At 40.3% G+C, this 136,978-nt stretch overlaps 3 protein-coding genes across 5 annotated transcripts; 2 read left to right on the top strand and 1 right to left on the bottom strand.

Moving 5' to 3' along the window:
• The first annotated feature begins 17,263 nt into the window (after window positions 1-17,263).
• Window positions 17,264-65,344, top strand: lmx1bb (LIM homeobox transcription factor 1, beta b). Its single transcript, XM_058071459.1, is given in 9 exon segments — window positions 17,264-17,296; window positions 17,298-17,403; window positions 17,547-17,733; window positions 56,892-57,124; window positions 59,598-59,776; window positions 60,885-60,962; window positions 61,332-61,398; window positions 63,065-63,226; window positions 64,233-65,344. Coding segments are annotated over 9 exon segments (1,203 nt in total). The 3' UTR covers window positions 64,391-65,344.
• Window positions 65,345-98,714: 33,370 nt separating this feature from the next.
• zbtb34 (zinc finger and BTB domain containing 34) lies at window positions 98,715-112,159 on the top strand. Of its 2 annotated transcripts, XM_058071269.1 has the most exons (3): window positions 98,974-99,122; window positions 104,169-104,228; window positions 105,592-112,159. In XM_058071269.1, exons 2-3 carry the CDS (start codon window positions 104,214-104,216, stop codon window positions 107,152-107,154), a joined length of 1,578 nt encoding a protein of 525 aa, XP_057927252.1. In that variant the 5' UTR covers window positions 98,974-99,122; window positions 104,169-104,213; the 3' UTR covers window positions 107,155-112,159. The 2 variants fall into 2 exon arrangements, with proteins under 2 accessions (XP_057927251.1, XP_057927252.1); XM_058071268.1 differs by lacking the exons at window positions 98,974-99,122; window positions 104,169-104,228 and adding an exon at window positions 98,715-98,871.
• Window positions 112,160-123,086: 10,927 nt separating this feature from the next.
• Window positions 123,087-132,109, bottom strand: angptl2b (angiopoietin-like 2b). 2 transcript variants are annotated; one of them, XM_058070627.1, is made up of 5 exons: window positions 131,963-132,109; window positions 128,044-128,932; window positions 125,429-125,622; window positions 124,385-124,655; window positions 123,087-124,064 (listed from the first exon to the last, which is right to left on the bottom strand). In XM_058070627.1, the coding sequence occupies exons 2-5, from the start codon at window positions 128,906-128,908 to the stop codon at window positions 123,865-123,867; spliced, it is 1,530 nt and encodes a 509-aa protein (XP_057926610.1). In that variant the 5' UTR covers window positions 128,909-128,932; window positions 131,963-132,109; the 3' UTR covers window positions 123,087-123,864. The 2 variants fall into 2 exon arrangements, with proteins under 2 accessions (XP_057926610.1, XP_057926608.1); XM_058070625.1 differs by having other exon boundaries at window positions 131,658-132,102.
• Window positions 132,110-136,978: the final 4,869 nt, after the last annotated feature.

Genomic DNA, 136,978 nt, shown 5'->3' with positions numbered 1-136,978 from the left:
ATGCGTAAATCGGATTTTATCCGTTATAAAAAGGCACTTCCTTGACTATGTTTCCAATGTACCTGGACGCGCAGGCAACGCTGCAAACACTGCAAATGACGTCGTATAGCGGCCTGTCACGATTCGGCGAATCGGAGCGCCACGATGCGGCCATCCGATATATGCGAGGGAAATTTAATTTCCGATATATCCGAGTCCGATATATCCGAGTCCGATATATCCGAGGTTTACTGTAATAACAAAAACTACAACTACTGCTAATTTTCTTTGTTCAAAGAATTTTTTTACCCTTTTCAAAAATCATCATAATTAAAGCATTGATGTTTTATTAATGTGCTAATAGTGAGGTACATGTACACCAATAGTGTACACTTTTGCGAGGAAGATAGAGTATGAGATGTGTTTTGAAGAGCTCTGCTGTTCCAGTACCACAGGTAAGAACTAGCTAATTTGTGCCGCCCATTAGCACCTTGATGTTGTCACTGAACTCGAAGGCACTAGTCCCAAACTCCATCTGACGAAGTTTGACATCCGTGCATTCCGGTTTATAAAGATATCCCTTTGGCTTTGTGCTAAAAGGAATGGTGTCATCACTTATCGTCAGACGTGTTTACTTTCACTATCCCGGGAGTGAAGACTGTGAAACAGGTGAAGCAAATGTGCGTAACAATGGACAGGCGGGAGCGCAAAGTGATACAACAGCAGAGAAAATAATGCAGAGCGATTAGAAATGAATAGAAATGTATGCATATTTCTACATGTAGGAGCGTTGTAATTCTACTTTGAGAAGTAGAATTACAGTAGAAAAAGGCCAGCATTGGTAGTCCAGTGAACGACATCATTCCACGTCCTTCACATGAACAACGTCTCCGGGTACTGGGTGTGGTGGAGGCTGGTTTAAGCGACAGTGATATAGCCAGGGGTATGGGCTGTTCCCTACGCCACAACATGACAGGCTCTGTTGATGAAAAACTGAATCCAGGACAAGTGAGACCAGGATTGCTATGTCCGGTTGCTCAACTGTGGGACCAATTTAGCCGTGCCAGTTGTACAGCACGGGAAACACCCGGCAGGAACGGCACCTGGATCAGCAGTCTCACTCTGCGTTGACCGTTGCGAATTTGTGTTCCGCAGGTGCCAAAAGTTTTTTGTTTTGAAATGTTAGATTTTTGTTTTTGTATGCCATTATCCAAAACAAATTATTCATATGATAAAAATACAGTTTTTGGCTTCAAAATAATAATGATGTCGAAAAATTTGTTCTCAAGTTTCTATTGACTGTCAGTGTAGTATAACACCGGGGTGCCAGTGGCTCAGGAGGTCGAGTAGGTCATCCAATACACTTGACCAATTTGTGGTTACACATAGATTACCGTCACCAGTGCGTGACTGAGGAGTGAATGAATACTGGGTTCGCTTCACTGTGAGGCCCTTGAAAAGCTGTATTTAAAATCTAGTTCATTATTATTACTATTATGCATGCAACAATGCTGAAATACTGTAACAGTGTAACCTTTACTTCAATGACAGGGTCCTGAAAGGTAGGATCATTCAGGTTGCATATTTTGGGAAGGTTTTCAATGTAATTTCTTAACAATACTTACCATAACAGACAGAAACAAACCAAAGTGCCTAGTGGAAAACAAGGCTTGAGAGTCTCCAGATGGGCATAGGGCAACATTTCTCTCTGAACATACCCGGAATCACCCCTTTGAAAAGCTTCCACACATGGCTTTCATTTTCCTTTTACGCCCTTTATGATAAGGTAAATAATGATGATTTTCTGACCGCACTTTCAAATTAAAATGGATTTCTGCATGTGTGCGTATTCTGGGGAGAAATTGAAAGGCTAAAGAAGTAATTTCAGGCTGTTGTGTGTTTCACATCTGGCAGATCTGTTTCGAGGCATCCTTTAAAGGCCCTCACTATCTCCAGCCTACAAGGCCTACTTTGGGCTCAGTGGCTGAAACTGTTTTGGAGAGTTTCAATGAAGCTGAGCTCAACCGGCGAACAACACATCAAAACTCCACCCTCTTTAAGTCCGCCAGATGTCCCGTGGTCATTTTTACGCTCACACCCCAGTGCATGACACGGAGCGGTGTGTAAGCATGTAGACAGGGGTGGATGGGCTGCTTGGAAATTGGAAAAGGAAGCCAGTATTTATGAGGTGGTTTGAGGTGCTGTGTTCAGACGGGCTTGGCCAGCCACTCTCCCTCTGACAAGCCTGCTTCCCCCTGAGCTTGGGTGACCAGAGACACATAGAGGTGAAGGAGTAAAGGCGCAGAGCGCTTGTCAAAGCAGGTCCTGATCAGACACGGACACACAGCTAACAAACTCACACACAGGTGATGTTGCAAATCAAGAGGATGCAACGGAAAATAATGTGCATGTGCTCTGCAGTTTGTCATCAAGCATGAAAAACAGAATCCAAGCTCAGTGCATGCTGCGGCATGCCTATCTTATAGAGGAAAACATTATTATAACTAAAAAGTGCAGTTACCATACAAATTGTGGGTAAATGCTGAGAGAAGCTATAGCTAATTAAATGAAGAATAATTATATAACCAATTAAGGGGCTGCATTCTTCAAATGACCCAAGCTACACCACCTACCCAAGCACCTCCAAAAGCAATGTTGACCCTTGTTGAATGGGACGGCCTAGCCAGGGAGACTTCCTGTTTGTACTACATGCATATTCATTTCACTATCACATATTTTCGGATATATTTAAAAGTTTGAGGTCCCACACATTTTGCTGTCTTCTATTCAACTAAGTAAAGCACAATACCGTGGAAAATCAGTTTTCATCAACAAAAAACACAATAAATTTTTCACATATTTTTCCTATATTTTTTTCATTTTTTTTTTACTTTATTGTGAACTTCAGCAGCAGGTGCAATCATCATTACAAGGACATGCGCACCTCCCTTTCTGTACACCATTCCCCCTGCAACCCGTGTTAACTTGGTACTAGGGTTGGCCTATATGGACCTTAGCATATATCACGATATTTTGGGGATGTATCACGATAGAACGATATAAAACGATAATAAATTTGTCCAAATCTTATATAAAAAGCTACAAACCTTAAGCCATATAATGAAACTGACTCAAATTGTTAAGCACATTAATGATTGGTAAGAAAGTTGCAAACTTTTCTAATGAAATGCACACTTTGCTACTACAACAAAGTGTAATGCCTGTTCTTGTGATGAAGGAAGATGTAGTCACACATGAAATTCCAACTACATATGGAAGATATTTTTTATGACCAACTTGTTTTGTTTACGCAGACATGGGGCAAACTGCGCTCTTATTTTGACAGTCACAGAAGTATGTTGGGTGGAGAATGTGTATTTATGGCTAAGATAAACAAAGTTGAAAAATAAACATACTTTTTGTATTTTGACTTAGAAATGGCACTTTATATGTATACATAAATTGGAAAAATGATAGACGGTCAAACGGACGCTTTTGTTAGCTGAACTATGTTTAAATTTTGAAACGTACAGGTAAGTGTTGTTCTCTCCAGTTTGTGCCACCACACCGAATCCTTGTTCAGGACTCAGCAGTGGCACGCAAACAGTGTTGTGGTACGGTATCGTGACTCCGTGTCCTCAGAAAACAAGGAAAGTAAGTAGCATCTGTGGGCTGCACTAAAGGAGAAAACCTTCACACAAGCCCATGACCTAATCAGACGCCAAAGCACAAGCAGCCCCTTAGTCTGTTATGTTGTGCCCCAAATGCAGCACAACATAACTGCCCCATTGTGGTTGTGAGAACTACATGGATGATGATGGAGAACTTTAATTGGACATTTCAGTTTTGTTCACACCAATTTTGTTAAAAAGAAGAATACATTATGTATTTATGCATATTTTTACTTTATAATACAGTACCAAAGTCACAACTTTATTGGAGCCTTACCCACCCACAACAGTGTGTAATTCAGTGAAACATTCAGTTGTCACGCCATTGCGTGACACCACCTTACTGCTCCTGGAGCAGCCTACTGGTTTTGTCACCATTTGCACTTGCCTGCCACTCATGCTCTCTCTCTCTCCCCTCAGGCCCCAGTTCGCCCTGATGGGAGGAGCTACCCGGCCAGCCACAGGTGTTCTCAATCACCACCTTCCATTTAGGCACACCTGTGGCAGCAGGAAGGCGTCGTAGTATTGTTCCACATGGACGCACGCCACTTGCTTGTTGGACCTGAACCTTTTGCCTCCTTTTCCACCACCACACTGTGGTGCCAAGTCTCCTGTCCGACGCCTTCCTGCCAGCCAGGTAGCTGCTCCCTACCTGCACTAAGAAGTTAGTTTAGAATTACCTTGCTAGTCTTTTTCGTGGTGCCTTTTGTGTTTTCTCTCTATTTTTGCACCATAGTTTTTTGTTATCACTATCCTGCTTTTTGAGAAGGCATTAAAGACCTTTTATTGCAAACTTACTCCTGCCTGCGTGCTTCTCTTGGGTCCTACCCTCTCCTCGGCGTGACAGAATACTACGACCAAATGAAGCATGGACCCCGCAGAGCAGGAGAAGATTTTTTTTGCCCTCAAGGCTCACAGTGATACCATCAGCCGTCACGAGCAGATGCTTGAAGGCATGGCTAGCCTTATTAAGGAGATCCATGCCCGTATTCCTGCCCCCTCCTCCGACGAGCCTCCGACAGTCATGCCTTCTCTCCCGCCACTTGGCGCCTCTTCCCGCGAACCCAGCATTCCCCACCCGGCCCGGTATGGAGGAGACTTTGGCCAGTGCGGGTTGTTTATTCACCAGTGTTCCCTCACCTTCGCCCAGCAGCCCGCCACGTACACCACGGACGCAGCCAGGGTGGCATATATGCTCAGCCTCCTCGCTGGCCGCGCGGCTCGCTGGTCCATGGCCATCTCCGAGAAGAGACCGGAGCTACTGGTCAATTTAACCTTGTTCGTGGCTGAGATGAGGAGGGTGTTTGATCACCCCATGCGAGAGCGGGAGGCTGGAATGCGCCTGCTGTCTATTCGCCAGGGCGGCGCCTCCGTCGCGGACCATTCCGTCACCTTCCGCATTCTGGCAACCGAGAGTGATTGGAATGAGAAGGCGCTCCGCTGCAGTTTCCTGGGGAGCCTCAGCCCTCACCTGCAAGATGAACTGGCCGCGCGGGACGAGACAAACACGTTGGAGGAGCTCATCGCCCTCTCCATCCGGATGGATGGTCGTCTGCGGGAGCGCGCTCTCCAACGTAGGCCTGGACGAATCGTCGTCCCACGCCTGGCGCTGCCAGCCCCTCCAGACTACCTCCCGGACCCCCTCATCCCCCCTTCAGACATCAGCGGACCCCCGTTGGAGGCTCTTGGCGGGACCGAACCCATGCAGCTGGGGGCCAGCCGCCTGTCATCGGCAGAGAGGGCCCGACGGCTGCGACTTAGTCTTTGCCTGTATTGCGGAGAGGCGGGGCATTCCGTCACCAGGTGCCCCGTGCGTCCCAGGAGCCGACGCCCCTCCCCCTCCAGCGAGGGATCACAGAGGACCTCACCAGTCATCGGACGCCTCCAGATTGAAGGTACGCTGTCGTGGAGGGGGGAGGCGGTACCTGTCCAGGCACTTATTGACTCTGGAGCTGATGATAATTTCATTGACTGTAACTTAGTTTCACGCTTCAAGTTACCCACTGTCAAGTTACATCCTCCCAAGTCCGTTCGCTCTCTCGACGGGGATCACCTCGCTAGTATCACTCACCAGACTTGTATGTGCGCTCTTAGTCTCGCTGGTAACCATCTAGAGACTATTAGCTTCTTTGTCATCCCTTCTCGTTCGGCGCCGGTGGTCCTTGGTCTTACTTGGCTCAGACAGCATAACCCTGTCATTGACTGGTCTGTACTTAAAATTACCAATTGGAGTGATTTCTGCCACTCCAATTGCCTGCGTTCCGCCTCGTCTCCCAGTTCTCACTCTGTCTTGTCGCCACCGGTTCCTCTCGACCTCTCTTTTGTGCCCGAGCAATATCACTCCCTTCACCAGGTTTTTTGTAAGGATCGTGCCATGTCACTGCCACCCCACCGTCCTTATGATTGCGCTATTGATTTGTTGCCGGGAGCGCCACTCCCCTCTTCGCGCCTTTATAATATCTCTCTGCCTGAGCAAAAGGCTTTGGAGGATTACATTTCTGCCTCGCTCGCGGCTGGCCACATACGTCCCTCCTCCTCACCCCTGGCGGCAGGGTTCTTCTTTGTTAAGAAGAAGGACGGCTCCTTGCGACCCTGCATCGATTTCCGCGCCCTTAACAAAATCACAATAAAAAACAAATATCCTCTGCCCCTGCTCGACGCTGCCTTCACCCCCCTCCATAGTGCTGTCATGTTCACTAAACTGGATTTACGCAACGCTTACCACCTTGTGCGCATCCGTGAGGGCGATGAATGGAAGACTGCTTTCAACACCCCGCTGGGACATTTCGAGTACCGCGTCATGCCGTTCGGCCTCACTAATGCACCCGCCGTTTTTCAAGCCCTCATTAATGACGTATTACGTGACATGATTGGACGTTTCGTGTTCGTCTACCTCGACGACATCCTCATTTTCTCCCCCTCTGCCTCCGCTCACTTCCAACACGTTCGCCTGGTGCTCCAGAGGCTCTTAGCCAACCGTTTGTTCGTTAAGGCTCAAAAGTGTTCTTTCCACTCCTCCTCCGTGCCATTTTTAGGGTTTATCGTGGAGAAGGGCCAACTCAGACCCGACCCCGCCAAGATCCAGGCGGTGGCCGAATGGCCTACTCCTACATCAAGGAAGCTTTTACAGAGGTTCCTGGGATTCGCTAATTTCTATAGGCGCTTTATCCAAGACTTTAGCAAGGTCGCGGAACCTCTGAACAAGCTCACATCCTCCAAGACACCCTTTTTATGGTCCCCTGCGGCCGACGCGGCCTTTAACCACCTCAAATCATGTTTCATTACCGCTCCTTTACTTGTTCACCCTAACCCTTCTCGTCCCTTTCTTGTTGAGGTGGACGCGTCAGATACGGGGGTCGGGGCCGTGCTCTCCCAGCGCACTAGCACGGACCAGAAATGGCACCCTTGTGCATTCTTTTCCAGACGCCTGTCCCCCGCCGAGCGTAATTATGACATTGGCAATCGTGAACTCCTGGCAGTCATCCTCGCCCTGCAGGAGTGGAGGCACTGGTTGGAGGGGGCGGCTCACCCTTTCGTCATTGTCACGGACCACAGGAACCTGTCCTACATCCGCTCCGCCCAACGGCTGAACCCCCGCCAGGCACGCTGGGCCCTCTTCCTCACTCGGTTTGATTTCACCCTCACTTACCGCCCAGGCTCCCAGAATGGAAAACCCGATGCCCTGTCCAGGATGTTCGCACCTCCGGTGGAGCCCCGCCCCCGGGAGACCATCCTACCCGAGTCCCGCATCCTGGGATCGCTCCAATGGAAGGTGGAGAGGCGTGTGAAAGAAGCAAACAGTCAAGCACCTCCGGTCCCTGGCTGTCCACCCAACCGTCTGTTTGTTCCCCAAGACCTTCGCTCGGAAGTCCTGGTTTGGGCTCACTGCTCCAAACTCGCCTGCCATCCGGGGGCTAGACGCACCGCCTTTCTGCTTGCCCAGAGGTTCTGGTGGCCATCCCTGCACTCCGACATCAGGCGGTTCGTAGCGGCCTGCACCACCTGCGCTCGGAACAAGTCTTCTAGTCTGGCATCGGCGGGGTTGTTGCGGCCCCTTCCCATTCCCTCCCGCCCGTGGTCCCACGTGGCCATGGACTTCGTCACTGGACTACCGGCTTCGAAGGGCTTCACCGTCATTCTCACATTCGTCGACAGATTCTCGAAATCTGCTCACTTCATTCCACTCCGCAAGCTGCCATCCTCCATGCAGACAGCCCAACTTTTGGTCCAACATGTGGTGCGTATCCATGGAATTCCACTGGACGTGGTATCGGACAGGGGTCCGCAATTTGCAGCAGCCACTTGGAGGTCATTCTGCAAGTCTCTGGGAGCCACAGCGAGCCTCTCCTCTGGATACCACCCACAGACCAACGGCCAGACGGAGCGAGCAAACCAGGACTTGGAGGCGGCCCTGCGGTGTGTATGCCACCAGCACCCCACTTCCTGGTCCCTCCACCTGCCGTGGGTGGAGTACGCCCACAACACCCTCGTTTGCTCCTCTACGGGCCGCTCTCCTTTTCACGTCGCCCAAGGATTCCAGCCACCCCTGTTTCCCACCCAAGAGGCGGAGTCCTCCGTGTCCTCGGTGGCCTCCCTGCTACGCCGTGTTCACCGGGTATGGCGAGACACTCGGGCAGCACTTGTGCGGTCATCCAGACGTAACCAGAGGTTGGCTGATCGTCACCGCAGACCAGCTCCTGACTACAGGCCCGGTCAGAGGGTTTGGTTGTCATCTCGGGACCTCACGTTGGCTGGTGGATCCAGGAAGCTGTCCCCTCGGTTCATTGGTCCCTTCGAGGTCGTGCGCATGATCAACCCTGTGTCCGCCAGGCTCAAACTCCCTCCGTCCATCAAGAGATACCCAGTGTTTCACGTGTCCCTCCTGAAGCCAGTTGCCTCCTGCGAGCTTAGCCCTCCACCCGTGCCTCCACCACCCCCCCGGCTTCTAGACGGCCATCCGGCATTCTCTGTTAAGTCCATCCTCGACGCCAGGAGGCGTGGCAGAGGGGTACAATTTCTCATAGACTGGGAGGGTTACGGCCCCGAGGAGCGTTCGTGGGTTTCGCGCGCCCTTATCCTTGACCCGTCCCTCATCTCCGACTTTTATCAGAGATTTCCCGATAAACCAGGTAACCCGGTAGGCCCGCCCGGTTAGTTGGGAGGGGGGAATACTGTCACGCCATTGCGTGACACCACCTTACTGCTCCTGGAGCAGCCTACTGGTTTTGTCACCATTTGCACTTGCCTGCCACTCATGCTCTCTCTCTCTCCCCTCAGGCCCCAGTTCGCCCTGATGGGAGGAGCTACCCGGCCAGCCACAGGTGTTCTCAATCACCACCTTCCATTTAGGCACACCTGTGGCAGCAGGAAGGCGTCGTAGTATTGTTCCACATGGACGCACGCCACTTGCTTGTTGGACCTGAACCTTTTGCCTCCTTTTCCACCACCACACTGTGGTGCCAAGTCTCCTGTCCGACGCCTTCCTGCCAGCCAGGTAGCTGCTCCCTACCTGCACTAAGAAGTTAGTTTAGAATTACCTTGCTAGTCTTTTTCGTGGTGCCTTTTGTGTTTTCTCTCTATTTTTGCACCATAGTTTTTTGTTATCACTATCCTGCTTTTTGAGAAGGCATTAAAGACCTTTTATTGCAAACTTACTCCTGCCTGCGTGCTTCTCTTGGGTCCTACCCTCTCCTCGGCGTGACATCAGTATGTCACTGAGTTCTTTCTTGCTCTCTTTTTGCATGCTGACATCATCAAGCATCAGAGTGTCCCACAGAGACTTAAAGTGAGAGGTTAGCCGTGTGGTCTTCGCCGCACCACCATCTCAACAAGGCCCTGGCTGTGCTCCATGGAGACATCAAATGTGAGGTAACATGAGTGATTGCTCAGTACAGGGATCCCCTTGCCTCCCCACACAGCCTCCACACTCTCCCTACCATGCGGCAACCAGCCCATGTGAGTCAAATTATTATAATTGAGCAGGGATGTAGTCGGGTGTGAGGTGATCTCTCTCTTCATCCCCTCCCTCCATGCAGATATTTGTCAAATGACCAGCAAGCATCTTCCCCCCCCTACCCTCTGTCGCCTGTAACACAGAAATCAATTAACTCCTTTCAAGTCTGATCAAAGCGCCTGATCGCCATGCAGGTCTTTCCACAACCTGCAGGACAATTAGCTCCAGTCTGGATCAGCCACTGTGCACATACAGTAGGACTGGCGTGGGCAGAAACAAACAGGAAGTACCCTAATAGGGGACGGCTCCAACTTGCATGCCTCTGACGACAGCGAGCTAGCTGGCAGAAACAAAACAAAAGATGCAAAAGACCCCTTTTTTGGGTATTTGCATTAGATGCCAACATATCACTGGAAGTGTTGTGACAAAGCACAGCAAGATTGTGACATCAAACTGTTTGGACATGAGGGGGGGTGCAAGTGTACTTTTCGTCCATAGACAGGTGCATTGACCCTGTCCACCCCCTAAAGGTGCCACTTGCATTTTATTTGACATTAATGGCAGGCCAGCAGTTTCTAACAGCCACCTGGATGCAATAAAGGGCCAGCTCCTGAGCTCTGGCTGCCTAGAGGATTTCCCAGCAGCTCCCGCGGGACCTCTGGCTAGTTAAGATGTTTATTAAGCTGAAAGTGGTCCGGTGGGAAAACACAGCACTTCTGAGAGATTCGGGCCAGCAGTTTTCTTGTTAGTCGGAGCGCTCCCCTGAGAGTTGGGTTTCTTTTCCTTTCAAACCTCGGAGGGAGGACAGGGTCAGTTCACGGGGCCACGAGGTTGACCGACTGGTAACTAGGCGCATGAACCCAGGAAGGGAAAAATCCAGAGACATTCCAAAACTTAGTATGTTAGCTAAACACATCTCTGAGGTGCAGCCGTGTCACTGCTGTGTCAACTGAAATTTGGCAGCAGCCGCGGCAAGATAGGAATTTGAGATTTGCTTCTTCCTGTATGGTGGTTTGTTCTCATCAGAGTCTGTCGATCTCTGTTTATGATAATAATTCCAATTCAATTTTATAGGGTTGGTCTTAAAAAGTTGAAATACTTGATATTAAAGATCGTGGTACAACCTCATCAGAACTTTTCCAGAAGAAGTGTGCATGTAGGCCTACTTCATATAAAGATAAAACTCAAAAACGCAAATGTTTTTCACTTTCACAGTGACTAATGCACAATAATAACAACATAATAATAATCACAATCACAACAATAACACAGACACAACACTATATATCTTAAATGGTTTATTTTGTCAACTATATTATGTAATACTATGTGAGTTATCTCATATCTAGAGGGCCCTAATCATGTTGATAACAGTATTTAGATAGGTTGTAAACAGATTTTCTATTCTGTAACTATTTCATTTATAAATAAGGAATCCTACTTTGCGGAAATTCACATAGTACAGTTGGGTCTGGGAACGATTCACCACGATAAACGAGAAATTACTTTGTTGATTAACTTTTGTACAGCTTTATACTACTTTGTCATAAGACCACATTTAATTATAGATACAGCAGTTATATATGTACCAAATGGAGTTACTCACAGTATTTTTTTTCAAAGCCCGTCAATCCAAATGTTGCCTGTCCATGATTATAGTGATGTTAAGTTTATACTTGGTGTTTGCCAGATCTTGACCTCAATAAGCTCTGCTGGACTTCTAGTTCAAAGCTCCAGTGTCTACCCTGAGGCACTCTGCCCTCATAACTCCAGTTTGCCTTTGTGTGTGTGTGTGCGTTTTTTTTTTTAAAGTCATCACCTTCACTCTGCTTGTAGGACTTTAGAAGAGGAATGGTGTGCCTAAAATAGTCCTACCTTGGCCCAACTTGATACATCTCTCCTCTTGCTCTCCTTTCATTTTGAACTTGAGGCCAGACTGGCAAGCACATTGAGCGGCACTCTCGGCCTGTGATGGGTTTTTTTAAGGGCTCTCTGCCTAATGTTCAGGACAGATTAGAAATGGACTGTGCCTGTGACAGATGCTGTCTAGATCTTCACCATCAGATCCAAGCAGCTGCGAAACATCTGGCGATTTCTACCTTTTTCTCTGAAGTGCAAGCTTATTAACGACACATTTGCATTTGGATGTTCATGTGTACGTTTAAGGAGGAAACGCATGCAACGGTTATTGTAAAATGTCACAGTTTTTGTTGCAAAACAAGCTGAGGCTTCTTGTTTTTGTTTTTGTTTTTCCAAGTCGTACATATAAAGGCTAGGCTGATGTGTCATATATTAAACGATTAAATGATGTACTGTCAGACAGGTTTTAAGGTATTAACTAGGCTTTTTCATGTGTAACAGTTACTGATGAGCTTTGGCTGTAATATTTTGGCTACCTTATGTAAAATATGTACGTATCACACCAGTCAGTGTGCTTATACTGTATATAGTACAAAATGCCACAATGTTAATGTATATCCTTCTGAGAACAAAACTGAGCACTGGCAGAATTGTGGATGGGATTTTTGCATCTATTCTCATAAAACGGATGATGTACCCACTAAAATAACCAGTGAGTACACAATATATGCACTCATTCGTTTTAGCTGACAGAATTTATGCATTCCAAACATCTATGCTTGCTGTGGCACACGCCCTAAAAATCCACCTTTACTTTTTACTCGCCTTTGTAATGTTATTTTTGTGCAAATAAATTTGATCATGTGCTGAAAGAAGCTGCAAATGCTATGTTGATGATAGCAACAGTCAAGCAGTCATCGACAACATTTCCCAGTAGCTTCTGCACTCGAGATCCAATGTTTTTCATAGTTTTTCTCCAAGTTCTCAATGAGTGCTATATAGCTTTGTTTCAGTGCAGCCCTCCTCCCCACCAACTTAACACCTCTGTGCTGGATATTGAAAAGTCCTTGATGGAGAAAGATTTAAGATTCTTAAGGCGCTCATCAACACTCACACAAAGTCAAATTGCATGTGGGTGTGTGTCTCGTGGAGACGTTTTGAGCCCATGGGCCCTTTTGGTCTGGAATTATCCAACAGTAAGTCTTTCCTCACATGTTCTAATAGAGGCTTGTTTGATTATTTGGCCAGATCATCATAAATTAAAGGCTTTTATTATTGCAGACCTGCATTCATTTTTTTCTAATTTGGATTAAACTGATCCAAATTTTGGCAACTTTTTGAAATATAATATATAATAAAGTATAATATATAATATTCTGAAAAGTTTGGCTATTCATTTGGGGTTACAATACAATTTGTATTATCCTATTAATATTTTCATTATCATTTTAGCCATTATTTGGTGTGACCCATATGTTTTTGTTGCAATTTTTTAGACTTTATTGCTATTCATTGACATGTTCTAATATATCACCATAAGATAGTGAATATAATTTGTGATTGAATTGGCAAATGTGCCCATTAGATTTATTTAAAACATCAGTTATTTTCAGTGTATTTTAATAGTAATAATCAGACAACACATATACAATATATACTTAACTCATTGTGAAAAAACTCATAATTTAACAATGATCACGTTTTAAAAAATCACGTTTAACATACCAGTAGCGTGAAAGAGATGATTAATAAAGCTAATAAATAGTGCTTAACATTATTATGAAACGTATTAATTTTCCACTCGATCTTTACAAACTAGCACTTGGTTTCCAATGCTGGTACTAATTTGCATAGTCCCTCATAGGGATAAATACATGAGGATGAAGTAGATGATAAAATTACGGTGAACGTGTCAGCTTGTAATATGTAATATCTTAATTAAATATCTTTATATTTTTACAAGATATTTATATTATATTTTTGAGATAGATAATATCCTAAGGGCAAGAGATGAATCCCCGAGGTTCAGTATACACTAAAACACGCATTGGCATGTTTTAGCCACCAGAGGGCAATGTGGTAATTTGGACATGAGGTTTTTGGCCTCAACCAATGTGGACCATGAAATGAATTAAGATGGAACCACTTCCAAATGTGACTTCAGATCGTTTCAACACACTCAGCCTGATATTTACACTTTTATACTTCGGATTTTTTAAAATAGACATACTTATAGAATTTCATTTGATTGCATAATAATTAAAATTTATTGTATACTGTATGTAGTTGTTTTCTGTTATCAGAGTTTTCCACACTTGCAATGCAAAATAGAGTCTACCGTCCATCCATGCCATAATGCAGTCCTACCCTTTATCTTACCAAAAAATATAATTGATTATTTTAAACTCACAATAACTGTTTTTAATAGTCATAACTCATGATATTTCAAATTAAATGCTAATTTATGTCGTGCATGGGCTAAATCATGTCAGCGTTTGCCAATGAAAATAGAGATTATGTTTTATATTATGCATATATTATGTGAGATATTGGTAAATCAACTGTGTTAGACGCCTGCGTGTTGGTCCATCTGTCAGGAACTTGAAATTTTTTTTTGATGTTTTTCATTTTGTAAAAAGTGCTTATATATGTTTTAAAATTACAAATTTGGGGGAATAGGTGCCAAGGTGTGTTTTTGTTCATTATTAGTATCAAAATGTCAGCTTTTTTCGTCATATTGTACACTGTTTTGCTCTTTTTCTTACATGTGTGGTGCTGTAAAAAAAACAGATTTCTACAATGTGCTGCGGGTCAACAAAACTCGCTTTTGTGCTATTTTTTGAGGTATTTTTTGGGGAGTGAGGGTGGGATTTGCAGGGATTCGGATTATCCTGTGGTGTCCTTTTTTATTTTGATATTGATGTCGGTAGTAAGATAAGAACTGGTATGCTTTATGTTGCTTTCCAACGTATGAAATTTGATGAACTGCAATGAATCACCTTCGTGAAATCAAACCGCCGCAAGGATGTTTTACGTGTGTGTGTGAGTGTGTGTGTGTGTGGCCTGCAGGGCCCTGTCCCACAGTATGGTTCACTTCTGTGCAAAGTCTATACAAGCAGCGAAAAGTGCACGTTGCATATGAATCTATCTTAAATCTACATTAATCTAAATGGCGCATCTGCGCAGAAACTGATCCACTTCCAGTTGACTCGTCACAAACATCCAGTAAGCCTCGGTGCTGATCCACGCCGAGATAAGAGCCGTGGAAGCCCCCACAATACCTTCAGGTTGTTTAAAATAAAAATAAATACAAGTTTCACCACCGGGAAGAGAAATTATTTTTGATTTTCAAGTGCAATCTAGTGTAATATTTTGTTACAAAACCTAATTGTTGCATTGTAGTCCTTTTTGGGGTCGCTGTTGTGCTCCTTAATTTGAAGGTAACTAAATATTTTCATTTCATTATCAGGTATTGCATAATTGTTTGGATTTGAACATGACATAGTAGTTTGGATTTGGCTTTACATGCATTATATATATATATATATATATATATATATATATATATATATATATATATATATATATATATATATTTGCATCATATGCAGTGGTTGCATGCAGTCAAGTAGAATAATTGTAAATTAATTTGCTGCTTTTAAACGTCAAAACAAAATATTAAAGCAAACCATGCATGTCTTGGCTCCAACATTTCTTAAATCATTTTCTCTGCCCTCTTAAGTCTAACTCCCTTTGGTGTTTACACTTCTTGTGCAAACAGATGGACATATTCTCTTACCTCCGAGCTGGATGCAACATCATCATGGCTACTTGCAGGACGTATATGGCTCAATTTTAGCAACCTTTGTGTTCCCCACACCTGCTGGTTTGTGTGTGTGTGTGTGTGTATTCTACCTTGTAGAAAGTCAGCGCGGGTTTGTCACGCAGGGGCTCATTAAAACACCTCCGGCTAAAGTTGCTGGATTGATTTATTGAATGAATGCTTGATGATCTCATCCACATAAGTGACCCGTATATATGTGAATCCGTGCGTGTGTGTGGTGTCACGATATCGTGTTTTATTTTTTATTAAAATACATTGATAATTCTAAGTTCATAATGCTACTCACAATGACACCATAATCGAATATACCGCGTAGAATCGACTCCTTACTGCAGTGCTCAGATGCGTCCTGCTATGTTTGGAGTAACCAGCAGAGGGCGCTAACAGCAGTTGGGCCAAGTGGGATGGAGGTCACCATCTGGATGCTCCGCAAAGGTCCAGAGAAACACAAACAAGCCTTCAGACTCCATGTACACCCCCTTAAAAGACTCTACAAGCATATAATTTCTCATTTCTCAATATTTCATTTCTATTTTTAGTGTTTTAGATTTTCAGTATTATCCAGGCAATGTATAGTAATTTTTCTTCATGTATTATTATCTTTCATTTTGGTATTGTTATTTTCCATGATTGTTATTAGTAGTATTATTTTTCTAATACAATATCCTGTATTAGTATTAGTAATTTTTTTTCCATACTAGGTCTAATTGTTGCCTTGATATATATAGATTTTGTTAACCAAATAGCAGATAAATGACGCAATAAATAGTATATGCAACAGTGCTTCTTTATACCACACTGGTTTATTATCGCATGTTTTCCCTTTTCTCTGTGCAGCTTTTAGTTCTATTTATGTAATACATAAATAGAATCATAAAATCAGTATAATACAGTAAGGTATTCGCAATCATCTCTTTAATTTTCATAATCGAGTTCCGTGCGGTTTACAATTACATCTTTGCACATGTGATTTTATTTTATTTCGAGTCCCCCAGTAGACTGTTATATGAACGGCGATTGAAGTATATATTTTTTAAATCATTGCTAATATTATCATCAGTGTTTTGACATTGTATGTTTTATAAATACATGATTGTTTACAGACTTTATTCGCTGCATGAATGAACATTTTCCAGCTATGTATATTGAACGAAAGGTGCCATAGGCTATACCTAAAAGCTTATTATATTTTTATCATCAAATGCGTTTATTATTATTATTATTATTATTATTATTATTATTATTATTATTATTATTATTATTATTATTATTATTATTATTATTATTATTGCTGTATTGTTTTTTTTCTTGTTCAAGCTGTTATCACCTCTGATCACCAGGTGCACCAGCTGAAAGGCGACATCAGCATCACACAAAGAGTCAAAAAAGCATGTGATGCTCTCTCGCACATCCTATCCGTGCCCCCTCCCATGTATTTTTCACAATGAGTTTGATATTTAACTTGTCATTTTTTCCTCATTATTTTCAGCAATATTATTATTTGTGTGCGTTACAACCGGGTATGAGTGTAGTGGTTCTCCAATAGCATCCCAATGCAGTGAGTTGGGAGTGAAAAAAGTGCAGCCATGCATGCAGGAGTGGGAGGTTCCACTCGCCTCAATCACGATGTGAGACTTGAGCAGAGACACGAGCACAAGCAAGCAAGCAAGTAGCCTCCCTGCATATGAGTTGGTGCCGGGACATCTCCACTCTCATCACTTTGGACATCCTTGTCTCTTGTCTCTTCTTTGGTCCACCTTTGATCACATCAACAAATCAGCTCTGACCCGCCGAACTCCCCAAGAGGAAGAAGACGAAGTAGTAAAACGCTTCCTCGGTTCGGATTCTAACAGGTGACAGAACTAATTCTTTCACTTCACTCACTGTTTAAACGCTATTTATTTCTTTTTTTGCCATGTATCCGCACTGACTATGTGTATGTGTGTGTTTTTGTCCATGGATATTGCAACAGGTCCGGTGTCACTTCATTGACTCTCCGTGGGAAGAACAATCCGAAACGTGCATCATGTTGGACGGCATAAAAATGGAAGATCATCCGCTGCGATCGGGACAAGCCACACTGGGTGTCATGCTCGGTGAGTTGGTTGAAAATAAAATATAAATGATAATGGACTATTTATTATTTTTAATGAAGTTAAATGACGAATGCATTTTTTTAGACGATGATTCTGCAGGCCTATATTTTTTTTTCTGAAAAGATGTGAATTGTAATTTGCAGGGACAGAATGCCACCACCAGGCCGTGTGTGAAGGCTGCCACCGTCCCATCTCTGACCGCTTTCTGATGAGAGTCAACGAGTCGTCGTGGCATGAGGAGTGTTTGCAGTGCACAGTGTGTCAACAGCCTCTCATCACCAGCTGCTACTTCAGAGAAAGGAAACTTTACTGCAAGCATGACTACCAACAGTAAGAAGTGACTTTCTTTCTCTTTTTTTTAAATTTATTTGTCTTGCTTGGCGGCGTTTTGGCCTGCTCGTTTGTTGACGACACATTCAGGGTACTGTGGTTTTTAATACACGCAATTGAAATTATATTGGAAATCAAATAAAACACAAAATAAGTCTACTGGTACTGCAGGAAAATATACTTTTTCTGGAAATGTACAAAACAAATGAACAATTTAATTTAATTCACAATGTTTATTTGATACGCTCTCATGCGCATTTATATAACATATTCATCATTATTATTATGATTGTTGTAAATGACCCTTTTCTCCTCAGAATTTTTTCCATTAAAAATTGGTCATATTTTTAAAATAATCTCGACATAATTTAGGACGGTTTCGCCCCTATCTAAAACTATATCTATATATATATATATATTCGCACTCAGAAATATTTATATTTTAACGTTTAAAATCGGAAATTTCTATTTTCTTTTTGCGACTTAATATTATTATTTTAGACGTTCATTTAAAATGCACTATTATATTTTATTTCTGCACTTGTTTCAGCGTACGGCAAACAAGGTTTAGTGGCGAGGCATTTAACGGTTTGCAACGTGCAGGTTCTACTGTATATATGTCAATTTGTCAACCTGCAGCTAAACACGTTTTTTTAAACATGAAAAACAATTATTAGAATTCCAATTATTTCAAATTTGCCTCTCCCTCGCACACGCAAACATACACACCATAGTTTAACTCACTGACATATGCATGACCCAGTTTCTACTACTACTATACCTAGAATGTGTGTGATTGTAATTATTCATGATGTTATCATTTGCTGTGATAAAAAAAACAACTTTAATTAAGATGCAAGGATCAGGAAAAAAAAATATTGTGCTAAATAATTTACTAAGGAGTCAATAATTGCTAACAATAAAATACATGCATTGTAAATGAACATTTTATATTGATTTTAAATTGCTGTTATTGTATTCCTGCTCCAGTAGATTATCACATAACGGTGAGGCAAATATGGAGGCTTAGCAACAGACTTAGTAACAATGCTGAGGGTTGCTGTTTGGGCCTTGAGGACCCCTGGGTGCTATGTAGTTCTCATTGCATGGGCGCTTTTCATGCTTGTCATCAAATGTTCAGCTTTTTGTCTGTGGCCTTTTTTTTTTTTTTTTTTAACAATTGGACTTCTATGAATGTAACATGGTGGCTCTCTGCTAGACACCTTGCATGGAACAAAGAGTTACATCCTTTGCCGTGTGTGCTATTCACACACACAGCTTTGTGACGGTGCAGTCTGAGGATAACAATGGAGGGGGGGGGGGGATCATAGCTGTAACTATGGGATACCGAAGTCATGGCGTCACGGCTCAGAGGTGGCAGAAGCCAACAAGGATCTCTTCCTTAGGCCTTCCTCTTAACCACGGCCTAGTTGTGCCTGTTTGTAAAGAAACGAGAGATAAATGTATTGGATCTTTCTTCTGCTACATGTTACCAGTTCCTGTCCTTTTGTCTTTGGTTTTGGAATGGCGTCCGCCTGTGTGGCCAAATCACAGCCGAGGCGAAAATAACAACAACAACAACAACCTGCTGGGCGCCATTCTGCTCTTATTCAACACTTCTTTTAATTCTTCTCACACTTTTCAACCCCCTACTCATTCAACGTTTATGGTCAGAGCTATGCGGAGAGTTCCTCTATCTCACACACACACACACACACACACCACACACACACAGACAGACAGACAGCATCACATTTTTTCTTGTTTATTCCACTTGCAGTGATGGGATATTTAAGGATGTAATTGGCACCTTTTTGACTTTTATGACACCCAGTTAAGATGCATTTGTCAGCCCACAAACTGCTTAGGGCTGTGAAGAGGGATCCTAGCATTCTAGGTCCACGTGCCTAATTACATTCCAGCAGCACCTGATTCATGCTCCGTAATCAGCTCTCACAAGCTGTAATAAATCAAGGAATTGGCAAGCAGTCTTTTTGCACACCTTTGGAACAGCTTTAAGTGCAGACAGGGGAAAACAATTGTGTACCGTGTTATTAAAACTCCCACCAACACGGTTCAACTTGCCGTGCTCCATATAGTGCAATTATATAGTAACAAGATTAGATTTTATTATCCTTCCTTCCCATATGTTTTCCTTCCTCTTTTTTTAACACCACACACCTGACCTGTGTTTATTGTTGCTGTCTTGACCTAAATTTAAGGAAATTTGAATTTATAGGCAGGTGAAATACATTTGACAGCTTTCATTTTTTATGCAAGATTGCCAAGTAGAAAATGTAGAGCTCTTTGCCGATGCATGGCCTGTTTTCAAGCAGAATAGTATGCAAGATGATTTTAGGTGTTTCAATGTTCAGAGCAGCTGGAGCTGTCGAGGTGCAACAATCTTGGATGAGACAGGCGCTATGTAAGAGGCCGAGTGGAATTACACCACCCTGGGAGAGATTGTGTTTGCACCCTGGTGTTCACAGGTCAATCATGCATCATTAGAGAAAAGGAGATCTTTTCCCTTGAGTGACCTGTCCTCTACGCAAGCAGCCATGTAGCGAGGCCATCAGTAGGCCGACGTGCTGGGCAACACCCTTATAATAGACTACCTTGTTAGAAAGTGCTACGGGCTACAGTCACATTATGACAGCAAAAAGCTTACCCCGGCAATTGTGACTACATCACAAAATATCTTATTTGCAATTATCTTATTTGCCGTTGCATCACTTTCCCTTCTGTCTATTGCAAATGTGGTAAGCAAAATTTCAAATCAGGTCATGGTAGTATGAGGAGTAGATCAGCAGTGATGAAGCCATAAAAGTGAGCTCCCAGAATGGGTCTAAGCTCCCATGTTTGCTGGACGATCCCCTGGTGTGCTGAGGGCTGCTTTTTTAGAACTGTTTGGAGTGCCCTCCTGTGAAATTGTTGTTTTTTAATTAGCCGACCTTGTGACGCTGCAGCCGTGTGCCGGATAGATGCTGACGGCTGGCTTTCTATTCGCTAGCTCAATATGTGTGTATGTGTGTGTAGGTGTGTGTTGTACTCCATCCAGGACACCACCGTTTGGCCTGTGTACACTCTTCCACCAAAACTAGTTATGTTGAGTTGTCAAACCAGATAAGCAATTATATAGTTAAGCAGTTTTTGTAGGACAATGTGCTTTTGCGCCTTTATCGAAGACCCCCCATCCACATTTAGAAAATAAGCACCCTTAAAATGATGAAATGTGTCTTTAACCACTGTTCTTGGGTAAATAAAATGGTGGGCAGTCTAATGTTAGAAACGCTAAGCTGCATAATATTGCTTCAGCTTGTTGGGATTTTTAGTGCTCGGCGTGGAGCAATAGCTCTAGCTGACCCTGTTCCTCTGTAAGGAAGTATTGGGTTCTGTGTCAACATGGCCCAGCCTGTCCCAGCAGCACACTCGGATGCATCATCTGTCATCTCACTAGAACTGCTCCGCTTCTACGATACATTTAAATGTACAGTATTGTAATACTCGCCAAGGGTTGTATTTATGTACAGCAATTTTTGCTTTAACTGTTCTTTGAGAGGTAAATATTAGATATGCTCACATTGGAATAACATAGGAAGGGTGACAGGAAATATAAAAGTGTGCATCTCATCAGATGAGAGACAAAGCACTTTGCAGGATGCTGTGGGAAGCCACACAGGCTCAGCCATGGTTAAGCCCATCACCGCTTCAGTGGTGGTGAGGGATGTGTGACTTTGCATGTGTGTTGGGTGGATGCATTGGTGCATTAGAGAAGGATCTGCCTATAGGGATGTGCCTGGTGTGCTCACATTACACTGGATGACAGTGGAAGGATGCAGAAGAACTCATGTGTGCAATTTGTTGGTAGCCACAATTTAACCTCATCTCCTAAACCTGGCTGTTAGGCAGCCAGTGGAACATGTCAGTCAGTCGGGGATGCTAATCAGTGACGGCCGAGAGAGAAAGTCCTTTGCTTGGCAACAGAGCGTTTTGGGTTTTTTTACGGGCTCCATGTCCTGAGGCCTTCAGGTTTATTTTCACAGCATGACAAGTCTTCATAACAAAAGGGAAAGCAACCACAAACCATTAAAAGTAATTTGCCAATTTGGGTAAATATGTGGAATACCGCTTCTTACATGAATTATAATCTGCTATATTACATGTTTCAATCCAATAGCATGTTATAGATGCTGATGATGTTTTATATATAATATCATCACAGGTGTGGTGGTGCAGAATTTTGCCACATTCGTTATAACGTTTCACATCCGTCTCATTTTGCTCATGTGTGAACCATATTTGTTTGGAAATAGCCCCCACTTGTTTCTTCAGGCAGCCTGGTGGAACGTGCATGAGAAATGGAGACACGGCCTCTGCTGCTGGCTAACTGTGTCGCTGTTGGCCCAGGCCAAGTATATGTGATCCCACTCTGGAATGTTTTTCCAACACGTGGGCTTTTCGCAGATACGCTCGAGAGGACTGGCATCAGAGTGGCAAGTGCTGCATTCAGACTGTTGTGTGCTCAAGGCTTACTTTCACACTCATGTCACACATTCTAGCTCTACATGGCAATTGGGCAGCACCGTGTGTTTGTTGACGTGCACCCCACATTCGGTAAGGGTGTGGGCGATTGTGCATGTGTTCGCTTGCTTCCTCTTGCTCTCTCTTTTCCTTTGTTTGTCTGTAATCTAAGCTCTCTCCACCGCCCTGCATTCACCCGATTGCAGTCTCTATCGCCACACGTCATTCCGAATTTCAGCAGATATTTGTACAGATACGACAAAACTAATTTCTTTGTCTTTCTTTCCTTACCCCTTTTAATCTTCATCCAATGAGATTAACTCCTTCAAAAAACGGTATTCCTGCCCTAAAGTGACTGACAGAGATTTGCACTTTTATCATTAAGTGTGACACTAAGCTAGTCGGAGCTTTGTCTTGAATGGAGGGTCTGACGGAAACGGGGGCTCCTAATCCTTTTATTTGTGTCAGACCCCTAAAAAAGGAAAGAATGGGGCCAGGCCGTAGAATGCCATAGCCCTTAGTCCCCCTGAGACCTGGCCTCCACAGCCAAGTGAGCATGAGACGCATCTTATGTGGTCTATGCATCTGAGTGGACACGTACACACCAACATAAACACATAAGTACACCCACAGTATGTTTGATATGTCTACATAAACATTGTGTCTTATGTATCTTTTTATATATTTTTTACCACAGGCATACATGCATTGAAATGAGTGTGTAAATGTTCTCAGCAGAGGTCGTGCTCGGCTTTGACTGGCAATACTGAGCGCTTCAATCCAGGATGAGATTAATAAAGTTTGCTGGTCCGCTGGTCAAGGTCCAATGCTGGCTTTTGTCTCCAGCTCACATCGAGTTGTGGGGCATCAGCTCCTTTGTGTGTGCACCCTTGTGGTAATCCATCTCCCGCGGGAGTCCCCCGGGGCACTTTATTTACTCATTCAACTGTTTGGAAGTCTGTTAGACTGCAGATCAGATGCAGTGAGACCAATGTGATTACTTTAACCAGCACTGCAGATTCCTGCCCAGCATCTACTTTTCACCCTGAGCTCTCCAGGTGGGAGGGAGGCTGGTTCATCTTTCTCCGGTCTGGGTTTAAAGTTGTTCTAAAATTGTAACGTGAAAATTTAAATGACGTGCCCACAAGAACACACTTTATTTGAGTTGCATTTTCTTGGTTTCTCTTTTAGCTAATCATCATTCGGATCATATTTGTCTGGTGTCGCAGTGTGAAAACTGACAACTATGTTGTCTTGCCAACAATGAGATGGATTTGGTTATCCATCCATCAACATAAACCCAGAGCATGTATTTGGGGCTAAACCCCATGTTAAACCACTGCAGGCTGTCAGGCTCACTGAATGTACTTTCTGTCTGCCCGTCTGTGTGGCTGGGGAATATTGCTGCAATCTGCTGCCAGGACCAGCATCTACAGTGAGAGCTCTCAAGATTCACTGGTTAGCACCAACCCGCTGACTGGTGATGGCTATTTTGGCAAGAAAAGTAACCCCATAAGAAAATAGCACAGATTGGGTTTCTTTGAGTCTCACTCCTACTCGTTGTTACCAGCCCCCCCACAGCCAGCCAGCATGATTTGTGCATGAGGTCCCGTGACCCTTGGAAGCTTCAAAAAGCAGTGAAGGGAAATATTTGGATGATCTTGATGGGGGAGTGGAGATGCGGGAGTGAGGCAGTGATGATTGGGGCTTGGTAGGAGTTGATGTAAGGCAAGGCAGATGCAAAGACTCAGCATTAAACCCTTGGTGATACAGTAGTTCACATACGTCAAATCCGGCCCGCGATGCAATATCGTCTGGCCTGCAGAACTGTTTGGAAAATAGAGTTGGCCTGCCTCATGGACCTTATCAAACAAAATCCTTAGATTTGAATTTGTGTAGGTAAGCGATTCCTCTGGTATAAAGCACTCTGGCGTTTGGATTTTAAATATTGTATATACCTGTAGCATGAAATTCATAGCCATTCTCAATAAAGGTGCCAGATTCAGAAAAGTCCAACTAATTTTACTGTACATGACTAAAAACAGCACACTTTGTTACAACCTGTCTGTACAAAATAACACATCAAAAAGGCACAAGACAATCAAAAGTGATCATTTTAACAACAGCAAAGCATGCTGGCAAATGCATAATGTGCCCATTCCACAGATACAAATTCTCTCAATGTTACACATCTCACGAATTGTGATGTTTTTGTGTTGATATAAATTACGGTAGCTTTTGCCCGTACATTGAGAGAATAATGAAGAGGTGGTCGATCAACAATCAGTTTATTGAAACAAATTACTAGGCCAAAACAAACATGGTCACAAACCATTTCCCCCATTCTGATGTAAAAAAAAAAAAAGGTAGGCTCTTAGTCGTGGTCCCCTGTGTGATTGAGTTTGACACCGCTGCAGTAGTAGGTAGCAGAGTGGGGAGAAGATGGTCCTGGAGTCTCACAGCTACCACCTAAAGACCCGCGTTCTACATAAAAGGCAACAGTAGCAATGGGGAAGGGAAGGAATTTCATCTAAATGTACCAATGATACTGATCTTCTGTTCCCCACTCCCCTGCTGTACCCAACCAGTCCCTCCTCCTACTCCTTTACCTTGGTGGATATTAATGTTTCTCTGAAAGCTGCTTCAAATACATCTTCTTGGGAAATTCCACGACTCCTGACTGCTGCAAACTGATCTGGTGCCTCTGAGACGCTGGTGGATAAAGGGATATAATGTGAAGAGTTTTCAAAGTGTTTTTTGAGCACATGGATCTTCCACAGCTCTTTTTGGAAACTTGTAGTCGATTGCTATGCGAAATAAATCTGTGACGGGGTGAAAGCTGGGTTATGTGTTCTATTCATCTACATTTTCACACATTTAAAACCGAGTGGTATTGGCTCTCCATTGTAGTTTATCTCAAAGGTGTTTGATGGGGTTCAGGTCAGGGGACATCAATTTCTTTCAAACTCATCCATGCATTCACGACCCAGGATTCTACACTGGGGGACAGAATAGATCCTTCCCAAAATACTCCACTAACACTGTTAGTACATGTAATAAGAATAGACACTAAAGGTAGACCCTGATTAATTAATTTGTTTTGTCTCAAACTTTTGTCCAGATTTGTATGTTAGTGTAAGACAGTCCGCCAGCTCATCTCCATAGGGTCAGTTCAATGGTTCAACTGAAATAGATGCAGTTATCCATATCAGCACAAAAAAAGCAAAAACTGCCATCTCAAGAACACCCCCCTCCAACAATCAGTCTTTGGCCTCAATACATGTCGCTGCCTCTTCCTGAGAGTACGTAGACTGAGTAAGCACACTGACCCCCTGAGTGCCTGTCTGCCTCACGTTAGCCCTGCAGGCTCAAACACACAGGGGTGCACCATCCCAGCCTAAGGCTGGAGCTGTGCCCTGAAACCAGAGCTCCAAAGTTGTGTTGTGATCCCAGCTGGAGAGACATCTCTGGCTATGAGTGGAGCCCTCTCGCAGCATGCGGTCAAGGTCACCAGTGGCCTCTCAACCTCCATCAACGCCACGGTGCTTCTGCACAGCACACGCTTAGACAACATTATTTATTGACTTGTAGTCACTTCTAAGGATCTGTCTTGCAACAAATACCAGAGGACTGAAGGTTTGATGAGGTTACGTTTATTGACTCATCTGGCCCAAGAGGTTCAACAACTCAAGATGTTCCAGTTGTGTTAGATGAATGTTTCACGTGAATTTTAATGTCAGTAATGACATACTGCCAGCAAAACTACAGTGAGGCCACCATTTGTTATGACTGTGTTCAACAGTTTCCCCCTCAAAGTTAAGTCTGTTAAGTAACCGTGAAATATGGTTTTAGGAAAAATGCCACTTTGCCCTGAATGTCTCATTGCAGTTTCTTAATATGGCGTGTTTATCTCCGCATTTGATCGTGTGTTTTGCATTCCTGTGTGAAATGGCTCGCGTGTGTGTAACCAAATGTCTGCATGAGGAGCAATGCCGCTTGCGTGTTTGTGAAGTGGGTCTGTCACTTGGCCAAGGATTGGACATACTATTGGCAGGCGACATTGTCTGTGAATTCTCCTGCCGGTCATGCTGCTCCGAAAGCAGTATAAGCGGTGCGTGCCACCAAACCGCCATCCTGTTCTCCCACAACACTCTTGTCTCTATCATCAGCCAACCAGGCTGCTCCCTGCTCTCCTTTCCTGGGCCCCATTGCCTGAGCTGTGGCCTGTAGATGAGTGCTACATCCTGGCTGTCAGCACCGGGGTTAGCTGGGGATTGGACCAGAGTGGAAGTGCAGTATCAGGCTATATCTGTCAGCTCCTCGTTCCACTTCCTCAGCACCTCTCATAGGCAGCTGTAGTCAGTGGCACAAACATACGTGACATACAGCTGCGACTGACTCCTACTGTGGGGGTCACCCTTCAGTAGCCGTATTTGAGTTGTTTAAAGCATGGCTGTTGTGTTTTTAAACACACAGTCTTTGGCAAGCCATATTCTATTTTGCCAAGAATTTAATTTCGGACTTCTGAAGAGTGGCCACATGTTTGTATATAATTATAGCTCTTATTTTAGCCATCTTTTATAGAGACACCCTTGAAATTCATCAGAAGGATACATATTTAATTCATAGGATGCTATAAATCTTAATCACGGTGTGAATGTACGTCTAAATCACAGTGTATATTTTCACCCAGCAAATAGAGCCATACCTTCACGGTGATAAACACACAGGTACAGTATGTGCTGTCTCACACACATCTGCATTGCACATGGCCGCAGGAACTACACATGGTGGAGGATTTGCAACTGTAATCACATTAATTGGTCTGTCTCTCCTTGGAAACATCACATGGAGATGCCCTGGTAGCTTACAGCTGGATGCAGCTTTCACAAACTAGAAACCAAAGCTTAAGGAGCAAGGTCATAAGAATCAGAGTGTGCATCTCTATGGTAAATGTGTTTGAAAAACGGCCATCACACCTACAACTCCCTTCCGTTTAGATAGAATTTCCTTCCATCTCAGAAATTCTAGACTTGTTTAAGACTTCAGTTTGTTTTACCTACATTAGGTGCCGACCCGTTTTTTTTAATTTTTTTATTGCCAACATAAATTCATAACAGAGTTAATGCTGCTTCTGTATGAAAGTTCTCCAAGCTGCGTGGACGACCTCAGATGCAGCTGGTGTTTTTCTAATTAGCCACAAATATATCTATGAGAACTATGTTACACACATGCTGCCATTCATCATTTTACTATTGCTTTTCATTTTAACCGCAATTTTACACACATACTGTAAATAAAACTGTAATGTTTGCTGTGTTTTTCTGAAGCTTTCAAATGGTTTTGCTTCTTTAATACTAAGAGTATAGCCAGACATAATAAATAATATGAATGTCCACAAATAAAAGAGACATTTCCTAGCCAAGACGATGATATATTAACGCTGGGCTGAGATGTCTTAAATGCGCGTTATTTAATCAGAATCACATATAAGTGGTATGTGGTTTACCAACTGAGAAAATTCAGATGGTCTTAGGTAAGCTGTAGATCCCAAACAGACCAAACAGGCCTACACACACTTTCATGGTTGTCCAAAATTTTCTTTTCGCCTTCACTACCTTATGTGGTAAAGCCTGCAGTGCTGGCACATAAGACGAGCGAAATGAGCCATAAAAACGTATTCAGAAATTCTTCACCCAGCTCTGCTTTTTTCACACATTCTGGCGCTAATAGGCTCTGACACACCCTAAACAACTGCCCGTGCAAAAATTGTACGCCGCATAGGCCAGCAGTTTGGTGTCCAGGAGGAGCCTGTGGCTATGGAGCCAGAGAAGGAGTCATGCCCTGCTGCCCCACAGAGATGACAGGAAGATAAGAAAGAGAAGTGGCCTCTCCACACAAAAACATCCCACCACGAACTAACCTATCCCGGAGCTGAGCTGGAGGAGGGCTTCAGGACTCATGTCAAAATCCTTCCTTTCTGCACAAAAAAAAAACATTCATTGCTTCATCGAAGTGGGGATACTTTGAGTGAAGTTGACTTAGTCGACCAGTAGCCACATGATACCGAATGATATCACAAATATCAGTATCAAGTTTTTGCTTAAACAGCATGCCTCTGTGTATCACAACTTTGGCTTTGTGTCGTGGCCTCCTACAACAACAGCCACAGGAATAAAAGAGCGAAAAAACTTAAGTGCAATTGACAGAATCTTGGCTGACACTACGGCTGCAGTTACAACTTGGGAAAGTGCTTACAGTTTGCAATATTTGAGAGGTCGAAGTAAAAAGGGTAGCCATTCCTTCTAGACAAAGTGTAATGATGGAACCGTAGGGAAGGAGGAACAGCGAGCACTTTCTGGAAATTAAGGGTTCAGCTGCATTAAACAAGATTTACACCACCGGCTTTAAAACAGTTTTCTTTTGCTCAATGGGTCCTCCTTTGCAGATATTCCGAGGAAGTAATAAACCTCGCTGACAAGTGTTGGAGTGGCTTTGAACATGGGCAACAGAGCTCCATCACTTCTGTCACTGTGCCGCCGCTATGCATCGTTAGTTTTATAGAATTTTGCCTGTTTCTCCTTGTTAACAGCCGGTGGCCTTGCCCTCATATTAGGAGCAGCTTGTTGTTGTTTATTTCAAAGAAATGTTGCATAACTATCTCTAATACTTAAAGCATGGTGCTGTGTATGAGGGTAAACCCACTTCATCTAGCTGTGAGTGGTATTTTTTACCGCATGGTTTGAGCCGACAGGCTGTTTTTTCCTGATGGTTAAGTTCTTTTGAAGCTGTCTGCATGGTCTAGAATGAGGCCCTGCACAGTGTAAGATGTCATACTCCCACTGTGCTGACCAACATGCTGTGTGTGCCCATAACATTTAATGGTATTTTGGCAAATGCACATGGAAACTCTTACGTTGCCCAGCAATCGCATTACATTGCCTTCTTTCTACATCATACACTCCATGTATTTTTATTTATTTTTTACATTTACTATAAACTTTTTCTTTGTCTTTGATGTACACATGTTATATCTTAAAGAACAGAGTAGAAAATGAACAAATTACAGTCAACCCTCCCTTTTTCTTTTCTTAAGGCCCAGTTTTCATATAAATAGGTTTTTGTTAGACATTTTTATACAATAATCTAGTCTGTTTGTCGTGTACTGTTTGAATGCAATTACTAAATAACCCACCATGGTGCTTAAGAAAGTCAGCAATTTGTTGAAGAATGTGAGAGACAATATTGAATTTGTTCCTGACAAAATGCAGGGGAAGACCGCATCAACAATATGCAAAATGTCCGAATGTCATTTATAATCATTTTGCATTGTTTTCTGGGTGTAAAACTATAATAAACACACACAAATATTTGTAACAAATTATTTATATTTAGATTAAGATTTCCTGTATGCTTCGGTTGTCGTCTGACATTTTGGAGCAAATTAATGATGATAACCAAGCTTATAAACTTATTTAGCTTATTATTATTACATTTGAATTTGAATTAAGATAAAACTTTATTGGGAAAAAAGATGTGTATCTTGCATTCTGACAGATTACATATTGAATATCATTAAAACTCCTCTGGATTTGAGAATAGAGAGCAAAGGTTGAGGATTAGGAAGGTTGGTTTGAAATATTAAATTAATTAAATTAAATTCACGACTTAGTTAGCTGTCTTATGCATTAAAAATGCTCTAGAAGAAAAGATACAAAGACTCTCTGAACAAAATCCCTTTCTACCTGCAACATCAGTTTTTGCTGCTAACCAAGAGGCTTGGCAACACGGCATTCAGTCTCCTCCTTTGAGAGCAACCATAGGGCTTCTCTCGAAGAGAAGCGCAGTAGGAGGAAGAGCCATGTTGCCACAGCGCAAACTCCGGATTCGTCATTCCCTTGTACTCATTGCGGCCGAGTGTGTCTGTCACAAATCGGCCTCATCAGCCACCAGTCTGCCCCTGACAGGGCCAACGCTCATAAATCTTCGTTCACAAAGTCTGCCAAGAGAGGGATGCTACAGATGTTTACATTTCCTCTGTCAATTTTATTGAGCTACTTAAATGGAATTCATTGAGATGCAAATTTATTTGTGAAAATACAATATTAAAAACAACAACAACAAAAAATAAATCTGCACTTTTATCCGGAAGCCTAACATGATGCAATGTTTTTTTTTTCCCCTTTCAGTTTAAAAGAAATTCAATTCATCCGCAACCTAAAAACACATTTCTCACTGGGAGCCCTTTGCTGGTAACTGGGAAGTTTATCTGTTGCTGCACTTCCGTGCACAGGTCCGGCATCAAGCTTTGTGGTGATTAAAATGTCCCGCAAAGGTATGTGTTTACGGTGAGGATCCATAAGGTTAGCAGGATCAAAAGTTCTGTGGAAAAGACCTAAAGCAAAAAGAAGCAGAAATCATAAACACAAGAGCCAGTTGGTCATACGCAGATGTACGGCGTGTAGACATGATGGTGGGGAAACTCAACATTTTTCCTGCTGTTCTTTACTGCAACAGAAAAAGGTCCAAACTCAGTAAGGTACAAATAATAGCAGGATGGGCTTTTGTGCTGTTTTGCTACCTACCATTGGATGGATGTTTGTGATGTAACATTCTCAGTGAACTGAAGGATAAAACGTAAGATACAGTGACAAATTGTTTGTGATCAATTAGTTCCCAAAAGTCTGCCAAAAAATTATAAAAATGTTCCCATGGGAATATAAATCCAATTAATCATTTCTAAAAAAAAACACAGATTTTAACAAAAATATCGTTTTTTTTATAGAGAATAATAAAAAAATGCAAAACATTTTGAGTTTCTTATCCTCTGCAACTTTCTTTGGCCCCATGGCGGGTTATGTGGCAGTCACACTCAATAACAAATTAATAGACAGTAAGTCACCAATGCGAAAGATGCTGAATATGTGGAATGATACATGCCCAATATTGTACAATAGCCGAGACAGTATACAAAAATTGTTTTTGTCAAAAACTAAGCCTGACTTTACTTGAATCCCTCAGTTCTGGGTTTGTATGTGAAAATACATTTAACTCAATTTTAGTGTCCTTAAAGGCCCACTCTCTTTCTGCGGTGATCACATGACATGTTTTAGCTGTGGGGTTTTCCTATTCTGGCATCTTCCAACTGTGCAACCTGCTGGAGTGGGAGTGGTGTACCACCCGGGTCTGCCATTCCCATCATGTTCAGTCATTTGCTAGCGGCTAGAGTTTGAAGTAGGAGTTATTGCTGGTGAGATAAGTATGGAGATAAGCTGGTCCTATCCTGCAAGACGTATGAGGTGTCTGGACGGTGTGACAGATGCACCTGACCTGGAAATAAATGATGTGAAGGTAGTGAAGCACATGGGTCTCCTTTGTCATCTGTCAGTTGTTTGTTGCAAGAAGAAATGTCCCAGATTGTGACAGAGATATTAGAAAAAGCAAACATTTCAGCCTTGAACTTAAAAAAACCCTTTAAATCTGTTGTAGTTAAGACTGCAAAGAGGTTAGTTTTTTTCTACGAAGGTGTGTGGGAGAAGCATTCCTTCAGCTCACAATCACCAAGCTCCAGGGCCTAACCCAGCCTTTGTTCTTTGACGTCTCTCCTCTGGTTGCCTTCTTCACACCAGGTGAACTTTCAGGCCCTCGCATTTTTTTTTATGAGGCATGTAAAGATGATGAAGCTTGACATGTTACAGGCTGTCACTGGCATAGCATGATGAAAAGAACGCTGTGTTTAACCCCTAAACAAGTTTGATGACACTTCACTTGCCAAAACAGTTTGTGTCATGAATGGGAGCCAAGGCACTTAAAAGAGCAACATCTTTTTGATGGCACACATAAGCACACCTGCACTATTTAACCAGCACTTGCCACTTTCTATTGCTCATTTAAATGCTATTCATAATGCATATTTCAATATATTCAATTTTCTAACATATGCACAATTATTATTACTTTTTGACATGGTTGCTTGGATAATTCATGTGGATTAACTCTTCCATTTTGAATGCTTCCTAAATTATTTAATAACAAGCTAAAACATGGGTGGGCAAACTTTTTGACTGGCATTGGCTGGGGGCCAGACTATATATCTGATACGGGCACACCCTTTTACCCTTATAATTCTAACATTTCACATCATTATTAGTCTTTGTTATCTGTAAAAGTGTCATACAATATGCTGTATGTGCTTGTGTCCATTTTTTCCAGAGCACTTTAAACATCAGACCACATCAAATAACACATTTTTATTTTACAGCTTTTTTCACCACCGTGAAAGTACACAAATAAAGAATGTGACATACAATAACTATGAATGATAAAATATTGACTATTAAAGAATTATTAAGGAGCAAAGAGTATGTGAACAGTGCAGTGGGTAGATTGTGTGTCACATATTAGTTTGCTTTTGTTTGTCTGGCACCATGGGTGAGGTAGTTGTCTGGATCCCTGCAAGTGAAAAGTTTTAACTGAAACAGCTTGGAGGCAACTGGTGGGCCGGATTCAAATGCTTAGCGAACCGGATGTGGCCCCCGGGTCGTAGTTTGTAATTTTTGTCATTGAAAACAATGCACAAAGAATCATAGTCAAAGTTTATAACGCTTAATTTACACCCTGGACCGGTCGCCAGCCAATCACAGGGCACATATAGACAAACAACCATTCACACTCACATTCATACCTATGGACAATTTGGAGTCACCAATTAACCTAGCATGTTTTTGGAATGTGGGAGGAAACGGGAGTACCCGCTGAGAAAACCCACGCATGCACGGGGAGAACATGCAAACTCCACACACAGATGGCCGAGGGTGGAATTGAACTCCAGTTTCCTAGCTGTGAGGCCTGCGCTCTAACCACTCGTCCACCATGCAGCCGGTTTATATCTATATAATTATTTTCTTCTTCCACTCTTATTAATATATGGCATGCATTTTGTTAAATTCAATCAGCTATTATCTATTTTTAACACCCACATTAGTTACAAATAACACTATTTTGTAACACTGAAACCAGTGTTAAATGCTAAATTTCCTCTCCTGGATTGATATTGTTCTCCCCCCCTCCACTAAGAGTTATAGTCACACACTCTGCGAATGTCCAAAAAGGTCACCACTGTTATGATTGAAAGGTGTACTGGTGGTTTGACCCATCCGCGCAAGAGTTATAGGTAGCCAGCCAGCTTTCAGTCAGCTTGGTTGTTTTTTAATCATTTCATCTTTGCTGTGAGGCTCTCTGGAGACCCCAGCAACGTTTAGCAGTCTGCAGCACAGAACCCCGGGGCTCGTCTAAGCCCTGCCTCTATCCGAGCTGCCATTATTAGCTCTGCTCTCAGGAGCCCGCCGCTCATCTCTCCCCTGAGAGGCAGGCTGAGAAATGAAGCGCGGTGGCTGGGCGCGGCAGCAGTGAGCCAACAGCACGACATGGAACAGTAATTACTCCATTGATATTCCTCGTGCAATAACACTGTCATCTCTCATTTGCATAAAGTCACTTGCCGCACCACACTGACGAATGCATAAACTGTTGTCCAAAGGCTGGAGGAATTCAGGTGGAATTTTTTCAGGGGAACATTTACATTGTGATGCCTTTTGTTTAAAAAAATTCTGAACAAATTGTTTTGATGATGATCATTTATGATGATCATGATCATTGGTTTGTAAAAACTAGCTCTGCTATGCGGCGAATCCCCATACATTCACGATTTAGCATTCACATCTTGTGTATTCACCGTGTTTTTGCAAAAATCTTTTTAACGTTTATTAACATATAAATCAGAAATAATTCATAAATGTTTGATAATACAGGTACAGCAGGTACAGGTACAACATGTACAGCATACATGTACATGTCTCCATGCTTCACTGATAGCATTGAGATTTTGCACTTTGTTCGAGGGTCATTGAACGCACTACAGTTGTGTGTTTGACTACAGAAAGGTTGACTCTGATTCCATCTTATGCAATCATTCATCGGTGGTGAGTGGTAACCTGGATTGTGTGGAAAGACGACAAAGGCAATTGAAGAGAGAGGCTCCAAGGAGGGTTCTAGAGCTGAATCTAATTCAATATTGAATTATAATATATATTATTATTAAATATAATATTGAATATATTCACTTTTATTCCAGAAATTGGATGAGAACATCAACATCAAGCTAGCTGGTGGTCCTGTCACCCCAGCAATAAACAGGGATTTATGGCATTTGCGGTATCAGAACCTTAAATAGCAGACTGATGCTGAATAATTGTAATATGATTCATCACCAAATTGTGAACTTTCATGCACACATTCTGCCTGAACCTGATATAAATGTATTATTCTTTGAGAAATTGATGGGGCGTGAGAAACATGGAATTCCTGGGTTTGCACCAAAAATTGAGGCATCCATGATCTTCCTGTTTGTGCATTTTTTCAACATACAACAAAAAAGGGGAAAGCAACTGTGGTCTATTAAGTATTAAAACAGTTTCTATGTCACCCTGTGTGTGTGTGTGTGTGTGTGTGTGTGTGTGTGTGTGTGTGTGTGTGTGTGTGCTTCTGCGTGAGAGAAGAGTGTGTGTTGAGGGGGTGGATATCAGTGGATGTCATAGGGCCCTGTCTCAGTCTTTGGTTAATGGCCATTGGTCATAGGCTGTCTCCCCTTTATTTCTTTTGCTCTCCTGCTCTATCCTCCCAGGTCTCCCACTGGTACAGCACCCTCAGGCACCGCATCATTTATTGCTGTCAGGAGCCACATAGGAGGGGAGAAAGGAGTGAGGGGGAAGAGGGAAGAGTGTGTGTGCGTGGAGAGAGGAGGAGGGGAAACAAGGAGAAGATGTGCTGCAGGGAGAAGCCAATGGAGGCGATGGGGAGAGGCAGGCAAGCTAGACTGTCAAATCTCAGCCATTGAATATTTAATGCAGCCTGGAGTGTTTATTTAGTTAGCCTGTCGATTTTTACCACTCTGTCAATAGCGGCCCCCATGTAGCCTGCTGATGATCTTTAGTGTCTCTTCCCTCAGGAGCGGCAAGGCTCTAAATGCAATTATGGATTTTCCTGCACTGCAATGTGTTTGATATTTTTACTGATCTAATTTGCAATCTGGTAGTTTATTGTTTGGCATTTTAGTGGCGCTCAAGTGGCGAGGCAAATTTGATTTCCTCTCATAATTCTTTATAACTTCATTAATGCTGTTAGCACATTGGCACAGATCTTAAATAAAGGAAGAGAATCATCTCATGGATGGATGCTTTCCCCATTTTACTGTCTCTGTTCCCCATTATTTCACTGATTCTTGTTCTAATTAAAAATCATCCGAGAGGTGTAATGTCGTTGTGAAATAGGGAATAATAATGGGGCATGAACAGTTCGCTTTCCAGAGACAAGTTTATTCAACCATACTGCAAATGTTGCCGGAGCAAAGCGGCATTCAGAGACAAAGGACATTAATAAAAGAGGGACATAAATAACAGAGGCAAAATAATGTAGCTGACTGTCTCACAAACTGTGTGTGATTCGGTAGTGCTGCAGAATTTTCAGTGCTTTGACAAATGTGTTTGTTAGAGGGGCAGCATTAGCTGTAATGATGTTAGCATGTAGCCGTGTGAGTGATGTGCTAGTTAGATGCCCGGCAGTAGAGCTAATGGTGTTAGCGTGTTGAGCCTTCCGAGAGATGCAATCGGTTAGGCTGTGATGGATGAGTGTCGTTCTACACGGGCCTGCAAGCCTCCTCCTTCGCCAAACTGTCACCTACTTAAGTGGACGTGCACAATTAGCACTGAAATCAGAGCCCGTTTCATCTGCTGCTGGGCTCAACATTCAATGGGAAAAACGTCTCATCTTGTCAGCGATGAGTGAATGATGGCCGCTCTACAAAGAGGTGCGGGATACACAACACATCATAATTTTGTCATTAAACTAATATACATAACATAAAACAATATTCCAACAAAAGCAGTAAAAATACACTATACAATAAACTAATATTTTAAGTAAGCTAATACATATTTATTTATAAGCTGGACATATTTGGCATCACTCGCTCCACAATAGCCACAAAACACTTCCTCGTTATCCACCAATCACTGTCAGAGCAAGTGAAGGCCATTCACGAATATTCACAAATAGAGGAATTTTGAACATCAGCACATTTTTTTTGCACATTCTGTGTGTTCTGTATTGCTGCTGGTTTTGCTGTGATAATGATAACAATTACCTGTGGATTTGCCTTCATATTGGTGAATTTATGACTAGGTGTCATTCTATTTACTATATCAGGGGTCTCAAACTCAATTTACTTGGGGGCCACTGGAGCTCGGGTCTGGGTGAGACTGGGCCGCATCAGGTTTTCCAAAAAAAAAAAAAAAAACGCATTTATTAAAAACAAAAAAATGTAAAAAAACTTCACTTTGGTTCCAATTTTATACAAGAAAAGCTCTGATAAAACATTCCACTGTTCTCAAATATTTGGTGTAGAAAAATAAAAAGTAAGATAAGATGAAAAATAAATAAACAAATCAAGAATAAAGAAAATCAATCAATCAGTAATAAATAAATAAATAAATATAATAATAATAATAATAATAATAAAACGGCAAATAATAAAAACTTAAGAAACCACATATAGTTGGTGGGTAGACGAATTATTTTTTTCAGATTAAAATTAACAAAGCATTATTAGAGCCTTGTAGACATGACAAAACACAACTATAGTCACATTTATACTCTTTTTATCTACAAAATATTGCGCAACTGCAGGGTCTTGAGAAACTCGCAAACTAGAGAGCTAGCGACCTAAACGGTAGCCTTCAAGTTATTTCCTTTAAACTTAAATAGCCAAAAACTTACCACTTCCACATGGATAGGGAGGATAACTATTAACAGTTATTTAACCTTTACCATGAACATTAATCAAACATAATTTTTTCTCAGTACATGATACCATACAGCATCCATATCAAACTTGCGCGGGTCGCACTAACATTAAACTTTCATATCAAGGCGAGGGCCTCAAAATAGTGTCCTGCGGGCCGCATGTTTGAGACCCCTGATTTATATTATTGGAGTAATGAAATTACTATTCTGTTCGACTTGCATGCCACAATATTCAGAACAAATAAAAATTCATTGTTTTTTACAATAATTTGCATCTACGCAAGCACCATCACAGTTTCAAAAGTATCGCTATTGTAAAGTACCGGTATTGGATAATATGTCTACGATACCCAACTCTACTTTTGACAATGTTAATCAAACCTAGTGATTATTACATAAATATTTGTAAAGGAGGCATTTTGTATACAGCTTTTGTGTTAGAGAACACTGTACTGTGCTGGTGTATGTCATGTAGCAAAATATCATTTCAGATGCTCTCTGGGGATGAGGGGCGGGGTGTTTTTCTAAACAGAAAGCATGCTGCTTTTATTTGCAGTAATCCCTGCAATTGCTGCTGTTGAGGCCCAATTTGAACGCAGACTTTCATCTACAGACATTTCCGACAGCAAATATCCCTCCTCTAATTGACAGCGTCACTGGTTCTGCTGCAGCTTTGGCCCCTCCCCTCTTCCATCACTCTGAGATTTCAGCAGAACACAGAGTTCCTCCCTAAATGTTACAAGAGATGTTTGTATTACAGTCGTGGATAAGATTCATCTCTCTTATCAGCTGAGATGAGCAGGGGAGTGAGTGTTGGGGAAGATCAGGAAATGTCATTGCTCTGTAATAGTTTATGATTCATCCCTCCACCTTTGACTAAATAATGAGGGATGACAATTAGAGCGGACCATGGGAGTTGGAATCAAAGGTTTGAGATTCCCAGTTGGCAGAGTACAACGTGTCTGCGTGTGCTCCCAGCAAACTGGATCCAGATGTCGAGTTCTATGCTGCCAAAGGCGGCCACTGCCACACAACAGGGTATTTCTGCCAGCCAGCCCATCTCTCAACCACCATGCTGCAAACATGACAAGAGAAAAAAATTACAGAAATCCAACTCACACCAAGCGAGTTCTGATAATGCGATTTATCAAACCTCGGGCTTGTGTTTTTGTCCCTTTTTGTTCACTCTTTTTCTATGCCGTAAAAGCGACAAGCATTGGTCTTCCAAACCAGGATTTAAGGTGGTTGTAATGTAATAAAAGATTGACATGAAATTGTTGAACAAGTTCCAAGTGACATTACATTGATTGATTTTGGTTATTATCTTATCTTCCACCGCCTTGAACATTTGAGAAGCCAAATCCAGCACACGAGTAAGCCCCGGGATCTAAAGGATTTGATTAGTCTGGCCGTAGCGGTGGGCGGGCGGGTCGTCTGGGATTGGAGGGATTCAAGGGGTCAGGTGTTGTCACTCAGCAGAGCGACTGAATCAATGGCCCGGTGTGGCCCAGAAAAGGCCAGCGGCAGAGCGCTATTGATATGTTTAACAAATTAGCCGCGTTGACGGCAGGTGTGATTGTGAGCGCGGCTCGGGGGTCAGCTCGTCATATGGTGGCTAACAGACACAATATTGCTGCGTGTCCTGATCTCTCCATTCCCTCACAATGGCATTAGGGGCACCCCAGGGAAATAAAGAGTCCCACTCCCCTATCCCCAGTGCTCCTCAAATTAACTCCCCAGAAGGTTAAGCTCCCTGATTTATAATTATTCAAGCTCACCACCAGCTCCATCGCCCCTCTCCTCTCCACACTTCCCAAGCCCTCTTTCTCCCTGCCACTTCTCCTGAGTGGCACTTGGCTTTTTTGTGGGAAAGCACAGGAATTAGATTAGCTAAGCCTGACCGCTGAACATCCAGTCTCATGACGGGAGCAGGATTGGACTTGATCTCTGCCTGTCTAGCTGTCGCTCTATTCAATCTAGCTGTCTGTCTCTCATATTGTTTTATTGCTTGTGAGGGTCCCTATGGATGAGACATTTTCAGCCTTTCAGCCATTCTGCAATTGCATATATGACTCTCCAAGGAGCGGCCAGTGTCACAAGTGCGTCTCCCTTGCACGGACTTGATTTGAATGATGCACGCTGCGATCGGCCTTCACTTCTTCTTCAGTAGGCTGTGGCGGTCTTGGGACGTGGATCAATTTAGGCTGCTCATTAAATACTTGTGGCCACCACATAAGAGAGTGATAACCCAGAGTGCACAAGGAACAGTACAGTCTACTGCATTTGTCTGCAACAGTTAGCAAATATCTTTTTAAAGCAAACATATACAGTGGATCCCCACATATTCGCCAATGAACATTTGTGAGCAAATACAGTATGCACATTTTTGGGCTAACATTTTTTTTCTGAAAATGGGCAGCTTTTATTAGTAAATTTGTAATAAGTAGTAGTAATTAGTAATAATTTCCAATTACCCACCTACACTTTATACATATGTTACTGCATTCTTTATGCTTTACTTATGGAATGCACCATAGTTACATGAGGCAAAGTGAAACTTACATATAAATTAGCTTATATATGACTTCAACATGTTTGAAAAGGAGTGGGAAGAAGAAGAGTTTATTAATCACTTCCTGTGTCTAACATGTATGAGTTAACCATCAACATTTATATCAGAAGTAATTCAGTGATGATAAATAATATAGCAGCTAGATGAGAAGATAAAGACATGCAAGTAAATAATTATTGAAAAAAATAATATAATAAATAAAAGAATGAAGTAGACATTACTGCAATAATTTTAAGGTAAAAATGCCAAAGTAAATATGCATTACTAACATTACTTATATTTTTCTCATTGAAATGTATTGTTTCCTTCTCTTGTTGTTGCATTTTATTATTATGTATTGCTTGTTTCCCAAGTTATTCTAAAACTACTGCAGTTTATCTGAGTTGGAGTTGCAAATTAAGTTTAACCTTCTTTTTTTTTTCACATTGCAACATTTGTTTTTTTTCTTTCAAATTTGCTTTACTTTAACTACAGAATTTAAGAATATGCAGGCCAGCCTTACAGGAAGACTTGGTGCTATTTAAATTGCAATGTTCCTTCAAAAAACAATTAGTTGCATAAAAATTAAATGAAAATTATTATAGCACAGCCATAAAAAAGTCTAAAAAAATGCTAGCTGAGGGTTCTCATCACTTATTTTTTCAAGAAGAATGTCTGTAGTCACAGGCAATGCACTCAACTGCTTTTTAGAGCATTATTATTTCAAATCTAATCCACTTTTTTGACTGACGGAAAAAACACATTTTATCTTAAATAGTCTCGAAAATCTCAATGGACTCCCATATTGCAGCCAAATGATGTACTTAACCTCAGCAGTTGATTGCAATGTTGCTGAAATTACGGCACAGCAGTAAAAGTGGTGCACCTTTAATAGATGTCACTGCTCTCATTCAGCGTAGATGCTGTGTGGATGGCTCATTGTGGAGGAGCTATATGTGCCTCTAAAGTCAATTGGTCTTCTCTGGAGGCCAAGGTAATGTAATAAGGCACCAGTCTGACTGAGGGCTGAGCTCTTTTTTTTCTACAATCACATAATTAATCTCCCGATTGTACCGCTCACTGTGTCATGACAGATACGTTTGTGTTTGGTGCATAATGGTGAGGTGCTGTGTGCTTCCGCATGCCTCTGTTTTGGAAAATGGTTGTAAAGCCCGTTCCTTTAGTTTCTGCAGAGGGTTGCATCCAAAACAACACTCCCTTTGGGCTCTATTAGGAGAGAAAAAGAAACACACACTTCTCAAGCAGGTGCCTTAATAATATGTCGGCAATTTAGATAATGACTGGGAGTGAGATAAACTCAAGTGTGTATTCCAGGTAATTGGATATGTGGTGTGTATGCTACCTAAGCATCTATGGGCTGTTCACTGTGAGCTGGTTTTTAGGTTTCAAGGACTGTAATAGGATGAACTTGCAATGATAAGTATTATAAGGCCTGCGAGTCTATGCCGTAATAACAGCTGATTTGACATATTTTAGCCACCCACACACGTCAGAACCGCCTGAAGGGAATCACAAGCGGCCCCAATATCTCACTGTGAAAAAGATAGATTCCACATCAGTGTGTCCAGTTAGTTGGAGGGTGACAAATACAACACCTGGGGCTGCCACAGTGATCAAGTTTAGAGAGTTTTCCTCAAAGCCAAGGTGGAAAAGTTGGAGCTATAATGAGAGGCGTCAAACCTGCGAGGTGACGCACAGAGAAGGAGGTGGCGGGTGCCTTGAGGGGAGCGGCGCTCTGGTTCTCCTTGGCCTTTAAAGAGATTACCTTGGCAGTGTAAGGAGCAGGTCCACCCAGGGGGTTTTAGGAGCAGATAGGCCAACCAGCCCATTACCAATACTACTGAAAAGCCCAGCAAACTTCATTAATAATCTTGTGATGAATCATTGTTTTAATTGGACTGTTATAGCTTTAAATCTGTGCTCCTATTCTTTAAACTATGTACTTAATGGGGTTGGCGGCCTGTGTTTATTCCAGGCAGTAATATGCGCAGTATGGTAACATTTTTGCTACTTATGTTGTGAAATATGGGTTAGATCAGTACACATTTTTACTAATGCAAGAGCTGTGTATAAAGAAGCATCGTTTTCTTTTAGAATGGTTTGTGTGAAATAACCGTACAGATACGTCATTATTGTCCACATTTAGTCAGCGCACAGGGTCAGCTTTCTCCTATTCTTAATTAGATGAAGGATAGCCTAATTAAATCAAATTCATTATCTTCAGCTCTAGAAATCAAGAGGCTGTATTGGAAATAAGGTTAGGCTTGCCCTCATCCATCATGCCCTAACTAAGCAATACACAGACCAGCCTTTTGCATGAGGCATTATTACCTTGTCATAAACACTTACTTTTAGAATCCTTGAATCAAGCTGTGATATGCGAAGCTTTTATCACATTAGTTTGTGCAACTATGTCAGGCTCTTTCTACCTAAGATAAAGCAGGCTCCAAATAATTATGTTAGCTTTTGACAGCTATTTAAAGCTAGCTCATAATTCTGTGTAATTATGACATAGCACAGCTCCTCAGGTTTTTCAATGGAAAAAAACAGTGATAGTGTGTTTTGTAAAAGTAGCAAAAATCTTACCCTCAGACTGGCTATAGTTTTGTGTTATTGTTCATGTCAAGCATCCTTTTGTCGAGGACATATAATGAGCTCTCATCATGACGACACAGCACTGAATCTGAGACAACTGCCAGAGCAATCACAGTTTAGAAATTTGCATGTTACCATGTTGACAGTGTAAGTTTTGCATGTGTTAAATATGCGCCGGGTACTGTTGCGTACAATTTATAACAGTCCACCATAGGGCCACAAGCCCTTTAAATGCCACTCCGTGGTGGCGCCATATTCTCAAACACATGAGGCCTGTCTCATGCTCTGTGTTGGAAAGTGAATTAGTGAGCTCCATTCTAAAGCCGGTGATACCAATGGGCTGTGAGCAGTGATTTGTTGGCCGTGTATATTACAGCCCATGGTCATGGAGGGCTCACTGAAGTGTGTGTGTGTGAGTGTGTATGTGTGTGAAGGATAGGACGGAGCGCCTTATCATTCAGTGTTTACTCACAGTAAATTGAGTTGAAATAATAGTCTTTCTCTGAGGCAAAACAATGGAGGAGGCTGCAGGCTGAGGGCTCGGGCTGCTGCGGGGCAGGGCCGCACCACCTCAAAATGAAAGGCAGAGCCTGAGGCCATTGGGACTGGGGCATGGTGGAAGGGAGGAGGCATGACTGCCTTTATGTGGACATCTACACCAGGCGAGGAACAGACACCCCTCTGACAGGCACCTGGGTAGGACAACAGGAAGAGGCGATTGGCAGCCGGTGGGGGTAACGGGGCCTCGGGGCTCTGTCATTAGGTTGCTGGTGGAAAGGAAGATGACTGCCCTGAGGATAGAGGAGCGACAGGTCCCTGTGGGACAGCCACCACAACCTCTCCTTCCCCAGAGTCTGCACCAGAGCGGGTGGACTGCGTTCATCTGTTAACCCCGTCCTTGCTTGAATGCACACTCATAACCTCTGGCAATGAGTGAGCTGCGGGAGTCCAACCTGTAGAGAGCAAGCGTCGGTGCAGTGAAATGACATATCCATGTAATGCACAGACCCGCCTATGCTATTGTTTCTGCTTGGATGTGTTTCAGCTGCAGTTCTGCCTCTTCCCCTTCATTTATCATGCTGCAACATAAAGTGCTGCCACAGCATTATAGAAACAGCTGCTTTTTTCAGACAGCCAAAGAGAATGGGCTGCTCTGCAGAACACAAAGACACTCGTGGATCTAAAGAGGGTGTAAAATTTGTGCGTGAATGCAAACCTTTTTCCTTGCTGAGAGGGTTGAACGCGGGTGTCACCATGGCGGGAGACTTTGTCATCGCATCTGAAGACAAATAAGTATCCAATCGGGCCAATAATGGGGACAATGAGTGGCAAGGAGACTAACAATGTCCTCCTTCATGGCCAAATAGGCATCAGTACAGCTGCTGCCCTCTCTTTACAATTCATATCAAGCCATTAAACCACACTGCATAGATAAGATATGGACACAAGTATTAGGACACCAAGTTATTGCAACTAGAGAGTGAATATGTGGAGGGAAAAAGCAGGTTTGGCTATTTCCTGTTTTTACCCTTTTATGACTTTTAAGACTTATGAGAGTATATGTGTGATTTTTTTTGGCCCATTTATTCAGAGCAAAATGTGTGAGGTTAGATGTCACTGATGTACTAGAGTGCTTGATGTGCCCTTATGAAGTTTAGATCATGTTCATCCATACCAAACACACCAACTCGGTTATGTTGGAAGCTTAGAATCATCTGTCAATCTGTCAACCCTCCCGCTTTCACTGAGAAACTACCGTATTGGGCCCTTCTTTCCCAGTGTCCTACTGTTTTAATAGTTTGACATTAAAATGCTCTCCCGTTCTGCCAAATCACACTGGGTCTTTATATTATTTGGGAGACTAAAATTCCCCCTATTTTCATTAATTTCATCTTATTTTTCAAAAAAATATATTGTAAAATGCAAATGTTGACATCATGCTTACTATTGTCAAAAATAGCTTAGTAAGATTAAAAATGGCAATTTGGGTCTAAATGTATTGTTTATCCAAATCAATCAAGAGATATGTCTTGTTTTGTGTATTTTGTGTGAAAATAATCTCCCATTTAAAATAACTGAAGCTTACACTGATATGGTGCAGAGGTGGATGCAGCCATGTTGTGTTCGGGGTCATAATGCAGTCACCCAAGAGCCACACCAAGACAAGAAGCTGACTCTACATCAGTGCCGGAGGGCCGTGCAGAAACCTCAAGACAAGACGTGCTGTGCCATGCTTCTGCCATTCCACTCTTTGCCTCCAAGGCTCCACGTGGAAGGAAGAAAATTTTGTCAAACCTGTTCTCTTCCAGCTGGAGAGATGATATTTTACATTCTGCCAAACAGATGACGGAGAAGTGCTCTTGTTTGTGTGTAGGTGTTTGTGAGAGTGATGGGTGTGTGGATGGGCGGTCAGGGTAGGGTTTGTGTGAGCGGAAAGTCAAGTCTAAAGTGCAGTGAGGGAATTAGACAATGTCTCTGTCACACCTCCCCGAGGCCCGAGGCTTGCTTGAGTACTTGAAGAGCAAAATAGTTTCACAGTAACATTAGATGATTTCCCTTTCAAGACTCAACAGACAAACCCGTGAAAATGCAATACAGGTTACAGCAAGTACTTTTTTGCTAAAGGAGACAATTCCTTTGTTGTCCTTTAAGAGTGATTTGTACAGTCGTTGAAACATCAATCATAGATAAAGAGATAAATTAACAGCCGTTTGTTGCCACAGGTGTTTGGACAACGAGTGAAAGTTTACGTAAATAACATACGGATTCTAGTTTCCCAAAGTGGGTTACTCCCAGGAATACACCAATTGTTATAGGGGGTACTTGAATAATGAAAAACTATTAATACGCAACACTCACAATTACGAGTGCACCACACGGCACAAGGAGAATGGAGCAGAAAGCAGATGTTGTATGAAGTTGTTCATGGTTCTGTGTGCATCATATGAACAAATAAGTGCAAACACTCTCCACAAAATGAGAGTATTTTGTCTGTTTAATCCTTAAGAATCTTAATTTATATTATTGTTTCAATCCTCAAATCATGCAGCAGTAAAAACATGTCACTGTGAGTGGGGATTCCCCCGAAAATTTGGCTTTATTGTACCTCAATGGGGTACAAGCCAGTGCCTTGTTGTGCCGGCCCCAAGCCTGGATAAATACAGAGGGTTGTGTCATGAAGGGCAAAGATTTTGCCAAACCAATTATGCAAATTATGCAAATGGTTGGTTGTATGTATTTTTGTATTATGGATACTGCCTTATCATGATCGCTATCATGATCTTTTTCCACTCTTCTGACCTACAAATGTTGTAGGGGACATTTTATTCTTGTCTTAAAAGACGCCAAAATTCAGAAAAAAGAGGTTTTTGCATTTGGAAGTGAGTCCTGAAAGAAGTTTGGGATGGCTCTGAAAACTCTTTTTTTCCCTAAAATTGTCTCCCTGTATTAGAAAAACACTTATTTATAAATACTTATTTATTATTATTAACCACTATATTTTAATACAGATGAAAAAGAAATTGGGGTCCAGCAGTAGTCCAGAAGTACTCAGGAGCGCATGGAATTGTGACCAATCACAGCGGAAATTAGAAAAATAAAACAGCTGGAATAGGTGCAGATTCTGGAAGATCTAGACAGCTTTATGTGTGGGTTATCGTGTGCATCTGCAGCGTTCACAACTGAATATAAAGGGCCGAAAATGAGCATAATAGGTACCCTTTAATTTTTCTCCTTGGTATTAAATTTGTATGCAGACCTAAACCAAGTCCACCGTGATGAGCCAAAAAAAGTGAAGCTCAAATTCCAACCATTCAAATATAAGTCCAATCCAATGAAATCCAAAACAAATGATGTACAAATAATGATTCCCTTAAAGGGTAATGCTCATTTTTAATTGGCACTGTCAAAGGTGTATATTACAAATTTGCCCACTGAGGGACGAATAAAGGCATATCTTAATATAAATAGCAGTGATGTAGAGCTGCATTTCACCACACTGAGAGGTGTTGCTAATATTTTTACATTGAGAGGCAAAAATATGTATTTTTTTTTTAAATTAAAAGACTGCAACAGATCTAATGTGCAAGTACACCAAACCAACACATAATGGTGACGCAAAGACCCTTCCGTCTCTCGACTGAAAGACCCAGGAGCTTGTAGGTGGTCTCAATAATGTGACTGATGCTCTTTAGTGAAACAGCAGGTTTTGGGTTTGCTCTGTGGTATGTGCGCGCCCCTCTGTCTGTTTGATACATTCCACCACTGCACCCCTCTCTGAGGCTCCTAACTACATTTGGTTGCCATGGTTACGGCCATACATCCACGTCAGCTTTCACACTCGCAGACATATTTGTTTGGGTAGTGTAGCTACATCCTGACAAAAAATGTAATCTTGGGATTTAGTCTTTTGAAGGGGGTTCCTGATCAGAAATTCAAATATATTAATTGAATGCTAATCTGTTTGTTAATCCCCAACCCAATGGTCTTAAAGCGCCCTCCCTTTCAATAACAGTGTTCATTTTTCATTTGTGGTCTTTTTTTTTATTTTTCCTCACCCTAAGTTCCCAACTGGCATTTAAATAATAATAATAATAATAATAATAATAATAATAATAATAATAATAAACTCTATGGTATCGTAATTTAGCATTGGCGGTCCTGCAGCGGCGGGTTATTTTTTCATCACCATAAATCAATAATAATTTATAATATAGACTGTATGTATATTAGTATAGTATGTACAGTCAGAAATTTTGTGTTAAAAAAATTTGTTTGGTTGTCCTTGAATGCACCATAAAATAGTACTGTGATATGAAGTTTGTTTGGCTCCAGAACAGCTATACATCCTATACTTTAAATGTGTTTAATAATTGTGTGAATGGATGGTGCCAAAGGTAAACAATGCCAATCGAAGAAAGAAAGGGAGCTGGATCACATCTAATAATAGTCACTTTTAATGAAAATGCTGACCTGAAATGGAGCAAGTTTTTTTATGATCGTATTAATTACTCTGTTTTTTTTTTTGCCATTTGATGATGGTCCTGGATTGTAACTCCAGCGAACTCTATTGTAGTTCAGTTGTCTCTCAGATGTCACATTCTGTCTGTAATACTGAAATTGTAATATTGTTAATTACAATATAAAAAAAATATTGACCATATAATAAAAACATTCTGCTCACTGACTAGCTGATTAGCTGCGATGGTGCCCATAACTCAGTGGTTGCTCAATGTATAACTTTGCAGTCTCCATATCGTAAAAACATAGCTGCGTAGAAGTGAATGAATGAGATCAAGGACCAAGGGCAGCGCAATCACACACAGACAAACACTGCTCTTGTGAACAAAGTCTAATGCCTGCTTGCCTCACGTTCCCTCCCTTCAAACTAATTTTGGGCTTAGACTGAATTTCTGTTAAGTCAACAGAGCATCCTCATACAACCCATGTCCATCACAATGATCTACAGATCATCTCAGCCCATTAAAACCTGGGCAAACACTTTGCTTTCCACTAATACACCAAAGATTGAAGACAGAGAAAAGAGGGGGGACGTATTGAGACTTTTTTTTCAGTGGTCCCCATATTGTCTGTCATTCTTCTTTGCTACCTATTAATCCAGTATATTCTAGCCCTGGTAAACTCCTCAAGATGGACATTGCTTGGTTCATGGTGGAAAGGGGTCAAGCTCCATTGGCCTCTGCGCAGCGCTGTGGAATTTTTCATTAGTGCACAGCTGGGTCACAAGTGGCTCCAAAGCCGTCTTAATATTGTGTAGACCCTCAGATTAGGAGCGAAGAAAAGAAGCCAAAGCGTGATGCTCTCCATCGGACCCTGTCTTTGCATATTTGCAGACTTGTGCTTTTGAACACCTCATATTACTGTTTGTTTTATTTCTTAGGCCCAGAACCTCCGGGTCAATAGTAATTATAAGGCCCTCCAATGCAAATGTTGTTTTTTAACCATTCCACCACTGAATCGGGAGGTATGTTTTCATATAGAAAAGAAAGTCATGTATTTTACTCTACTTTTTGGCGTTAAGATTTAATTTATTTAAGAGAACAAAATAGTTAGACTTGACATGAAATTAAAATAGCTTTATCGTGAAGTTGTTTTGTGAAACTATTAGAATTACTTTAATTATTACAATAATTCACTGTATCTTTCTCTCCTGTATATTGTAATTCCTCATCTTATAGTCATATAGATCCTGCACATTGGCAATTGGCAAGTCAACATTCATGTCTTTGCAAATTTGCAATTTTTTTCCCTCCACATATATTTTATTCACTACAAATTAGTAAATATTTACAAATACTGATATACAGGTAAAAATATACAGCATACTTGTACTAATATTAAAAATTCGTACAATATTTTTTCTTCAAGCACTGAGATTTCACACTTCGTTTGGTGGCCCTTGAACACCACATAATTGCTGGGAGACACACCGTGACTCCAACTCCATCGGTTCATGGATCATCTTACATTATCATTGATTAGTGGAGAGTACCTTCACATTATATACTTCAAAAGGTGATAAAGGGCTCTGGACCTGAATCTATTCTAATTATTGTCACTACTCTTATTGTAAATGTTGAGCCATGTGAGCAGTGTGTCAAAAATATTTTTTGTTGTACTATACTACACATACTGTATTTAAAGGTCCTGGGTTGACTAAAATGTTAAACACCTCTTATATTATGTCGTCCATTTCAACAGCTATAATATCAAAATAAACATATCAATAAATCCCTTCCTCTGTTGTGTTGTAAAGGCAGAATTTGTGGAAGGTTGCAGCAAGGGGAATCGTGTTTCTGTGTGCAGTTATCGTCTGTTACAGCTCTATAACATGTGATCGCCATTAACCTTATTGTAGCCATCACTCTCAGCGCTCGCCTTGCTCTTTCAGAAGCTGCAATGGCTCCCAGTGGCTCAGCAAGCAGGCCAAGCCCTCAATTGTTAGCCGATGCATATTAGTTTGGAAGGATTGGACAAAGAGAGAAATCTAATGATTAGAAAACACATAAAAGACCCTGACAGAATCATTTACAAATCAAATGAGAATCTAGTGACATGTATTTATTAGTATGTGAGTAATCCATTTCTTTCCCCTCATCTTTTTACAGTTATAATTTCCTCATTGATGCCGTTGCCATGATACTGTTTGTTCTGAGCTGGAAAAATGAGCTTAAATGTGATGTTGCACACATTTTACATACTCGGGAACACCAGCTGTCCAAACAGCATCCTATGTGCTTGTCTGCTTACTCTTGTATTTAGATGTGTACTTAGCCTCCTCTGCTGCCCAGTACACTGTCCCTTTCACTCCGTCAGCTTTGTTCTACCTGTGTGGCTGGGAGGAGGATTATTTCCACACAGAGAGTGAGAGAGCGAGAGAGAGTGAGAGAGAGAAAGAGAAGAGAGAGATATCCTGTTTTCCTTTCGACTCATTAGCAGATAGATGTGAAAGAGAAGCAGCCGCTCGCTTGATGCTTAAAGACAATTCTCGGTATTGCACTTTTGGAGTTGTTGTCATATTTCATTGTATAGTACATGTAAGCTATTTGCATGTTTTAGAGATTTTAATGTGTAATCTCAAAGTGAGATCATTTGAATAATGAATTAAGGTTTAGGGTTTCTTTGTGCAGCTGTGCAGGATCCATGCACAGATATCAGACAGAGATGTCTGTTTGGCCGGAGACTCGTCTCAGGAGCTGCACATTCCTCGATATGGGAGCTCATGCTGCCATAGAATTAGAGCAGCCATATTTATTTTCACAATAACAGACTTGTGGGAAAGATGATCCTGGAAAACACTTAGCTCCAGACTAACTGTTACTCGTGTGTTTTGACGGATTCAGTTAAGCTCCGTTGAGCAGCTTTTCTCCAAGTGTGCTTCCCCGCAGATGTAAGGCAGGTGCAGACGCGTGCACTGACACATCTAACGTGTCTCCGCTATCATCTTCGCCATGCCAAGTGCAATCAGGCGGTCTCATTCCTCCCAAGTGAGCTTTGCTTCAGGGAGGGGAATGAGCAGAATCCTGTGGTCAGAGCTGTGTGATGAAGAAGGCACCACTGGGCCATTAGCGGTGTACACATCTCTGGTTAATGTGTTTTACTTTTACCTGCTGGGAGTTTAATTAAAAAACAAAGAGCCTCAATTTAAAGGCCATTATTATGTTAATGTTGTAAGCATGGGATGGTGATTAAGCAGCTTTTAGAGCTGACTGGAGCTAGCCCTTGGGAGCGTAAGGATGGCACTTTTTATTTGGCTTCATTATTCTCCATGAAACTGTGCACCAAAGAGAAATGCTGATAATATCAAATAAGCTCAGCAAATCTTTTGCATTGACGAACATTGTCATATCACTTTCTGAGTTTGTTGTTTTTTTCAGTGTGGGGAGTTTGTTCTATGGATCTGGAAAAGCAAACTGATTTTGTTTAAGGAGATTCTTTTGAAATACTCTTTCACCTTTCCATCTGCAAGCAATCATACTTAATAATAATTCTGGTTGCTATTTAGGGTAGCAAGGTTCACTGTCTTTTTCATCAAAGAGTACAGCAGAGTACAGCAGTCCCCCACATAACAAAGCCATTTTTAAGTAGAATATTTTAGTGGTTCTTCATCTGTGTGGAATGAAACATCTGGGTATTGAATGCTTCTCTTTTAAGTGAAGCTCTTCATATGGTTGCTTCGAACCAATTTTGTTGTAGTGCTCCACTTAAGGTGTCTTTGTTTTGTTTGACCAGATGATAAACAGTGGCAAAATGAGCAATGTGGTGGTTTACCAGTACATTTACAGTACTGCAGCCCATGGGCCATATGCATAGGATATGTAATTGTGGTCTGACAAAGTTCTGCAGAAAAATGAAATATTATGTTTTTATTTTTACCATTTTTTGGTTTTTTGTGCCATGTTGTTTTTTTATTTTTTTGCTGTATTTTTGCTTGATTGCAAAATGCATTCAGGAGTTCATCTGGGGAGTAAACAAAGAGGGATGTTCATATACTCTTGATGGTCATAATTTTATAGTTTAGTCATAATTCATATTGTAAACCCCACATCCTTTGCTCTTGTACATTCTCGGTGCTTTATTCCGTAAAAACATGTAAAAATCAATTATATGCAAATGTATATAAGTGTGTGTGTAACAGTCCTGATGTAATTACACCGCTTCAACAGCCTCCATTTTCTAGGCTAAATGAAGAAATATATTCTAAGATGTAAGAGAAATACAAAGTGTTACCCATCATGTCCGAGACCCTGTTCTGACCCGTCACACAGTTATCGTGTCACACCCAAGCATGATTGGCGTGGCCGCAGCTTGCCTAGCCAAAACATCTTAAAAGTAATAGTTTACAGCTGCTGCCGAGATAATCCTCATCCCCTCAGGCTTGGATGAGAGTTGCTGACATAAGAGGCTGGCTTGTATTGTTCCCAAAATTGTTTCGAATTGGTGAGCAAAAACCGAGTGGTGTCACACGTGTTGCTAAATGTAGCATGATCAAGCTTCACGAGTGGCTGTGTATTCAACACCCCGCCTTCTTTTTTATAGTCTTCTCACTTTCTTTTATCCTGGTCTGTCCTGCTGATGCATATCACTGTTGCAGAAGCATTAAATGTAATGTCTGTGGAAGGGAAATCATTGGCAACATGTGGTGAGAGCTTAAGACGTTGTCACACTTTAAGTTGCCTATAATCTGTTCAAAGGGAGCATGCATCGTTCTCCAGAGTGCCTGTAAAAAGGGGGAAGAAGAGGAAGAAGAGCCTGAAGTCTCTCAGGTGCACTTGGCTGAGTTGAAGTGCTCATCAGACAAAATAAAAAATGCTGCTCCCCATTGGCTTTGTCTTATGTATGCTACTTTTTTCTTTTTTTTTTTGCTCCCGCCTGTGTCTTTTTGTCTTTAGTAAAAACACAGCCTCACCACCAGTGTGGTGAACCAAATCACAGATAAATTGAGAAAGGACAGACAAGGGATTAGAGGTACGTGGACACAGGATTAAAAACAAGGACATGATGGGTCCTCTGGGAGCGAGCTATGTGCTGAGATGGGCCCTTTTTCTTTTCATTTATGAGTCCACTGGGGAGGCCTAGGTAAATATTGACAGCTCTCTGCTTGAGATGTGGCCATTGATCCACAGAGGAGGTGCTCATCCCTTGATCCGTGCGCTCAGGTGTGGGAGGAGGAAAACGAGAGGCGGGGCAGGAATTGTTGATGCTGGTGGTCCTCCCTGCGACAGTGGGAGTCGTGTTACACAAGCAGCTCTGTTCCTTACACTGTCAGCGGCCTGTACAAGTTGTAAACAATACAGAACCACAAAGTACTTATAAGGTCTTGTCACAATTATTATTATTATTATTTTTAAGTATGCACCCAAACAAAGCACCCTACAGGTTGTCACTGTTCTTGCATTTTTCTAATATTATAAAGAATGCTAAAGAACAGTTTTTTTTCCTTTGGGAAAAAGTGCCTCGGCCTGTTTTGTCTGGGTTTTTGTTGTTGTTGATCTAGTTAATAATACAAACAGAGGTCCCACTGTATGTAATTTATTGCCATAACATTGACATACTGTATGCAGTTTTTTTAGACTACGTCCTAGAGGGTGGAAGCGGTTGTTTGAATAGTAAAAATAAATTCTTGGGCACACACCTTTCGCTGGATCCTGAAAAAGACATTTACTAAGATGATGTGTCCCTGCATGACGATAAATATAATAAGCTTTTTACTCTTGCAAGCGGCAGCCCAATGAAAAACTGAAGACACTAAGTTGGGGAAGGCTGCTTTGGGCTAATATCACCCTTGCATCGTTTTTTTCATGCGTGACATCTCCGTATAGATCTTGACTCTTGTAATGTTACCACAGTTATGGCTGTTGTCGACATAAAATCATCATTTATGTCCGCTCCCCTGCTTCCCGCTGGCACGTTGGCCCAGTGGCCCCAGACCTCAAACCACTAATCAGGTAATGTTGGGGAGGTTGAATGGCGTGCCTCCCCCTGGTCAACCTTCACTGCTCACACAGCGGTGTTGTTTTAAAGAGCATTCTTTAGCAGCTGAACTTGGAAAGGTATTAAAGTGGGATTAGGCTCCTCCACAATCCACTGCTTGTGTCATTCAGGGAGTTTGTGTTCTCCTCTCCCCGCTGCCACCTCCCCACTCCTCTTCTGTTTGATTGTGGCGAGCCGCAGGAGTGGGCCTGACTGTGCCTTTCAAAGGAGAGGGGTAGGGTTAAATCCCTAGTCCACTGCTCCCTGCTAATTCTCCTTGTTCCTTAGAGAAGGATTTACTTCTGCTGCCAGGTTCTCAAAGGCCTTCTCTGCCCATCCGAAAAGTCGCCGTTGCCTTCCTGTGGAGGTGTGGTTGCCATAGAAGGGGCGTCATGCATGGCTATTCCATCTGAACCCCGCTGAGAATGGGGAGCAGGGGCTGAAAACAGGCAGAAAGTCCGGATTAGGGTTGAGGACAAAGCAGGACAGGAAGATTCCAGAAGGGACGAATAGGAATTACAGCAGCAAAAATAATGCAAAGTGACAGAGAGGGGAAATAGAAAAATAATGGCTTACAAGATTAGACTCGGTGCAGGAAAGAGAAGAAAGGAAAGGGGGCTGAATGAGAATGTTTTCATCTAGATGAGAAGATTTCAGAGAGCGGCTGTAGGTGAATGTGGATCATGGACGTATCAAAACCGTGCTAACAAGTCATTTCCTTTTGGCTTTTTTTTTACTTTCTCTCTTAGCCTAAGCCGTCAATCATTAGTTAAACATTTGCGCTCGGAACTCATCTTGACAGATTCATCGCTTCTTTCACTGATCCCAGCATGTAGCACCATAATCCTTCTAAAAATGTGAAACGACTATATATTCAGTTTATCTTTACAGACTCAAGATGTGTTTGAAATCTGCTTTGTTTCAATGTCCTCTCATTTTTTTATGAGAAGGGTTGCACTTGATTCTTTTTTTCTTTTTTCTCCAGTGGACAAACAGACTAGTTTGTTTAGATGATATATCCGAGCTAGCAGGTCACTTCAAAAAGAAGCATGCTTATTTTAGAAACATGCCAACATTTCTTTTTCATGGGATTATCCTTGACGTTTTTCCATAGCTGAATAATAATCTCCTTAACTTACTGTAATAAATGAAAGATTATAGGATTTTATGAACCTTGCATGGTCTAGATTGCTGCTGTGTGGTGGCTGAAAAGTTATTAAAGGATAAACAAAGTCTGTACAGTGTATTGTATACTCAATTTGCTGTGACAGATACGGGTCATGATTTGGATTATAATGGACGGACTGTATCTTGTACAATAACTTATTAATTGTTGTGATGAGTAATTAAAGCCTGGGTCTCTACCGGTCGTACAGGCTCCTACGGCCGGTCTATGTACAACAAATGCAAGAAATGCATGGAGGGTGCATGTGTAATGTGGTGATTTTCAAGACGTAGACTGGCCCGCAAACCAGCCGCAGAGGTTCTTTGTCATGTCAAACAAACTCTACGGGCACGTATATATTTTTTGTACGTCTTTGTGCATCATCCATATAGCCAATGTATCTTTTGATTGCTGGTGTCAAGTTGGGGCAAAATTAAATTTTTTCCTGACATTACACTTGCGGACTCTGTGTCATGCGCCACAAGTGCACCCCACATACATAATTAGTGCAGCCAACACAAAGGCAGATATTCCTGACATGTTTCATATGTAAGTCAGTCATGTGTGAGTGCATCAATCGTACAAAAACTTGGAAAAACCTTTTTCTAAATAAGCGTCCCTAAGGAAAAGAACCCCGAATATACTACTCATATTAATTGACCCATGTTCATAAATTTAAGAAAAAAATACTAAATATCTCGGCATGTGATATCACAGAAGCTCTGTCGTAAAAACCTGTGACTGGTGGAAATGACGTAGGTTTCGCACATGTGTAGAACCAATCAAGTTGCCAGTACAGCTTGTGCATAGTTTTTGCAACCTTCATACAAAGCCTGCATGAAACGCAAGGTCTGTACTTTTTTTGCAAATTTTGTCCGATGTTGGTGTATTGTACAGTACAGTACAGTACAGCCATACGCCCAAGCAGCCGAGAAGATTTCATGCATGGTAAGCGCTTAGGGCAAACTTTACGCATTATTATCACAACTACGTTCTCAAAAAAGCCCCACAGTGATTTGAGGAATGCTTCAAATTATATGGCCAAAACAATCGTACGTCCAGTTGGAACCTAGGTCACATTAAATGCTGATTTGTTGATCCTGCTCTGGCGAGCAATAGTGATGCAATTCTTTTAAAGAGCTGCATAGACAACAATAGAAAGCACACATGAGGGCAGCATGTATACAGCTGCCCTCTGTTCGTTGCACACGTGTTAACTCAAACACGCACACCATATCAGCACTCAATCAGCATCCAGGACAAAATTACCATAACAAAACAACCCTCTTCTCATATTTACACATTATATTCATCACCATCGCTCATCCCTGCACCGAACCAGTCCATGATGTCATATAGTCTTCTCGTTGCCTCTCTGCATCACACAATGAAATAGATGTTCACCACAAACAGATAGGCGGCTGCCAGCTGTCTTCCTGACCAGGGCAAACAAAGAAGCTGCTAATAAATCCAGTTTTACGGCTGGACAACATCAACCACGCTCCCTGCCTTCTTGTTTCATTTCATGTGGCTTCTTCTGAGCAAGAGAGCACAAATTAAATGCCTCTCAGTCACCAATAAAACAATGCAAACACCTTCATGAAAGGGTAGAAAAGAAGATGGAGGTGTTGGGCCATTGAGGCCACGTTGCACCGCAGACGCATGATATTAGACAGTTTGATGAGATATGATGCTCACCAGTCAGCGATGAATCATTGGATCTGATATGTTATCTGATGCATTGAGAATGTTGGGTTATGAAAGAAAGAAGCCTGTTATCTCCAGCAAGCCAAGGTTTGTTGGTTACTGCTCAAATACCTTTTTTATTTTTAGATTTGCTAAAAAAAAACAAGGATACAGGATAAATGACACTCAGTAGAACGCCAAAGAACTCTGTATTGAAGTGATTCCCAACTACTGTGCTGTGGTGCATGAGGGAAATTTTGTTTAATTAGTCAGAAAGTAGTATTGTATCTTTGAAGTATTGTAAGAAATAAGTATTGTATCTTTGTTCATCTATCCATGGCAGCAATGTATAGTGGCAGGCATAACAAAACGATCATCTACTTGATGACAGACGGTACATAATGAACCGGTGTATCCACTTGTTGCCTTAACAGAATATGTTATGGCACACTTGGTTACATGTCACATGACATTTTAGTCATGCAAAATATGTTTCTCAGGTCAATACACCGAAATACTACTAATTACAAAATACTACTTTGAATATATTGTAATTATAATAATACTCGAAAAAAGTACACATTATGTAATTATAGTAAAATAAATAAACATAAAATACATTGCTTAAAATAATAATACATTTAAAAAAAGAAAGTGAGCCAAAAAAAAAATCCTGCATTGATTTATTTCCAAAACCATAGATGAATTAACGTACAATAAATTCCGTTGTAGCATTGTAGAGATACTATATTTCTGTTTCTTCCACAGGTTGTTTGCAACCAAGTGCAGTGGCTGCATGGAGAAGATCGCCCCCACAGAGTTTGTGATGCGAGCCCTGGAATGCGTCTATCACCTGAACTGCTTCTGCTGCTGCGTGTGTGACCGCCAGCTTAGAAAAGGCGACGAGTTTGTCCTGAAAGAGGGTCAGCTGCTCTGCAAAGTCGACTATGAGAGGGAGAAGGACTTACTCAGCTCGGTCAGCCCAGATGACTCAGACTCAGGTGAGCTCTCTGCGCCCTCTCACAGTGGAGTGACAACGGCACCGTGGTGTGATCATCACATGGCACCAAGGTGTTGGATTTTGTGCATGCTGTGCCATTGCAGTGACAGCCAGCATAGACACCCCAACTCGAGCCAAGTGGTGTCAGCATGATGTACGCACACCGGCCACAACTTTAGGTATACCTGCACAATGTAATGAAATTTATTACAAAGATAACCACCATAATAAAAGTACAGCCACAATATTTTTAATTGTTGTTAAAAATTGGAATTGGGAATTGGAATCATTTGTAGTAATAATGTTTTGTTAATCACAATTGTACTGAATTGTGCATGTGTACCTAATAAAGTGGCAAGGCAGGCAGAAACAATCTTACCTTTTGCTTAAACAGCTGCAATTTAGCAGATATCACACGCAGTAAAAGTTTCCAACATGACTTCATCTGCGGATTCTCGGCTGCCATTTTTTTAGCCTGCTAATTTGAGTAGGGAGCACAAGTTTATGATACAGTAGGAAGTCGATCCAGGACCAAGCCAAACCTCTCTGTTTTCATGGCTCTGCATGCGTGGGCAGGCTGTGGTGCTGGAAAGAATTAAATGACCGTATCATGGTGAGTGACAGAGGGATTTTCTGCAGAAAGCCTGCGCCTCCACTCTTATCAGCTCTAGTGTTCCTCGCCTATAGCCTGCTCACACAATGAGGCGTCTCGCCAAGTCTGACTGTTCACTACCATCTGGCTCACATTTAAACATGCACAAAAGCGGGGAATTTGTCAAATACATCTGTGCCTATGTCAACTTTTGTCAACTTGTGGGAATATTTGCTCTGCCTCATCCTTGTACGCTCGTGTCCCGGAGTATCACTCTGGCTTTTGTGCATGTCTCCAAATTTCACGATGGAGGAACTGTTGACATGAACAGAGGTTAACCTCAGTATGTGGTAGAGAGAATATGTGTTTGCAATGGAGAAATCTAAATGTAAAGATGTGTGCACCCCCCCAATTCTGATTAAAAAGTTTTATGTTCAATTTGAACTCTGCATAACATGATTTTTTTGGTATTCGGTTTGGAGTTGCATAAGATAATGTCTTTAATAGTAGCACACCTTCATTTTACACACAGAGAATATTATGACTCTGAATTCTTCAATTAAACCAAACATTGTGGAACAGACGTATAATGGTTGCACTACCAAATTGTACTCACCACTTGCGTTTTCAATTTTAGTTTTTTACTTAAATTTTTTTTTGCTGTGTCACACTTTTGGTATCCCTCTCAGGAGAATGACCCATAGGCCTTCAGAAGACGCAAATACATCATGAATGATATGGTCACTAGGTGTTCGGTGAGACGTGCAACACCAGACTTGATCACCAGAACAGGCTAAACAATTCCTAATGAAAATCCCTAGTAAAAACCATAAGCCATAACACACACCAAGCTAATGTGTGTAAAGGTGACTATAGGGGGCTATTTCATGTCTAGAGGTCTCTAATAATGTATTTAAAAGAAACGTTTTTATACGGTTTCTACGACCTAACAATGAAAATATTCAATTTATAAATAAGGATCCTACTTTGCGGAAATTCACTTATCATGGTCAGGTCTGAAACCAATTCACCGCATTAAACAAGTGATCACTGTAGAGTAGTACCTCAGTTTTTCCCATAAGAAATAATGTAAATGTAATTAAACTTTTCCAGACATACAAAAATATGAAGAAATACACATTTTTTAAAGAATAATTATCATTTTAATTAACATAATTAACATAATAAAATACTTGATAAATCATGATTGATAAATACACATTTAACATCAGTTTTGCTTTTTATTATTCAGTCTTAATCAGGCTGAATCAACAATGCATGGGATGCTTTGTATGGGCATTAGATTCTCACTCAGTTATTTTGTTACCCTCAATGTTTGGCCTTGCAATAACCAAGATGGTATACAAACACTGAGGCAACATTTTGGCAAAAAATGTTGTGGAAAACCGAGGCTTGACAGTACTTCTGCTCTTGAAGGTATAGCTATAACCAAGCCTCTAGGTCTCCCAATTCAATTTTTGGTTGCGTCATGGAAGACCCATTTCCCAGATGTTCTAACATTGCCTTCGCTGCACTTGATATAGTGTTCTTATCAGAGATTGATTTAGTGCAAATCAACCAAAGCTGAGGGCAATAAGTTAGAAGTGACGCAGTGTCCAGTTCAGTGACAAATGTACATACTTTATTGTGCACTCCAAGCACACGCGGTAGACCTCTGAAGTGCAATCATGCATGTGGCAGTTTTCTTTTGAAACAAATTGATAATACCATATTCAAAACACATGTGTCTCCCTTGACTATGCACTTGTGGTGTGTGAATCTGCTGGAAAAGAACAAGACTCTATTTATCAGTAGTCTGTCACTGACTAAAAGGGTGTAGTTAGTGCATACTGCATACTGATGATGCAAACTTGCTCTGCAGAAAAAAGTGACGATGAGGAATTGGACATCAAGCCAGAGAAAGGAGGCATAGGAGGCCAGGGGAAGGGGGATGACAGCAAGGATCCCAGGAGACCCAAAAGACCACGGACCATTTTGACTACTCAGCAGAGACGAGCCTTCAAGGCCTCCTTTGAGGTGTCCTCAAAACCCTGCAGAAAGGTATAACTACATTCATTTTAATATTATGATAGTAAACTCCAGCATACCTGCGACCCCAGATGGATGGATGTATGGATGGATAGTAAACTGTATCCCTCACATACATTTGCACTAATAGACTGTCACCAAACGTCCTGTTTTCCCAGGACATGTCCTGTCCTGGCTGTTCTAGTTTGTTGTTCTTATAGAGTGATGGAAATATCATTGTTTTTTCAACCTAAAGATATATGTTTTGTTTGTTGCGATATCCTTATTATTTCCGTTGTTACATTGAAAACTTGAGAACTGTTTTTATTAGAAGTTACATGTGCTAATATTGCTAATATTTAATATTTTTTACTTGTTTATTTGTTGAATAAGACTTCAATTTAAATATAAATGTGTTAGGCTATACATTGCCACAAAAGCCTCCCTTCTCCCGACTTCAACACACGTTTTCCAACTGCTACAAGGTGTTTATTTCACAAGCTCAAGCTCCCTTCAAATTGCATTTGACTTAAATCCACATTTAAACAATTAAAACTATCATTCAGGAAAAGAAATGAACAGCAATGTTTATTTTTTACCCGCAATCCTATATTGGATTGGTTTTTGACATCTTTTTTTTTGTCTTGTCCAGCCATTGGGGCAGATAGTATTGTTGATCTTACATGCTAAACAGATTTGCTCTGCCATGGAAAAGTGTAAGCTACACCTTCCCTGTTGTATGGAATATTAGTTGGCTTTATTTGATGTTTTTGTTTTGCTAATTTGGACCGGAGCAGGAGGGGACAGAAAAGAAGAAAAAAAATACAGTGGATCCCTGCGTACTTTAATATGCAGACCCCAGTGAAAAACGTTTGGACACCCTTGTCCAAGACTACTAACACAGGAAGTCTTAATTTGACCATAGAGCTTTGAGGTGGATGGAATGATAATCTTCCAAAAGCACCAAATGACCTCCACATTCTGGGCCCTAAAAATGTCCAAAGCTTTATAGTGGCCACAAGATCGACATAAAAAGCCCAGTATTCGTAGTATAAAAAAACAACACAAGTGCTGCCGGCTTTATAGCATTCTGTAATGTATTTTCACGCTGCTCATGATGCTAAAATGACTTTGTCTTCAGGTGAGAGAGACGTTAGCTGCAGAGACAGGACTCAGTGTACGTGTGGTCCAGGTGTGGTTCCAGAACCAGAGAGCTAAGGTGAGACAAACTAAACAATTTGTGTCCATGCATAACATCCCCTTTCCATCTTGAATTTACAGAAAATCATAAATCAGCACAACTACGCGTGTTAAACTTATCACTGCATTCCATTCACAAACGCAAAAAGACAAGAAATATCACATGAAGTTGCAAATCTTGCACACTGTTGCACTAAACGTCTACACCCTCCCCTGTGCCGATGACTATCTCACAAAATCCTTTGATACTTGACAATGAAATGCACTCAGATACAGATTTTATGTAGTTCATGCAAGGGTGAAGAGTGAAGAGCATCCTTTCTAAATTAAAGAGTGCATGTTATGTTAGTTTTGGGAGTTCCTCACAACTTTGATTCTTTCGTTTTAGATGAAGAAGTTGGCCAGACGACAGCAGCAACAACAAGAACAACAGAATTCCCAGAGACTTGGCCAAGGTAACGACTTGAGTACACACAGAGAGCTTTGCTGTCTTTTATAACTATTCTATGTTTAAGCCAACAAGAAAATATATATTGTGTTTATAGCGTGTCTTCTCACTCACTAGAATAATACAGAATCAGCCCCACAATCACATAAGCTCATATGCACCGCTCTCATAGTGTCTTATTATTATAATTCAACCGTTATGATTATATAACTCTTAAAGTAAGACTGACATTTAAAGTCACATTTAAGTGTCAAGATTTGTAATGAAAAATGTATTAATATTTACATTTCTTCACATTTTACATTCTAATCGTATCCTTAAAACAGGGAAATTATATATTTTTTAAACGCAGGGTGTGTTTCACGTGAACATCAAGGCATTATGAGCATATAAAAAGGAAACACTAAACCAGCACTAAAGTATAATTGAAGCACTGAATCTAAAATGATCTTCCTCTTATGTTTCTTTACTCTTCACAAGAACATACCTATCACATTTGCATTTGCATATAAGGGAACATGTTTGGAAAACATTGGAAAATACGGCAATTGTAATCACAGATCATTGAAGGGCAAAATACTTAAGTTTTCTGGGGAAAACAGGAGGGTTGACAGGTACACTCAAGAACAATTAGTTTAAAACACATCATTCCCAGATCTAAATACAAAGAAGTATGAATGTACACATAAAAAGTCATTTAAAAGTCACAAGGCGGGCTTGAAGGAAAAGAGGCCTCCATCAAAAAATCTTTGCATAGGGAATTGGCTACAGGGTTGCAGAAGAATGGGTTTCCATCGTTATACTAATAAAGACATGCAAACTAGTCTGGTACAAAAAACACACTTTCTTTTCATTTCATTAGTTTCTCTTGAATGGGACGAAACCTAAGGGAAAACAATCCCATCAGTTCATAGACACCCACATCCTGAATGGACCTGAATTTTTCAAAGCAAAATTGATGCTTATTTTATTACAGAAACAGAAATAAAGTCAAATGTCTAAAAATGAAGAAGAGAAATTGCAATGCAAATGTAAGGTTACATTTTGGAGGCCTTACAAGGCCTTTATATTTGGTACTGTAAAGTTAAGTTGGAATGGGCACAAAAAAACAAATTAAGTCCAATCAATAAGACTTTATATATTGGACAACAAGTATTTTGATGGCATATAAAAAAATACAGAACAATAATTCTACTGCTAGTAATTTAGTTCTGATGTGTTGATAGATAATAAAATATCGATACCTCTGATACCAAATCTTTATGCTCTAAAATAGATTCCCAAATAAAAATAGCCATACTCTGATACTCCAGTTAGTTGAGGTAGTGTGTATCATTAACACAAACATAGTAGAAAGCAAACTACTTTAAATGACTGAGTTCTAAATGATATGTGACTGGTGGGGTTTGCCATGATTGCTGATCATAAACGGAGCCATGTGGAATTGGGAATTGGTTGTCATTGTTATAGTAGTTCTTGATAATAAATTTTTTTTATGGTTTTATTATTTTACTTCTTTTCTTTTTTTATTGTGTAAAACACCATAATATGGCTTGCAAATCATGCCGCTACCTCAATATACATTGGAGTTACTAATCGAATCTGTTTTCTTTGCCGCTTATCCTTAAATGTTAACATTCTGCAAGCCCTAATCTAAGCTCACTTTCTTACAGAAGTAATGTCAAATCGAATGGAGGGGATGATGAGCTCCTTCACACCTCTGCCTCCGCCACAGCAGCAGCTGGTCGCCATGGACCAGAATGGGTACAGTACAGACCCATTCCAACAGGGGCTCACCCCCCCACAGATGCCCGGGGACCACATGAACCCATATGGTGAGCATACAGTAACTCCCTACCCCTTGTTTCAAAAAATTAAAATAAAAACCCTTTCATGCCTGATACCATGATGCTTGATCAATCTCATAGCTCCCCAGTGTTGAACATATTTTAAAGCTAAAGCAACCGGATTTAAGTGCGAGCAGCTTCTCCTCCCATACGTATACGTAGAGGATCTAAGGTGTTTCCGGTAGTTTAAATCTCTGCCCCCAATTTTGAGACATTCCGTCACTGATGTTGTTCGGCGGTTAAAAAGATGTTGTCAATGTGGAGCAATGCAAAGACCGAATGTCGTATCACGCAGGATATCAGGAAGCGAGCACAACAACGCTTACATTTCTGTGTGATATTGCAAAGACATTAAATTGCAAACGAGAGGAGTGGGAAAATACCAGTCAATCAAGTTTTAATCCACAGGATGTAACGGAATAACACTTTTCAGAGTGATGTCCTCAACAAGCCCCAGAGGGACCATTTCCTCAAGTTCATAACTTCCTTATAATTTGCCTCCATTTAGTTCTTCTTGATAGTAAGAACCCAAATCCCCGGTCTCATCACTCTCCTTTGGTTTGGGGAAAAGAACAATATTGGCAAGGCATTAAAAGATATGTCTCAAAACACTGTCCCCATTTTGTGCACTATCATTAAGATCCAGAGTGTAATAAAGTTAACTATTCCCTCCAGAGAAATAACATGTTGAGGTTTTATGAAAGGCGTAAACAGTTGCTATTAGCCAGATCTTTTAGGAGGATGCCCCTTGTTTACATGCACCCTCACAGACCACAATTGTCCCAGCGAGGGCCGCAAAAAGTGAGCTTTGATGATATCTAAGGAACCTGTTTTCACAATTGTGATGACACAAAAAAGAAATTCCTCAAAGTGACTATTAGTAATTATAATTTCCCAATACTGCCATCAGGCGGAAGATTGCATTGATTTGTTACTTTTTTTTCCCTATTTTCTTCTTAGTCATGACAACTTTGTGAATTTCATCTATCCACAGGTAATGATTCTGCATTCCATGACATAGACAGTGACACATCTTTAACCAGCCTCAGTGACTGCTTCATGGCATCATCGGAAGTCAACTCCATGCAGGCCCGTGTGGGAAATCCCATCGACCGCCTCTACTCCATGCAAAATTCATACTTTGCATCATGAAACAGCAAATAAAGGAGAAGAAAAACAGCACATAATAAACTTCCCATTTCTACCTAATGCCTGGCGACCGGATACGCAAGCACAGATGCGACAGAAGAAACCCACAGCTTGTGTGCAGGAGCTAACTCCAAGACTGTAAAATCACTTGCAAGACAGTGAAGACCCCTGGGGCAAAAAGACTTTGTCACTTGTTAAAAATCATCCAGTGAGGTGGTTTATTCCTTACAGGAGATATTACTTTTTTCGTTGCTCACAAGTAGAAATTGAAGCCACTGATGAAACACTCGTAAAACCAAATAACTGTGGATTTATATACAGTACAGTGCATGATCAACTGTAAACAAGTCCTCCCCCCTTGGTTAAGATTAACATGTGGTGTTTGGACTGCTTCTTCTTCATACTACATGGTTTCCCATGTTCACAGCTAGCATTTTGATCACTATGGATAGGTACTAGATATTGTGTTAATAGTCAATAGGTGCAGCATGTCTGCAAGAGTGACTGTACATTTGTGTATGTTCGAGAATTTGTGGTGAGAAAGAATTGTTTAGAGGGCTAAAAAAGGATGTAGAACATGGTGGGCAAGTCAGATCAGTGAAGTGTAAATACTTTTCCCAGGCAAATTGGATGTGCATGTTAAAAATGGAAAACATTCTATTTATTTAACTATAACAGGCTCTTGAAGGTACATATTAAAAATGAAAAGCTTTATTTAAAAAGGAGAACATTTTTTTCTGTTGAGCAATTAATGAGTTTGAGTGTCACAACTCTTATGTATGCCATTTTAATATGAAGATTAACCCTTTGTTTGCCCAGCCAAGCTGTAAATGAGCAATGTGCTATTTATTTCGTACAGACCATAAACTCTTTGTTGTCATTGTCATATGTGCATTCTCAAAATGTTAAAGTTGCTAATTGACCAAAGTTGACTGGTTTGATGAATAAACAATGTCTTTCTCCTGGTTATACTGAATAAATTAATTTTCATTGTACAAAGCTCAAATATTTCCTACTTCTACTTCCAGACTTCAAGACATCAAGGTTGGTGTCGTCAACAAACTATGCTAATGATAATATCAGAACTCAGGGTCAACTTAGTTTCTTGGTTCATTCTTTATTTAATGTCATTGCTACCGTTCTGTAAAGTGCCATATATTCCAGTTTCACAAAGATTTTGAAATCCGATACTTAAAAATGTAATAAGAAAGTTATTAGATGCACAAATCTGTACCCTTCTTTTAAATATGCCCACAGATCTGCAAACTGACAGCAGGTTGCTGCGTTTCACTGTAGTTGAGGCCAGACGGGGACAGCAGCCTCTTGTTTACATAAACTGTACTTCTTGTGGGACAATGTGGCAACTGCAAACATGAACAGTAACTGGGGCAAGTGAGCCGTTGCTACAAAATAAAATTCACAGTTTCAGGAAATAAAAAAATAAAAAGATAAAAATAGGAATGATGAAAACAATGATACGTGTTCACTTGGTGCTCATATATAAATTATATATATATATACGTATATATATACTATATATATCATATAAAATGATGCAAACTATAATTTGCATAAAATCTATGTTTAAGTTTCACTTCACAATCCTTTTGTTTAAACCCTAATATTACCTTACAACGACAAAATTATGTCAAAATACTGGCAATAGTACGTATGGTGATTTCCGATGTATAAGGTGCACCAGTGTTTAATAGATAGTAATTATTATTATTATTATTATCATTAATAATAATAATAATAATGTGGAGAATAAATAGATTACATCAAATATGAACAACAATGTACAGCGTAAACAGTAAATTGCACAAATAATTTAAATAATTTTGGATAAATAATAAAAAATGTAAAGTTTTGTGCGTACGTGTGGGCAGGTAGAGGGGCATATTTGGCAATCAGCAGTCTGATGGCCGGCGGGAAGTAGCTGTAATGAAAACAATGCTTATACTACAAGAACGTGACAGTACGTGACTAGTACACTCATACGTTAGGTGACTGGAATAAAATGTTAGACCAAAATATTTTGTTTTTCAAAAGGTTCCAACATTGACTGTCATGCATATGATTGATGATTTTTGACTCAACTGAGTCAACACATACGGTGTAAGGGTGAGGTTGGAGATGTGTAGAGGTGACATACCGAGCTGCACGAGTGAAGCGTGAACCTCACCCATGTCCCGAGGCTTTGTCTGGCGGCTGCTTACAAGTACCACCTGGGTGCTCTTTAATCCTTCGCCTCTTTGACAGCTTGTCAACTTGCTCAGGTAGGCTTCCACGCACTGTCTGTGCAGTCATGTGACCACACAAATTCTATCAATACTGATTTGAAACATTATGTTCTCACTGTCTGGAAAGGTCCTTCCCCCACTGTTGAGCGAGCATGTGATATTGTCAACACTTTGAAAAGTTCCAGCACTAAAACATTTCAACCAAGTCGACAGCACTTGTTTCAGAGTTTACGGTAAAATGTCTTCAAATGTACATTTCTAGGATTTCTGAAGGCTGTGTGCAATGACATCATACTGGCTTCAAATGACTGTGTTTGTTACTTGGTTTTGTTTTTCTGCAAAATTGGAGTTTTCTGTGCCAAGAGGGACAAAATATTATTAATTATTCATTTGCTGCATCCTGCCAGTACCATTTTCAATGTGCCTGGCAAGACTTTTCATAACGAATGACTGGTTCATGCCAGGTTTGTAATGTGTGTGAATGAGCAGTACAATGTAAAGGACTGAGTAAACACATGTGACAAAGGCTCACATTTACTGTAAACATGAATGACTCCTCCAAACAAAATGTGTTTGCATAGATGGACAGAACAATTGGTTGGATTTCCCATTGTGGGCCAGGTGAGCTTTCACAGAGGTGTTTGGGCATTGCCATAATTACAATAATGCATAATGTATATGTCTGAAAATGTGAGAAGACAAAAGTGGACAAGAGTTCACTTTTGGCTCATGTTACACCCATGACGTTCATTTACATATCAAAACAAAATGACATTTCTGTGAGGACAATGATGTCCGAATTCTGGAGAGAAAGGACCAGGCGTGAATAAAACCCAATTTACATCAAACTAGAAAGGCCCAGAGGAAGAGGTTTGTGACATCACTCATCCTTTGCTTATAACAATATCTTATTATCTCTCCCCCAAATATTGTCCCATTCCATGGGAAGAGTGGCCTCCAATGGGCTGTTTTGCCACCAGTCCGGCGACCGACCTATTGTTATACAAGACCTTTGTTCACCAGCCATGTGCAGCAATAACTACAACAAAAACCCTGCTTTGTAATACACCCATCAGAGACATAAACAGGTAGACTCCACACTTTAGAATCGAAGAAGCCTTTTGTATTAAAAGGTGAAACATCTTCAACAAACAAGAAGAGCCGGTACATTCCGCACAATTTGAGCAGAAATAAATAACTGATACACAATTGTTATACTACCTTTACAATGTTTTTCTAGTTAATCCTACATGCAAGTGTATCAATTGTGCAAAATGAAATTAGTGTAGTGACATGCTTGTGTTGTATGTTCTTCAGAATTCCAGTGTTCGTGAATGCATCTTGCCGTTAGTGGTGGATAATAGCACCAAAATGAGGCACCACAGAGATTCTACAGAGATTCTGTAGACATCCCAAGTAATGGGAAACTTTTACAACTGCGACGACAACGAGGCAGCACATTGGCAGTGGGCAGTCAGCCACCCCCCTACCCCCCAGCTCCTTGCCTTTTTACAAACCTATACTTACATGAATGTTTTTTTTTTTTTTACATTTTTTAGGATACAATGAATGTATCCTTTATTCCTCCAGACCCAGCATCCTCATGCCTTTAAGTTTTTTTTTTCTTGTCTCCTGTTGCCTCTTTCCACAGCTTTCATTTTGCCAAACAGTAGAGCGAATATAATCAACGCCATTGCCTGTTCGCAAGGCGTGAATCAGCCAAAGAAGTCTCTCAGAGGTTGAGGTAAGTGTGGTCTCGATGTGAAAACAGTGGAGATGAAACTTGAGCTGCAGGCACAGACACACACAAACTCATGGAGAGTTTAAAAGCTGCCCTTCAGTAAACTTTTCACACATTTACTCTTCTGCTATCCTGCAGCCGCATAGGAAATGAGTCTGGTGGCAATATTTTCATTAGATAACAAAAAAAGTCTCAACTGTCCTACCTGAAACAGGAAGGATTTGTGGTCCGATTGCGTCTGTAGTGGATACGATTTTCTGACGTGGAGTCTTTTGTCATGATTTGTTATTAATGGTAATGTCCTGTAAAAGGTAGTTTAACCTAAAGAAGGACAAATGTGCTGCACGTTAAGCAAAACAAACACAACCATACATATTTCTATTTGAAAAAAAAAAAGTTTGGTATTCACCCAATCTATTAGCATAAGATAACATTCAAAGTGTACTTCATTTTTTGACATGACAATCACAGCAAACAACCAACTATATTTCAATATTATCAACACAGTCTAAATTTCTCATGATTTAAGAGAGTTCACAAGAGTTCACTGCAAGTCCCCCGTGGGAGCAAGGGGGAACTTTTGGGTGTTTTCATTGGGCATTTTCCATGGTGTGTGGTTAATTGTTAAAGGGAGACTTTTAGCCAGCGTCTGACACGAGTTCTTTGTGCCTGGAGGGTTTGTGCGTAATGGCATGACAGACTATAGTGCGGTTTTGACCAGACACGTTTGGCTAGTCGCCGCCAAACATTAGCATGTCCTCAAAGTAGTGTGTTGGCTTTACTGGGGTAGCCTGCAATCCAAAACACTGAACCACCGCACGAGGCACTGTTTGTATGATGTTACGTAGATGGAGAAACACAGAGCCCAAGATGAGTATTTGTTTTGTAAATCTTGGTAAATGAAAATAAAAGAGGAGGAAGATTCAAGTGCACAACATTATATTTATTTCTTTCCTGGTGAGGACCAAATGACCACTTGAACTCTGTGGTACATATTTTGGATACGCTGCCATTATTTAGCCTCTTCCTTTTTTTCTGTCCTGAGAACAGATAAGATGGGATTCACCTCTCAGTGCCCAGGGTGCAAATAGAGCCCCAGATAGTGGCTCAGTAATCCCCCCACTATTGGAGCCCATCTGTTTTGGTTTTCATTTTTTTTTGGTATTTATAGTGCTTATTGGTACATGGTCCAGGAATGTAGCCAGGGTGTTTGAAGTGAAGGAGGAAGGTGATGCCAGGGGCATTAGTTGAAGGAATGATGACCTCAGGGTCTAACACAAGCCATCACTTCTAACCTCTAGGAGCTTCTCTTGATGTTGGAATCCAAGTCCTGCCCCTTTAACCTACATTAGAATCCCTGACTTTTGCCAGATACACTACTGGAACATCATGTTTTCAGGTTTGCTGGATTTAAAAAAAAACGCTATAATATAGTTTTATGCCAACAATAGCAAAATTGCCCCAGTACAACTAATACATAATAATCCATATACTAGAGTAGATCCGCGTTTATCATGGAAGTTACATCCTGGGACCACCAGCGAATGGTAAAAAAAAAAATGCGTAATTGACACTCGCAAAAATGTCTATTGATGTTGACATCCAATTTCAGATCAGCATTTGCAATAAGAGTGATTGTTTTAATTATTAGATTAGACCCAGATTAGGTCCAGAACCTTACCCTTCACTCTTAAATTGAAATTGTGTACTTCTGACACAATCCAGCTATTTAACACATGTACAGTATAAAATATATAAACATATATAATCACCACTGATTAATAAAAATGTAAGATGATTGATAAACAGATGGAATCTAAGTCACGTTGTAGCCAGTCAAAGCACACAACTATGGTGGCTTGAACGACTGCAGAGTAATATCTCAACCCTTGACGAAAAACTAAACATGTAAAAATTGTGGGTTTTCCGAACAGTAGTACATGTATGCTGTAAATTTGACCTGTAAAGTCACCCCTTGCAACATCGTGTTCAGTTATTGCTCCCTCGCTTTTTTGAGATGTTTCTGAAATTGATAAAGTAATTAATTATCTCTGTTTTGTGGTAGACTGCGTTCTATTATTAGTATTGAAGTACAAGTACAAGTACAAGTAGTATTCTGGTCAATAGGTGGCAGTAATAACACAAAACATTGAGACATTATCTTACATTGCATTACCTTAACACTGTGTGAAATCATAAAGTTAGCCATGGCACATCTTACATAATAGAATGAAAAAAAAGTTATCCTCGCATTCTGTGTGGAAGTGGTACATTTTTGAAGGACAGTGATTAAGGAAGGAAAAAAAATTCAAAAATTTGATTTTCAGTATGCAGCCGTCTGTAAAAAAAAAAAAAAAGGACAACCCTGATGGTTTGGCAAATTCCCATTACTTTTTGGCATTTAATGTTTGGTTTCTCTGCATGATGCATGGAGGTGCATTGGTCCAAGGACGTTTGTATTAAAGCTGCCCTAGAGTGAGATAAAGGCAGCCATCCTGTTCACTACAAGAGTTGGATGGGAGTTCAGAGTGCAGTTCAGGCTAGTCTGACAATTTACAATTGATCGAGTCAATCAGGGTCCACTTTTATGAGCGATACTCCTTTCTCTGAAATTCTTGTGTATAAAAAGAGAAGCTTTTAAACCCTTTTTTCTTGTCTGAATGATGAGCAAAGGAGCCCTGTCCTGGATCAGGAATGACTTAAAAGTTGCTATTCACAGCAACTCTTACAAACATTAACTCTGGACATGGGATACTGCAAAGGACAAGGTGAGCCCTCAGCTGTATATTTAAGCCCTGCAGGTTTTGACAGAAGTCACCTGTGAGGCTGATAAATCACCATCAGTGTACATGGCGAGCTAAGCGTGGACAGTAAATCTGAAAGTCAACAGCCAGTTAGGGCAAAGTCAAACTGTAAGGATTTCTGTGTTTGGTCCAGTTCCTGTCATGTTTGCCATATTTACAATATACCATTGAAGAGTGCAATGAGAGGCTCGGCTTTCTAGAGATCATCTGTGATTTATTAGACATATTAGCTCTTAGAAAATAAAGCCTGGCCTCTGTTCTTAAGGTTGTGTGTTAAAAAAGACATCTGTCATGTTACATGTCTTTCATTTGTTTATATGTGTTCGACTCAATGTAAAGAATTCCACACAGACCTTCATAAAGCTGTAAATCCTGCGAGGGCCACATTGGCTATTGATGCTGTACTTAGAGCGCACCTATTGCGCTGAGATCATTTAATGGCCGTTGTGTCACATTTGACCTCCTGGATGACCTCACCCACCCCCCGACTTGATAATCGGTATTTTTAGAAGACAGGGGTCAGTGATACTCTGCCCTGGTCTGACCTTTTAGACGGTAGCATGCACAAACCTCATCATCAGTTCATTAGGAAAATTAATAATCCATAATCTTACATATGAATATCATGTATCACCAGTGACTCTGTGTCCCGTTCCCCGAGAGAAGAAGCCCCTAAAGTAGGGCTTTGATTTGAGGTGCATTGATTAGCCTCATGCTCCCCTGCGGTTAACTGCAGACAATCCTTCTTTGTGTGCAGCCTGGCCTTTTAGTGTGTTTTTGACAGTTTTATTATGAGGACTAGAGCGGCCCAAATAAACTGCACATGAACAGCCTCCGCTGGCGAGCTCTGCAAAAGGTTAGTAAATTTCACCATATGGATTTTTGGTGTCTGGCCCAAATGTCATGGCTTAATTATTAACTGTGGGACCATTTTGGCAAGAGATTTGCACTTTTACAATATTGCTGTTCCTGGTGAGGTTAAGTGTTGAAAGTGCAAGGAAGGCCATTGTCCTTCTTTGTGTTTAATGAAGATGGATTCCGAGATGAAATAGTCGCTGCTGTACAGACTATGTGACCTTTAAAGTCGCACCTTTGGAAAACATGTTGCTGGTTTGAACAACTGAGTGATAATATGTTGCAGCATTTTTTGGATTTCCGAGCAATTTGTTTTGAAATATTGCACTGTAGCATCACTGAACCAGTCACAAACACAAAAGGTCATGACCTCCCAATGCGGCCTTTATGAGTAAATATTGATTACACTACAGTCAGTCAGCTAAGTGGAGCCACCACAGGAGAACACAGCCATGCACTGTGGTGTTTTAAAAAAAAAAGTAATATCTGGCCTAATCCTTTCCTTAGCCCTGCCTTTGCCCCAGCCGGTGAACTTCTTTCTGCTGTGCAAATCAGCATGCGCGGTTCGAGTTACTCTGAGCTCCTGCATGGTGAAGTCAGACCTTTGCGGCAATGTCTCTGAATATGGCTCCTGAATCTCAGAGTCAAGGCGCTCCCTCTGGCTTTCTCCACTGGCTGACTCCCAGGATGGTATGGCAATATCTGAGTTCACATGTTCATCACCCCCACCTTTGTATATGTCATCACTCTTGCTGTGCCTCCCTCAGTTAAGGTTCTATGTTTACTTCCGCTGCTGACAAACAAGACACGAATATCTGCATGGCTTTGAGGGCTATACCACTAAGCAGGAAAAAAAAATCACAATTCTGAGCCCTGGCTGGATGTTCTTTTTCAGTACATATTCATTGATAGAGATACAGCAAGCCCAGACAGTGAACTGCCATTGCACACTAGAGAAAGTTAGCCAGAACCCTTTGCCTGTGGCTTGGACTTTGAAAGTGCATGTCTCCTCTTGACTTTCTTGTCAGTTTACCTTAGAACCTTTAGACGACCTTTCATCCAGACGATGCAGATGAAAACTACTTCAAACTACTCGGCCTCAAGCATAGTAAAGTCAGTGTTATCCTATAGTATATATATATATATATATATGTGTGTGTGTGTGTGTGTATGATGAGTATGAGTGCACTGCAGTACATCACTCATTTGTTCATAATGTGCACTTGCACTAAGAAGGCCCGATTTCCAGGGAGTTCCATTCTGACAAATTGGAATGGAAATTCTTACATTTGACATATTATGCTAGCTATAGTTTATGTATTTATACATTATATTATTATTATATATTATAGATATGGGGATGTTACGGTCAGGGTTTTATGCTGCCATACTGATACCACACTGTAAATGTTTAAATGTACTACTGGCTATATTGTTTTTTTTTTCATTTACACATTTACAAAATGACCAAAATGACCAATAGCTACTAATTTTTGTAACATTTATTTTCATATCTTATATCAAGCCAAATAAAGCGAAGATGCTTGTTTCACAAGAACATTAACGAAATGTTTTGTATTTAACAATGCATTTATTTCTAATATTTTCACATTATTAGAGGGACCTCTGCTGGGTCCCACCCAGACACATCTGCTGCCTTCTGAAGCGCAAATGCAGCCAACTCCCTCCTCTGTGCCCGGAGAGGAGATGTGTGCACAACACCCATTTCAAGCGCGGCGCAAACGCTCACTTGCAAGTACAGCGGCTTGCGCCCGAGCCTCTGTCTGACCGAGTATCACATCACAAGCCTCAAAGTCACCACACAATGCTAAGTGAGTGGCCCCAAATGCTGCACCAATCTAAACCCACCCTGGTGAGACAGTAACTTATATTACTCTCACACACGGCAGACATGCTCGTTCTGGATGTTGCAGCGGGGGCGGAAGGGTGGGGATCGGCATTTTAAAGCAAGTATCAGCCGATATCGATACCATCATCCTTTACCGTCCAATACCGACTGGGAAAAGCAAGGCGTGAGGGGTACATGCCATATTTGTGTCACTGTAGCAATTGGACAGAACAACATTAATAGCCCATGTAGCCTGTAATAAAATTAAAAGATGAATATGCAAAGTGCCCCAGGGTTCTGTCACTGCTATTCGGTACCTGCAGAGTCAAGTGCCACCCATATTTAGTGTTTGTAACAAAGATGCCGCAGCAAAGCAAGTTACAGCAGCCAGAGTAAATTAAAGTGATGCCTGGTAGCTGGAATTTTAGCATGGGACCAGCTTTAAAACATTAATATTATCAGCAGGTTGTCTAAAATCTCATTCAGAGAGTTACAAAGAGATAAGAATATCAATAAAATATTGCATCACACAGAACGAAATATCGGTGTCTCCTCATCGTGTGTGTTCTGCTGTATTTTTTTTTATTCCTATGAAAGAAAGCTCAAAAAAACATTGCACATGTCTGAACAGAATGTTTTGTTTGCTCCAAGGCAAGTGCAACAGAAAGCCAGCGTGTTCCAGATAATGAAAGCTGACTAAGTCTTGTCTGTTGGACTGCTTCTTGCCCTACTGATACATTCCTTCTTCTTGCAGGGCATTTACCTTCCCTTTCATTTGCGTCATTCTCACCGCGTTATGTTCAGTCATCTGGCCAGACACAAATTGTCAGCCAAGAATTGACTGTTTCCATAGTGTAGCCTTTCTCCACAGACCTGTGGGCTATAAGGTCATTAGCACTAAAAGCTTTGTCTGGACAAGTGGAGGGAAACAAATGTGTTGATGTGATGGGAACTTGTCACTCAAAAAAACACAAGCCTCAGGTTCAATTGCGAGTTTAAAATGGTGATTGTAGCACATGCAACACCGGAAATTCTTCTCATCTGCAATAACTGCAAGTTCCCGATGTGCTTGTGAACCTCACGGCTGCTGCAGATCAAGTTGATGGTTGCATTTGTTCACCCTCCAAATCTCCAAAAATACTCACACTGCTGATAACTTTAATTGCCTCGGGTTGAATGTTGACTGAACGGAAATGTGTGTGGAAAAAAATTTTATATTGCCATTTACATGCACCGAGGACACATATAGACCTGATCAAAATTGTTATGCGTATTGTATTTTCTGACCTACAAATGTAGTTAGAATGTTGTATTCTCATGATAAACGATGATGAAATTTCAGATAATGAGGTCTGCGCATTTGGAAGTGAGCCCTCCCCCAAGCTCTGCTTCCCCCACCACTTTTCTTGAGAAACTTTACTACAGACTGTACAGACTGTACGGATTGGAGTCGGGATCCAACACATATGGCTGTATGTTAAAAGCAGACATTTGAGATAAATCGTTTATCAACTCCCATTAAGTTGATGGCCCAAACCGGAAGTCTCTATATGCACTTGGCAGTGGGTGAAATTGATGTTTATTATCAGCTTTTATAGCATTTATTATCTCTTAAAGTGTTAGCGGCACAAACCAAAAGTGTTTTTATGCACTCGCAGTGACCAACCACAGCAGAGTGGGCATGCCTGGAGACGGGTTAGGGGTGGAATACATTAAAACAGACCATTTTCACGGGAACCAGGAAATCCCAAAAAATACAGCTCAATGTGTGCAGATTTTGGAAGAACGTGAACACTTTCTGTGCTAGTTATCGTGTGTAGCTGCTATATAGGAGTCCACAACTCAATATCAAGAGCCAAGAAATGAGCATAATAGGCCCCCTTTTAGATTTTGATTAAGTATGTATCCTAATAAATCTTGCAAATTTCGACACAAGCATTGTTTGTTATTAGATTATTGGGGATGTTATCCATTACTAAATCGGGAAGCATTGTTGTGTCATCAAAATACTGCTTGAATACAGACGGTTTGTGTCAATAATTTATAATATGTACGAATAGGCATTTCTGCCACTGATTCTGACAAGCTGAATCTGAGACTTTCACATCTGTCTTTATTTTCCTTTGGGTTTTAACTGTCAACTATTGTGTGGTTTTTAAATTTTGAAGGGTTCTTCTCACTATACACACACACATCTTTCCAATGTCAATGATACATTTACTTTACTTTTCAGTGGTTAACCATATACTTAAGTCATTATTTTGGGTATTTTTTGTCCAACTTTAAATATACAAATGGATAAAACCATAACATATTCATTCACACAGTTATTAATCAACCAATTAGAATTGCTTTCAAAAGAAGAATCAAATTTAATGCTAATTTAAAGGGAAAGCTATGAAGTTTTGGAGTCTTCACCATTACTTCTCTGTGGAGTGAACCAACATTTGTTTGGGTGGGGTTTGTGTCTTGGATTAATTAGGATAAGGAACTCCCAGTTTGAGGAGCTTAGCATGTGCAAGGTGATGTTTTCTTCTGAGTCTTTTCCACAGGGATTGGTTTGCACTCATCCTTGATAGTTAACCCTATGTGACCCTTTCCTAGAGCCAGTCCCACTCCCACCTCAGTGCTGCTGCTTCTCATTAGAGCTTGTCCACTTGAGCAACTACATCTAAGTAGGCAGCCACACAAGCCTCACCTGGATATAGTACTACTACTAACAATGAGGATAATAATTCATTAATATTCTACTGCTAATCCTCACAAGGGTCTGAGGGCGTGCTGGAGCTTATCCCAGCTGTCTTCAGGCAAGAGGCGGGGTTCACCCTGAACTGGTTGCCAACCAATCACAGGGCACATATAGACAAACAACCATTCACACTCACAATGATGATAATTATAATAATTATGATATTGTTTGTCTATATGTGCCCTGACAACCGGTCCAGGGTGTACTCCGCCTATCATCTGAGGACAGCTGGGGTAGGCTCCAGCATACCCGCAACCCTAGTGAGGATAAGCGGCGTGGAAAATTTATGGATAATAATAATAATCACAATAATAATGATGATGATTATTATTAATATTATCATTGTTGTCATTGTGGTCATTATGATTATTATTAGTATTATATTTTCTCATCAGCATTTTTGTGCTGCAAATGTTCTTTTGAACTAATATTTTTTTGAGAAGCCAAACTCTTTATTTAACTGTGGAACTACTTTTCTCAGCACTGAAATCAGCACTTTAAATCATCACTATGTAAAAAAAAAGATGTATGTTTTCCCTGTGACAGCACTAGATAATGGGAAAAATCACAATTTAACTGTATCAGGGAAGAGATGTTCAGTTTAATAATTAAATATGGAATTAATGCATGGACAAGAAATTTAAATTTTAATGTTATTTATGTCTAAATCCCAAGTACCTGAATCCTAACCAATTCCCTCAGGGGCAGTGCCGGCGAGTTGGGAGACAATATTGGGATAAAACAGTGACAGTTAACCAAAGCGACTCAAGGTGGGATGCCCTTCTGGACCGAAAGGGAAGTTAATTTCATCATGAAATTTAAAAAAACAAAACAAAAAACAATGCACCAAAAATCGATGAGATTGTGATTTTTTAAAATTATTATTATTGTACAATGCACCTAAAATCTCTAATGTCATGAACTACAAAAACATTTTTTTAAAAGCTCTATGGGATGAATGGATCTTATCTAAAATATGTAGTAATAACATAACATACTATGAACATTTGTTGGTAATACATACATTTGCTGAGTGAGCCGCATGATATAAGCTGTTTTGTGCAACCAGGGAGACAGCATTGAAATTGCAGCTGAGTCATTACACTCTATCATTGCTATCTCAGTGTATGATGAGACATGAATTTGTCTGACCTCCCCAGGGGCAACACAAAGGACTGAATTCAATGCAGGGTACCCAGGGGCCAAGCTGGCGGCAGGCCCAGCTGAGGAGCACCAGCCAGCCACCACCTGCATACTGCTGTTGGCTGAGTCTCCCTGGATATGAACACCCTCCCCACCAACCCACCATAACCCCGACTTGTGTCCACCCCCTCTCATCATGTTATCTCCACCCAACCCTCCACCCCAGCTCTGACAAGCCTCATCTGCATTGCAGGCCTTTCCTACTCCCACTGCTAATATCTGTCCATCTCATCTGTCCATCACAGTGCCCAAATTCTACGTGAAGGCAACACAATGGCCTCAGCTGTGAACACTGCTTTCACTTTGTCACCGGACTGTTGCCAGGCTGATTTCTCAGATTAAGCCGTGACACCGATTTGTATTCAATCTTTGCTATTTTTCTTTGCATCCAATGTCTGTTTTAAATCACAATGGTAATTTCTGCCCCAACTAATTGGAGGATATTTCCCATTTCGTATCATGTATGTATATGATACTGCTGTATCTTAAATTGTATTAAATTGTATAAAAAGACATTTCACCAAAAAATAGATATATAAAATATAAATAATATAATTTGGACATAATAATTCTATAATAAAATGTTTGCATTGTCTATTGAATCTGCCATGTGTCTTATCTAATCAGCCTTCCCTGTAATGAAATATCTCATTATGCAGCACTGCACGGACAAAAGTGTGTCCTATTTACATTTAGCAGTTTACTCTTGTGAATAAATTAACTTCTACATTCATTTTAGCAGTTGAACCAATTCAGAAAATATGCAGTTAAAGAATCATTATTTACCATCAGTGTGTTAAACAGAGTTGGTCCACAAGGCACTAGTTTCTCTCTGTTCAATAGTGCCCCCTGGAAAAAGGTTTCTAGTATTGCACTCCATGAAGCAGCATCAAAAAAAGGGTGTTAAAAGGCAACACTCCCCTGGACCGATCATTTAGCAGGCCAATGCCTCCACTGAGGATCCACGCTGGCAACAGTAACATCAGACAACGCTCAAATGTTTGGTGGTGTTGCTTAGTAACATTTACAGCCAGAAAACTAATCATGTAATTATTCAATGTAATGATTATTGCAGATCACTGTGGGGGAAAAGCAATATGATTAGCAATCTTGCTCATAACAAAAGGTAATATTTATACTTAATATTTGTCTGTGCGAGACAGCCATGGTATAAATTCTCACCTCTAGTATGAGCACTGTTTGCAATTCATTTCCCGTCAAACTTAGATGTCACAACCCATGTGACCCTTGCCCTTCAGCAAAAACAATATCAAAACACTGAGCTGGGAAGACAGGGGAGCCAGACAGGGAGGACCAGGATGGCAGCCCCAGACAATAAGAGAGTGAAACGGAGGATGGTAGAAATTCTCCTCCCAGCTGTAGACGCAGTCAGATCCCTGTCCTGAATTCCTGAGCTGTCTGGAGGAGCCCTCGGGGCTGGCAGAATGGCAGGGTGCATTGTGGGAGTCTGTCGTGTTTCTGTAAGCCCAAGCGGGGGTCTGCGAAGGAGGTGCATTTTTGACCCCGTCGTCGTCCCGCCGTCTCTGCAACGGTGTCTGAGTCACATGGATGCCTCTACAGCCGGTCAGACGTGTCTCTTAGTTTCATGCCACCACTAACTCAAGGCATGTCCCGGGCGACCACGTTTGACACCAAGAATCAGCTTCCAAGGTGCACTAATGGGAGAGTTCGCGTGAGGTTAAAAGGTTACAGCGCTTTACTACTGCTCTAACCTTGATCACTAAAGTAATTATGAGAGGGGCTGAGAACATGCCTGAAGCGATATAGGTGGCGGAGTAAAAGAGCCAACAGTGTGTGTCAGTGTGTGTGTGTGTGTAAATGTTTATGTGTATGGTCTGGTGTGAGTCTGCATCACGGTCTCAAAGAAGACCCTAAAATCGCACGATTTGTGCTCAAAGTGACTCAAATTAAATGAATGGTTGACTTATCCAACGGTTACCTTTGCAAATCTTTTTCATCTGTGTCTCTGCTGCATAGCTATAGCACCTATATATATATATATATATATATATATTCATTCATTCATTTTCTACCACTTATTATCACAAGGTTTGCAGTGGGCGCTGGAGCCTATCCCAGCTGTCTTCGGGCTACAGGCGGGGTACACCCTGGACTGGTCGCCAGCCAATCACAGGGCACATATAGACAAACAACCATTCACACTCACATTCATACCTATGGACAATTTGGAGTCGGCAATTAACCTAGCATATTTTTGGAATGTTGGAGGAAACCGGAGTACCCGGAAACTCCAGCAAACTCCACACAGAAATACCCAAGGGTGGAATCGAACTCGGGTCTCTTACCTGCACGCTAACCACTCGAACGTTGTGTAGCCCCACCTATATATATATATATTTATATATATTAAATAGGCCAACTTTTGTTTCTTAAAGCTTATGTTATATCTATGCTAATCTTTTGACCTTATGGTTTGAGTTTTGGATTCCCATAGATCAGCTACACACAATACAGAAAACTTTTTAGGTCTTCCAGAATCTGCACCTATTCCAGTTGTATTTCCTTGGATTTGTGCTGACATAAAAACGTCTTTTTAAAATTTATTCCACCCACGGCCCACCTCCGGGCACCTCGCACCAACCTCACTTGCCTGATGAGGAGTACTCATTGTCGGAGACACTGTGTCAGATGGAGCCGTGGTGCTGTGGAGCCATGGAGCTCAGAAGCCAGACATGGGGGCGCCGCGTTTACAAACTTCAGACAATCTTGGCACAACATCGGTAGTGGAAATGTGGTCATTACACGTTTTTTGCGGGGCTACCATGTTCCAGACAGTGAGCACTGTGGTTCTCTCAAACCTCCGTAGACGCACAGTGTGTCCGACATTGATATACCTTTCCCGATGAGAGTGCGCTGCTTCTGGCTTCAGCTTGGCGGATATTTCAAGTTCATGTTCACAAAAACAGTCCTGTTTGAGAAGCCGTTGACAGATGAAATTATTTTCCTCTTGCTCGAATAAATTCTGCCTGAGCTTGAAGAGAAGCAGAGGTTGGTGGATGGCGGGCAAAGCAGAGCTTGGGGGCGGGCAAATAGTGGATCCGCCCATAAGGAGGCCCAGCCCTCCGTGACATCACAAAGGAGCAGAGCGTTTTTAGCCATCTCAAACTTCTTTCAGGGCTCACTTCCAAATGCACAAACCTCAGTATCTGAAACTAGGGCATCGTTTAACACGAGAATACAACATTCTCCTTAAATATTTACATTTCCTATCTGTAATCCTGTCAACATTAAGGTCATTATCACAGGCTTGAAGAAAAAAAAATGAATTGACTTTCCCGCAGCCTTTTCCTCCTCCCCTTATCCGTTTTTGTTTTTTTAAACCCTTTTACCATAGATGCCGTCTGATGGTTATTACGCTGCAGTCAGCACCAGTAAGGGCTTTGATTTGGATCGAGGATGGACAGCCAATCGGATACTCCGGCTCAGCGCAGGTGTAATTTTTTTTAGTCTACCACTTGAGTTTTTGTTCCGTAATTCTCAAGATCTTTCAAAAAATGTCTTATTCCCTCTTCTTGCTTTTGCATATTGTAGCTCTACAAAAATGCATAGAAAAACAACAGATTTTGATAAGGTTGTGTATGAAAAATATGACACTTGACTTTCTTCCCTGAAGCCTTTAGCTATCAAAAACATACACATGGCTACTCTGTTAAAACAGATTTCACATGCTAACTTATTATATATTTTTTTGTACATGACACGATGCAGAGGTTAGCCTGCGTGCCATTTTATTATTTATTTTTTATTCCAGTTTCTACACCCTTATTTTGTAATGACTTCCTGTTCTGATTCCATCCACTTTTACTTTCCTGCTCCAACGCACCTGTTTCTGATTGTGTGTTGATCATTTAGTTCAGCCTGTGGCATCTTTCAGTTTTGGAGCAATGTCATTAGTTTGCTCGATTGCTGGTGTCCTGTCGCTGCACCGCAGAGATTATTAAAAAATATTAATTTTTACCTCTATCAGGTCTCATCTCCCGCATCCGGTCGATCACAGCATTTGTCTTGACTCCATGTTCAAGCAATGGGTGCCAAAGGCCCTATCTATTTTCTGGTATAAAATATGCTGTAACTTCTTTAATATTTGGGGTAGAGAAGTGAATGAGGTATCACATTAAAGTTGAAGTCATGCTTCATCAGATTGATGCAAATTGATGCAAATCAGATTTACAACCAGAATACAAATTTCAAAATTTTGCCAGATAATTAAACATAATTTCTCAATAGTTGCGTACATAAACTGGGTAGTATATTGACATAGCGTTCATTATACATACGTCCAGTTAGCAACTGGAAAAATAAAGATGAACTTTGTATTATCAGTGCGTGGCTGCTGACACCTGTTCTGCAGTTTCTTTGCCGCCAAATCAGGAGGGGGTTTATTGTCAGTTGACTGATGTCATATAACGGGCGCCCCTGATAACGCATTCATTTGAAAAATTGAGTCTCTTGTCTGTCCCTCTGATGGAAATATGTCATTTCATTTTATGCGACATTTAACATCATCGTGTAACTGCACTCCTCTGGGTGCAGCACCGGTTTGACTACTGGTGGGAGAGGAGGCGGTTCTAGAGTTGACCCATTATCAGTAATGGGTCAGGGTCACACAATGGGGGCACTTTGTAAGATCTGTTGGGGATGCACTGCGGTAGGCAAAGAGGTTACTTTGATCTTTGTGCGTATGTTCACCGGAGTGTGCCATGTCTGAAAAGTGATCTGCTCTCTGACATTTCCCTCCCATAAGAACCTCAGCATCTGTATCATTTTTCCCAAAAAAAAGCATAACTGAAAAGAAGATTAACATGAGAGTTCACTAGAAATATTGCAGGCAAAAATAGAGACCTGTGCTTAAAACAACTGATGCAGATAATCTTTGTCCTTGCCATTGTCTTCCTATTGTATCCAAGATAAATGGGCTGTTAACAGTTTGTGTGCGTGTGCCCGTGCGTCCATGCAACTGTGTACCTCACATAGGAACTCAGTGTTTGTAGTTCTTAAGGTCCAGAGGGCCCCTGGTGGGTGTGCTCACTTTAAAGGGCCCAGTGAACTGTGAGGACTTGAGACATGAGACGGTACTGCCCAACTGGCCCCAGGACACGGGTTCACTCGGAGAATGTGAGCTGAGAAGGTGAACTGGGCTGAGACGGGCTCAAACCTCCATTCCATTCCACAAGACAACAAGCCCATTTGATGGAGGGGAACATGTTGTGGTTATTTGATAGGATTTGCTGTACATTGAAGCCACTAACTGTCGCTTGTATTTACAATAAGGACCTAATACTGCATTGGAAAGTCCTTCACACGAGAGAACACAATTTTTGTTAAAACAGTATGCAACATACTAAATAGATCATTAGATTAGATTTATTATCACTGCACATATATTGACCTACTTTCAATAGGTTTTAGTATTTTTAATGTACAAAATGTATCAAACATCCTTACATTTTTATGTATGCCACCCTCGGTGGACATAGTTGGGCACCACTGCCAAGAGTATGTGCAAATGTGTGATGCACTGTAATACAACTAAAATATAACATGCAGACAATATATGTATCTCAATCAGGCTGACTGGCTTTTGTGCTGGCTAAAGTATTTATTTTCATCCATGCATATAGCAGATATATGTGAAATTGAAAACTGTTTCAATTTATTGTTACAAATGTAGTTTTTAAATTCCCCTATTTTGTATAAATGATTAATTTTGTTCTGCGATAGTTTGAGGAAATCCTTAGAGATGACACCATCCCAAGAGAAAACAGAAGAAAAGCAGACTCCAAGTTAGTGTTGATCTCAGGTTATGATGTTTGCTGTTTTAACATGGACCTCCCCTCTTGTTTTTCCTGTTGTTTCTTCTCCCCTTTAGGCAGGGACTGGCACACAGAGCCCGGCGGGGATAGCTCCACAGCTGGATAGTGGTGTACTCGATCATCCCTAGTTTTTCTAGATTTTATGTTGCTTTCTGGCACTGATGATACCAATCAAAGGTCAGTGACCATTCCAGAACTCAACAGCATTGAGTAGAAAAACTTAATACAAGCCTTGACCATGACTATAATCAACAAAGCTTACATTTTTTTGTCTCCGTTTTCTATATACTGTATCCTGTACAATGTATGCCTGTATTCGTCCCACAAGAGGAAATTTCAGTATGTCACATGACTGTCATATGACAATTTTCCTTTTGTCTCCAGTCTGGTTCTGAAATGTGTTCTAATTTTGTCAGCAATTTTATTACAATAATATCACCCTCATTAAATAGTTATGTCCATGTTATATGTTATATGTTATGTACCTTGGACAAGTCATAATAAAATCCATTCCTCCATTTTCTACCGTTTGTCCTCATTTGGGTCATGGGCAAAACCCATGCAAGCTTGGGGGGTTCTGCAAGACTCAACACAGTGCGGTACACAGTATAAAACTGCTTCTGAAACTAAATATCTGAAATAAACATATTTAGACATAATTAGACATCCATGGCAACTAAATAATACATTTTTTTGCTTTTATTGTGGTTTCCCTTGGTCCTAGTTACATCTATTCTGCCAAATTTTGCCACATGTTTTGCCAATTTATCTGAAGCAATGTTGGAGAAGGCTTATGGTGTGAAATGAACGGAAATTTACAGACAACGAGCTCAGGTGGACATTCCTGTTGTTAACATGCCAGTTGTGCACTCTTTCAAAGCCTATGGCATCTGTGGCATGACAGAACTTCACATTGGAGACAGTCTGCTTTTTGTAACCAGTGCAACGCACACCTGTGTAGCAGTCATGCTCCTTAACCAGCATCTTGATATGCCTCCCTAGCAGGTGACTAGAGCAAAGGTGAAGAACCCACAAATACCGAGGACCTGCTAACTTTAAATGCCTCTGAAGGGAAACCATTACAGTAATGCCTCATTTATCATGGTAAATTAGTTCCAGACCCAACTATGATAAGTGAGTTTCTGAGAATATTTTATAGTTAGAGCATTGACAACCTGTTTATAATCTTCTAAATAAAATCTTTTTACATTATTAAAGCCCCCTACACATTAACTAACACCCCTGTAGTCACTTTAACATTGGTATTACCCAATGTAGTAGACATAATAAGTGTAAATAAGCCATTTAAAACATAAAGACTTGTTTGTGTTGCTATTAATGTGTTCCCTTTGGCAGCTGAGTGATGTACGGATAGGACAGAGTTTTAGCTTGGCGTGGGTTATGGCCACAACAGTAGCCCTTATTTTTATGATGGATTTTTATTTGAGATTATTATTATTTTTAAATATAATTCAAACCTGCAATAAAAGCCTGTTGTGGCGTGATCAAGTCTTATGTGTGTCTCACCAAACGTAACAATAATCATACTGACACCGAGGGACCAATGTAGAATACTACATATGATTCACAGCGTCTTTGAATGCGTCTTCTGAAAACCTTATATTTGTGTTTACAGTTAATTTACCCATTTTATGCATGAATGAGTTTAATTGTCCACTTCAAATATTCTTACTTGACCCAGTTTTCCCATCTGGGGAAAAAAATACATACTGACAGTCAGTACTCACGAAGACATTTGATTGGCAAAGTAAGAAAACATCTCAAAATTGTGTGCGTTCACAAACAGAGTATAGTTTGCTACATTACAAAACAATTTCTGCTCTTTAATTAATTTAATTTAAAAGTTGAATTGGTATGTCTCATGACACCTCTAGTGTAGAGTGTACAATTTATCCACACAAGAATATTCTATAATGTTCACAGGGCAGCGTTCAAGTTGTGCTGTGGGTGAGGTCTGACCGATGTCAATTAAAGGGCTATTTAAATATTTAAACAACAAAGTTCTGGAGTCATCCCATGGGTGCAGTTATGGTTGGGGGTAATGCAGCTTCAGCTCTCCAAGGGGCAACTGAGAGTCAGCAGGCAGTGTGGATCGTTGGGAGGCATCGCAGCTAGGGTTACAGTGTGAATTAAAGCTGACACTAAGACGCACTCCTCACAATGACCTGCAGAAAAAGCAGACAAAAGAGGCTATTTTAAAGCAGGACAAAGAGGAGGTTAGTGGAGATACCTGAGCCCGACCCAGCCTAGTCAGTGTGTCTGTGGACACATGACTGGTGCCGAAGGACCACCGCAACTCGACGCGACGGCAGAAGAAACACACTGAACAGCACAGTCCTGCACAGCCATAACACCAGGACACACAGACACACTAAGTAATATACTATGATGAGCCGAGACATCATTTTTGGTATTTATATCAGTGTTGTCAGTGGATTGAATGGTTTAGCATTGGGTTTCTTGTCACACGCATGCAAACACATTTTGAGTTCATGACGGTTCAGAACAGAGAGATACTGTGAGCAATCTGTTATGTTCCCTCGAGGACTTTGTCATCTTAAAAGCATATTTAACCTTTGCAGTCTTTTCAGAAATATCATTTTCATATCATTGCGGCCGAACACAGTCAATCACTGCTATAGACATTTTGTAATGGCATTACCATCACCAAAAATACTTTGGACAATTCAAAGCTCTCTTGCCAACAGTCATGTCCACCCCTTCTCTGACAATGCTTGCTTGGGAATTCCACAAAAGTCCATCTGTCTCCATTTTCTGTCACCGTGGTCGTCAACATGCTTTCTTCTTCATCCTAATCCTCCACTTTTTAGTTTAATAGTTTATTTCACACATAAAAACATTCAAAATACAACCAACCAACCAAAAGGCAATACAAAAAACAAATCACAGAGTCAGGATGACAACTCTTTGAGAGGTAGAGGCAGCTGGTAGGTGTGTGACTGAGTCACTGTGAGTGTCACAGCAGATGAAATAAAAGTGGTGTGCATTTAAGGCTAGCAAAGCCTTCTCACCTGGCCTAAACATTCTCAGAAGCACTGAACTCCATTAACGTTTCATCTTCAATCTTTATTTCAGGCAGGCTGAGCTGCTTCATGTATGTTTATGTTAGAGGTTTTTGTCCAATCACATTTCAGCTATGTGTTGCCGTGGCAATGTGATCTGCCCAGGGCCTTCAGAATCAGGAGTGCTGGCTGATGTCACATAAACACTATTAATAATGGAGTTCTCTTAACCAATCGGATTTCAGATCCACCTCACAGCGCCAACTAGCTAGCTCACCACAATAATACCGTTGTGGCATGGTTATAATAACTACTTTTTCTTTAATGAAGGGGCTGATGATTAACCGCCTCCTCATCATCCAAATAGACATTACGGTCTGCAAATGTCATGCAATGTTATGTTGCATTTTTGGATATTATTGGTCGTATAATTGTGATGTGATAGTTGTGATATTTAGTGGTTGATTTAGGCTATATTCACATGAATAATAATGTTTAACACATATATTTCTGTGCATGTATGCAGTGAATGCAAAAGCAATGTGCAAGTGTCTTTTTCTTGTTATTACCACAATCTGCCCGTTCTCAGTCTTTCATTTTATAAAATAAATTTCACCCCAAAATATGTTTTTTTTCTTCATTGAACATTTTTGGTTGGTGCCACTTATAGTCTAGAAAATACGTTATATAATCCTAAAGACGCATAATCCGGTACCACTGCATTACAAGAAAGGAGGGCAGAAATAGCTTTTTTCTTAGTTTTAAGCATGACATTCAATTGTTTATCTGCCTCACTTCCTGCTTCTGTAAGAGTGGAAGTGGAGTCATTTTTTTTTCATTGCTCAAGGAAAAAAGTGCACTCAGGTAAAAAAAAAAGTGACTGCCACACTTGTAAAGGGACAGGAAGAAAAATTATAAGCAATTTTCTTACTCTATTTCTGTGCAAGAACGTGTAAATTTTAAATACTACTAACAATATTGTAGTTTTCTGCATATGTTCCATACCTAAGATGTACGGGGTCCACCTTTTTTAAATGCCATTGATGGGATTGGTCACTGGTATGAATATAGGTTATTATCGGTATAAAGGTCACATGCAATGATATGATGGAATCCTGTAGATGTTAACTACACATTTTGCTTTATTTTCAATTGTGAAAATAAGTATGCATGGAACCGCTTGAGCCAATAATTCATAATTGCTGTGTATGCATCACAGTGAGTGTGTATTGACACAGCTTTTCATTTTAAAAGCAAACTCTGGTGACTGTGCACACAGACTGAGGAGGCCCCGCAGGAAACTAGAAGCTTATATGTCTCCGGTCTCTACCAATTAACATGGATAACTCTGACCCAAAGAACAAGCGAGGATTCCTGTCTAATTGAATTACTGTCAGTCCCCAAGCCTACAAATATTGTCTTGAACCCATACAACTCTCTTTTTACCAGAAAGATTTCTGAGAAAATGCAGCCCACAATACTGTATATGCCAGTACTTATTTAGGCTCAGCTATATAGTGATGGCGATTGTTTTCCTTTAACAACCTTCCTTTCTTTCAAACCATTCATCATTAAAACTACAAACAGCTAAAGAACTGTGTGTAACTGTGTTACTTTAAAACAACTCAAGTAATTTTTTTGACACAAAATTCAGCTCTTATTGGCTTTTGGCTCTGCTAGTGGATCCTTGCTAATTCGTCGTTCAGCATTTGAGACACCAAAACTTGTTGTATCTGCAACACCACAGATTTTGGAACAAAAAATAATGAAATTACTTTATTAATTAAATTTTCTTAGCATTTAATTTACATTTTATTAATTATTTATTAGTATTATTTTTTTGAGAGGGAAAAAAACACCCATAGTATGTGCTTTTCTCTTTAAAAATGTAATAATAAGTCTGTAATAATTTATAAATATGTGATCATAAAGCATAAAATATCAGCACAATACATAAGCATGTAATACATAAATTCATAACACAGAATACAGTATATGCTGGTGTGGGGTTTGGATATCAAAGCGCTGTTGTTTGCACGAACTTGCCCTTCTGACTGGTGGTGCCACTGTATACCTCTCATTCACTTCAGTCTTCAAAGTGGCTATTTTTTTTCTGTGAGCTTTTGTAATTTCTAGGGTTGTATCTATGCCAAAACGTCAGAAAAAAGTATTGACACTGCAGGAGAAAGTTGAAATGGAACTCGATATGTGAAAATGAAGAAAAAAATTTGCCACCGTAAGTTGCCTTTATGGAGTGAATGAACGCACTGTTCCATAAAGAAAAAAGAGTGCATGGAATCAATTATACATTGCATGAAAACACAAGCTAACAATCCCCAGTAGATACATACTTTAGTAGTTTATAGTCTTGTAAAATCAATGTTATTTTTTTCAAGTCACACCAACATGAACACACTATCAAATATGCATACGTATCTCTAGTGTCCATGTCAGATTCCAACATAGACAAGATAAAATTAACAGCTTCATTGACCATCATTACCTTGTAGCTTCCTCAAGAGAACCTGCTGCAAGCTGCTTGCCAAATGCTTTAAAATTTAAACAGGAAACAATCCAGAGGAGACACAATCACATCAGTTCTGTCACAGCAAGACTTAATTCTTGTTGCCTACCAGCGCCTTCTGTCAATAATGTTGATTCCTGGTGTTACCCTGCATAGTAACTGCTATCCATAATGCCCTATACAACATAAACTGAGGCTAGATGTACAAAATCCAAGCCAGACATGACTAACTGACCTAGAGGAATCCTTGACTTAGCTTCCTGTAGATAACACACTGACACAATGATCATCAAGATGTAACTGTCATAACTACAAAGCAACAATATTAACATTTGTCATAAAACAGCACTGCATTAGACAGAATATGAAAAAAACATTTTTTTCTCCTAAGACAATTGCTGCAAGGAGGATGAGTCAGAATTTGACCTCAGTGCATCAGTGTACAAATTCTTCAAAATGTCAGACTGACCCATAATTCCATTGTTTCTGATGTGTTCTCACCATAACAAATACCTCTCAAAAAGTGGTGATGGGAACATCCACATCGTCTTTCTATCTCGCCAACTGTCTGGTAAAAAGATCAAATTCCTTGACAATGCCTCTGGAGTGTTTCATAAGGGTTTTCATTGACCTTAAAATCATTTGCTGACCACAAACCAAGAGTATTTCTCCTGTGGGCAGGAGATTGATCTCTTTTTCAGCACACAGCATCACTGTGTGGTTCTAAGAGCTGACCTTCCACGGCAGAACCCTCCATCAAGAAAGGCCTTCTGCATGGAAATCTCTCTGGAGGATGGATTGGGTTCCAAGGCCCTCTCCTCTCCAGGGACTCATCTAACCTGAGGAACAGGGGGCTTTCATGGGAGATCACAGGTGTTTATATACAAAATGGCAATTTTTTTTCTTCGTCCATAATTCCATGTTACTCCATTACCAGATCTTATCGGGAGCCCAGTATCCCATTCCTTGGGTTTTAGACGTTAATGAAAGATGCTTTGCCTGCAGCCACTGGGGGCTAAATCAACAAGACTTGGGATTCCTGTTGGCCTTTGTTGGGGAAAACCAAAGGCTGTGCTGAGGTCAGATACATGGAGATGAAGATGGAAAGGCTTGTCCAAAACAAGCTGGGATGAAAGCTAGAAGAATATTATAAAGGAAATTCAGAGAACAGATAGCACAGTATGTTTCTTGCGCCAAATGTAATCATACACTGCTGTGCTATACGTTGAAAAACAAAACAATGTACTAGGATCAGGTTGTATCTGCAAATGCAACCAGCTTATTTCTTCTACATTGTGCTGGTATGCTGGTCTGGAAACCAGTATAACTAATTGTAATACTAATATTGATAACTAATTGTTACAAGCAGCTGTGATGAAAACGTTCCAATATCTACTCCAGTTTTCTGATGTCATTCTAGAAGAAGAATAGCCAACCAACCATAACCCTCACTGTATGTCACTGTTTCACAGGCATCAACAAACATCATCTGTTGTGACTGTGGGCATTTGGGCTGAATATGGCAGAAATGTAAATGATATGTAATTAATGTCAGTATTTATTTTCACTCATAACACTGCCTCCTTCTTTTTCTAAGGACATGGTTTGATAGAAATGTAAGAAAAATAGCCTACATTCTGAAGTTTTCAATAAAACAGATTACAGATTTACTGTCTTAATTTGGCAGGCCTCATAGCTAGGAGACCCGAGTTCAATTCCACCCTCTGCCATATCTGTGTGGAGTTTGCATGTTCTCCCCGTGCATGTGTGGGTTTTCTCCGTGCACTCCGGTTTCCTCCCACATTCCAAAAACATGCTAGGTTAATTGGCAACTCCAAATTGTCCATAGGTATGAATGTGACTGTGAATGGTCGTTTGTCTATATGTGCCCTGTGATTGGCTGGCAACCAGTCCAGGGTGTACCCCGCCTCTTGCCCGAAGACAGCTGGGATAGGCTCCAGCACCCACCACGACCCTTGTGAGGATAAGCGGTAGAAAATGAATGAATGAATGTCTTAATTTGAGTTGAGGAAATTTCTTAAAACCAGATGAGTCATTGTTTATAAATAACAGCAGCAACATGTTAAGTAAAACCTTTTTCAGCTGTGACATATATAAATAAACACAAGATGTTTTCAAGTCCACCGTTCACCATTAAGAGACGTCTTAAAGTAACCTCTTTTCTGTCCAGTCTCAACTTCCGGTTTGGATTCGGGATCCAACACATATGGCTGTATGTTAAAAGCAGACATTTTAAAAAGATAAATCAATGTTTATTATCAACTCCTATAAAGTTGACCAACCACGGCAGAGTGAGCATGCCTGGAGACGGGCCGTGGGTGGAATACATTAAATCAAAATGGAAGTACTAAATCCAAAGAAATACAGCTGGAATAGGTGCAGATTCTGGAATATCTAGAAAGCTTTCTGTGCTGGTTATCGTGTGCAGCTGCACTATAGGAGTCTACACTTCAATACAAAGGGCTGAAAATGAGCATAATAGGTCCCCTTTAACATTTTAGTGATAAGTTCCCTTCTCTTTCACTGTGTGGCGAATTCATAAACGAGTTGTTTTTTTCTGAAAAAAATTGGAACCATTGTTCTCATACTAACTATTGTTCATTTTGTTCAATGGCCTCAGTCTACTCTGGGATAAATATCATCAATATGTGTTGAGCATATGTAACTTCAGCCATGTATGATCATTAAAAGGAGATCAGATTAAATGTCACTTCTAGAAAAGGAAAGAGAAAGCGAGAAAGAAATAAAGAGGAGATTTGTTTGTCAGTCAGCTCGGCCCCACTCAATCTCCTTAGTCTTGTGAAAGAGCAGGAGAGAAAGAGTGAGGGTCAGCTTTCTGTAAATCTTCTGATGAAATGTTGACAAAACAGACAATTTTCTGTAATTTTCCTGCAGGCTTCTTTCACCAGCTTACTCACTCAGAACCCTTTCATTTCAAACAGGCGTGCACTGCGACCTCTGACATGTATCTCGTCCCTGGCTTCTTTGGCCTGACTGAAAGTCATAACAGTTGTGCCTTTTAGATCAGGTGGATGCCGTTTAAGAAGGCAGCTTCATAATGGAGGCCTTTGTCTCTCCAAGCGGCTCTCTTGGGCCCCAGTAAAAGGATAAGAAATGTAGTTAATAGCTCAGGAGTGCCCTAATCATCAGCTGCCATTACTGCTCCAATATCAGCAGAGATGACAGACTTATCAATAACAAAGGCCCAGCTGAAGCCTCTGCCGTTCTGTCATTTTGATCTTTGCTCCACTAATCGGAGTTTTCATTTGAGCTAAGCACCAGGCAGCACACCTCTCATTCTCTTCATGCTGTGCCAGATATCACTCATCTTTACAAGCCACTCTGTATTCACTCAACCCCGGGCCACCATTTCCACAAATTAGCTTGATTTCTTCAGCAAATATATGGCACATCGGAGAGCTCATTATCTTCATAATATGAGTGCTTAGAACTGTTAAAACTCTCTTCTGCTTCAGGGTTTTGCTCTGACTGCTACAGTTGGAGTCCAGTATTTAATAGGATTGCACTCAGCTTTCTTTAATAGTTTTTAATTATTCTGTGTCAAAACATGGACATAAAACTAACACTGTCATTTATTGTTTCCTTGAGTATGGATGCAAACTCATGAGACACTACATTAGATACACTTACACAGTCCAATCAAATCTAAGACTAGAGTCTTAAAACTTAAATATATTTTCATTTGTTTCCTAGTTGTGATGTGTCTATCTACTTCTATAATGTAAAGTGTTAGATGCAAAAATTCAAAGCACAATATTGCAGTGAAAATCAGGAATTAAAATGCAGCATTATCTGCTTTTTACAGTATTATGTATTGCATAGGTCCTTTATGTTATGGTAACATTTATGTCACTAATGGTGAAGACCGAATATTTCAGTTTCAGCAAGACAATAGTATCTATCAGAAGATAAACAAAAGATATAATAAAATATAAATGACTGCGCTTTAATAGTGTTATGTGTGGACGTTCAATGTTATTCCACCAAGGGGAAACCTGAGCGTGCCAAGGAGGTGCTCCTGCACCTGGATGAGGCGGCTCTTTCATTTACAGTCACGGTGAGGATCAGGCACTGACAAACTCAGACACCTGCTACTGGGAAATATGTTCTGCAGCAGTGAGCTATGGACTATTTCTGGCCAGGAGCACTGGGAGCCCATTGTTCTACCCAGCACTGACAGCCAAGGTATCCAAGGGAGTCCTGGCACAAATACTTGAAGATGTTTTATTCATGTTGCTTTTACAAAATGGAAATGCTTATTCAATTTTACCAAACAGAACTGCATTTTAACTGCTTTTGTCAATATCATGTCAATATCAATTACTCATGGACAACATAAAAGATTGATTTAAATATATTTTAGTTGAATTCATTAATAAACAAATATAGAAGTTTGCTTGCATGACTCAACTCCTCTGCATACAATGCATATATTGATAAGAGACATGGTATAGTTTCAAGCTTAGCATTTAACAGTGGAGCTCCTTATTCCCTCAGTTTGAAATATGATATGTGCTCCTCCAACCAATCATTCCATCCCCACTCCCAGACACATATATATATATATATAGGGGCAGTGAGTTTGGGGATTTTGCAATGTCATCTCGGATTAAAAAGAAGCCAAACATCAGAGCTCCAAGCCACACCATCTGGAGCCTCCTTGCGATCCTCGGAGCTGCACCGCCCATAAGCAGCCCCATTAACCTACCGCCAAATAATTCCTGGTCAAGCAAATGACACTGAGCTAACAAGGCCCCATTTGAAAAAAAAAGATTACAACTTCAACAGGAAACGCTTTGATAGGGAATTTGTTTGAGTTCTTATCAGTGCCACCATCATCCCTATAATAACAGCAAAACTATCTCCAATCACCAAGGTTTGGCTGCACCTTCAGCTGGGCATCAAACCTCTTGAAAGCAGACGAGAAAAAAAAAAACAACAAAGAATAGAGGGGTGAATTGTTTCAAAGAAGCACATGCGATGACAAAGCAGTTTCTTTCTTTGTGATGATCACCCACCTGCACAAGATTAGGTCAGATATTCACCTGGCTGTCACTCACACTTAAAAAAAAACAGAGTACACATTCATTCAACTACAAGTTTCACAGACCACATTTTATATAATTTTATAAGAGAACAACACATGAAATTAAACACTCACAGTCATAAAGTTATCATGAAAATACACTTGGGTGTAATGACAGGGCAAAGTTACAGGCTAAATAGATAAGGCAATTACAAAATACAATAATTTGAAATGCAGTGCAATAATCTGATCATGATCAATGATCTGACCATGAAGAGTGAATTGTCACAAAGTGGGGTTCTTTATTTAGAAATAGTTTGATAGAGCATGGGAAACCATGGAAAACAGTATTTGAGCCCTTTAGACGTAAAATAACACCTTCCTTTACATATTTACACTCATATCACTCAATGGAGTAGACGGAATAACAGAAAATAAAACATACATAATAACTACAGGGAGTTGAAGCAGATATTCCTTCACCTTTTGGTAAGCTACTTAGTCGGCGAGCAAGGACACACCATGACCACTATGAGCTCTAATTTCCCACGCAGTGGTAATTTGGTTCAGTGCACCACTGTGCGCAGCCAATTTGGTAGACTGGACTGCGCCAAGATGGGGACTCCAGGGGAGGTGTCCACATTTTGAGCCTGGTGCAGTGACAATTTCGTAACAAAACAGCGCACCACAGGTAAATTGGCTGACGGGCGTACAGTACAGACACATCACCAAAACATCACAGGCAGATTTTTGTGAGTGTTATGCACCTTTCAGTGGAAAAAAACCATGGCAGCAACCACTATTTAACCGTCTAAACCTACATGTCCTTTTTGTATTAATTGTCGCATCACATCTGATGTCGGATCAAAGACGTCACCCTCAACTCAAGTGAAAGTGTGATGCCAACCGGGGCCGACTCTACACTGGGACTTGATTTGTCCCCCCAAATCAACATTTTAGAAGTGAAAACTCTTTTCTGACAGTGAAAACTGTCAGAAAAAAAACACAAGACAGCTCCAAACATTGCTCATCTCCGTGGTTCTGCTTCTTCACACACCACTCGTCCCTCGCGTTCCTCCCCTTACTAACTATCCAATCACAAATGAGCCAACACTCAGCATGGACTTTGCGGAAACAGAGAACATTTTTTTCTGTTTTTCTCAAGGAGGATGAGGAGCAGATACCTATTTGGCAATGTAGAGCAGGGATGCTGGTGGAAAACAAGCAAGATGCCTGGATTATCCTGATTCTGTGTTTAATGTAACTGTCAGGAACACATGACGTGTCCCACAAGGTGGTGTACGTGGTGCATGACGCGCATTGTGGTGTGCCTCTGATGCGGTTAAGATTACACTCGGCTGTGTTAAACCCTCTCACGCCTTCTCTCCCCCGTCTTTGCCAATTGCAGCCGTGCGAGGGATGGATGAGGCTGAGGATGAGTGCGCTGGCTACACGCCGTTGCCGCGGCGTAAATGCGGCGTAGGATTATGTAAGCTTTGATTTCCCTGCTGGCTGCACGGCGGATGAGTAGTTAGCGCACAGGCCACACAGCTAGATGACCTGAGTTCGATTCCACCCTTGGGCATCTCTGTGTGGAGTTTGCATGTTCTCCCCATGCGTGCGTGGGTTTTCTCCAGGTCCAAAAACACTCTAGGTAATTGGCGACTCCAAATGGTCCATAGGTATGAATGTGAGTGTGAATGGTTGTTTGTCTTATGTGCCCTGTGAATGGCTGGCGACCAGTCCAGAGTGTACCCCGCCTCTTGCCCAAAGACAGCTAGGATAGGCTCCCGCACCCCTGCAACCCTCGTGAGGATAAGCGGTAGAAAATGGATGAATGATTTCCCTGCTCCTTTTTGGACAATATGGAATTGTGAACTGTAATATGTAATTTATTCTAACATAACTTTTGAAATAAATAATTACCATTACCAGTTGATCAGTTTTATTCAAAATATGAGGTAAGCATTTATGCAACATTTTATTGTTGGGGTAGATTTTCAGTTTTCAGTTCCAGAGGCAGATAAACTTTCCTTTCAATTGGAACAGGGAATTAACTATTCATAAAATCTGAATACATATTTGATGTCTGTGATATTCATGTAGGACTGTGAAATTTTAAAGGTAACCAAATTGTCAAGACTCAGAATCCAAAGGATTTGCAAGCACAAGAACATCATCAATTACAGTTATATTGTTGTGGTTTAATTAAAACGATAAATTCTCAAGTAATATGAAGGAGTGGTCTCTTCCTATGTTCTACCTGAAAAATAGCTTGCTGGAACAGCTGGTCCCTTCTGTTACTGCTCTGTTAGTCCTACCATGAGCCCAATGAATCTTTCGGTTCAAAGGGTCGACTGCTTACTGTTGTACAAACATGTTTTTTTCATTGGCATGCTTTTATTTTGAAGGCATGACTTTCCTGGCTACAGGTTGTGTGATGCTGATGTTGTCAAGCTTTGCCTCTGTGAAAGTACCAGAGAGGATTTTTTTCATGAAAGTTAAAATAGAGAAAATAGAGAAAAATGTACAAAATATATTTTCAACATCTACTAAGCTGCCTTCATTTATGTCAAATGCTAACTGAATTGATGTTCCTTTTTTAGAGTCTGGAGTGACCAAAAATAATGTGACAAAAACAGTTAGGCCACAAAAAATGCTCCAGAAAATCTGTTTGGCCGGAAGTAGGGGAGGCCCAATTGTATTATCTTCTCTGTGAGGAAGCTTACTGTACCGCACTTCATGAGGGAGCATTTGCGCTACCAAGGAGGTTGGAGAATGACGCCATCAACAAAAATGTCAAAAACCCATCATGATTAGATGTGTAATGTCTAAACTCAACCGGAAGCCTGAATTACATTACAGTGTCATGGTGTCGTCTCGCGGAGTTTGACATGCAACTCCCAAAAATTCTCACATCAGCGGCAACACGTTTTTGGTCGGTTTTTTTTTTTGTGCATCATTCATGTTTTTTCCCTCCTGCAAAAGCATCAAAAAGTCAGCCATAACAAAAGAAGCAATGGCACAAATGAATGTACAATAAAAGTCAATGTTTTAAAAGGTTAGAAGATTAAAAATAGTTCCAGCTCCAACAACGGTCTGGATGTTCCTTCAGTTAGCAGACGTAAGGATTAAAAGTTATTACAATGTAAATGTATAAGTTAGTACAACTTACAGGAGAGTGAGCAGAAGTAAGGATTAAAAGTTATTACAATGTAAATGTATAAGTTGGTACAATTCACAGTTGAGTTGACAAAAATCAGAATTCAGAGTTGAGCAAACTCAAAGCAAAACTTTAAAAATTTAGTTTAGTTGCCAAACTTAAAATTTTATCGAGGTTTGTTGCTTGAAATTTCGAGTTCATCCAACTTTTCTTTTTTTTCTTTTTTTTTTTTTTTTTACAGTGTAAAGTTAGCTATTATTCAATGTATAGGAACAACACAATGAATCCAAATTGTCAGTTGATTCTCAGAGACTGCTTTGGTGTATGTACAAGCACTACAGACATGTATTTGTAAAACCAGACAGCGATGAGTGACAGTCATGAACACCAGTTTTTATTTGTGCTAAACAAATATTTATAACAATTCTTATGCTGTTTAATTTGAGATTGTGAGATATATAGATTTTTTTTCTTTTTGCTATTGGTCAGCCAGTGTTTGTGTTCTTTATATTTTCTGGTCTCTTCAAAAATATAATTTGGAAGGAGTTGCATTGCACTACCGGGATATTTTGAAAAAAAAAATCCTCCACCTCAATTACCATCATGATAGAATAGTTGTGTAATGTAATAACAGTCAAATTGGCTGACTTATACTGATGACATTTTGAAATTGTGCCTTGAATGTATTTTACATTAACATCGTCATTGTTTTGTGTCGAATGGGTTGAGTAACGTTTTAAGTGAACTTCATAGCAACATTTTGACATGCTTGCGTTACGGAGGTAGGAGCAATTGTTAGTCTTTTGCGCCCCTTTGTGGTATTTGTGCAGAAGTGAATGAAAGCGTTTTCATGACCATACAAAAAAAATATAGCATGACAACTAAATCGGGATCGTTTTTCTTAATGAAAAAAACGTAGTTCAAATGATTAACTTTACTGAATAGCACGAACAAGTCGTTTAGTAACAATAAATTAAGACGAATCTGTTAAATCTCAAAATACAAAAGTCAATTATAATTACAATTATTTGAATATTAATTAATGAATTATTTAGTTGTCATAACATGTATGTGTTAAGCATATATACACATCAGTGTGAGTGTAATTTGATGAGTGTTGTTGATCATGCACGTTCAACGAAGTTGGACTAAAATAAAAGCACTGTTAAGTGAATAAAAGCTGCAATCGAATGAGATGACACATATGATGCATATAAGTCTTGGTAGAATTTCACACAGCACTCCTTGGGGTTGTGGAATGAAAGCAAACTACATTACATACATTACATATTGTACGCCACGGGCGCAGTGTAGGAAACAAGCCAAGGAGACAAGAATATTCGCATGGCCGATTTACTGGAAACCGGCTACCATTCGTTTACTATGGTACGTATGACTTGCATAGTGTCGGGAACATTGTGTCTCTATACATTGCACTCGCATGAGCAAGGGAGGGGCTGCTGCAAAACTCACCGATAGAATGAATGCAAAGAGCCAAAAGAACACTTCCTGTTGATGCAAAAATTGCAGCAGCAACTGTCTGACACATCTGGACTGGAGAGGGGGGGAGGCCTGGCTGTGGCTGTTAGCGAACTCCGAAAGGGAATGGACAACGTTTCGTGTTAATCTGCAGCACGGTGAGTCCGGTGGTTTTAATTGTGGTGTGGGCTTACGAAGGTGTACGGTCATGCCAGTGTGTCTCCTGTCTCACTTCGGTAATGGTGGACGCTACTGCCAGGCTCGCAAGCTAGCAGCTAGCGCATGCTAGCTTTAGCCATCCGCGTTGGTTTACATGGGATGATTGCTATCTGGGCTAACGAGCTAGCTAGTCTCACGACTACTTCATATGACAGCCGACGTAATGCCGGAGTTCGACGATCTAACTGAAAATCTATATATGCCTATGAAGCTTTTGTACACGTTGGAAAACACGACCAGACTGTCAAGCTTGTTCACAATGAACGTATATAGAGAGGTCCATGAGAAAGTCCGGTATTTTGCCAAAATGAAGGCTAAATGTTAAGCTAGCTAAGATAGTTAGCAAGTGTTCAAATTTTGCTTGATAGCTGATAGCACGGCCCTGTGAAGCAATGCAGATATGGTAAATCAATTTAGTACAGTGGTGCACACACTTGATAGTAATGAAACTGATGGGGCTTAGGGGTTTATATGGTCTGCACCAGTGGGGAGACTCCCATTTATACAGATGGCTATGAATAGATTGTAATAAATGCCATCAAAAGTTTGACGCGGTACACATTTGCACCCTTTCGCATTGGCAGTAAACGTTCCACACGATGGAATAGTATGGTGCTCAATCTAACAAGTTTTTTGCTCAAAGTGTGGTCTGAATCCACTTTATTTGAGACTGTCTGGGGCAGCATACCTATTTGGTAATCAGCATCCCACACATGTAATTATTTATATAACTTTACCTGGAAAACTTAGTAAGGTACCAGCAATGTGGTTTAATGTACCAATGCCTCTAATTGCACTGTTATGGTATGGAAGACCAAAGTGCAGGGACCAGGCAGGTTATTCAGTACATCTGCGTTTACCCAGGACACTAAGCACCAACATGAGTTTCCTTAAAAATGTTGCATTTTGTTTTCTTAGGTGGCCTGTCAGCATTTATTTGTCTTATGCTATTGAGAATTAAGTCCAGTATAGTAGCTGCTGTATGTCATGGATAGGTGGCTGAGGAGAGGGTGCTAACGTTTGAATGCACTGCAAGGGTTACTGTTCCTGCTTTGCGCATGTGAACTACGTGCTACGTAACGATTTGTCAAAGTTTAGCTACAGCTTTTGTGCATGTGTGTGCACATGTGACGGACTTGTATGTTGCAAGAAAGTTTCTTGAACAGAACAAATTTTAATTGTTTTATAATTACAGCTCTGTAACAAGCTGTGGGTTTCCGCAACCGGCACATGAACTTGCGCTGCATCTACCGAAGTCAGTGTGAGTGGCACTTTGCGGCATGCCAAACTGGATCAGGCCTGGAGCCGCAAGGGATTCGGTGTGAGCCCGGGATTACTGAGCCCCTTTCTGGTCAGACTTCGGTGATGAGGAATGTAATTCCGTTTAGTTGTTGGGGTCACTTACAGTTGTGGCCACCACTCCTGCTGTGATTTATTTTTCAGTTTGGAAAAGTTGATCTTAGTTGTAGGCGTTTGTTTCTATGTTGCTATGTTAAATCAATGCGCTCAGGAAGGATGTTCCAGTAATGCATAAAGGATAGGGTAATACAGCAAAATACTCTTAAGTATTACATGTTATCATGAATGTAAAATGTATAAACATGCTGTAATCTTGTTGTGAAAAGGACGTAACCTGTGGCAGAGTTACGTACACTTCTACTCAAGGTGGAATCTATATCTACAAATTGTGTGAATGGCTACGTTTAATAAAATATAACAGTATCATAACCAGAATATTACCAATAACCCTGTTGCATACTGCAATGTAAACACCAATAACCCTTTTGAAAAAACCAAATATGCTCATATTCCATTTTTTAAAAACCCGATTAACCCTGAGTTATGCCGTTTTCTAACCTGAATATTAGGTCATATATACGCCTATTGGGATATCCCCATCTAAGCAATATTGATTTGTGCTCTGCGCATGTTCCAGTCGAAAGGAATCTTGACAGAAAATATTGACTTTGAAAACATGGCGGCACGCAAAACTGCACATTTTTGGAGCGAGGAGGTACTACCGGTACCAGGTTGTTCATTATACGCCTTGCTGTTTTTGTTGTATAAAGGAAGAAGATGCGGAAATGACGCGCATTGTGTCATGACATTCTTGATTGTTCACATTTACCATGGGAACCAGGAATAACCCTGTTTGCTCAGGCATGAAAACGGGTTATTCTGAATGTTTCAGAAACCGGAATATTGACTGCATATAAATCTAGTGATTGTGTGCGTGCTGCACTTTTTCTAAGCCTGAATATTCTTTTCCGTACCCACATTTTGGGTTGCTCCATCCAATGGTCATGGCACATTGTCTTATGTCGCTTAAATTATTGCACCTCTTGGTTTAGAAGTGAACAAATAAATGTCAATTACTCGTACTTCGGTACAAGGTACATTATTTAAAAAAAAAAAAAAAAAACTTAAACTGTATTATGGAAAACAGGAAGTGAACAAATATAACAGTTACTGATTGTAAAAGTACCAGATGGAGGGATAGGATTTAATAAGCTTTGTTTCTTCCTACTCCTTTTGGACATGTGTAACTGTGAACTGATTATGTGATGCACTCAATTGTAATCTGATGAAATAAAACCATTACCAATTACAAGCAATTGTGGGCCCACTGCAAACAAACTCAGTCTAGCTTATTTTAACCTGGTATTGTTCACATGCCGTCACTGTCAATCATGATCATTTCAGTGTTGCGTCTACTGTAGTCACTGGTCCAGCTTTTTTTTTTTTTTAATATTCCCGCTTCAGTCAACAACTTACTTTCATGTCAGTGTGTCAGTCATTGCTTATCGTGTTTTTTGATAAAGAAGTGTCTGGCTTCATGTGTATACGTTAGCGGTAAACCCCTTTTTGTCTTTAAGAATTTCAAAACACACCCATTTGATTGCTTCAGGGAGACTTATCCTTAAATAGCACCAAGTCAATAACAAGAACTTGTTTTTGCAGTTGGCAAATTTACCTCATTCATAACCTTAAACAGTTTTTGCTGTACTGGAATTTCTAGCTTATACAAAAATACACCATAGAGTATACATTTGCATACCACTTTTTAGAAAATAGAAAGCCATAACAGTTTAGATGAATTCATATTCATTCATTCATTCATTCATTTTCTACCGCTTTTTCCTCACGAGGGTCGCGGGGGTGCTGGAGCCTATCCCAGCTGTCTTCGGGCGAGAGGCGGGGTACACCCTGGACTGGTCGCCAGCCAATCACAGGGCACATATAGACAAACAACCATTCACACTCGCATTCATACCTATGGACAATTTGGAGTGGCCAATTAACCTAGCATGTTTTTGGAATGTGGGAGGAAACCGGAGTACCCGGAGAAAACCCACGCATGCACGGGGAGAACATGCAAACTCCACACAGAGATGGCCGAGGGCGGGGACCGAACCCTGGTCTCCTAGCTGTGAGGTCTGCGCACTAACCACCAGACCGCCGTGCCGCCATGAATTCATATATGAAATATAATTAAATTAAGCTATTCTAGAAATGTGTTAATTTCTACTATATATGACATTTTAAGATTAAAGCAGTCAATAATGGCATAGTTGATGTCTGACCATAACCAAGACTATAGTGGTGATGTTTGTTTTTTTCTTGAGAATTAAAACAATTGAATGTGTATATATATATATATATATATATATTACCTACCATTACCATTATATATACAGTACCTAAATCTGACTTTTGATATCATTGCAATTGCAAGGTTTCATCTGCTGTACTGCAGGAAGCAGCCTCATCAGGAAAAATTTTTACCAGCTCAACTAAACCGCATATGGACATTTTGATCTAATTTTAAACATTTTGAGAGCATGTGAGCTTTAGCCACCATGTGCATTTCGACCACTGAGCATACATTCTTTGGCTGCCCTCGTAACATTTTTCCAACCTTTCTGCATGCCATAAGTTACCATGTTTGATGTTTAAGTGCATGGACATGTTGTGCTCGACTGCATATGTGGGAAAGTAATGAGCTCCCTCTGCCAATTCTGTCCCTCTTGCGCCATCTTTCCTCTTCTGGTGCTGAAATGAGCATGCATGTCTTCATGGACAGGTATCTTGGCAAACCTGTGACTCGGTATATGAAATGTCCAGCTGGATTGCCAGCAAGAGACTCGAAAGGGGTTGCAGCAATGGGATTGATTTGAAGAAGAGGTGCCATTTACTTGATGCTGCATTATGAACTTGCTTTTTGTGTATCCTATCCTATCCTAGTTGTCTTTGGGCGAGAGGTGAGGTACACCCTGGACTGGTCGCCAGCCAATCACAGGGCACATATAGACAAACAACCATTCACACTCACATTCATATTCATATACATATGTGTGTGTGTATATGTATACATATACATATATATATATGTGTGTGTGTGTGTGTGTGTGTGTGTGTATATATATATATATATATATATATATATATATATATATATATATATATATATATGCACATATATGTGTGTGTATATATGTATGTGTACATATCTATATATATGTATGTATGCATGTATGTTCACATTCATACCTATGGAGAATTTGGAGTCACCAATTAACCTAGCATGTTTTTGGAATGTGGGAGGGAGGAAACCGGAGTACCCGGAGAAAACCCATGCATGCACAGGGAGAACAAACTTTATGCAAACTCCACACAGAGATGGCCGAGGGTGGGATAAAACTCTGGTCTCCTAGCTGTGAGGTCTGCGCGCTAACCACTTGACCGCCGTGCAGCCCCATGGTACAGTAATATTATTTAAAAATATACTCCCAAATTGTGCGCTATTGGCAAATAGCTGTGTGCAACTTGCCAATAGAACCAGACTTTCCTCATTCTCTGCCAAATATGGAACATGTACAGTACCTTCAGTAGGGTGGGGCATGGGAGTCTCCAGGATTTACATTCCAGGATTTACATTCTGATTGTCCCAAGATGGTTTTAAACGTTTACATTTTCATTCCTAGTTTTGATGCCAGTCCGCCAGCTACAAGAAATAACTGCAAACACCAATGAAGAAGAAGCCGGTGAGCACCATCACAGAAGAAATGTCTCAAAGGTTTCGCCTAAAATTCATAAAAAGAAAGCAGTTGGCTCATTGCAGCATTTTCAACACAAAGATCGGACTTCCTCTAAGCAGTCAGAATCAGAGAAGTCTAACAATAAATTATGTCTGCCTTCTGCGAATGTAACAACATGCCCACTGATGTTGTGGTTCAGTGTTTGGTAGAACTGTCACGATAACCGATAAATCGACATCAGTATACATGCCTGTTTGTTTTGTTGCATCGTTTGATGTACAGTACATGCTGTGATCATGCCGAACATGTACACTGATAACATGTAATAGTTGTAGTATCTTGCCTATTTTGATGATTTGAAGTGCTACAGAAGCTTCTTTTGTCAGCGCATTGCTACACATACTTATGCTAGTTCCATCACCAACAGCAGCATAGATACAGCAACAACACTTAGGATGTCCGCTCTCCTTGGGATGGCTGTGTGTTCCAGCACAATACGTGCAAAACAAGCATCTTATTTGAGAGCTCGGTGTACACTCTTCCGTAATCGAGTAATCAGAAAAAATATATATTTTTCCTTGGTTAAAGAGCAATAATGAATTTACAAGAAAAAAAATTAAACATTTCACATCCATTGGTTTATTTATTTTTTTTAGATAATCAAGAGTTTTATTTTTTAAATTGACTGTGTATAGTGTAACAGCTGGATGTTAGTTTTAGTTGTTTAGTTGTAGTTGTTTAATTTTAGGACTATTTATAGTAAATGCAATTTGACTGGACGCAGAACAAATGGTTCTTCAGGGAGTGTAACCAGGCAAACAAGCGTTACATTGAAAAAAAAAAAAATTAACAGTGGCAAAGGGGAATCAGGAGGCGACTGCGATTGTGGTATGCACAGTGTTTCACCACATTTTCTGGCTGTTTTTTAAGTTTTTGTTTTCCTTCTTTTTCCATTGCCTTGTCTCGAGCCTCTTCAATCTCCACGTGTCCTTAAACACCCGCTTCGTCCTAGGTCGTCTGTATGGGTGACGTACACATGCTGACATAAGTGATTCCTCAAAGAGGAAGAACCCAGGAAGACCTGGGTTCGTCCAAGGGTATGGATGTGAGTGTGAATGATTGTTTCTCTATTTGTGCATTACATCATAGTTTTAACATTCTTATTCACGTAGAGGATCCAATATTGGGGGCAGTTGATGGGAGGTGCCGGTGACATGTCATGATGTGCTTCTATGATGACATCACAAAAGAGTAAAGAAAAGCAAGGAAAAAGCACATTGACTTTTGAAATGCTCACTGAGCTGCCTCACATCGTCATGTGTGTCCAATGCATGCTAATTTTTTGTTTATTTTTTGTTTTCTCCCTCAGGTGGTTGACAAACTGGAGAAACGCATCCAAGAAATGGACGACGGCAGCTACATCGAGTTTGATGTGCCGGAGTTCAGCAACACTGTTTTGACTCAACTCAATGAGTTGCGACTGCAGGGCAAGTTATGTGACATCATTGTTCACATTCAGGGTCAGCCATTTCGCGCCCACAAGGCTGTGCTGGCAGCCAGCTCACCCTATTTCCGTGACCACTCGGCTCTCAGCACCATGAGTGGCCTCTCCATCTCAGTCATCAAAAGCCCTGAGGTGTTTGAGCAGCTTCTTGCATTCTGCTACACAGGTCACATGTCCCTACAGCTAAAGGATATTATCAGTTTCCTCACCGCTGCTAGCTTTCTGCAGATGCAGGTAATTATTGACAAGTGCACCCAAATTCTTGAGAGCATTCACTCCAAAATCAGCCTCCCGGTTAATGCCTGCAGCCCAGAGAAGGATGACTCGCAGACGAGTCGCAATGGGGTCAATGACAGCAATCTCTTTGTCAACCCTACCCAGATCTCCCCCCCTTACTACTCCCGTCAGAGTCATACAGGACACGAAGCACGCTTGGATCTTGCAGGAAAAGGCCTGGGCCGTGGGCGACAGCTGCAAGAAGAAGGACAGTCAGATCGTGGCAGCACTGACAGTGTGTCAGAGCATGATACTCCCATGGAAGGCGAAATGGAGCAAGTGGAACTCATTGGAAAAGATGGGCAAGTAACAGATGTCCATGTGAAGGTCGAGAAAACAGAGAGGCCTACCTACTCTGATAGTTCCTCAGCAGGTGATGATGGTTACCACACAGAGTTGGTAGATGGAGAGCAAGTTTTGGCTGTTAGTGTAGGTTCTTATGGTCCAGTTATCCAGTCTGCTGCCTACTCGTACTCAGGGCTGTCTTCCCCGTGCTTTGTCAACCTCAGCAACTCCAGTCCATCCCGTTCCATCCTTAGTGGGTTCAGGGGAGGTAGAGCCAGGGCAAAGCGTCCTCTGGCCATCCCAGCAGCGGTACTGAGTCACATCAAACCAGGTTCAGATGACACAGAGTCTGCTGTGGGACCCACCATACTGGAGAACGATGTGCGAGAGCGTAGTCTGAGAAGTCAGTGGTACCCGTACAACGAAAGACTCATTTGTGTCTACTGTGGTAAGACCTTCAATCAAAAAGGGAGCCTTGACCGTCACATGCGCCTGCACATGGGGATCACCCCATTTGTTTGTAAATTCTGTGGCAAGAAGTATACGAGGAAAGATCAACTGGAGTACCACATCCGTGGCCACACGGACAACAAGCCCTTCCACTGCCAGATCTGTGGAAAATGCTTCCCATTTCAGGGCACCCTTAACCAGCACCTGAGGAAGAAGCACATGGGAGCAACCGAGGGCAACAACCATATGGACTCTCCAGAGAGGGTGGACGGAGGCTCAGGTCAGAAAGACCAAGAGGATACCGCTGAGGGGATAGCCTATGAGGCACAATATGCAGAAGAGGCACCAGCTGATGATATAGAGGAGAGTTCCAAATGCAGTCCAGAAGAAGCTCAAGCATCCAGATGTGATTATTAGGTCCTGCTTCAGGTTAAAGAAGCTTTAAGAAATGTCTATTTCAAATCAATGTTTTGTTTTTGTTTTTTTAAATCCGCTTCCTCAACTATTGACTTGACTTGCATAAAGGGGTTCTGGTGTGGAAAGCTAGGTGTGAAATTCAGAGGCAAGGCTTTGTAGAATTGGATTTCTTTCAAGCAAAGGGAGTTACATCGGGAGCTACATCTTACTATTTTTGCGGTGGTCCCAATAATCAAGACCCCCTTAGATGATTTCTCTTTATATCTTTCCATGTTTTAAAAACATATTTACAGAATTATATAGGCATGTTGCAATAATTGAAAATGTGAAAACTCTGGTAAGATGCTTGTCATATCACCTTTTTACCTGACCTGTTTTTGCACATACGGCCACAGGAGGTCACTCACTCACTAGGAATGATCTTTTTTTTGTTTTTCAAAGGTTTGTGTGGCATATCTGTTCAATACCTCATAACACAACTACTTACTCATAACAGACAGTATTCTCACATCAATGGAACTTACTGGGTTCTACCTCATAGCCAAGAACCTATCGGGCACAGACAAGTTCACTGTTAGAAATCCATTTATGTACAGTATCTTTTGCCAAACCATGTATAGAATATTTTGTCAACAAAAAGCCTTGATACACAGGGGAAATAATCCCTGTTGATTGTATGGATAAGACTTGGTCAAATGAGGATTAGAAGGTGCTATGTTTTTGGAAATAATAGAAAACAAAGACTAGATGGCCGTGTATACTTAAACATATGATATACGTTTACTGTGTTTTCCCCACAAAACACAGGATTTTTACCTCATCACTTATACAGGTGGCGCTCTGTTGTGTACACCATGGTTTTAGATACTGTTGACTGTGAAAAGGATCTCTTGATCAAATTCCTCCACATTTGGATGTCAAGATTTACATCAGAATGTGTAACTTGTTTTGACCCGAGTTGGGTACGATTGGCTATAACTCATTATTCATTAAATGCAGTCGGATAACTCTGGTTCTGTACATCAATGTACTAATCTCAATAATATGCAAAAAGCAACAAAGGAATCTCAGCCATTTTAACATGGTTTTTCTTCCGTTATTTTGAAAGGACTGTTGTCTTTTTTTCTCAAATTTCATGCTGTCCTACCTGCCGTCTTTGTTCTCTGCATTGGTGAGAGTCAAATATAAATGTAAAATATAAACTCATTGACCAAGGTTGTTTGCAGTAGTCAATACCACTCTGTGTTTGACTTGCGTGTGGCTCAAGCAATCACTATTGTTAAAGGTGGTGAAAGCAGGTGATCCAAAGTATTGATGCACTTTGCAGAGTTTCAGGGTGGGATTGGTGTTGTCCCAGTGATACCCTGTGCTAATCTCTGTTTTAAATCTGAACCTGCAATATCATAGTACTAGCCTCACAGCGGTTACTGCATCATGATGAGACTCTGCAACCACAAGATTACTTTTGGCTACAAATCATGCATAGGACTTTGTTGTGTTTTATCTGTAATGGGGATTGGGAAGTAGCTAGTATATTAGAGACTGTTTTATTACCATTGTGATTTCATCACTCAATCCTAATTATTAAGTAGGCACTTATAAGGCCTGATTGATGATATCTTTTTATATCTATTTGGAGATTTTAAGCTCAGCTGGGTGGTCTTTTTTTATTTTTATCAACATTGTTAATTTCCATTAAATTGATTGAATGCCTTTCTTATGGTGCAATTTTGCTGTATGACAACGTGGTGTTTTGCCAGGTTACATCAAGCAAGTCCTTATCCCTCTTAATGTACAACCTTCACAATCTTTACTCATTGCCAGTTGAGAAAGCTAATCAATTCTGGAGGAAATTTGCAAGAATCATTTTGTTTTTTACTATTATTGTTATATATCACAGTTTTGGTTAACCAGTCTTTCAACTTCACCAGTACTCTTTAAATGAATGTTTACCAAGGTTAGTTTAAATTCATTTCATTTTTGTCAGTTGTTGGTTTAACAGCTCACCAGTCATTAGTTGGCACACTAATTTGATTTTGCCAATGATGATTCCAAGTGTGTATTGTCTTGCAAGTTGCCCCGAAATGATTTGCAAATGAAGGGTACAAACTGATTAAACTCTTTTGTGCCATAAGTTTACACCAAAGATTAGCAGGTGATTTTTAGCAGTACATTTTGTCTGTATTTCATAATTGAATGCTTATTAAGACAAATTGGTTGTTCATTAAGTTCAAGTTCATTGCGATTTGCAAGGAATGTACCCTCCCAGCTTAAAACAATCATTTGTGTCCAATCTGATCAATTTGTAATGAAGATGAAATCGTAATTAGCAACACTCATTTAAGCCATAAATAGTTGATAGTACAAATGATGTGCAATAGTCATTGTAATTGTGTGACGCCAACATAAACAAGATAATTCTTCACAACAAGTGGCATTTAAACCTAGTGCCTTGCCACAAGCTTTCAATTTTAGAGTTTGGCACTTAGAATGATGTGCCTCGTTTTTTTTGTTGTTGTTTTTTTTTTCCAAACAGGTTTAATTGATTATATTATAATGAAATATAGCCACATCATTTATCGTAAAGTAGCACCAACAAGAAACGATCGATCTTCATCCATTTTGTACTTTTTTTCATGTCCTACCCCCACCTTGATCCCTTTTTATCAAATGAAAAATGTTTTGTTCTTTGCTTCTGATATGTTTTTATTGTCATGGAAAAGACAGTTATTAGGTAGCAAGTGATTACAATCAATTGAGGCCATCACCCTATACTCAGACTGCGTATTTTTTATCCCTCGGCTTCAGCCGGTGAGGACAATCCCATCAATGTGCCGTACATTTTTGGTCTTTGAATGAACAACGGAAGGAGATGCATGAAACGCGCATATCTGCTTCCCTCTCCTGCTCCACCATTGGTGGGAGAGCATCTGCTTGGGTATTTAGTGTGCATTTAAACAAAAAAAGCATACCCTCATATACTGTAGTTGAATTGCACGTTGCGCAACCACAAAATTGTATAAAATTGCCAATGCATAAGTTTAAAACTTGAGTTATTTAGATTTTTTTGATTGTGCACTTAAGTTTTTATAGTACATAACAAATCCATTTGGGAAGTCTGTAGGTATCCAGCTAAAATGGCCTCAGTTGCTGAAGCGAGGGTCTCTTCCCATTAAAAGGTGCTTATTTTAATTGTAAGGTTTTGTTTTCTTATCAAATAAGTATATAAGTCTATGTATAGGTAAATGGAGGGGGTATTGTTGAATTGCTTTTCATGTAGCTATATTTACTTAAGTCATAGTACACACACAGAGCCAACTGACTTTGACACTCACTCTAGTTGACTTTTTGTCAATTCTTAGTTTGATGCAGGAGATGCATTTTGGGCCACACGTCATCAAAAGGAAGTGTTTACAGGGGGAAGCTGTCAGACTACTTTTTGAAATTGCAGCTCATCCTCTTTGTGTTAAACTCACTTCAGGTAGTTTACGAACACTGATACAGGCTTAGAAAAAAGCTGAAGTCTTCCATAGCTTTTTTTTTCCAGTTTCTGTCCACTGTGTATAAGTAAAAAAAGCAATAAACTTTTATAAAAGTGGTGTATTGGGATCATCAAGCAAAATGAAATTATTGACCTGTCATAGCAAACAAACTGATTGCCAGGAAGATTTTAAATTTAAGTAGGAACAGGACAATTTGAAATTGATTTATTTTTATTTACTGGACCTTTTTAGAAAGGTCACTATACATGAGAAATATGGTAAAATGATGACCAGGTGACCTAAAAGCTCATGAAAATCCAGTGGTAGTAAGTGAACCGCAACAGAAGAACTGAGCATGTGGCTCAGTCATCTACTCTGCAGTGGCTCGACACAGAGTTACACCTCCAGCTGTGTCAAAATAATGAAAGGGATTTTTGGGCTGTAAAGCCACATTCTGGGAGAGGGCTGTGTGTTGTCATGTTCAGATTTGGTGGACACTTCTGGCACCTCAGTTACAGATATTTGAGTTGTACTTGTTCAGGATGAGAGAGGGGTTGATCAACTCAACTCCTGAAACGCACTATAATGTCTCTGACTCACATGTATTTGGGGACAAGGCAAAAAACGTAGAACTCAGGGTGTATAATGTTCTCATTTCCAATGGTCTCATTGGGCATGCATCCTATGTCCACAATCATGCACTTCTCTTCAGGCGGGGAGACAATTCCTCAATCAGTGGTTTTCATACATTCTGCCTCAAGGACTCAATGAGTCTGTAATGTTCCCCAAAACTGAAGCTTGGCGTCCAGCTAAAGGCCACAAAAACTGAGGCTACGTTCACACTGCAGATCAATTCTGATGTTTTGCTCTCATTTGTACCAGCATTCGTGGCTCCAACATCCACCCAAACACGACTCAGAACAGACATCGCAGCTCGGTCTCCACAAATTTCCATCACCCGAAGTCATGAAATGTAGACTCCCATTGCACAAAATCCTTGAAATTGCTCAAATTGAGGCAATGTTTACTTCTGTAAACACCACAGAAGCATGTGACTGTATGATTTTGCGCATGTGTGTCACGTCCGGGATACTTGGCGTTTACATTGACAAGTCGCAATTTTTTGTTTAATGTGGACGACCACCTAAAAGATCAGATTTTAACCAAAAATCTGAACTGGGCATACCATGCAGTGTGAACATAGCCTAAGTCATGACAGCACATGTGCCCAAACTCCTGTTTTGTCCACTCTCCACACAACCTCACAACCCAACTGTGAACCTCAGAACTCTACTGTTTTGTACAACTATGAAGTAAATGAAGCTAGCTCGAGCTGTTGTTGTATCTATTGCCATTTATGAATTTTCTTTTATAGCATGAAATAAAGGTATATTTATTCAAATGATATATTTTACTCATAATCACTCTGTGCAGCTTCATTTTGGTTCTTAAGCTTGTAAATTGCTTTTTTATTAAAGAAAAAATGTCAGTAGAAAAATGCGTTTCTAAAATAAAGACGCTGATTTGGCTATGACTTGTCTCTTTCATAGTGGCTTATGTTTTTTGTTTACGCATCAGTGAGTAAAACATGGGAAAGGAGTTGATTTGATTAGGACCACGTTGGTCTTTTTTTCCACTGGGATAAAAGTGTGATACAAATAAAGTAAGATTAACAGTTGTACAATCTATTTCCTTGCGGTAGCAGGGGTGAGAAAATATATGATTTAATAAAAACCCAGTACCCTTGAGACCTGATTAAGCGAACACGTTGCAAGTTTTGAACTACTTGTTTGTGACTCACATATCTATTGTGTGCTATGAAATGCAATAGTCAGGGGCGCCATAAAGCAGGGTAAAGTTATAACATTTTAAAATCCCTACAAATTTTAAACACAGTTGAACCATTTTTTCAGCAGTACATTTTTAATGGTGTACTATTTGCTGGTGATCCTGGTATGTAACGCAAGGATCCATTTTATTACAGTCTGGTTCACTAATTTTCTATGCCGCTTATCCTAGGGTCGTGGGAGTATACTGGAGCCTATGCCTTCTGACTGTCCGAGAGGCCGTATACCCCCTAAACTAGTTGCCAGCCAATCATAGCCAATACATTATGTTTAATCGTGTTTAATTCTAATTGGTGTTTCATGAAAACTCCCTAAAAAGTGACTTTCCCTCCAGTGGACTACTGTAGTTTTTGAATCAGTGCAAGAAGAGAATATACTGGCAATCCTCTAGAGGGAGCCAAAGAGCAGCAAATACACTGTCAGGCCAGGAGCTAATGATGCATTGTGACGTGGCTGTTTGTTTTCAGATGAAAAAAACAACAGCATACCATTCCCCCTAAAAAAACGTACAGCCAAACCGAAATAAGCTGTTAAATGAAGAAATGGCATGCACTAAACAACAGTGCTCCAATCTAAAATTGCCTCAAAAGTATTGATGTATATTTTAAAGTAAAAATAGAAGATTCCTTCAAGCATTTTATTAGAGTTTGAATTTTGCGATTTTTTTACTGAAAACGTAAAGGGGGGTTATCGTTCAGTTATCGTATCAGTTTTTCTCAACATGCTTCTAATGCACTTTTCTGGTCAAAACACAGTGGAAACCTCACACACACTCAACAGGGGCCCCAGAAGCACCCAAAAATGGCATAAAATGCCAGCGTTTGAATTTTGCGATTTTTGACAAAAAACGTAAGGGGGGTGTATCATTTTTTTCAGTTTTTTTCAACTTGCTTCTAATGCACTTTTCTGGTCACAAACACAGTGGAAACCTCACACACACTCAACAGGAGCCCCAGAAGCACCCAAAAATGGCATAAAATGCCAGAGTTTGAATTTTGTGATTTTTGGCAAAAAACGTAAGGAGGGGGTGTATCGTTTTTTTCATTTTTTTCAACTTAATTCTAATGCACTTATCTGGTCAAAAACACAAAAACTGGTGGTGGGGGCAATTTTTTTTTTATTTCAAGGTCGCGCTAGTGACTCCATTTTGGAACATTATATTTGAAACACATAAAATATCAAATTTTTCGCCAGACCTGATGCGCTCGCCAAATTTGGTGAGTTTTCGGGCATGTTAAGGCCCTCAAAATGGCGATCATTTCATCGGAATAATAATAAGAAGAAGAAGAAACATTACGATTACAATAGGTCTTTCGCACTGTCAGTGCTCGAGCCCTAATTAAGCACTAAAAAAGTGTAAGCTGACGTAATCATCTACAAACAGCGTGCTGTCAAGAAGCCCAGGGGACTGCTACCTCCCTGGACGAGGTCACCAGAGGACACTGCCTGCTGAATGGAGAGAGATTAATGATGGTGAGAAAAAAAGAAAACCTTCAAATCACCTCTGACCTTTTAGGAACAACAAATCCAGGTCACCGTGGATCAGCATAGGGTATTGTGAAGGCTCTTGCAGAAAATACAGACCAGTTTTGAGGTTCTTAGCGGGACACTGACCCAATACTTACAGTACATACTTTCAAAAGTATATGTATCTGTGGAAGGCACAAGCAGTTTTTTACTGGCATAAAGTGTTGAAAAATGATGAAAAACAACAATTTTCAAAAACTAAGTCAATTACTATTTTAAATTTTACAACATAACTTTTTGACAGGGACATGTGGTGCTGTATTATGCATTAATATTGATATAAATAATCTGGATTTCACTGTCACTACTACTACAACTACAACACATGAAGCTAAATAGCTAGTCAACAGGAGTTGTGGTTGCTCAATCTCAGGACAATGCCCACTAGCGTTTTGGTAGATTGCAAGTCACGAGCTCTACCCACTACTAAACTAAATCCAAATAATTTTACATATTTGAAGGTTTTTCAAAAAGGTAACACAATATTACTTTCTTGGTACCTAATATTCAGTTACTACTTCAATTGATGGGAAAGTAACTAATACTGCTAAAAATTTTACCATCACTGTTTATGACAGAATCCTATTTTTATTTGCATTATTCTGTATGCAAAAAATATAATATTCAGAGGGCAACCATCATCTTAAACCAGGTTCTGTTCCATCCTAAAGGTTCAATGGTATCTCTAAATTTCAGTCTGACCTGTGACATAAAATAGTCTTTCAAAACCACATCTAAATAATTGAAATGTTTGTATGTTATTGATATAAATGAGCTTGGCCCTGCACTGAGCTTCTTTGGTGGAAAAAGTAGGCCCTTCAAAAGAGGGGGAAAAAAAACAGCCGAGGCCAAGTTAAAGAAAAAAAAAAGTATTTGTCTCAGGTGGCTGGTAATAATATTAATTCATCTCATAACAGGTCAATTGCCTAACTGAAATTTTCTGACTAATCTTTGTCAGTGTAATTTCTCTTATTCCCACCACGTTAAAAAAACAAACGTAAGCGAGACTTATATTTATTGAGTGCTACAGCTGTGCTACAGCCTCCCAAATTACAACTGCGTGTGTGTTTTGCATAAATAAGACCATAAGGGAGCCAAATGTGTAATAAAACTCTGAACTGACTGGCTGTGTTCTCTGCTGGTGTTTTCTTGATTTAGGGAATAGCTTTACATCAGACTGCAGCACAAAGCACCACGGTGCAATAAATAATTCCAACTTTATGAAATAAATGTCAACATGTGGTGTGAACTGGCCACCACTCATGATATATATTGTTGACCAACAGTAGTTAGATTGCTTTATCATGTTACATAGATATGGAATCATCCTGTGTGCAGTAGAATATGAGCATGCAAACTAAGTCTATAAAACTCTAGGTCAAAGGCTCTTTAACCGATCTCTGGTGAAACATAATCTACACAACCTATTTGACATTACAGTCTCAGTTTGACAGTTTTGCTACTACAAGGAGAAACTTTCAGGAAAATCTGCATAACCACACTTGAGTGGAAAGCACAACTGAGCATCCTGGGAAGCTCTGATTGCATCCTGCCATAAAGTGGCCTGACACAGTGCCAATGCTCATAAGTCACCGGTTTCCTTCCTAACTATTGTTGGAAGGGGACTTGTGCTCTGTTAGGGCTGCTGAAGTACAGAAAGATTTTCATAATTGTCCATGACGAAGGTGGATGTCATTAAAAATGCTGTGGGGGGCAAAAATTAGCCCCAAAAATTAAAGCAAATCAAATAGGTTTAGAAAAAAAAATACAAACTAATTTTCTAATGGGGGCGGCACAGCGGTCGAGTGGTACGCGCGCAGACCTCACAGCTAGGAGACGAGGGTTCAATTCCACCCTCAGCCATCTCTGTGTGGAGTTGGGTTTGCATGCGTGGGTTTCCTCCCACATTCCAAAAACATGCTAGGTTAATTGGCGACTCCAAATTGTCCATAGGTATGAATGTGAGTGTGAATGGTTGTTTTTCTATAGGTGCCCTGTGATTGGCTGGTGACCAGTCCATGGTGTACCCCGCCTCTCGCCCGAAGACAGCTGGGATAGGCTCCAGCACCCCCGCCACCCTCGTGAGGATAAGCGGTAGAAAATTAATGAATGAATGAACTTTCTTATGGTGCTTCTTTTCTGGGTTTTTTGTCAGTCACAAGCAAGACGGGACATTTACAAGTCTCCAAAAAGGCCAGAGAAAGTTACTAGATTTGTTGCAAGTCACTTTTTTGTTAAAGGCGACCTATTATGTTAATTTTTTGACCCTTTTTTTAATTGAGTTGTGGTCTCCTATAAACAGCTACACACAATAACCCGCACAGAAAACGCTCTTCCAGATCTTTCAGAATCTGCACCTATTCCAGCTGTATTTCCTTGGAATTGTGCTTCCCGCCCACTCTGCTGTGATTGGTCACATGCCCAAAGTAGAATCCACAGTGCTCTGAATACTTGTTAAATTGGCAGCACAGTGTTGCTGTCTACTGTACATTGTTGGAACAACATTCACAGAAAGTTCCATTATAAGGTGTTTGTGAACAAGTGCGAACAGGTAGCACCAAATCTATTTGGAGTGGTCCAAATGTATTCACGGTGGGCTGCCACAATAAAAATGTATGGGAAAGTGTCAATTTTACTGATAAATTATTTTCAATCATTAGTAACAAATATGCCCTGCAACTGGCTGGCAACCTGTCCAGGGTGTACCCCGTCTGTCGCCCAAATTCAGCTGGGATAGGCTCCAGTATACCTCCCCCATGAAGATAAGCGGCATAGAAAACGGATTGATACAATTACATTTACTTTTGTCAACCTCCACAATCTGTCCTTACATTGGTCATTTGAGTAAATATTGCTATACAAACATACTAGATTTCTTTGCTTTGCAAAAAGGCAACAAAGGATGACATGTAGTTAAGATATGATTTAATTATTAATTCTTTAAAAAAAAACACACACACATTGGTTATTCATTTAAGGGCAGTGTTGGTTCTGTGACACAAAGTAAATCAGTAAGAAAAGAGACAATTTTGGAAAATGGATGTTCAACCTCCTGGCCTGATTCTCCAAGTCCCCAACATGACAGGCCTGCTGGGCCCAGGTGGGCTCCACATGTGGAGGCGAGATACTGACTGAATGGAAAAATAAAGGAACAATGGAGAAGACAATGACCGAGGTACAGTATTGTAAGACTTTTTGCTAATGTGATGTTTGGTTCTCTGCTGCCTTTGATGGATGTTAAATAACTTACTCTCTCAGTCGCTAGGTAGTCAGCTAAGTTGGGTTATTTCACTAGTGGGATTGTTAACTAACTGAAATATAAATAAGGGACACCTTGCCATTTATTTTTTTATTTTGCAAACATTGAGTGTGTACAGCAGTGATGGACATATTCTACTGTATGGAGTGCATATTTACAGAAGTGAGGACATAATACAACACAATCCATAAAACAAAGGACAAGGGACGATGGAGTACAAGAGGAAGGGAGGCTTGTTTATCGTTGGTGTTGCTAAATGAAAAGTGGGCTGTGTACTGTCAAAAATTTTTTTATTGCACTTTATTATGGAGGGGAATATAAATTATGATACTTATCATTATTGTTATGTAGTTATATGATAGTAGACGTAAGTGTAAAATAAATATTATATATATGTGGGTCTTTCTTGAGGCCTCCTCCCGGTCGGACATGTCCTGACCACCTCCCATGTCATATGGCTCCTCTCAATGTGGAGGAGTTAACAGCGTTGAGATTGTAATCTGTAAAATCTTAATAATGCAGGTAAAGTGTGTACAGTATGTCAGCATGACATATTCACAAAAGCTCTTGAGACAAAGGACGTCAGTCAAATTCCAAGAAATGAATCATTTTATGAATGCACAGTTTCTCCTTATTCATATTTTCCTTTATTAAAGCAGTTTAGTTTTTTTTTCTGTGGGGGAACTAATCTTTGTTCCAGTAATGTTGACTCATTGGCTAGCAATGGTCTGAAGGCCTTTGGGGTACTGTGTTGTGTAATGTGTTGGACTACACAAGACTCATTATTTAGAGTGAGTAGGAGAACTCATTAGAAGTGGATTTTTTTGGAATGTATTTATTAAATGTTACAATTCAAATAACAATATGGATTTTTGTCAGGTGTGGCATGATTTATTCAGTTGAAATATTTAGAAATTAGCCATTTTTATTTCTAAGATACAGTAGATATACAGATACCTTATTAATTTCCGAGAGTTGATGACTTCAAGCTGGAGCCTGGAAAGTCTGGAAGATCATGTTGCATAACACGCGTAGCAATTTAGACAAAATGTTATCATCGCCAGCATTCTGTTTTATAAAATAAAAGTTCCAATCATATGTTTCCCAAGCTTTTTAAGTTTGTGTACATTTTCAGACATTGGTAATAACAGCAATAGTTTTGGTTACAGTGCTGGACTCTACATCAGTGTAAGCGTCCTGAATGAAAGCACACAGAGTCTATGTAGCAGTTGCCGTACATACTCAAGAAGGCGGGATATAATCCTTACGGTCCAGTATAATCCAGTACGGTCGAATGTTGGCGCCCTCTTAGCAGCTGGGGGAAGTTCCTGCATTTAGTCTCTTTAATGTAAAACACAAGGGAATATTGCAACGTGAAAATACCTACATCTGTATTTTCGAAAAACTATGATGAGGAAAATATAGTTTGAGAGAGAGTTCCCGAGAGAGATCTCTTTTATGCTTAGGAAACAACATCAAACAGGGCATGGAACAGTGGTCAGAGGTTGTTAGATTATAGGCAAATGTGCACGCATCCACAGTTGGAAATCAGTTCAAATGCTGAGCCTTTGGAAAATGGAAAGAAACAGGAATTCCAAATTTCCACTAAACAATGAAATGACTATTCTCCCAATGAGACACTTCACCACATCATTATGTTTTTCCAATTTCAAGCATCCTTAATAACTCCCGTATGCATCACAATTATTTTACAGCAGCAAAGGGATGCATTTGGAATGAAAGGAAAAATGTGATATTTACCTTTTTGTGCAGAGTTTATTTATTTCCCATCTTGTTTGTTTTACAGTTGCATTTAGAGTCAGATTTTTGGCTACCTTGTGTTGACAGTTAAATGTTAAACATAAATCACTGTTGAATTAACTCAGTTGAAGTATAGTATGACACTATTCCATTACTGAAATCACTGCTATACATTGTGTGGTCACTTTGGACAATAATGAAGTTATTGCAAACAACAACTATTATACACCAGCTGCAGTAGCTGTTTGAACGACTTGAATCATGTTGCTGGGTCATAAGCACGGAAAATGAGACACAATCTGAGTGGGAAAAGTGCCTTCTCCTTCCTCGATACTTTTTGTGCAGTAGACGTCAAAACACTTAACACCTAAAAGAAGCCTGAAAGGCTGACGTCTTATTGGAAATTCAAGAATGGCAGAATTATTTTTTTTTTATTATGTTTAGTTGAAAACTACACAGGAATCCCACACTGCTTATATATATGAGTAATATATAGTATAGTCAACTCCAATGTATTTATTGTGGATGTGAATTCTGACTGATAAAACTAACACTACAGTAGTAATTTTAAGACATGTGTGTATTACCTCCGTCTGCACATTCCATAAATGGATCAAATAACCAAAATAATCAATTTGTATTGTCAGTTCTGAATGTATTGTGAATAGAATATCAAGGCAAGACCATTAATTTAAAAATATACCACAGTCGTCTCGAATTTCACAGCTTCAATCTGTGACAGTTTTAAAAATCTATGTGTATTAATGAATAAATCACGCTGTTTTGTTGGTGAATAAAGCATATCATTAGTCAAATAAATATGCACGCAATACTTTTGTTATTGCTGCCATTTTTCATGAGATTCCAAAGATCTAAAACTTGTTCGAAGTAATCTATCCACCTCGCAGGTGTGTCAAGATGATGAGACAGCATGATTATTGCACAGGTGTGCCTTAGGTTGGCTACAATTAAAGGCCACTTCAAAATGTGTGGTTTAACTGTATTGGAGGTGGTCCACAGGGGTTCAAAAACCAGTCAGTATCTCCTAGGACCATTGCTGATTGCCATTAATTGGTGACAAAACCAATTACCACAATAAGCAAGGAATTTGATGTACTCTACCATGAATGTGGTTCTGATGCCATGGCACACACACACACACACACTCATTTGCACAGTTTGACAAAGTGAATATTTATTAGAAGTTGGTGACGGCCCTCAGATGTGGCCTGAAATGCAAGTGGTTAAAGGTCTCAATAAAACAATTTGTCCTGTGGTTTCTACTGATATCACGGGATTTACCAAGAGAGCAGAATGTGAAGAAATCTGACAGGGGAAAGGAAAACGCTTCTATAAACAGTCTAAGGACATGGACTTTCGCAGATGTGAAGCTTCAAGGTTCATGTTCAGGTTTGACAGTTCAGGAAATGTGGTTGTCTTTTTGCTGACTTTGCAATGCGTCAGCTCATGGTTTTCCATGTTGGTTGAAATATGGGATCTGCACAGGCTAACCTTGCTAAAGGCTTTCCATGGCGGTGAGTCCTCAGACACGCAATGTTGTTTCTGTTTATGGAGACGATGAAACACACGATTACCACAGTTTCAGGGTTAAAGCGAATAGCTTTTTAGGTAAGTGTTGAAGAATAAGAGAAACTGTGGGTTGCATGCTCACAGGCATGCACGGTACACAAGTGCTTAGCACACAGGCCTCACAGCTAGTAGACCCGAGTTCAATTCCACCCTCGGCCATCCCTGTGTGGAGTTTGCATGTTCTCCCCGTGCATGTGTGGGTTTTCTCCGGGTACTCCGGTTTCCTCCCACATTCCAAAAACATGCTAGGTTAATTGACTCCAAATTGGCCATAGGTATGAATGTGAGTGTGAATGGTTGTTTGTCTATATGTGACCTGTGATTGGCTGGCGACCACTCAACAACTGGGAAGACAGCTGGGATAGGCTCCAGCACCCATCGTGAGGATAAGCGGTAGAAAAGGAATGAATGAATGAATACATGCTCACCATTTCACTGTGTCCAGCTGCAGGGATTCATATCATTGTCCAGTCAGAAGCTTCACACTATTTTGAAACATCTTTCAGCATTCACTGCTTGTCAGTACAACAGGGGAAATAAGCTCCACCCCTTACTTTGTCAGTATGAGGTACTAACATGGTAAGTTAGGTTTTATTTGGACAAATTGTGCATGTCCCTTTAGTCCTGTTGGTCTCTGGCCTCTTAAGTAAAGTGAAATTGTCTGTAAAGTTGTCAGTCACAGAAATTCATTTACAATTGTCTAAAAAATTCTCCATTGTCGGAAATGTTCAGGTCTCCAAGTATGACATGATGCGGTTTTTGTTCATCATTGTGAAGTCATTCTAGGTTCATTTTCCAGCTGTCTTTGGAAAACCCATCGACACTTAGTCAAGTGAAGGCAAGTTTTGCTGACAGTGGACACGACTGCTGGATGCATTACTTGAACAAGTCAAGCCTGTCACATTTCATTACTCGTTTTCTAGCCTGCTAAATCTATATGATGGTGCTTGATTTTGTTCTGCCAAGTGCAGTATTTGCACTCATTTTGTAAAGTAAGGCTTCTAGATTGTACTTCTTTGTGGTAATTGTGAAAAAAATGTCATCATTATATAAAATCATTAAGAGCCGTGTTTATACAGTGAAGATTTCCTTCATGGTTTATGGTTCATGGTTCATGGCTGGTGAGGCATGGACCCCGTCAGAGTGTTATTATTTTGTTAATACAGCTTTCTCATAAAAAAAGGGGATAACCCAAAAAAGAGAATAACTCACTTTGGTTTATAAAATTTAAAGTTTTTAAACTTTAAACTATTTTTTTTCATTTTAATTTTTTTTAAGTATTTTAAACATTTATTTTACAAACTGAAAATCATTTGTGTTCTTACCTTTTATTTGTATATGAAATACATGCAGCTTTTCCTTCTCCAGGAAAAGTCCTGATACTTTGTTGTAAAAGTCTGATTATATCTTGGTGAGTTTCTGTACATAATCCTCCTTTGCGGCAGTCTAACTAACTCAATAATTCACCAAAGCATATACAAATAAGTTGAGAACAATATCAGAAATATCAAATGCATCCATGCCAGCGAGTGCAGGCAGAAATAACAAAGGAAGGAAGGACCTCAGTGACAAGCACCTTTCAGTATGCAGCAGTACCGCAAGTTCCTGCCTCTTGGCATTTCCGTGTATTTTATTGTCTGATTACCAAGAATAATGAAATTGGCAACATGCTAACAAACATAAACTGGCAGGTGCCAGGAGATAACTTGGTGTGTACTCAGACGGCAGGCAGGGTTTGCGCCACAGTCTTGGTGGTCTCGCCTTAGGTATCTTCCCTGCATTTGAGCAGGAAATAATGTGATTTTTACTGAAGAAAAAGTTTTAAAAACTCATTAGAATAATCCAGAATATAAATTTATAATGCAGTTCAATAGACAAATAATTGTTATATATTATTCTACTATATTTTATGTTATTGTAAGGCTTAATCTGCCTCTCACGACCGCTGTTGGGTCAGCACCTAGTATAATCACAATGTTTATTTACTATTGGACTAAATATCAGTATTTGCTATTTTGTTGGACACAGGCTTAATGGGCTTATTTATTCTTGAATTTTTGTAAATAGCACTTGTAAAGTATTAACTGACCCAAGAATATGAAAGTGGTAATAAAAAGTGCACAGAAAAAAAGTATGTGGTCAGGCAATAATCCTTGTGTGGGAGCACTCAGAATACTCAAATATATTCCCGTGAGAATGAGACTGGAGAGAGCGATCATTCATCAACTCACATCCCTCATAAATCTTGCCTTTATCCAAGACTGCAGTATGTCCCCAAAAATCAAGCCATCTTGAAAACGCATTTGAATAAATCATAGTGAGAATTTAAGTTGCTTTTCTGTCAATTTCCTTGGCAATTTTTAGCATGAAATAAGGAGGAACCATTTTCACTGTACATCTTTTATTGCAATGTTTAACATAACAAATGTATTTACGATATTTATATTACAAACATCTTATGTACAAATGCAACGTGTTGGATCCACAGACATCAGCAACCTTTGGATTTATACAGTAAATACAATGCTTGATTCATACAAGCAAATACATGGATAATGGTTCAAGCAGTTGGAGAGAATACTGTAATAAGCAAAGAAAACATGTCACAATGTCAGCTGTCGGAGGACTGGATTATTGCAATATTTTGTACACCATACTATTATTTTTGGCTTATATAGCAACCTAGGCCGATAAAAAAAACACCCCAAAATAATATTACTGTTCTGATGATTTATAAACTGTCATTTAGATTAAAAAATGTCATGGGATACGTTTCCTGTGTCACTGGTACTGCATAATACTACAACTCAATATACAGTATGTAGAAAATAGATTGCACGGTTCCAATGTCTAATTTAATTTCCCTTTGTAATAGGGTATAATGAGTGGATAAAATGATATGTATTTTAACTGGATATCCTGCCAGTATATTGTAAAGGTGTCACATATTGTATGTGACTTCAAGACGCTTAAGTTTTTGGTTCCCTATTGATTCATTTGATCATAAAAAGAGATGTTTATGTTATGTTGGACGCAAGTGACTTGAAGTAGAAAGAGTTTTCATGTGTTTCATCTTGGACTCTGTGATCGTGGTATAACTTTTTTAATGCCTTTGTTTTCAGTAATGTACCTGTGCGATATACTAATACCATTACTAAGGGTAACATTTTATGTTGATAAACACTATGGAACATTTAGGTGTGTCTCTTCTTGCAGGGAAAATTCAGCATGTGAGTTTTAATAGCTAGTGGAAAGTGTTTGGGTTAGGACGAATCATCATGATCACTTTCTTTAACGAATAGGCCCCGCCTCTGAACTCAGCCCAGTATACTCCATCTTGGTAGCGGCTTCGGTAGTGTCCTCCTCTGTACCAGACTCCATTTAAATTAGAATGGGCACAAGAGTTGTACCACCAGCCTCCCTTCTGGTAGTGGGCACAATTACCTGGCGAGATGATGAAAAGGTTAAAAGAGTTGTTGCATTGCATTGCATTGTTGCAAAAATAACTATAGTAGATCCCCTCTTTTCATGGGTTTACATTCCAGGGCCAGCATTGAATGGTGAAAAACACGAGTAATTGATATGCCCACAAATGTATATTTTTGACACATGTCTTGCTGTATATTATGACTTATTTAGAAATTATTAGCAACTTAAGGGGAATGGGGGGGATAATTACAAAAAAAACATTTTTGTATCAAAATTTGCAGGGCCATGAGTATGCGGGGATCCACTGTATATAAAACTGATTTCATAAATCATACCTGTATAAGCATCATGGTCTCTATCCAGTGTTGTGAACTGTTTCCCGTTGTGCCAAGTGAGGGAGTCGCCAGCATTGCCATGGTAACGACCCACCCTTAGCTTATAGAAGTCAGCCTCGGGCTCCACTCGGAAGCTGGCATACTCTGCAAAAACTTTCCGGCCAGACCAGTCCTCCAGTGTTACCAGCAGTTTGTAGTTTCCCTGGTTAGTCAACCAATAGATATTTTCCAGCCCGAGCCAGTACTCGCCATCGATATTTCCAAATCCTTGCTGTGAAGTGCAAAAGAAAGACACCATCAGTTTGATTCTGAGATCAATTTCTTAATACTGTTTGAAAGTTTTGCACATCTTATCTGTTCAAGTGTGGTAGGCTGTCCTGATGAAGCGAGCTATGACTTTTGCTTTTCTGCAGGTTTATTTATTTATTGGACCATTTTTGTAAATGGATCCTATGAGTCATGTTTGACAGGGATTGACTGTTTAGTGTGTGTTTCCATTTTGTCATTGACTACAGAGAAATGCACACACTGTGTCCTGAACGCTGCCTTGGGAGCCTTTGTTCTCGATTTAGTCAGTTGTGCTTTTGTACAATTCCCTGCCCTACACATGCTTTGAATCACACAAACACTCCTTCTGATTAGCACATGAATGCAATTTATGACCTCAGGAGGTTAAAAGATTGTGTCTAGGAAATATCCGTTTCTGCCCTTTGCTACAATTTAATTATAACCGTACAGTAAACAAATGTTTCTTTTTATTTTTAATCAGGAAAACTCATAAGGCTAGAATGCTTACACAACCACCAGTCAAACATTGTTATTTTAATTTACTGTGCGCGCTAAACCCACTAAAACATATGTAGATGGGATTAATGAGTCATGTGTGTTTTACCATGACTGAAAGTGCCACCTGAGACACTTTGTAAACTAAATAATTCCCCAGTCATTATTTGCTCACATCTGGTTAGAGTCAAAGTGCCCTGACAAGCCACCAGCTGCTTTCGGGACTATGAAGTGCTTAATGTTGCTGTGAAGTGGTACTACCTTGTATGTCTCCCAGTTCCTGAAAAAGTTGACAGAGCCATCCACTCGCCTCTGGATTACGGTCCAGCCACCTGGGTCATGTCTCTGGTCACACCACACCTGCATTAGACGATTGGCATTCTCTGGTTTTAATAGGTACATGTTGCTGTTGGTGTGACCTTCTTCCAGAGCCTGCAGGCAGTCCTTGAATGGACCTGGACAGTAAAATGACATAATATAAAACGGGTTATATTCTGTCCGGCATCTCAACATAGCCACAAATAGATTTCACATTCATACGAAGGGAATCCCATCCATCAACAACTTGCTTCTGATTTTAACAGTAAAATTGTCTTGGCTTTTCCTCTCATAGGGGAAATGGCTGCTGGAAGTGCAGCCAAAGGAAACACTGGCATGAGGGCAAAGGGAACCCTGACAGCGGACTGATGAAACAAGGAAACTTTTCAGCCCTCTTTTATTTCCTTACAGTGCAGTATTGGGCTTACTCCTCCCACTGAGGATGTTATGTTTTCATCTATGGGGGGTTGTTTGCTTGCAACCTCATATTTAATGGTTGGATTGTCCAGAATTTTTATACAACTAAGTTTTCTGTGCAGGTTATTGTGTACACTGCTCTAAAGGAGACCACAACTCAATACAAAAGGGTCGAAAAATGACTATTTACACATGGCTTGCTCCCCTACTCCAAACCCTTCTTCTCGCTTGATGTTGACAGTCTCCTCCAATTTTTATTCAAATTTACAAGAAAAGTGACACCCTCTCTTCTCAATTGCTCTTGTTCATTTGCAACACAGTCACGTTTAAGCCCTAAACATGCCTGGCATTTATTAAACACACTTATTCAATTGAAAAAAAGTAATCACCACTAATGAATGATAAGTCACAAGACACAGCCATGCAGTCATCCCTCACCACGTCGCACTTTGAATTATGCGGCATCACTATCACATACAAAAATACTCAGATTTCCTCCCACATTCCAAAAATATGCTAGGTTAATTGGCGACTCCAAATTGTCCATAGGTATGAATGTGAGTGTGAATGGTTGTTTGTCTATATGTGCCCTGTGATTGGCTGGCGACCAGTCCAGGGTATACCCCGCCTCTCCCCGAAGAAAGCTGGGATAGGCTCCAGCATTCCCACAACCCTCATGAGGATAAGTGGTATAGAAGATGGATGGACGGATGGAGTCATTTTCAAGCATAAAAATGACTAAATGAACTAAAATAAATTCAGAAAAAACATTAGAAGTATACAGTAGCTAAATGTGTGATATTCCACCATGTTGAGTCTTAGCATGTGAAGGGCAAGTAGAAGGGCAAGAAGAAATACAGTACATATTTAACAACAAATGTTGTTAAACACTTGTAAAACATTTTATAAGTGCTATAACAAACCATATTTCCTGAAAAACAGTGATACATGTATGTTGTACAGTTTACCTATAGTATCACATATTTATAAATGATTACCATCTTACAATGAATGAGATATTTTTTTTAGGAATAAAAAAAAATTGGACGAAAAAAAATAAAGATATTTGACCAAAAATGTGGACAACAAGAATCGGGACTGTGCAGAGATTCACTGTATATGTATATAAAATGTACAGTATCGGAAGAATGCTTTAAATCTTTCAACTCCTTCCTCTTGTCAATATGTTTGACATGGAAAAACACTATAATGTGGCAACAGGCCCCTGAATTCAATTGAGTGTGAAAGTGTTAAAGCTTCCAACACTCTTGTGCCGTGTGCCAGCTGGCACCATAAACAAAGTGCTGAATTTAACATATAAAGTTGGAAACAGCATACATTAGGGGTCATAAGGAGGTGTACATGAGGGTGGGGCCTATTAACACTTAGGAAGAGAATTTACAATTTGTAGCATGTAAAAGGAAATAAATCACATTACTCGATCTGCATTCATCTTTAAACTAAGTTTAAACGCTAAATGTAAGACTAAATGCTGTTTCATTCTCTGGACCCTGGTCAAAACAATTAGGGGTATATCACAGTCAATTCTGACAGTTATTTATTTTCAACAATGTCTTTGTAAAGCTATAAAGCCTGAGAACGATCTAACCAAACGCTGCTCTTTTGTACTTGATAAGTCAAGTTCTTTGTTGGAACATATGACTCGATTCTTGCCTGGTGCAAGTGGAACAAATGACATCATTGCCTCCCGGTATCGCATGCCTTCTCTTTTTTTTCAGCGCTTTCTGTCTTGCTCACAGCTTTTTTTTGACACTATCAGTGCTGTCAACAGACTCTTTTAACAGGCACACTTTCCATAGGTGGTTTTATAAAAGGTTATAAAAGTCAACGCTTGTTAAATGATTGAGGTTTGAAAAAGTCTTTGCACAGAACACTTTAATGATGGTTTAACTATGATCATTTCTACATAAATTTAAATGTTGGACTAAGTACTCATAGGGGGAATTAGGCCTTGGTGAATGTGCTCATGCACCTTAATTTGGATTGAACAGTCAGGATGCCTGTGTTGGTGACTGTGTTTTCTTGGCATCAGTAAGTATTTAAAATGCAACATAGGTAACACAAACCATTACCTTTATAAGAAAGTACACACATTTTGTCGTTTTTGTTATTAGACTCACCAGAGGGTTTGTCGGTGGAAGATGGACTGTGTGTGATTGTTGGCATAGTTGGAGGTGGAAGAGACTTCTGATCATTCTGTATCTCATTGCTGATTGGTTTGTTGATGCGAGGTAGGACTGGTGGCTGGTAAGGCTTGTTGAGAGGTGGTGACGGTCGAGGTGGCTGAGCTCGTGGCTGTGGCACAGGGACATGTCGGGGAGGAGGTCGACCCTGGCACTGCTCCTCCAGCAGGGCAATAAGAACGGACTGGTTAGTAGCCAAAGAAGCCAGGTGCTGGTATTTGTGTTCCAAGTCTCTGTACCGACTGGTGAGTTGTTGCATCTCTGAAGTTTGGTTAAGGATTTTGTTCTCCATCTGAGCTAATTCAAGGGCATTGTCTCGTTTCCGGATGATCTCATGGAGCAATTGCATATACAGCTGGGTAACTCTAGAATTCATGTTTCGGCTTTCTTTCCTCAGAAGCTTAACCTCATTCACAATACCTCCATCTACTTCTACCAATTGTTGTAGAGTCTCAATCTGCCTTTTTTGTTTCTGTAGCTCCACATTCAGCAACTCCAGCTCCTCCTTGTTGACCCGATTCTCCAGCATGGCTTCTGGTTCCTTGGAGTTGACACAGATAGCCCCTGTCACTTTTTGTTGTGGCACAATAAAAGTATAAGAACACTTGTCCTGCTGTTGGTCTGGAGCAGCACGTTTGCTTCTTCCAGCATATAAAAACTCTCTCTCAAGGCCATCGTCACTGCTCTCAAATTCTTGAGGCACTGTACTGCTGTGGTGGCTGTCTGAAACACTCCCGTGAATCTGACAGACAGATCCATATGCAAGAAGGAGCCCCAGCAGGACCATTGAAGGGGTATCCATGAGATCTGGTCCAACTCACCGAGCCTGGAGGAATGAGGAAGAACAGGGGGAGTCAATTGAAACTCATGATCACTGGCAAAATATCCATTACACTGACCCCTTAGATTTATTTTTTCCTTTCCAAAAATGATGTAAATGATAGAGTCATGGCCAATATAGACAGAAGATCTGAGTCATTTACTGACTTCAAACAGCTCTGCTTGAGGACAAGTCTTTTCATGATTTAACCATCTAAGTATGTACATCGCTGACATTTTAGGGTCCCAAAAACACAAAGGTCAGGTAGTGGTCTCTCTGCAGGTTCCCAGAGTAAGGAAGATGTGTGAGAATCCTCAACTTTGGCAATGTTCAAATCCAGACTAAAAACCTTTCTTTTTAACTGTGCATATGACAATTGAAAGAATTTTGTCTGCATGCTTCACAATTATTTTGTTTTGTTTTATGGAATATCATGTAGTGATTTTAGAATGATTATGTTTTATTAGTAAGTGATTTGACACGGCTGCAAAAGTAGCCCATGTTTTTATTAGGGATTTTTATTCAGGATTATTGTGCCTGTTGTTCCGGCGATCAAGTCTATTATTGTATGTCTCACTGAACAATACAGTAACAGTACTGACACCTAGTATTTTACCATTTTTATGCTTAAACTAGGCAAAAAAAAGATGAAATATGCTTTTTTTTTAACTTTAAGCTGTTTTCAACCACAAAACAGCATGATTTAAAATTGTATATTTTAGAAAAAGTGGAGTGAAGCTGCAAAGTCCATGTTTTCTTGTAGGAGTTACGTAATATCTACAGTCATTTGAGGTGTGTCATATACAACTGAGGAGCATTTCATAGAAAGGATAGAAATCAACAAGTTTTCTACATATAGCTCTTTCAGGTTTCCTTTTTCATGCCCGTTGACTGTTCTCTATAAACAGACACTGTATATGCCACTGTAACGGACAGCTTGACAACCACAAACAAAGGCTAATAAATAACATTTGGAAGGAAAGTTAAAATATATAATGATAATATTACTTAGGATACAATATTTATTCTTTAATTTTACAAATACATCTGGCCGTCACTGTATCTGATGGGAAAAATGCTGGCCCTTTGACAAGATCGCCTCTGGCTGTCTTGTGCTGATGATGATATTTGAATAGTGGCTCATATGGTGGTTTCTCTCCTTGGACCATGAGCTCTGCTGTGTAGGAGTTGTTGACACTTGTGAGGCTAGAATCTCCTGCTCAAAGCTTCACAAAATGTCAAAGCCGAAAAAAAAGTATTTGCATGAGGAAATGCAAATTTTTGTACATGTATGTGGTTATGTGCTTGTGTTAACACACATTTTTTAAATAATACTTACTAAGGTAAGTTTCCCCAGGCACAAAAAGGAGTCCCATCTGACTCAACTGAGACACCCTGTTATTATGCCATGGACAATCCGCCAGAGGGAACAACAGACAACCTCATCCTGTGCTGTTAACAACAACCCCATCTCATTATTGACGTGACATCAGTTCACTTTAATAAGGTGCTGTTGAGTGGACAATAGTGGCGATGATTACTGGGTGTTGAGAAGTGCAATATCCTTCCACACAGCTAATGGTCCAAAGATGAATGACAGAAGTGCAGTATAACCCTCTCTCCTACTCTTATTGAGTAATTTCACTCAGTGTTAAATCAAGCATGACAAGCCAGTTAGGTCAGTGTGTCTACGACCGGCGAAGCCCTCCAGGCTGTTTGGTAATGCTTAGTTTATATTAATTGGAAGGTGAACAACCTTTCACTCACTGTATGATGTCTCTTACCCTCGTCTTTCGCATTTCAGCTTGAGCATGGCATTCCTCACATTCTTAGTCACCTCATTAGAGTGTGTTGCCATGCACACATGGAGAGAGACCTAGACCCTGTAGATGCAGGACCACTACTGGTAAATCATTTTTCTGTACCACATCCCCAGAATGTACTACGCCAACTCAACTATTTTGTTCCCTGTGTCTTACTTTAAATGTCGCCACAACCATACAAGTACATAGTGTACATTTCAGTAGCTTTATGGGACTACTTTCCAGTATTTCAAACTGGCATCAAGTCTAATGAGTAAGGGTTGTCTCCTGCATGTTTCCAAATAATTGTTGAGTCCAAAAACATTCTATATGCACAGGTATGCTTTGTCGAATTATGACCATTATATTGCTATTTATCTCTTCTCGATGCAACTATAATTGGAGTTTCATTACCTCTAGGACAATTCTAGGTTTTGTGAATTTTCGTACTTTCTGAATTGTTTTGATAAGTTCCAAAATTCTACCTGAAAGCCAAACACTGCCCTGGCAGCAGAAACAAAGACAGGATTCAAGTGCCTGTCTTCATATCCTCTTCAACTACTCTAACATCCCGAAGTTGCACACTGTGATATTTAAATTTAGTTGTAGCTAAAATACATTCACATTTCCTGCAGTACATGGGGAACCTTGTTTGAAATACCATTTATCTGTTTATCCATTTATCCATTTGTCTATTCACATCATCATACTACTTTTCATTGAGTGCCTGCTCTCCAGCATCCCCCTGTGAATCAACCCCTTTACCTCAACCAAACAGATCAGTCAATTAACAGGTTAGACATTATTGCTCATACTATGCTTAACTAATATGCAAATGCCAATCAAAGTCATTTTATATCAATGCAGTATTTATTTAAACTTCATTTTTAACAAAGAATATGTGTATATATGACAAAGTTATTACTTACAAGAAAATTGACTAGTATTGACGAAACTCCCTTAGTTGCCTTTCTCTCCTGGCTGAGCCAACTGTAATTCCTCTTGATAGAAAGTCATTCCAAGTCAGACAGCTTCGTCCTCCTGTGGTCTGTCCCAGTCTGGTTATTCACTCTTTGACACTTCAGTCCATTCCAGCAGTGGACGGGTAAAAGTATTCTAAAGGCTATTATTAAAAAAGCTGTCATGTGCATGACAGAAGCTTGACTTCCACATAACTCCCCCCCGTATAAAAACACCTTCAAATGTTTTAGAAATTTTAAGAAACAATACTAACTTCAGCTAGTTGGTGAAGTCTCTTGAAAGTGACAGAGTGCTGCCGTTGGCCCTTTAGAAGACTGTCACTTTTTGGTGAGCTGAATCCATCACTTCTGCCTCAGAGCTCTAAGAGGCTGTCTCTCTCAGCTGCACCTCTCTCACTCCCTCCTTGGTACTCTTAAATGATGACTTTTTAGCAGAGTTTCAGTAAGCAGACAAACCACCCCCCCCTCTTGAATTGAACACACTCGTGGTGCATGTACTCCACCCCTCCTCCCAGTGACACAAAAGAGATTGCTCCCACACATGCTCACTGACACACATGCACGCTACTCAAATTTCCACCACCCCCCGTCCTGCCCACTGGACACTGGTTCATCACCACTGTTGATATGGTCTGGGACTGCATGGTTCCTGTGGTGCTAGACAAAGCTGTGTTTTCCACTGATCAGAGCCTAATTAGGTGATAATGATCACCTGCCTCAAGAAACGGAAAGAAGTTGTCAGGACAGGAAGTACATCCAGGTGTTCAACTCCGACCAGGTCTGAATGACTGGCTGGCCACCCTGTTTAATCATCTGAAGCTGAAATAGAAGAAACGTGTTGATCACAGCTAAGCGAACAACACTCAAATGACATCATGCCACAGAATAATGATGCCATTACGTCAGAGGCAGAGATGAACTACTGTAACTTGCGTCCATGTCCTGGTGGAGAAGGGATGACACATTGCAACGTCAGTGCAAGATGAATTTTGCTGTGACTTGGCTTTCGGTCCTGTTGCCTTGGATGTTGTCTGTTGTCTTGTGTTGTTGATCTGCTTTCAATAAAAGTTATGGAGTTTTTACTCAGCCAATAATGTTGTCATTAGGTTTCCTTTTTAAATTGTGTATTTGATGGTTTTCAGATCAGAAGACCACATATTTATGGAGGAAAAAAAGAAGAAAAAAGTTTCATGCTTTCAAGTGTTTTAAGAAGCAAACTGTCATCTACTCTACGGAGTTGGAATGATATTTGACAATTACAGTCCCATTATAATATAATTATGAGCAAAGCAGTGCCAAATCTATTTGTGGTGATCCGCAGCAAATAAATTTGAATGCTTTAATAATAATACATTTACACATAATACATTTTTATATCAGCCCTAACCTGATAATTTTTTTACATTGATTTCTAACAGCATGAATAGTTTTTTATAGCCTTTTGCTGCCAGTGGCAATTAAATGTCCAATTGGAAGGCCGAAGAACAAAAACATTAGATCAGTGTTTTCTGTCCTTTTCTATTTTTCTATCATGGAAAAATACTGTGAAACAAGTAGCTGAGTATAAAAAGCAAGATTTGGACAAGTTGATAGTTCAGATATCACAACTGGAATCAAATGGTTACTTAAAAATAATTTAAGTATTCTCACTTATATTATAAAATAAGAAGTTCTTCCATTTCTTTGGTTCAAATTACATCCAAGGCTTGAACTTTCAGTATTGGTAGCAGCACTTCTTGAGAGGCTTTCAAGGTTATTGCAGACCTGCTAACATGTACAAATTATTTATTATTGTATCAAAATGCAATTTTACTCATGAATATGCTTGTACACTATCAATTTTGTTGCATTTTCTTGGTTTCAGTTTCATAAATTAAGCATAAGCATTGCCAATAATAAAGCAATGCTTTTTTATTTTGTCCTCTGTTGTAATTTTACTGAAATATTTTAAGAATGGACAAGATGCATGCAAAATAGACGTCTTCCATTGCTCTTCATTACAATGTCACTACAGTGAACATTGTTATTCTTGGTAGAGTACTACATGTATTTCAATTCAGTCCAGCATGTACTGGTAGTCACTGGTTTTGCTGTTTCTTCTATGCTTTGGTCGATCGGCCACCGATCAGTGTCAGTCAATTTCTGGCACTCCCACTCCTACACAGCCCACTTACAGCAGACTCCCGAGGACTTCTGGAAACGTAGGTCAACGTTTATTGAGTGCAGGGAATCTGCAGCCCATATAAGAAAGTCCATGCTGCAGTGACGTCAGTACATGTACAGTTACAACATTGTAACAAAATGTATAGGTCGGAAAAGAGCAAAGAGTTTTATGGTTCCCTGTCTCATATCATTTAGCCAATAGCAGGGGTGCAACCAGAAATTCCAAGACCCATGAAAAAATACAAGCCCCCCCCCCCCCCCCCCCCAAATTCACTCAACATAAATACATTTTAAAATGTACACTTCAATCAATCTATGCAATCAGTATTGAACAATTTCAGTTGTGATCAGTATCAGAATCTAGTTTCTTCCTTTCCTTTAATTATGTTTACCAAATGACACAACGATGAATGCACAACTGGCTCGAAAAGACTAAATTCCTGGCAGAAGATCCACTGTACATAACATCCAAAGAGTTAATCCTTCAAAGAAATTTGATCAAAGCAACTATCGACTTACACTCACAGTTAAACTTCCATTATTCCATCCGTGCTGATCTGCGCTTTCCATGTTGATGACAACTACAGTTAAATAGGAATATTCATCTTTCTTGGTGACTGGAAACTCAACTTCCTTTTCAGGGCTGATTATATAACAAACTTATTCATTGGGTCTTATCCAAAGCCACAGTGTTGATGCTATGATTAATTCTCTTTCCATCCTTGAATTTGACCATTTGGAAGAATGTAAGCATGTTGGAAAATGTTATGCACGTGTTCAAGTGAAAAAGTTATTATAGTTTTAATCTTTAGAAAGTAGTTAAATAGTGAAAAAGTTATTATAGTTTTAATCTTTAGAAAGTAGTTAAATACAATCATCTTGTTTTGCAACCAGTGAATGCTGAATGTTGGTGATAGCATTGACTTCATTAACACATTCAAAGACAAAAAAGATTGTTTAGGACATTTGAGCTATTTTTTTCAATGCAGTCACTAGGTCTACAATGGCTAACCTTTAGAAAGAATAGCGGTGACATCACAGATACAAAACTGACAAATGCTATCGGCTGAAACTGTGTAAATGTACATTTAGTAGATACTGGATAATAAGCACATTATGTGGTGATTAATGTGATATGCCTTGGTGTATTAAATAGTATTTTATTTTGCTTTTGTTGGGTGACCATATTTTAATTACAGACAAACACACAAATGAAATCCAAAGTTTACTCAAAAATGCCTTATAATTTGAATATAATAAAGTCTCTCAATGTGTCACATCATCCGTGACACAGTTGTGACGTCACACTATAGCAGGCATCACTCGAGCTTCATAAATTCCTTTTATTGCAAGGAGGCAGTCCAAGTGTGTGACTGGCCAATCACAGAGCGTGAAGAGTGAATACATAATGAGCAATTTCCTTAAACACGAATACAGATAATGACGAAATGTACTCGTTTCATAGTCGTAACTGGAAAAAATGCATTATCCGACTCATCCCTAAGGGAAATGCTGACTAGAAGACATAAAATATGAAATGAACTTCACATGGAAGATCCAAGTGGCTACAGAAATGACTTGAGAATTCCCCCGACTTGCTCCAAGAGGTGGTGGAAAAGCTAACTTATTCATATGACTGAAACACGCTTTTATAGGCACCGCCCCCATTGTTTGCACATTGCACACAGCACATGCAGTGTGTTCACATTGCATTCACAACTAGTTCATAAAAATTATGCATGCCAGATATGTTGAACATTTCAAAATTTATGTGCATATCTTGGATATCGTGTAAACTGTCTTTTTTTTCCTTTTTTTGTATACTTTTTTAACTTAACTATTGCACTGAAAGGAGAAGCACTCCAATCTCATTGTAGATCTTGTATAATGACAATAAAGGCCATTCCATTCCAAAATGTTCTTTGTGTACTGGCACAAAGCCCTGTACCGTTTACATATATTGTATGTCAAACCTGTTTACAAACAATTTAGGTTTTATTATAAAAACTATAAACTATAACTATATGAAAAAAAAAATAAAACCAGTATGATTGCCTTGGCGTGGGAGGCTACCCATGCAATCTTTATTTAAGCAAGGCCATGTATGCACAAAGCCAGCAAATCTTCCTGTCAGCTAGCAATGACGGATGGTTCTCTGCTGATCCATATCAACCTTGTCACCCATTGCCTCCTGTTTCTGGGTGTTTTTTGTCTGTTTGATTGACACCCCTCCCACAAATGCAAATATCTTATGTCAGTTATAGCGGTAATGGACTTTTTTTTTTAAACCATCTATGTCCCCTCAGAATTTAAATTAGAAACATGTCTATTAACAAAATGATCATAAGAAATGTATATTTTGCCCTGTGCTATAGTATGGAAAAAGATGACTTGATATTGCATGACCATTTAGCTATCAAGCTGGAGACAGGAAGTGTAGGACCACTCTTATTGGTTGGAAACATTTGAGATTTATGATCTGAGTGGAAAGACTGGAACTGTCAAGCTCGCCCCAGTTGTTCCCTCAAACAAATGAGCGCAGTAAATATGGAATGTGTGAGAATTCAAAGGAGAAGGATTTTGCTCTGACTTCATTAGTCTAGTATTAGGTGTATACGCAGCTTGTGTGGCTGTCTGCAAAAAGCATGAAGGGCGTTTATCAATATACTTGATCAAGCTGTATTTATTCTGATAACATTTTCAGAGTGGACTACGTTTGACTGATTTTAACTTTAAAGCGTAAAACACCAGCTCACAAACCTACATGTAATACACTTGGTGCCATACCCTGTCCATGTAATGCAATGATCAGGACCATTTGTCATGGGTGCTACAGATTACCATGTGGTTTCTCATGAAATTTTACAATTTTACACCATCCTGACATCATTTGGAAAGAATCCATATTAACACACTTACTAAAGGCAATGCTTTTAAACAGGTGTTCTTGATTGGGTACACACTATAAAATAAGGATCAAATCAAGAATAAAGGGCATTTTGTAATAGAATTCCACCATTTAAATGAGCATTCTATGAGCCGTAATTTACTTAATTGCCCTATCAAAGTATTAGCATGGCAAATAAATTTGACTAACTAGTGTATCT

This window comes from Doryrhamphus excisus, chromosome 4 (assembly GCF_030265055.1).
Source record: "Doryrhamphus excisus isolate RoL2022-K1 chromosome 4, RoL_Dexc_1.0, whole genome shotgun sequence".
Taxonomy (NCBI): domain Eukaryota; kingdom Metazoa; phylum Chordata; class Actinopteri; order Syngnathiformes; family Syngnathidae; genus Doryrhamphus; species Doryrhamphus excisus.
The sequence above is the reverse complement of the archived record's forward strand: the minus strand, read 5'-3'. Positions and strand labels throughout refer to the sequence as shown.

Coding starts and splice junctions, on each gene's coding strand:
- zbtb34 (XM_058071268.1), top strand. CDS start 98,830: ATGGCCGATTTACTGGAAACCGGCTACCATTCGTTTACTATG. Junction 98,872..105,591: donor GCTACCATTCGTTTACTATG/GTACGTATGACT, acceptor TTTCTCCCTCAG/GTGGTTGACAAACTGGAGAA.
- angptl2b (XM_058070627.1), bottom strand. CDS start 128,908: ATGGATACCCCTTCAATGGTCCTGCTGGGGCTCCTTCTTGCATATGGA. Junction 124,656..125,428: donor GGAACTGGGAGACATACAAG/GTAGTACCACTT, acceptor TGCACTTCACAG/CAAGGATTTGGAAATATCGA. Junction 124,065..124,384: donor AGACCATGATGCTTATACAG/GTATGATTTATG, acceptor TCATCTCGCCAG/GTAATTGTGCCCACTACCAG.